Here is a 144,179-nt window from a genome sequence, read left to right as displayed (position 1 = left end):
TACTTTTTAAATACGCTTGTGTATTTAGAATTCTTGCTGAGAAGCCATCAACAGCTTCTTTGGAAACAACCTAAATGTCTAAAAGTAGGAAAGTAGTTAAGTAAAGTATGTTACATACATCTAATGGAATATCATACTGGTATTAAAATCAATATATATAAAACCTATATTGAAGATGAAAAGTGTTCAAAGTGTTCAAAGTTAAGAAGTAGGATATTTACAGGGGTGCCTGGGTGGCTCATTGGGGTAAGCCTCTGCCTTCTGCTCAGGTCATGATCTCAGGGTCCTGGGATCGAGTCCCACAACGGGCTTTCTGCTCAGCAGGGAGCCTGCTTCCCCCTCTCTCTCTGCCTGCCTCTCTGCCTACTTGTGATCTCTGTCTCTGACAAATAAATAAGTAAAATCTTTTAAAAAATATAACTTAAAAAAAGAAGTAGGATATTTACAATATGATTACAGCCAACATGAACTGTATAAAGCATTAGCTCATTAATATTACCATAGTTGTTTTAAGGTAGTGGGATTAATGTTCACTGTTTTCTTTTCTCTAAATTTTCCATTATGGAGTCATATTACATACATTTTAAAATCAATATTTAAAAATAGACCCCCTTTTTCAGTATTGTGTTTGTAAACACAGGGATTATCACTTACATTCCTCCTTTTTCCCCCTTTCCCGCAGGAACCCCAGGAATCTAGGGGTGTTACTAGTAAATATCTTTCTGGGTAGAAGATAGAAGAGCCTCTCTGATCATCTCTTTTTTGTATTCTCACATCTGGATTCATAGAAAAGTGAAGTGGATGAGAAGAAACTCCATAGTATTAGATTTTCAGATCTGTGTTTACCCACAAACTTGCTCTGGAGTGGTATAATCCACATTCACACCAAACACCAGAGGGTTCCCACATTAGGGGAGGAGAAATCGGGTTGCTTTAATAATTTTGAGAGTTTCCTAACTTTCTGTTTCTAGGTGAAAGAAGCAAATTCTGATGGCATCTGTAAAAGGTTGTGTTTCTCTGCGGGAACACAGGTAATATTCCTAAAACAACTTAATCCCAATAGACAGAAGACATAAGGGCAAAAGAATCTCAACAAAGTGAGCTCCTAACTCATGGTCTTTGCGTCGTATCTAGCCTGCTTCAAACACTGAAATTCAGTAAACAAAGAAAAGTTTCTTTATAACAAAAGCCAGATGATCTGCCAGTTTAATGTTACTCACATTAGTTTGGAGAGAAGTTCATTTGCACTGGGATGGCAAGATTCTATGTATAAATTGTTTTGAAATATGTGTGTTCCTATGGGGATTTTTAATTCATTGAATAAAATCTAGGCCATATTCTGAGCACTGCTTCCAGACTAAGTTACTATTCATGGCAACTAATTTGAGGGGAAAAAGAAGAACTAATTCGTACTGAGTATCTGCAGTGCCCTAAAATTTTATCTACTTCCTTTAATGTGCAGAACAGTTCCACTTGGTAGGACCATTACCCTAATTTTATAAATGAGGAAATAAGATCAGGGCAGCCAAATAACTTGCCCAAGGGCAAACAGCAAATCCATGGCAGAAACAATATTCAATTTCAGATCTATCTGATTTCAAAACCCATCCATGTTTCAGCGTATCAGCCTTCTTTGACTGAAATCTATTGAAAACCTGCTCTTAATTAAGAAATCAAATTCTTTGTTCAGAAATGTAAGATGGATTTCTGAACCCCTTTTCACATGCATCATGTCAATATTTTGGAAAGTACATCATGCTGAGTTGTTTTCTTCTTAAGTGTTATGATTTGTTGAATAGCCAGTAAAAATCAGGCGCCTATCTCATTTGCTGCTTTAAGCAACAGTTTCCCAAGTGAATGTTCTGGAAGTGTTCCCGGTGGAAGGGACTAAAAACTTCCTTCTATCCTCTTGAGTTCTGTGGCAGGACCTCAGATTTCAACGGACATATCACACATTAAGAGCAAAAACAAGCATACACACTTACTTACTATTTTTTATATGTATTTGAGAGTCCTCAGAAGACAAATGAAGACCTGAAGAAGCTGCTGGCTTAAAAGCTTCTGTACCTTTCTACACAAGGAACAATAAATTGTGGGGATGTGACGGGACAAAGCAGCTTGAGCTCGGGGCAGTAAATTGTGGGACAGAGAACAGGAAATGCATGAGGGAAACAGATCAAGGGTGATTTTAGTAGGTCTGGTGGCACAGGTCTATCGGCAGTGTTGACTCCGGTGACACGATGTTGTCTTTCTGGTAGAGGGAGGGCACTTTTCTCATGGGAAATCTTACGATCGACCTGCTTTTAGATAGAAAGGGAAGAGTCCTTTTGCATCTGCAGTTTCTCAAGTACCTTCAGCTAGAAATCGGCACTATGCCGAGGCACCGTATTTTTGGGTGGCATGTTCAGATCCCCTTCACTAGTTTTTGTTTGTTTGTTTGTTTTGCTTTTTAGAAGTTGTGCCAGCAGAACATGGCTCTACCATTTGTGTCTGATTACAAACAAGTAAGACAGTGGTTAATTCAGGGTTTCGGAATACATTAAAAGCCAAGCAAATAAGGAAAGCCAGTCTGCTTAGCTTTGCCAGGTGTTCTTCTTTTTTTTAAAAAAAAACAAAAAAAAAAAAACAAGGATTTAGTATGGTAATACTCCTGGCAGAAGAGACAAAATCCTTACAACTGGAATCTAGGCTGAAAATGATTATGAAATACAGATGTGGCCATATTTCCCAGAGCCTGGTTCTGGTTGTATGTAATGCTCTACTTCCCTCCAGAGACAATGTGTACTTGGCGAAAAGAAAAATTTCACCCGTTATCTTAAGTGGTTAGTTGCTACAGCACCATTTAAAAATTCTTTAAAAACTACTGGAGCAGTTTAAAATTATATCTATATGGTTATAGATACAGATACAGGTAGAGGTAGAGATATAGATACTAATGCAGAGCTAGAGTTAGAAACAGATATCACTCACCCACACACACACACACAAATGGGCCCAATAATTTGGAACTTACCTCTTACTTTCAAAGATGATAGTATTGGCATATTTAGACTAGCCAAGGGAGGCACCTGCTTTACGATGATAAAGGGGGATTCTTTCTTTTTTTGTATTTTATTTTATTTTTCTTAATTTAAACTCAAGTAGCCATCATCAGTTTCAGATGTAGTGCTCAATGATTCAACCATTGCATGTAACCTCCAGTGCTCATTACATCATGTGTCCTCCTTAATGCCTACCACCAAGTTACCCTGTCCCCCTCCCACCTCCCCTTTAGCAACCCCCAGTTTGTTGCCCAGAGTTACGAGTCTCTCATGGTTTGTCTCACTCTCTGATTTCTTCTCATTCAGTTTTCCCTCCCTTCCCCTATGATCCTCTGTGTTATTTCTTATAGTCCGCATATGAGTGAAACCATATAATTGTCTTTCCCTGGCTTATTTCACGTAGCATAATACCTTCCAGTTCCAGCCACATCAGTATAAATGGTAGGTATTCATCCTTTCTGATGGCTGAGGAATAATCCACTGTATAGATGAGCCACATCTTCTTAATGCATTCATCTCTTGAAGGGTATCTTGCCTCCTTCCACAGTCTGGCTATTGTGGACATTACTGCTATGAACACTGGAGTGCAGGTGTCGCTTTTTTTTTTTTTTTTTTTCGCTGCATCTGTATCTTTGGGGTAAAACACTGTACTGCAATTGCTGGGCCATAGGGTAGCTCTATTTTTAACTTCATTTTTTTTAAAGATTTTATTTTTTTATTTGACAGAGAGAGATCACAAGTAGAGAGGCAGGCAGAGAGAAGGGGGGAAGCAGGCTCTCTGTTGAGCAGAGAGCCTGATGTGGGGCTCCATCCCAGGACCCTGGGATCATGACCTGAGCCGAAAGCAGAGGTTTTAATCCACTGAGCCACCCAGGTGCCCCTTAACTTCATTTTTTAATAGTGATTTAATTTATTTGTTAGAGAGAGAGAGAGCAGAAGCAGGGAAAGCTGCAGACAGAACAGTCAGAGCAAGGCAGAGGAAGAAGCAGGCTCCCCGCTGAGCAAGAAGCCTGATGTGGGACTCAATCCCAGGATCCTGGGATCATGACCTGAGTCGAAAGCAGACACTTAACTGACTGAGCCACCTAGATGTCGCTATTTTTAACTTCTTGAGGAACCTCCATACTGTTTTCCAGAATGGCCGCACCAGCTTGGCATTCCCACCAATGGTATAAGTGGGTTCCCCCTTCCCCACGTACTTGCCAACATTTGTTTTTTCCTGTCTTTTTCATTTTAGCCATTCTAACTGGTGTAAAGTGGTATCTCATTGATTTGTTTTGATTTGTATTTCCCTGATGAAAAGGGATGTAGAACATTTTTTCATGTGTTTGTTGGTGATTCCGTAAGGGTCCATAAAAATGACTTCTAGATCATGTTTAGGATGAAAGGGTCCTGCAGTAAGGATCCTAGAACCTCAGTGAGGTGGATAAGTGCATCAAATATTGCCCGTATGCCAACTCCTTTGTTGACAAATACAGTGATAGAATTATACAGGGAGGTATATGACAATCATTTTCCACCCAACACTTCAGAAATTAATCTACGTGTTCCCATGTTTGGCAGATGGCAAGTACTGGTCATTCCCTGCACCTCACTATATAAATGAGCAATGGAAGGCATTTATCTCTGAAAATTTTGATATAAATAGCTACTGAAGCTGGTCACCAATTAAGAAGAAAGCTCTTCTGTTGAGCATATCGAGGACCTGACTTCATCCAGCATCTGATTAAAAATAGACTCATGATGGCCCTGGCATTTTGTGGGTTCACCGTTATCAATGCATTTTTTCTCATTATGTGGATTAACAGTTTTGCCAATATTCAACATTGTAAAGCAGTTACTACTCCCCAAATTGTATGAAAGCTTAACAGCTTTGTGGTCATACTTTTTGATCCTCGGAATCCTGTCTGCAGCCTTGGGATTGGCTTCCTGTAATATCATCAAAAGGTACATATAGTTCAGATTACCACACCACGAGCTATATATATAGCAAATCATGTTTAAAAGCAGTATTGTTAGTAATCATTCCTAAAATCCTTTAAGAACAATTTTCACTGTTTAGGTGTTCTGGAGTTGGGCCTCCTAAATAAAGGATACAAATAAACAATAAACAAATATAAACAATATTTGAATATTGTTTATTCAATAAGTGGATTCTGATATTCCCTAGTCCCAGGAAATCACAGGCACTTGAATCCTGGCTCCCCCATTCTTTGGAATTTATACCTTTCTAAACATGCCTGAAAGTCTAAATCAAGGCGTATTCTTCACTGGTTATTTCAACCTGCACAGACTTTGTAATTGTCTTTATCCTATAACCATTACTCCTAGAACCATTTCTTTGAGACACATAATCAGAGACTGCTTCCTGTTATCACTTAACAATTAATATATGTCAATTTAGCGTTCCTAAGATTGCAAGTTCCTTGAGGTCAGTTTCTATAAACTTCTATTTTTTGTACCACTTTGTCACTACGCACACTCCTAATTTCACAGTATATGCTAAGTAAATAACAATTAAAATTTCATCTTTTGGGGGGGCTTGGGAGAAATAATAAATCCTCACTCTTCTTATTTGGAATAGTGAAAAAAAAAATGCTGTATTGGGATGTTGACAGGAACTCTCTCTATTGCCTCGAAATTGGTTCTAGAGCATGGATTAATAAAAATTTTCCTCAACAACGGGACCAGACTCATTTCTTCAGGGCTTAATTAAAGAGAACAAAATCTACTGAACCAACTCTCTTTGTCTATCATCTAACAACTAATCATTTATGTATCATTTATCTGCCCCTCACTGATCATATGTATTTGAAAAAAATTCAATTATCTATTATTTCTCATCTATCCATCTGTCTATTTCTATCTAAAGACTCAGACATGGAGAGAGAAGAGGAAGTCGTTAGTTTCTTTGGCCTTGGCCTCATGGGCAATGCTCTATTAGTCTTCAAAGATTATCTCATTCTTTCTCTAAAGTGTGAGAGGTGTGTGGATATGGGACTCCAAGAGAATCTCTTACAGAGAATGAAAGATGCCATCAAAAAGGGACTCTGCATTTTATTTCCCATTTGGATACCTGCCTAGTTGGTAGACTAGCCTAAGCCTGTATGAGGAGGAGAGGAGAATTAGGAGGAGAAGGAGGAAGGATGATGTATCCATGGGATCCCATGAAATGTAGTTGGGTTTGAGCCAGCATGTTGACACTCCATCTAGGGCCTAAGAGTAAAAATTTGGGGAGTAGACTTCTGGAAGAAGGATATAAAGTAGAAAAATAGGTAACACTAAAGCCAGCTTTTCTCTGGAGAGCTATGCAGTAGGGAGGCCTTGCAATGGCTTCCAAGGAGCTCACCCTTGTGTCCATGAGAGCCAGCACAACACGGCTGGTGCCATAGTCCTGACACCTGGTCATGGCTGGTCAGAGAAGAGGTGACTATTGACAAAACGAGGACCATGACAAGAGTTGGGTAAGTTTGGGAATATTCACTATTTTCTTTCACTCTCCTCCTCAACAGTATCAACACAGAAGAACAACACTTTGCAGCAAAAGGTTGAAGTTGTGTCCCAGAAACATTCACCCACACACCCACACACACTCTCACACACACATTCCAAGCAGTGACTATCCCAGCTGAAGCCTGTTCTGGAGGTGGGGAAGAGATGCATTTTCAACTAGACTGACTATTGATAATGTCCAAGATGTTAGGGGAAAAGAAAAGGGACTTGACTGAGTACAACTGAAAACAATGATTAGGGAAAAAAGTGTTTCATAGCTATAACTTACTATGTAGAACCAGACAGGTTTTTTCTCCTTCTCTTCCTTCTTTCCTTCCTTCCTTCTCTCCTTTCTGTCTTTCTTCTTATTATTTTTCTTATCTTTTGACAAATGTGTCCATAAACATTCAACTACAAGGCTTTTCATGAAATCTGGTTGTCACTGCTAGGGCCTGAAGTCTGTTAGAGGAACCAGAAGACATTGTCCCAGACTGGTTCCCCAGAAGCAAATCAGAGAGGATGATTCACATTTAAGTGATTTATCAACAAAGTGCTTCCAGGGAAGCTAGTCAGGGAGTGGGAAAAGGAATGGGGAAATCAGGCCAGAAGAGAGGAGCAAGAGTGATCTCAGGCATGGCTTCGCAGGAACCTGATCCTGCAGAAAACTAGGGCCTGTGGATTCTGCCTCTGATCATCCCCATCCTAGTCAAGTGGGCTGGGACTGTCCTCCTCCTACAGCTGGGAGTCACCAGTTAAGGGCCACTCCTCAAGGGGGGTGTAAATACCCAGAACTTCTGGATACTGCCCTGCAAAAGAGGGCTCCAGGAGCCCATAAGCAGTCCTCTCATGGGGAAACAAAAGTTGTAAAAATGAGGTCCAAGAGGATCTGGACAGACAATCAACATTATCTGCTACACACATTTACCCAACATTATTGTGGAAGAGTACTTGGAGAATGCCGGACCATGGTATACCTTGATTAGCTGTAAGCTGTGTCACATGTACACACACACACGCACACACCCATGAACATGCACATACATGCATACACAGACATGCATAAACACACATGCATGTGCACACACGTGTGTGTGTGCACACACACGCACATGTGCACACACACGCACAATGTTACTACTAATAAAATATAAACACTTGTAAATGTTTTTAACTAACTTGTTTAGAATGTAAGGTTTTCCCTATCATAATATCACTCTTACTTAGCAATCCCACGTGCTTCCTTTATTGGGAGAGAAAGAGTTGGAGGTACAGCTAGAACTGAGAATGGCAGGGAACTCAGGACTGCCTCATTTCTGCTGCAATTCACCCTCACAGGCTCCTGCTACGGTACTGATGATAGTTGTGGCAATTAGAAATGACTTAGAGCTTATGAGTTCTGGTTTTATAATTACTTCGGATTTTTAAAAAAACTTATCTGTGAATAAATGTGGTTTTATTTCTAAATAGGCCTATAAGAAGGTATACTGCTTGCTGGAAAAATATGCCAGAAATCATTACTGTAGTAGATCCCAGCAAGCAGCCTGGCATGGAAGTAAGGCAGTATATACTAATGATTAAAAGTGTGCAGTTAAGTTGCCTTAGGTCAAATCCTGGTTTTGCTAGTAATAAAATGTTTTTCAGTGGACAATACGATTAATTTTTTACACTTAAATACCCTCATCTATAAATAGGAATGAGACTGGCACTTTATCAGGCTGTCGGAGATTAAAGGACATAACGTGGGAGGAGTGCTTCGACATGGTGCTACATAGAGTAAGTGCTCCATAAATGTTCATTTTTATTAAGAACATGGTTTCAGGAGTTGGAAAGGCCTACCTAATTCTATATTTGTGTCCTTAGACAGGTGAGCCCAAGCTCTTCTCAGTAAAGTGCAGATAATATTAGCATGACTGGATTTCCGTGGGGATTAAATGCATAATATATTAAATCACCTGGCCAACCTGAAGTCCAGAATAAGTGTCACTTCCTGTCCTTTCACTGATTACACAAATATTCTCCACACACGGAGGAGAAATGGCTGTTACATCCTCAGCACGAACATGTTCACATTCACTCTTTCATTCAGTCTCTTTTGCATACATACAAAGGGAAGCCTGCTTTAATCTTTGGACTTTGAGAAGGTGACAGCAGGGACTATTCTACCTCCAAGAAGATTTAATGTTAGAATACACTCCCTTAAAGTAAACTGAGATTTGCATCCATCTAAATATAACCCTGTTTGCTCCTGAAGCAATATAAACTTGAACCGTTCTTGACTTAATTCAGTTGGCCAACAGAACTAAAAGCTTTCCCTGAAATTAAGAACATACTAGGAGAGATGAAGTGCTCATGGGTTCAGTAGCACATTAGGTGGAGTGTTTCCTGTGCCTTGACTATAGCAAGGCTTCAATGCCATGGAAGCCAAAGTATTCCCAGAATAGTCCAAACTGTCATATTCCCTTCAAAACTAGGCTTCGGAGTCTGCTCTAAAGCTTCTGGCTAGTCGATCCTCAGACCTCATTCTTCTTTTGGTGTCCAAAATAGTCTGGATTTTATTAACCAGATTGAGTTGAGGTTGGGGTTGGATGATTACACACTTCCTTCAGAAAATTGTTTAATTGGGGTTGAAGGTTGTTGCTTAGAGTATGAAGCATAAAATAAGTCATTTGTTTTATCCTCAATTACATTAAGATCTTAGAACAAAATATTACACAGGGAGCAAGTTCAGGGTCTCTATTCAAATTATACGGGCAGCCCCGTGAAAAGTGGACAGCCTCTGTGTTAATGACTTCCAGCAATAGTGGAACAGGCAGGAGAGTGAAGGTACGCTTCCTGGTTCATCCCTGTCTTCCAGAATACCCACGTTTATTGCAGCATTATTCACAATAGCCATGATTTGGAAACAATATAACGTCCATCAATAGGAAAATGAATAAATAAAATGTGGTATATACATACAATAGATTTATTGCACCTTAAAAAAGAAGGAGATCCTGTAGTATGCAACAACATGGATTCCATTTAAATGAAGTATATAAAATAGTTAAACACAAAAAAGATAAAGGCCACAAAAGCAAACAGAAATATGTAGGAGGATAGCAAACTAAAATGTTTCTATGTAGCGATGGAGACCATCAACAAAATGAAAAAGCAACATACAGACAGAAAATATTTGTAAACCACAAAGCTTATAAGGGGTTAATATCCAAAATGTACAAGGAACTCATACATCAAAATAAATAAATAAATGAAAAACCCAGTATAAAAATGGGCAAAGGACCTGACAGACATTTTTCCGAAGAGATACACAAATGGCCAAGAAATACACAAAAAGGTGCCAAATGTCACTCATCATCAGGGGAATACAAATCAAAACCACAGTGACTTATCATCTCACACCTGTTATAACATCAAAAAGCAAATAATAACAAATGCTGGTGAAGATGTGGAGAAAAGGAAACCTTTATACAGTGTTGGTGGGAATGCAAACTGGAGCAAACAGTATGGAAAACAGTATGGAGGTTCCTAAGAAACTAAACACAGTACTATAGGATTCAGCAATCCCACTTCTGGGTATATATCCAAAGGAAACAGAACAATTATGTCAAGGAGGTACATATTTACTGCCAAGTTCATAGCAGTAGTACTTACAATAGCCAAGGTATGGAAACAACCTAAGTGTCTGTCAAGTCTTAAATGGGTAAAGAAAATGTGCCATCTACATACAATAGGATATTATTCAGCCTTAAAAAAGAAAGAAATTCATGAAACTGGAGGGCATTGTTCTATGTGAAATAAGCCATACAAAGAAAGGTAAATACTGCATGGTACCACTTGTATGTAAAATCTTAAAAAAAAAAAAAAAAAAAAAAAAAAAGTTGAATTCATAGAAAAAGAGTAGAGATTGCCAGTGGTGGGGGTGGGGAAATAAGGAAAGGCAAACTTTCAGTTATAAAATGAATAAGGTCTGAGGATCTAATATATAATATGGTGACTATAGTAACATTATATTGTCTAATTGAAATTTGCAGGGAAACAAGAACTTAAATTTTCTCACCAAGGGGAAAAAAGGGGTTAATAAGTGAGGTGATGGATGTTAGTTAACATGGTGGGGGAAACTCTTTCACAATGTTTTCATATACCAAATCTTTACATACTCCACTTACAGTTTTGTCATAATACTTCAATAAGGCTTAAAAAAACAAAAAACAAACAAAAAAAAAAACAGAAAAAGATAAAGAAGAAGATAGTGGGAGGAGTGATTTTCAAAGAGACATATTCCTTAACCATGCATTATGAAAGCTATGAATCAAGTGTTGACTACTTACAATCAGGCTATGGGTGGGATATGGTGTTCAAACCAGAATAGCAAATGACATAGAAATAGGGCAACAGGAAGCACTCAGCCTTTGACCGAGTATTCCCTACTGGACACCTGCCTAGCACCTGGTCCTACCTACACAGGGCTTTGTGGAAAGGCAAGGATCCTGTTCTCTGTGAAGGTACCTCCCAGGGCAGATCAATAGAGCACATGAGGTCCCATGAGGGTTCACAGAGCCCATTTTGAACACAGTGAACAGCAGCCAGTCTGGCCCTCAGTGTCCTGCCAGACAGTATACTAGTTGGAACTTGAAGATGAAGAAGAAGTAGGGTGATGGTGAGAGGTAAAGGGCATAGTTGTCCTGAAGAAAAGGTAAGAAAAAGCACAGAAGTGATAACTGCCTGATGGCGAAGATCTCCAAGGAACTTTCTGGTGTCCACATGGAATGTGAGACAGGAGTCCAGGCCAGGAGGTTGAATGACCGACTCTGGGAGCTGCTGATGAGATTTTAAATGGTCCTAAAGGAACACTGGAGAGGCTTTAAAGGGCCTGTCCAGTAAGGAATCTTCCAGCAGCAAATGGCCTTAAACCTAGCTCAAATGAATGTATTGGCTCTTGTAACTAAAAATGTCAAGGGAAGAGAAAACTGAAGCAAATTAAAAGTTTAACATCACCACTACCACTGCCCCCCAAAACTAAACACCATATAGAAGCAGAGTGGAATGGTGGTTGCCAGGAGATGGGTGGAAGGAGATACTGGGAATTGTTAATCAAGGGGTGTAAAGTTTCAGTTACATAAGACGAGTAAGTCCAGAGGTCTGCTGTACAACATCATGCCTACCATTAACAGTACCATAGTGTACACTTAATAATGTGCTGAGGATAGATCTCATGATAAATGTTCTCACCACAATAAAAAAAAAAAAATGAAATCTCTATTGAAAACTCAATGAAAGCTTCAGAAGAGGTTACAAGGAAGGCCACAGCAGGGACCTCTGCTCTGCACTCACATTTTCCTCCTTTTTTCAGACAAAATGGAGTGGTTTGACTTTCTTCCATCCACCCTTTCAATTCCTGGTTCAGTCACAGACATCTAAACATCTAAAGCTGTGTCGTAGGTCAAAGATAGGAATGCACATTAGCTGATTTTCTTTCCTTTCCCAGGCCTTGAACAATCTCTCCATTTTTTACCTCCATGATAAGAACAGGAAGGTAAATGAGATGACATCTTTAAATTCCAAGGTTGCCTTGTCCAAACACACATACACACACACACACACACACAGGTATGTGGGAACTTCTGATCTACCTAAAGTGAAGTGCTTTTGTGCAGGCCCAGTTGTTCCATCGAGCATACAGCAGCCTCAAAATGATTTCTTACTTCTATTATTAAAGTGCAGTCTTAGTCTGCATAAAGACGTAAGAAATCTTTCTGTCTCTAGAATAATTTTTGTAATTGTGTTCCCATAGCCATTTGTCTTTGTTTTTTACTTTTTCCTCATAATCCTCTTGCCAACATCTATTTTAAGGAAAGTGGAGGCATCATAGACCATTAGGTGTTGGAAAGAGTCTTGGAGACTTTTTGTCTAAGAGTCTAAGACCCAGGAAGGATAAAGATTTACATTCAACATAGTCACACAATTATTAGCAACAGAACTGCTTTGAGATGCCAAGGTCTTAGGGAGTCCACTCTTCCATCCAGACAGACCCTGGCTGTTTCATTTGACTGTGTCACAAATTGGCCCTTCTTTTGCTGATGCAGCTTTCTATAGCCTTCCCTGATCACTCTTGATGAACGTTCTGGGCACAGAACATCTAGGTCTCTATTGTCCTCCCAGACATCTAGTTTTTTTCTCTCTCATTTTCTTCTGTTTTAAGGCTGATAAGCCCAGAAATCACATCATGCCTTCTCTTCCAGAAAACACATAGCCTTTTCTCCTGAGAGGCACCCTGGCCACTCAGATGGAATCCATCTGTTTTCCTACTTTTTTCCTGCTCTTCTGCCTTCCTCAAAGCTGCTCCTACATTCCCTGTCCCTTGGTTTCTGCCTTTCTTAAAACTCTGCCACAGTATTTCAGCATCCCCACGTCGTCACCACTAACTTTGCTTTGAAGAAAACTAAGAGGATGGTCAGGAAGTCTTAAATTCCCAAACCTTACGAAGTTCTCCCAAGTCCTGTTTCCAATTAAGTTGAAGTTAGTTAGATTCTAGTTTTTCTTTTGTATCCCAAGAATGGAGTTTCTCAAAGGCCATCCTGATTTTTCCCATTTTCTGCATTTTGAATAAGGCATACCTACTCCTTCTCCCAGAAGCCTCCTTTCTCCATACATGGGACCAAAGAAGAAACTGGAGCAGGAAACAGGGTGCTCCTTTTAATGTACATATCAGTATTCTCAGTGAGTACAGACGCTGTGCTTTTAGATAATTTCCATTCTCTTCACTAAAGGAAACTAATAGTTTTATCTTCCTACATATTTTGAAAATAAAAGATTCTGATTTTTAAATGGGGAAATGGAGCATATCATACTGGATATACAAGCAAAGTCTAGGTTCCAAGCAGTTCTGCCACAAAGCAATGTAGCTTTATTTAAACCATTATTTACTAAGTCTGTTGAGCTGGCGCTGGAATCTCTGGAATCTAGGCTGTCGGGGTATCTTAACATCCTCAGCCATACGGGCCTGGAAACATTTGTCTACTATAAAGGCAGCACTGCTGTAAATGTTTCCTTCCTTATGATCCCATATACCTGAGCCACTCCTTCAGAAAATAATTTCTCTACCTGAAATGTTTAGTCTCATTGGATCCATATTTTCTACATACCAGACATTACATATCCCAGGTATTATTTCCACTAAACAGAGACATTTGGATGAAACAACATATTGGGGAGAGAGTTTCGGACTGTAAGTGAAAAAACTCTCAACTCACACTACTAAGGCCTAAGCAATTAAGGAATTTTTGTTCCCCCCTAAGGTAAGCAGTCCTAAGCCAGAGCGCCTCTAATCCTGATGGATTCATCAGCTCTGTGACGTCATCTACAGTCGGGACTCTCTCCATTGTTGTTCTCCCAGCCTCAGCATTACCACCGTGTCAAAGGCCAGCTGTTCCCAGGGTCACACGTACGCCATGCAGATATGACAACGCAGAGCGAAAGAAGAGAAAGGTCTCTTTTTAATAGCGGAAGTCATTGTTTTTCTATCAACCCCTATCAGGAAAAAAATCAGACCCTCCATAATCAGCTATCACTGCAGGGTGATAATTGAAGAAGCAAAGTTCAAATCTCAAAAAATAACTGATTCTTAGTATCTTACTGGGCCGAAGGTAAGCCAACTCCTTTCACATTTTTTTAAAAGATTTTATTTATTTATTTGATAGAGAGATCACAAGCAGGCAGAGAGGCAGGCAGAGAGAGAGGGGAAAGCAGGCTCCCCGCCAAGCAGAGAGCCAGATATGGGGCTCAATCCCACCACCACCCGGGACCATGACCTGAGCCAAAGGCAGAGGCTTTAACCCACTGAGCCATCCAGGTTCCCCCTTTCACATTCTTTTAGTCATGTTTCCTTAATTATCATTATAGGGTCTGATCTCCTCTCCTGCCATGACTTTCTCCTTTCTTCTACTTGAGTACCACAAAGTTCTTTCCTGTCATTGGCCACGAGACAATTCCTTTCCTTTTTGTTTTAATTTATTTATCCGAGAAAGAGAGGGAGAGAGAATGAGCAGGAGGAGAAGCAGGAGAAAGAGGGACAGGTAGACTCCTCATTGAACACGGATGGAGCCCAATGTGGGTCTTGATCTCAGGACCCTGAGATCATGACCTGAGCTGAAATCAGGAGTTGGATATTGGACCACCTGAGCCACTCAGGCACCCCTGGCCATAAGACAATTCTTAGAGGAGGTCTTAGCTTGTACCAGTGTACAAAAGAAAGTCTATAATTTTGATATCTTAAAGAAGTGGGACTTGATGAATCCCTAGCTACTGGCTGGTAGCTTCCTTCATTCTTCATGCTTCTCACAGTGAATTCTTAGGAAACAATAAGGTCTAATTAAAAATTCTTAGTCTGTGGTTTAATTTCTGAGTAAATGATAGAGCACAAACAGAACCGAGGCTGTATCAGCAAGAAATGAGGAGAGGCTATTTGGTCATCATCCAAGAACACTTGCTGTACGTATCCCATTACCTGAGCATTAAGCACACAAAGTTAATCAGTTCCTTGAAGACGCATGCTCATACCCACTCATCTATACCTCCATGCACTGCCCTGAACTCAAGTGAGTACTTGGTAATGAGGAAACAGTGTGTTACCCTTCTGAGGCCCCAGCAACAAGAATCTCCAAGAACTGCTGCCCATTAGAATGAGAATACCACTAAAAATTACTAGTATGTATTTATATTGTCATTTATTCTCTTGGGGTTTAAATAACACCAGCTTTAATTGTGCAAATATCATATGCTGTGCAGCTATAATTAAGATTTAATTCAGGGAAGAATATCCCAATCCAAGTATTTGTAGCATAAAATATATATTTAAAAAAGAAAAAAGGGGGGACACCTGGGTGGCTCAGTGGGTTAAGCCTCTGCCTTCAGTTCAGGTCACGATCTCAGGGTCCTGGGATCAAGCCCCACATCGGGATCTCTGCCCAGCAGGGAGCCTGCTTCCTCCTCTCTCTCTGCCTGCTTGTGATCTCTCTCTTTGTGTCAAATGAATAAATAAAATCTTAAAAAAAAAGAAAAATGACCCAGATACAGACCATTTTTTACCTGGTTCAATCCAAATGGTTTGAAATTTATTGGCACAATCCACAAATCTAAAAGATTTTGAGTCTTAAAAACATGAAAGCCCCAGATGGTTTTATTGGCTCTGACATCTTTCCATGATTATATTTTGTCAGAAAAGTCACCTAAGAGCATAGATAACACTGATTTAAGTCAGTCCCTTCCAAATGTGTCCAAAAATGATTGAATCAAAGAGAATAATACAGCAATAGTAAGTTGATGTTTCATTATGAAATTCAAGATGATCTGCATAGTTCAATAAAACTTCAGGGCCAGAAATAACTGAAGTGGTAGTGGATTGCAGACAATGGCTTAACTTGATCCAAAAAATTATTGGGTAAAAGATGGTTTAGGGATGATTCAGATGTTACTAGCTTCCAAATACTTACACTTAGAAAAATGGAAAATCTACGTACGCTGTTTATCCAAGCCCACCTGGCTGTCTAAAGCTGACAGCCTACAAACCAAAAGGGAGTGTTCCAGTGATAGAAGGAAATTAGAATTTTTGTGGGTTTTTCACTTTTTTTCAGAGACATCTGCTTATAGTCATCCTTATAGACTCACTATTTTTATAGTTTTAGAACAACTACTTTCAATTTGGGGGCTGAAGCATGTTTTCTTCCTTCCGGCCAATCTGTATTTTGAGAGAGTTGGGCAAAATGCTAAGTTTATATTAAATAAATTGCTCACTAAGATAGACAATCATAGTCAAAACTGAAAAACAGGATTCATTTGCATTATCCAGAGTCTCCAGAAAATTCACTGTTTCTCTTTTCTATGTCTTCTTTTAATTTTGGCTAGCCAGTTTTGCTCTCTTAGCAAAATCTCTTCTTGAGGACAGACATACAGACACATACACATGTAATACACACATAATGTGTATATACAATGATGTTAGTCATTTATACCTTAGTCTTAATGGATGTTTTCATTGAATAGTCTTTTAACGATTGCAAATTAAAAGGCTTTGCATTTTCTGTAAAATCCAAACATTTCTGGGCCTCACCAGTTTTTGGATGTAGGGTAATTTAATCACGATCACAGATTAAATATATCTTGTCCTCATCTGCTAACAAGGATCTGTGATCTCCTGCAAATTCTTCTCCATCTGCCCCATCAGCTCTAGCAGGTTTTTCTATGTGTTCACGAACTGGTTCATCAGCCACAGTCACCACTGGACTATGTGGTGTTTTCTACATTCCTCCTGCCCTGGTCTAACTCATCTTGGTCAATGTCCTTTCCTCCTGGGATTCTGGCATGCCTAACCTCTGCAATGGTTTGTGTGGCCTGCCAGGAGATTCCCAGTGCTATGCTGAGGGTCTGCTGCCAACGGTGCCAAACTTTGCCATCCTTGAGGAGCTTAAGAGTATGTTGTCATTTTGGTAGAAAGGAAATGGTTCTCCCTATTATTGAGACACACTATTTCATTCAGAAATCCTAAACACAATACCTACATTAGCCTTATTTCTCTTCTTCCAGTGCACCCACTTAGCATTTCCCTCAATTTCTTCAGTTAAAATAAATAACCAAGGTCGCTATTTAACTGGATTCTTGCAGTTAGGCCATAGAGGGAGTGCCTTCTGTCCCTGGGGCATTTATCATCCTGTAGGAATACAGGTGCAAAACATACAAAAATAACTGTAGTAAAAGGACTGACATGTGATTTTAAAGTAGATATGTGATTTGTGGCACAGTAGAGGAAACAATGATTTATGGCTTATGGGGCTCAAGATTTGAACGACAGAAAAGCACTAAACAAAGAAAAGTGGATCAGCATCCCACTGAGAGTGGACTAGAAGGAACAGAGGTAGGACATGCAGTGTTTACAGGGCACACTAGGTTCTCTCATAGGGGATCAGGGTCACTGAAGGAAATACAACTAGAGAACTCAAGCTTTCCTCTGTGACAGTTATGTTCATTACATTCTGTGCCATGTCCCCAGCTCAATGGAATTTGAAGTTGATGGTTCAGATCAAAATCTTTTAAAAAAGAAAACCTGGTTTTTATGTGTGCTTATTTGTATTAGAAAGAATGTAATCACCAGAAACTGCCCAGAACAGATTCCTGGTGATTTTTGGATACTTGAGGATGTAAGACTGTGTTTTCACTTATGCTTGGTGGAAAGGTATGACTTTGGAAATGAGAGTAGGATTTATGTAATGCATAGTACAGTGCTTTGCCAATGGTGGGTGCTCAGTAAATATTCAAAGAAGAAAGGAATGGCCATAATAAAAGATTTTGCTTGATGTGACCATGGCTTGCAAAACTGTGCTCTGCAAGGGATTTGGAACCACAGAGTATCACCTAGACAAGGCCTCCTTCCCCACACTTCCCTACACATATACATGCCCTTCAACTAGAACTTCACTTTTATATATTTTATATATAAGGGCTCTGTGTGAGATTTCCTTTAAAGGAAAGAAGGATTTCATGATTTATAATTTTTGAAAATGATATGCTTACAATAATTAAATTTGGTCCCCTGAAAAGGGACAAAGAACATTTTAAAAATTCCAAGGAAACTGTGATTCCAGAAAGTGCACTAACTTGATTAAGAAAGATTTAAAGTAATATTTTCAGGACAGATAGGAAAAGAAAATATGGTGGGCAATAAGAATGACATATAAATAAAAATGATTATACTAGATATTCATAGTAACAGAAAATAATAAATGCTCATTTTGTCTAATTTTTATAAGCTACCCACTGAACAAATGTTTTAAACAGTTTAAATTTTAGATTCTAACAAGTAAATATGGTCTTATGTAATGCTCACATTTTGTAATAGACATTCATGAAGAAGAATGCAGAATGAGAGAAAATCATTTTTAGACAGAAACAGGTCTACTAATAGGGGAATAATTAATAGTATTATACACCACATGTTATACTCAAGAAAAATCTCTGAACTTGAAAATGGAGATTCATGTACAGAGAACCTTGTAAAAGTGTACTACTGGCAGCTGGTCAGATGGAAGCCTTGATCAATGCCCTTTTTGGGGTGGTTAGAAATAAGGTAATAATACATTAAAATGAGTACGAGGAAGAAGCCTGGGAAGAGGATAAATTCTACAATGGGAGATGTTCAATAAAGGTAAAAACCAGATGGAAATAATAACCATATTAAGATTAGGTTGGCCTATGGGAAAGAATTTGGAACAAGACATATAACCACAGTGTAAGTTGGGACCATAAATAAAATTGAATATAGAATGGAAGAACTATCTTGGTGAAGGCTAAGCCAACTGCGGGACTGGCTAAATGCCATTTATTGTGGGAATTTAAAGGATAAATCCTGAACAAAGTTTCTATAGTTATATTTTAATAATCATAATAATTTATAATAATGATAAGACACTTAATGCATCATTTGTAAACTAACTTGTTATTAATAAGGGAATATAATATGTTTTGTCAATTAAAGATTTTTATTTGGAACATGCACATTGCTGTTCATCTTTCAAGTACTATAATAAAATACATAGTGATTATGCTATCTTGTGTCCTAAGAAGGCGAGTCATGCTCATCTCCCTCTATGAAAGTAACAAATAAGGGAAAATAAATGTCACTTCTGATTGATAGTTGTCCTTGAGAGTCTTTAGGCAACATTTATCAAGTGAGTTGATAAAAATAAAGGAACAAGGAAATAAATTCCACCATAATTATGAACCTAGTGTTGCACATCAAGGTGCATTAATGTAATAGACTTGGTCAACAGCCTAAAATATTTGGCTACTGGCAGGAAAGCGAATCACTTTGCCAAAATGTTTTGCCAAGATTTAGGAGCAGAATATGGATTCTTTCATATGATACAAAGAAGGGGTTTTTAATATGATCTCGATTAACTTGGGACAGATCCCCCAACCCCAAACCACCCATCACTCTTTTTATCTGATAGAAGAAATCCATTCATAAAACCATTTGGCACAGAGCATGTCTTTCTGAATTGGGTCACTTGACAAATATTTTCAGCCACAAAAATAATGTAAAACTTTCCATTAAGGCCCTATGGTCAGCATTATAAATACTGTGTATTTATAATGGAGACATTTTGGCTAAAGGGACATTCTGAACAAAAGATTGGAGAGAGACAATTCTGAAAACGTCCTTTGCTGATGGAAGTGATTCTGTAGGCTAGAATCAAAAGTAACAAAGCCTTCTAAATTTTTAAGCAAACCAAAACCTACAGACATTTGGAAATACCACAGAATTTTTTTAGAAACTTACTTCCCCTCAGATAACCTAAAAATGAAATGTGGATTCATAATCCCTATTTTGCTGATCTGCAGGCCTTATGAAAGTTCATATCCTTGACTCGAGAGCAAGGACATGAGATGATATAAATCCCACCTGAAGACCTTGGAAATTCTCATTGAACCAAATCTACTCTCATCTAGCTAAACCTGTGATGGGAGTTCTGATTCCATTGTTCTGCTATGCCAGAAATTTTTCAGAGTTTCCAGCATTTGTTGACAAAGAAATGAAAACTCAAAAATGATTGTCAAAAGATGATTTTCACAGTCATGTTAGTTCATTCTACAATGTTTACTTCTTATCCAAAGCAAAAAACTACCTATGCTCTCAATGAAATTCAAAGTTCAACATGATTTAAGTTTACATTTTAGTTTTATACACAATTTATATTGCTATAATTTTTAAAACAAGTAGCATTTTTCACATTAAAGTTGAGAAGAAGAGAGAGGTTGTTTTGTATTCTGTCTCCATGAAGGAAATGAATATCCAATGCAATAAAGAGACAGTGTGAAGTTGTGTGAGTGTGTGTGTGTGTGTTTCCAGAAAAGAAATAACTTTCGTAAGGTTCTCAGAGATTCATGACCCAGAAAAGGTCAAAACTACTAATAAAGAATTAATTCACACTCACATCCTAGGTTGAATAAAATAATTCAGCTTAGTAATAAATATTCACTTGAGCTATATACAACTGCCAATGTATAACCATTTTTAACCTACAAAAACAGCAATAGTGTAAGACTCAGCCCAATATCTTAGAACAACTGGTAGGAAGCATGAAAAATGAAGGTAGAAAAACATGTTGGACCCGGAATCAAATTTGAAAGAAATATGGGCATTCTGAGGTTTGGGGTAGAAAGTTATTGCAATGTAAGAGAATGAGGATAAATATAAAATACTATACTGAGGAGGATAAACAACATTTTTTCAAATACAGCATAGCAGAGCTATTTCACCATGCAGGTGAAACCCCAAGGATATAAATGACAACAAGCTCCCCGTGAGATAATGACATGGCAGTGTTACTACAAATGCTAACACAATCTTAGCATTAGGAGAATCAAAGACGTTCACCAAGTACTCTCTTCATGCAAGACTTTGTCTCTGGTATTTTTAGATTTATTTTCTCATTTGGGTCTCACAATACAACTTTGAAGTAAGTATTAACGGCTCCATTTTACAGATGATGAAACTGAGCATCAGAAAAGCCACAATTACTGATCCATAGCTAGTGTCAGTGATGGAAAATGTAATAAACATAATTATTAATAGTAATCATTGATAAAATTTACTGAGTTTTCTGCAAACAAGGAAGTATGATGAAACACATTATACTATCATTTCATTTAATAATGATAGTGATATTGAATAACTCCTTTAGGTAAGTATTATTTCCATTTTACAAATGAAAAAACTGAGGTTCAGAGATTGTAACTAGCTTGAGAAAGGTCTTCAGACTCCAGCACCAGACACAAAAGCAACAGCACAGACTGAGTATTTAACTAGCCGTCATGACTAAGAAAGGTCAAATCCCTTATTTTACCTACATCTCCAAATAGCTTTCCTTCTCTGATGAAATTGTGACTGATACATATGCATAAACCTATCTGTGTTTCGGGTTATAGAGAACTTTATAGAGATTATATGCCAAAATGTGAAATGGCTATGTCTGAGAAGCAGAGTTTGCTATGAGTTTTGACTTCTGTTTGCGCATATTCATGCTCTAAATTTTTAACAGTAAACAATGTATGTTTAGTTGAGGCCAAATAATTTTTACAATAAAATAATTTTTAATCCTCCTCATTAAAAAAGTAGTGTAACTGAACCCATGAATTTGAATTCAAAAGTGGTACCACAAATGCATGCAAGTTCCCCAGTACTCAGATACGTCAGTAAAGTGTGTGGGAAAAGGTGATAAAAACTAAATTCTGCATTTAAAAAGCAAATTAGGGGAGCCAGAATAGTACTCTGTCTTGTAAATGCGTCAGCCCAGGGATACTATTTCTTTCTGTGAACACTCAGGAGATGATTCTGCCTGAGTGGGAGGTGGGCAGGAATCAAGAGTGCCCATGCTGCTCTGCAGAGTGTGGTCAGACACCCCCGCAGGCTGGGGATGGGGACGTTGCTGCCTTCAGTGGCTACTTTTCATGCCAGAAGCAAAGCAAGGTAAAAGGCAAACTGTAGTGACACTTTCCAGGTGGTGAACCTGAGGGTTGTGCTGGAAAACATACAAAAGGAAGAAGTAGACATGAAAGAGAGAGTCTGGTAAGAAGTTCAGACAAAAGAAGGAAATAAGGTTCGGGCAAGAAATGGGCAACCGAGCCTTTGGGGGTGAGACAGGAAAGATGGGAACAAGAGGAGAAGCCAGAAGAAAAGTAGGAGGAACAGAGTGATCCACCTCTCTGATCACACATCCTCTCCTGACAGAATGAAAACCACCTCCTTCCTGAGCTTGTCTCTTTCACCTAATTCATCTCTCACTTTTCTGGCATTCCTTCTCTCTGCCATTTTCTCTCTTGCTTTGTTGCATATCAAAATCCCTTTTGTCGGGTGCCTGGGTGCGGCAGTTGGTTGAGCAACTTCTTTCAGCTCAGGTCATGATCCTGGAGTACCAGGATTGAGTCCCACATTGGGCCCCCAGCTCAGTGGGGAGTCTTCTTCTCCCTGACCTTCTCCTCTCTCCTGCTCTTTTTCATTGTCTCTCTCTCAAATAAATAAATAAAGTCTTTTTTAAAAAATCCCTTTTGTCTTGTGAAGCCTAAATAAGACATAAATAGGACAAGAAAGCAGCTTTGGGAAGAGCAAGGGGAGAGGTAAAAAGGTTGTGAAGCTGTAGCACATGCCTCTAGTGAATCAGAAATTTGTGTGAAGCTACAAAGAAATCTTATGCGACAAACAGAAACTCTGGCAGGGCTTGAGGCATTCCTGAATGCTAGTTTAATCTATGGCTGCTCATTTGCGTTTCAATTATTATTTGGGCTGAAAGTTGGACATGTTCATAAGCATGTGTTTAATAAAAACAGACCTTTCATTAGGAATGAATCTCTTGACAAAAACATAATCTTAGCATGTGTAAATATATATATATATATATGCATATGTGTGTATCTGTATTTGGAGGTTTTAAAACTAAGATGATAATTGAGGACAGGGATCAGACAACTACAGCCAAGGGGTCAAATCCAGTATTTCCCCCATCTTTTTTTATATAAACAATAGCTTATACTTTTTTAAATGATTGAAAGAAAAATTTTAAAAAGTAATATTTGTGGCACATGAAATCTACATTTCAGGGTCTAAAAATGAAGTTTTATTGGAAGACAGTCACACCACTCTCTATTATCTATGGCTGCTTTCACTCTGCAATGGCAGAGTTGGCAGTAGTAGGAGAGACTCTACGGCCCACTGAACGCAACATATTTACCATCTGGCCCATTGCAGGAAGTTTGCCAACTCCTGACTTAAGGAATTGTTTACCAAGAGAAAGTGCTTTTTCCTACATTGATTCTTATGGCCCAAAAGAAATAAGGTACTTCCAAAGGGCCAGGATGTCACTCTTACCATGCGTCCCCTTAGATTCCCTACTTTCTTTTCCCAGTTATAGTGCTGTTCCAGAAAAAGTAGTCCATAGGTGTGTTAGTCTGACTTTATTTCTAAAAGATTTTTTTTGACCCATAAACAACAGCACCCAGACTATAACCCTGGTGTTATTGTCTCTATTTGATTTTTAAAAAATGGTAAATGAGTGAGTGAATAATAAATGAGTGTAAGTGCCAAATATATTCTATTTTTGATTTTCATGTTGACACTTATATATCTGAGGACTGACACATCACCAAACCAAGATGGGAAAACCCACCTTCTTCAGATAAACATCCTAGGCAGGGGAGGAGGAGTCAAGATGTCGGAGAAGTAGCAAGCTGAGATGACATCAGGTAGCAGGAGATCAGCTAGATAGCTTATCTAAACATTGCAAACACCTATAAATCCAACAGGAGACCGAAGAGAAGAAGAACAGCAATTCTAGAAACAGAAAATCAACCACTTTCTAAAAGGTAGAACTGGCAGAGAAGTGAATCCAAAGCAATGGGAAGATAGGCCGCGGGGGGAGGGGCCGGCTCCTGGCAAGTGGCGGAGCAATGGAGCATAAAATCAGGACTTTTAAAAGTCTGTTCTACTGAGGGACATCGCTCCAGAGGCTAGACCGGGGTGAAGCCCACGTGGGGTCAGTGTGGCCCCAGGTCCCACAGGGTCACAGAAGGATCAGGGGTGTCTGAGTGTCACAGAGCTTGCAGGTATTAGAACAGGGAAGCGGGCTACAGAGACAGAGCCGAGAAGTGAGCTCTCAGCTTGGGGTTACCTTGAACCGGTAGCAGGCTCGGTGAGCTCGGAGTGCTGTGGGAGGTCAGGCAGACAGGAATTATTGGGCGCTATTCTCTGAGGGCACACTGAGGAGTGGGGCCCTGAGTTCTCGGCTCTTCTGGGCCAGAGACTGGGAGGCCGCCATTTTCATTCCAGTCCTCCAGACCTCTACGGAAAGCATTCAGGGAACAAAAGCTCCCGAAAGCAAACCCAAGTCGATTACTCAGCCTGGCCCCTGGTAAGGGTGGTACAATTCCGCCTGGGGCAAAGACACTTGAGAATCACTACAACAGGCCCCTCCCCCAGAAGATCAACAAGAAATCCAGCCAGGACCAAGTTCACCTACCAAGGAGTGCAGGTTCAATACCAAAGAGAGGAGCAGAATTCCAGAGGAGGAGAAAACAAAGCATGGAACTCATGGCTTTCTCCCCATGATTCATTAGTCTTGCAGTTAATTTAATTTGTTTTTTTTTTTTCAATTATTTTTTTCTTCTGCTGCTGTTTTATTTTTAAACTTTTACCCTTTTCTTTTTTTAACATTTTTAACTAGTTTATCTAATATATATATATATATATATATTTATATTTTTCTTTATTCATTTTCTTTTTTTTAATTGTTTCTTTTTTTTTCCCTGAACATCTTTTTATCCCCTTTCTCCCCCTCCCCCCACAATTTGGGGTCTCTTCTGATTTGGTTAAAGCATATTTTCCTGGGGTCTTTGCCACCCTTTTAGTATTTTACTTGCTCCTTCATATACTCTTATATGGACAAAATGACAAGGCAGAAAAATTCACCACAAAAAAAAAAAAAAAAAACAAGAGACAGTACCAAAGGCTAGGGCCCTAATCAATACAGACATTGGTAATGTGTCATATCTAGAGTTCAGAATGACGATTCTCAAGGTTCTAGCTGGACTCGAAAAAGGCATGGAAGATATTAGAGAAACACTGATAAAAGCCCTTTCTGGAGAAATAAAAGAACTAAAATCTAACCAAGTTGAAATCAAAAAAGCTATTAATGAGGTGCAATCAAAAATGGAGGCTCTCACTGCTAGGCTAAATGAGGCAGAAGAAAGCATTAGTGATATAGAAGACCAAATGACAGAGAATAAAGATGCTGAACATAAGAGGGACAAACAGCTACTGGACCACGAAGGGAGAATTTGAGAGATAAGTGACACCATAAGACAAAACAACATTAGAATAATTGGGATTCCAGAAGAAGAAGAAAGAGAGAGGGGAGCAGAAGGTTTATTGGAGAGAATTTCCCTAATATGGCAAAGGGAACAAGCATCAAAATCCAGGAGGCGCAGAGAACCCCCCTCAAAATCAACAAAAATAGGTCCACACCCCATCACCTAATAGTAAAATTTACAAGTCTTAGTGACAAAGAAAATCCTGAAAGCAGCCCAGGAAAAGAAGCCTGTAACATACAATGGTAAAAATATTGGATTGGCAGTAGACTTATCCACAGAAGCCTGGCAGGCCAGAAAGAACTGGCATGATATACTCAGAGCACTAAACAAGAAAAACAGGCAGCCAAGAATACTATATCCAGCTAGGCTATCATTGAAAATAGAAGGAGAGATAAAAAGCTTCCAGGACAAAGAAAAACTGAATGAATTTGCAAACACCAAACCAGCTCTACAAGAAATATTGAAAGGGGTCCTCTAAGCAAAGAGAGAGCCTAAAAGTAGTAGATCAGAAAGGAACAGAGACAATATACAGTAACAGTCACCTTACAGGCAATACAATGGCACTAAATTCATATCTCTCAGTAATTACCCTGAATGTTAATGGGCTAAAGGTCCCAATCAAAAGACACAGGGTATCAGAATGGATAAAAAAACAAAACCCATCTATATGTTGCCTACAAGAAACTCATTTCAGACCCGAAGACACCTCCAGATTTAAAGTAAGGGGGGTGGAAAACAATTTACCATGCTAATGGACATCAGAAGAAAGCAGGGTTGGCAATCCTTCTATCAGATCAATTAGATTTTAAGCCAAAGACTATAATAAGAGATGAGGAAGGACAGTATATCATACTCAAAGGATCTGTCCAACAAGAAGATCTAACAATTTTAAATATCTATGCCCCTAATGTGGGAGTAGCCAACTATATAAACCAATTAATAAGAAAATCAAGGAAACACATCAACAATAATACAATAATCATAGGGGACTTTAACACTACCCTCACTGAAATGGACATATCAACCAAGCAAAATATCAACAAGGAAGTAAAGGCCTTAAATGATACACTGGACCAAACGAACATCACAGATATATTCAGAACATTTCATCCCAAAGCAACAGAATACACATTCTTCTCTAGTGCACATGGAACATTCTCCAGAATAGATCACATCCTCGGTCGTAAATCAGGTCTCAGCCAATATCAAAAGATTGGGATCATTCCCTGCATATTTTCAGACCACAATGCTCTGAAGCTGGAACTCAATCACAAGAGGAAATTTGGAAACAAACCAAATACATGGAGACTAAACAGCATCCTTCTAAAGAATGAATGGGTCAACCAGGAAATTAAAGAAGAACTGAAAAAATTCGTGGAAACAAATGATAATGAAAACACAATGGCTCAAAATCTGTGGGATGCAGCAAAGGCAGTCCTGAGAGGAAAATATATAGCGGTACAAACCTTTCTCAAGAAACAAGAAAGGTCTCAAATACACAACCTAACCCTACACCTAAAGGAGTTGAAGAAAGAACAACAAAGAAAACTTAAACCCAGCAGGAGAAGAGAAATCATAAAGATCGAGCAGAAATCAATGAAATAGAAACCAAAAAAACAATAGAACAAATCAATGAAAGTAGGAGGTGGTTCTTTGAAAGAATTAATAAGATTGATAAACCCCTGGCCAGACTTATCAAAAAGAAAAGAGAAAGGACCCAAATAAATAAAATCATGAATGAAAGAGGAGAGATCACAGCTAACACCAAAGAAATACAAAGACTTACAAGAACATACTATGAGCAACTCTACGCCAACAAATTTGACAATCTGGAAGAAATGGGTATATTCCTAGAGACATACAAACTACCACAACTGAACCAGGAAGAAATAGAAAACCTGAACAGACCCATAACCAGTAAGGAGATTGAAACAGTCATCAAAAATCTCCAAACAAACAAAAGCCCAGGGCCAGATAGCTTCCCAGGAGAATTCTACCAAACATTTAAAGAAGAACTAATTCCTATTCTCCTGAAACTGTTCCAAAAAATAGAAATGGAAGGAAAACTTACAAACTCATGAGGCCAGCATCACCTTGATCCCAAAACCAGACAAGGATCCCATCAAAAAAGAGAATTACAGACCAATATCCTTCATGAACACAGATGCGAAAATTCTCACCAAAATACTAGCCAATAGGATTCAACAGTACATTAAAAGGATCATTCACCATGACCAAGTAGGATTTATTCCAGGGTGCAAGGTTGGTTCAACATCTGCAAATCAATCAATGTGATACAACACATTAATAAAAGAAAGAACAAGAACCATATGATACTCTCAATAGATGCTGAAAAAGCATTTGACAAAGTACAGCATCCCTTCCTGATCAAAACTCTTCAAAGTGTAGGGATAGAGGGCACATACCTCAATATTATCAAAGCCATCTATGAAAAACCCACCGCAAATATCATTCTCAATGGAGAAAAACTGAAAGCTTTTCCGCTAAGGTCAGGAACACGGCAGGGATGTCCATTATCACCACTGCTATTCAACATAGTACTAGAAGTCCTAGGCTCAGCAATCAGACAACAAAAGGAAATTAAAGGCATCTAAATTGGCAAAGAAGAAGTCAAACTATCACTTTTTGCAGATGATATGATACTATATGGGGAAAACCCAAAAGACTCCACTCCAAAACTACTAGAACTTGTACAGTAATTCAGTAAAGTGTCAGGATATAAAATCAATGCACAGAAATCAGTTGCATTTCTCTACACCAACACCCTAGGCAGGAATAAAATTAAGTCTTAATTATTCAGCTCCTGTTTTATATTTTCTTGAATGACTAAAGTCTTTTCTAGATATTGAGCAAATATTATGCCAAATGAAAATATGTGACAGCTTTCACAAGGACCTTGAGAGCATCATGTTTTAGCTCAAAGCAGGAGGCATGGCCATAAATCAGCTTCAGTTTCAACCCAGAAAATTTCTGTAAAATTTCCACAACAGAATATAAACAACTTGGAAAAAATGTTGCTTAACTGTGTGATTTTCATGTAGTTACAAGTGTAGAGAGAAGATTTCAGAAATCTCAGAAATAATGGACATTTACAATGACAGTCTTTTCCAAAGCCTAAGAGAATACTTCACTAAAATTCTCTTAATGAGTTACACAGGAAATCTTATTAACTCAGTATGTTAAGTTCAACTAGAAAAATATGTAAGTAATATTTTTTCTCTTTTTGAAATGGTAAAGATTCAACACAACTATAGCATCAAATACTTTGTCAGCGGCCTTTATAAAGCTTTCTTTTCTATATTCACATTTATTGGGTTTTATCTAGATGAGACCATTGTTTTTATAAACAATGGAAATTGAAGCATGATGTTGATACTGGGAAATGAAAGCCAAAGATATTTTTTCCCTCAATGCATTTGTTTGTTTTCTAAACTGATTGCTCCATGGCATCCGTCCCTTAGAACATTTAGGTAAGTAAAATAGCAAATCCACTAAGCAATATTAAAATAATCAGAATTATAAAAATCATGAGTGAAGCTAAAGTGGAAAATCTGATGCTGTGTCTCACCCAGATAGCCTCAAAATACAATACTGCTAGAAGCTGAGTCACCCCCATTAACCACGAATCTTCCAGTTAGAAATTTGGAGGTAACCTTTTGTGTAACCGGTACAATATTTTAAAGTAACCAGTAATTATATAATTTATAAAAGTCTCCATTCATTTGATCAAAGCTACTCAGAGGAGGCAGGGAACTCATGTAATGTAATATAATAGGCTGATTGTATAAATGGCTTGGCTACACCACCGCTGTTACCATTTGCAGAACAGTAAGTAATGGTTTAGCTCAGTCTAAAGCTCTTCACTTAGATCTTACACTGCTAGTTCAGGTCAGTCTAAGACAACCAGTTGATGATGTCAGATGCAATAGAAAAGTGACTCCCTAGACCCTTACTCAAAATCAGTGTGAAACAAGTTTGTGTTTCAATCCATCAAAAAGAAAATTGCTTTCAAAATGGGGCTGGTGCCATGAATTAAGAGCGAATGGAAGTGGACAGAAAGATGCTGCTCTAATTTTAGAGGCTCACTGATGACCTCCTCACTCAACTGTTGACTCTGTACACAGGGGATTTGGTGGAGATGATGTCCTATTTTATGTAGAAAGTCATATCTAGCTTCCTTCTTACCATTAGTCCAAGTACTGCCTTTGCAAACCTTGAAACTATGACGTATGGATTACATGCTTATTTTCTGATTTGGCACACACTCTAACTCCTGCATTTAAAAATACATATTTATCTCAAATTGTATTATTTATTATTATTGTATTATTTACAATTGTACAAACCACCAAGAAGATGTCCACGATGATACAAAATAATTCTTAAAAACTAAATTGGAGAACAATTATTCCTTCTCATTTTGCAAGCCACTATTTAAACCTACCTGCTTCATAACTTAAGTGTGTCAAATATTAGCATAATGTACATAATTACAAGGTTTGGTTTGGTTTTGATTTCAGAGAGAGCATACCCAAGGTGGCACTGGGAGAGAGGCAGAGGAAGAAGTGGTTCCACACCCAGAGCAGAGCCTGCGATCATGACCTGAGTCAAAGTCAAGAGTCAGATGCTTAACCGACTGAGCTACCCAGATGCCTCTTCAGTGTTTTGTTTTTTTTTTTTAACTGGTTTTATGATTTAGGTATGGTAAGTGACAATTTCCATGGAAAGCTAGTTTGTTGATCACAGCAGAGGGGGCACCTAACACCACAGGGGATCTCATGGAAAAGGAGGAGAAACTAGTCAGGAGGCAGAAGGAGAGGGAGAAATTGTGAGCAGGAATCTTTTGGGAGGTTTCTGCAGGAAAGTACAGGTGAGGCAGGGTGAAAAGACTTGGAATGAGTTAGGCTGAATAATTTCAGTGGCTCTGAGGCACAAGGGCTATTCCTAGTTTTCTGGTATCTGCCCATGGGGTAATTAGGGCAGGTGGATGATAAAGAAGACAGCTGGGGTGTGGGCTCTGGATTGATTGGTTTGTATTTGAAAAGCACCCTCACTGGCTTTTCCCTATCTATGTCCAGGAATATCTTTATTAGGAATCAGCTAGCCCTATAGCCCTAGGTTCAGCAAGGCTCTGATGTCAAAGCATCAGAATACAGAAAATAAAAGATGTGGCTAAGATAAGTATTCACCCATCTTTACTGCAAACTGTAAAATACATTTTTTTACTATGAAAAATGGTTTGATTCCTATTATTACTGATATGACTGAGACAGTTCAGTGCAAACTTCTTCATATTATCTTTCTGACCTGCCAACTCTTTTGTATCTTCCATCATTTTTATCTCATGTGTCCTGACTCAGAGGAAGAATCATCTCTACCCTAACTGTGAATATTGGTCTTCATCTCACTGCTTTAATGCCAATTCTAAAGCAATTTTTATGAATAATTCTCTCTTCAAGTACATTTTGAAGGTTCTTATTTTCTCATCTCTATAGTCCCACCCTCTTATGTTTAGGTCTTTGCCTAAAATCTTTCCCTCTGTAGGGATGGCCCTCCAGGCAATTACCATAGCATTCTCTTTTTCTTCACTGTCAAAATGCTGAAAATTAGTCTAAACTTGTGGCCCCTAGGCCTTGGTTTTATTTCTGAGCCCCTTACATTCTGGTTTCTGCTCCACACAGACACCTGGGGTGTTTGTTTGTTTGTTTGTTTGTTTGTTTTTGTGATCAATCCAGCAAAATTTTCTATCCCTTAAATCCCCTTCTTTGTCTGTAGAATTTGTGGTTATTGGCCTCTTGCTTCAATTGTCCTTTCATCTTTAATTTTGTGGCATCAAATGATCTAGATTAAACTGCTAGGTCACTTCCAGTATCTTCTCAGGGCTTCTCCAAAGCTCTCTACTTTCTCAAGTCCAGAGTCACACTGCCAACCACCCACTCTAGGCATTTGTCCTGGAATTTCTCTTCATGACCTTGAACTTAATCTGTCTCATTCTGGTTACAGCACCCTCTCATCTCAATTTGCTCCTTCTTTGGTCTTTGCTTCCTATCAAAGTTATCACCTCCCCCTGGCTCACCATGTTAGCATCATCTTTGCATTCTTTAATCCCTTCATTTGCCATGTTATACCATTCGGTGAATCTTGCCCACTCTGCCTCAACAAGCGCCTTCACACTTGCCTCTTGCTTTCCATGCTCACAGTTGTCATCCCTGTATGAGCCGTTATTTACTGGCACGAACTCTTGATTTGTCTCTATGTGTTCAATTCCTCACTTTTTAGTAATAATCTATAAGGAATGTTTTAAATTCCTAGCATGTTCACAGCCTCACCATTTTGCAATTTGCCATTTTCAGTCCTGCAGGGGTACTTTCATTCTGTAACCCTTACCCTAGCAAATAGTCTTTATAAACAAAAAAATCAACCCTAATTCTCAGACTCATGATACTGGAGAAATTATCAATGAAAATGATAAAGCGGATGGTTGTGACGTTCTCCAAAGTCCTTCAGCCCTTGAATCATTCATGTAAACTTTACTTCCTGCTCCCTCCCATGACTGCTTGTGACAGCAACTGATAAAACAACAAGCAGCAGGCAGCCTCTGGGTTTCCATTCTGACTTCAGTTCAAAAGAGAGCAGACTTGGCCTCCATTCTTGCTTGTTAGTATTATAATAATGCATATTATCCCATTCTTAAACTGACCAATGAATAAGTAGACAGAAGTCATTTTGAATTAATGCCAAAGAAACTGGAACCAAGAAGTGAAGAATTTAACTGGAGTCCCTGCAGTTTGGGTTCTCACCAACAGAGCTCCTGTCAATGACGCCTCTTTCCTGGTTGCAATTTAGATGTCACAGCAGCAATAGGGCAACAGTGATGGGAAGGAGTGGATGCTCCGAGCAACCTGCACAGTCTGCTGAGGTCATGACTGGCCCCTGATCGCCCCTTGGTATACCAGGTGTCCTGTCGTAACAAGGGCTCCTTAGTTATAAAAAATAAATCACTTCCTAAGTGACATGTGGTTGGGATTACTAGCTTTTGTCTTTGGCAAATTTATACTGAAGGGAAATCAACCCACATGGCCCGAAGAGGAGGGAATGGGGAATATTCTGACACTGACATGGCCCTCATCTTTTGGCAGCTTAAAATGGAATGATGGTTCATTTTATGTATCAACGTGACTGGCCACAGGGAATGCACATTAAACATTATCTCTGGATGTATGCGTAAGAGGGTTTCTGGATGAGATAAGCATTTGAATTGGACTCAGTAAAGTAGTATACCTCCCCCAGTGTGGATGGGCATTATGCAATCTGTTAAGGATGTGAATAGAACAAAAGGTGGAAAAAAGAGGAATTAGCCTGTTTTTTGCTGCCTGTCTCTCTGCTTGAGTTGGGATATCTCTCATTTTCTCTGGCACTGAGGATTTAAACCATTGGCTCCCATGGTTCTCAGGTCTTTGAACTGGGACTGAATTACACCACCAGGCCTCCTGGGTCTCCGGCTTGCAGATGGCTGATTATGGGACTTCTACACGTCCATAATCATGGAGGTCAATTCATCCTAACAAATTTCCTTTATGTAAACAAAATACATTTACACTGCATGTAACATAAATATATTAAAGTAAAATTATAATTTTACAAATCTTCTACTGATTCTGTTTCTCTGGAGAAGCCTGTCCCATATAGATGTAATAGAGAAAGGACTATGTTTTTGAATAGAGATCCCTCTAGGAGCCATATTGAGTGTCCGTGTTAATGCACTCTACACTGCCCCCTGCTGAGCTGTCAGTTAATGTTCCTATAGCTCGGTGGCTGGTCTTTTACCAAAGAGCCCACCCAACTTAACATAGCCACTTCACTCTGGCATTCGAGGCCCTCCTTGTTGTTAAAATTCTTTTGATACCCTAGAGTTTTCTAGAAGCCCTTATATTAAACTCACAGTAGATATGATCCCTCAGTTTGGGTAGACCATTTTTACAGCCCTTTTCTTACTCTATAGGTGAAGGAATAGAAACATACTGCCTATATGCATGCAGGTATCACATGATGGCAAAAATCATGTGCTTTAGAGCCAGACTACTTGGTTTCAATGCCACCACCACCAATACTTGTTGTGTGACCTTGGGAAAATTATCCTCAAAACGAGAATGATACTAATAGCACCTACCTCACAATATTGGGTAAAAATGAAAGAAGTTGATAAATGTAAAGCTTTGAAACATCACACAGTGACATGTACCTCAAGAACCTGTCACAGTCCTCCATCACCTGGGAGAAGTTTGCTTTCACATCTCAGGTGTTTTCTCCCCAGTCCCCAAAACTGGGCCTTGGCCATCATCGGGGTTTTGCACAGAAGACATATGGCAAGGTCAGCTTCCAAGCAGAAGACTGAGTCATCAAAGGAAGTTGCAAGATGGGGAAGAAAATCGGAGCACTAGAGGTGGGTTCAAATCTGCATGTGCCAGGTTGTTCCAGCTCTCAGAACCTCAGCGTTCTCACATATAGAATGAGATTGTTGGGGCACCTGCGTGGTTCAGTGGGTTAAGCCTCTGCCTTTGGCTCAGGTCATGATCTCAGGGTCCTGGGATCCAGCCCCACATCAGGCTCTCTGCTCAGCGGGGAGCCTGCTTCCTCCTATCTCTCTGCCTGTCTCTCTGCCTGCTTATGAAAGATTGTTGTAAAGAGTTGAGAATGAGGCCGGCCCTTATGGTATAACTTCTAGGGCTCAGGGAGAGCCTTGTCCTCCTCAAAGTGCTTAATAAAACAAGACATCCCTTTATTAGAAACTAAGATTGATTCCATGATAATGTGGTCTAACGTTCTCTTTATCAGAAAGCAGGACACTCTGTGATATAGACTCATTCTCTATCTCTCTGACCAAGAAGCCTATTTCTTGCTATTCACCTGAAAAATTCCTTTGCCTCTCATGAAACTACTATTTAAACCGCATTTGCTTTCCATATATGTGGCCAAATTCTCATGTTAAGATTTTTTTAATTAAAAAAAATTCATGCCTACCTATTATCTTAGAGAAGATCTAGCAATTCTGTTAATTCTGAGAAATGCAGTATTACTTCTGGCATCTAAATAGCACTCTTGAAATAGAGATTTCAAGACATATTTTCATGATTCCTCACGACCCCAAACAGTGTGTTACTGTTGAGATGTTCTCTGAGAACCAGTCCATAGTCAGTGACTGCTTTTCTAAAACAAAATCTCTGTGACCTCAATGTGACCTTTCATGTCTATAAGGCAGATACAATCCAAAACGCTCAAAGTAAGCAAATATACAACACACACACACACACACAGAGCTTCATAACTAACACTATCTGTAAGAAATTAGGCACAACTGGAGTGCCAGGAGTATGCTCTGACTTTTTAAAACAGTTACTTGAAATTCTGGAGCAGACACAGCATGCTTTCAAAGCTCATCACTTTGCAGAATTTAAAAGGCCTGGAGTTAGATCTTGACACCCTCTATGGTACATGCTGAGTTCAGCTCTTTATTAGAGCCATGGGTATTGATTTTGATCTTTCCATATTTTTAATGTCATCTTGATTTGGATACATGGGCTCTTGTGTCCTGAAATTGATTAGGACTGATGTTAAGAAAAATTATTGAGAAGGCAACATTTATTTTTATTGGCCTTTCCCATCTTTTTATCAGCATCTTTTCTCCAATGCCAGCTGCTCACACACCAGGTTTCTCAATGTCTTCATGATGTTTAGGGCCCCCATTAATACTGGGCCATCCTCCCTGGAAAATAGCTCATGTTACAGCCTTGTCAAATTTATCCATTGAGTGTGGCCATCTCTCAGCCCTTGCTTAGTGACAACTAACCACTATGATTTATGCCATCCATTCTGATTGGTTAGTGAGTACTTGTCTTAATCAGCTCAGGCTGTTAAATAACAAGATACCATAGGCTTGGTGCTTAAACATTTATTTTTTATGGTTCTGGAGGCTAGGAAGTCCAAGGTCAAGGAAAGCGCAGATCTGGTATATGGTGAGAGCACTTCCTAGTTTGAAATGGTCATCTTCCTGCCGTATCTTTACATGGCAAAGAGCAGAGAAAGGGGAAGCAATTGTCTCTCTTTTTGTAAGGGCCCAAGGCCATTACAGGGCCTCTATATTCATGACCTCATTGCCTCCTAAAGGCCTCCCTTTCAAATACCATTACATTGGGAATTAATATGAATTTCAGGGCAAGACAAAAGCTCAGTCCACTGCAATACGACTCTCTTAATGAGCTTTTCTCTCCCTTCCTAGAATATTCTTCATTCTCTGCTCCTTTGAAAAATTAAACTCATCCAACTCAAGTTAATTTCTCTGAATTGTTCTGAATTTCTCCTAGGAAAAGTTACCCATTGTTCTGTGCTCCTATAATACTTTGTATAGATAGTCTATGTTATTGCTTACAAGACTTTATTATTTTATTTTTAAAATTATTTTCAGGGTTTCCATGTCCTTCTTTTTCCACTAAACGCTGAAATTTTCAAAGACTAAAATGTCAGCTTTTTTGTTTTTATGTTTCCACTACCAAGCACAAAGTATGGCACTTTGTAATTGTTCAATAAATACCTATTGAAAAATATATACATATATATGACTATAATAATGTAATTTTGAAGTCCTCTTGGTACTCCTAAGCTATCCAGTCTTCGAGAAGTTAAAGAGAAAACAATCTGTTATTGATCCACATTAAAGGATACTATAGGCAGATCATTTTCCTCAGAAACCAGTCTGAGGACAACGGCATGCTCAGAGTCATTGCCTTTTGTACCACACATACTTTATCAAAAACCTTGGAAATGACAGAGTTCACAATCACAGATCCCTTTGCTCCAACCTGTTTCTCTGATCAGAATGATTCTGTACTGTTGCTCTTTTGTACCAAAGAAAATTTAGCTGTACAATGTTTCCATCCAAGGACTTGGTATCCCAACTTCCCTGTGAGTCAACAACAGATTCTTAAACAAGGCAGAGAGGATATATTTATCATAAAATCTATTCACTTGCTGAGTCTTTTGTCCTTTTGGAAAATGACAGCCCCCAGGGACTCTGAAATCCAGCCAGCTAGAGGGCAGAATGTTTGGGGGCTGCAGGCCTTTCTTCAGTGCCTCCTCCAAGGCATGTCACATCAACAACCATCTAGGCCACCATGCAGTGTAGGCTATGACCAAAGACATTCCACAGACTGAAATTACATGTCAAACTCAGATGAGAAGAATCCATGGAAAATGAGATATTCTCATCATTCATACAGATGAGATTACTTCCCAGAGCAACAAAAAGCAAAAGGATAATGCACCTCAGTCTCTCATCAACAAAATTGCCTTATTCTATGTCTGAACGTGATGAGAAGTGCATGATGAAAGATATTGGTAGTGGCCTTTACTGGGTATTGTTTCTTGTTGCTACAGAAAACGATGTTAAATAGCCACTTTTGTTATTTTTTGTGGCCCAAAATATGTAATCACAAATGTAAGATCTAGAGTTTTGTGGGAAGCCAGACACATGCTAAGTTAGCCATGAAAAACATTGATCTTCTTTGAACCATTTGCCTTGGCAGATGTATTTATATAGCTCCTAGATATTTCCAGAAACAAATATAACATGTTGAATTGTGTAATATTTAGGATTGTGGCTAAGAAAGACACAATATAGGTAAAGCAAAGGAGAAAAAAAATCATCTGACTTTACCAACATAGTCTAGTTGATCTCAACCCTACCGTTTATTTCCTCTGCTTCTCTTATTTCTCTCCTCTTCCAGATGTCTTTCTTTAACTAATTACTTTGTCTGCATGCTGATTCAGTTAGCTTTATTATCTGATTCCATATGTTTATAATCTTTTGCCTGAAATACTTCTACTTGAGTTTCTTACATCCCATTTACTAAATGTCTTTAATTAATTCCTCCAGCTATACTCTTAATCCTATCCTCTCCTAATTTATCCAAGACCCTGCCATCGATTATTGTCAGATAACAGCCATCTGTTTTTCTCCCCTGGCATATTCTGCTTTGCCCCAAATAGGAAGATGGCAGCCCGAGTGGTCAGATCACCCCACAACTCATTAGCCACGTACAGAATTTTGTACAAGTGAGCTTAATCCTCTGAACAGCAGTTTTCTCCTCAATTTCATCTATTTTGTTCACTACACCCCAGATAAGCAAAATGTAGAGGGTTCCCAAGGAAGAAGCAGGCACTCAGGACTGGTGTTTGAAAAGTGTCTCACCATAGCCCTGGTATACAACAGAACTCCAGGATGGGTGTGTGATGCTCAAGAGTAAACCCCCAAATGAGGCTTTACTCCAAGACAAAATGGCTGTTTGGTGCACCTGTGTACTCCAGGCTATGTTTGCCCCACAGAGGCCCCAACTTGAGCATGACCAGGAAGTGGGAGAAAGCTGCGTGAAGATGGACCTAGAGTCAGAAGATGCGTGAAGATGGACCTAGAGACCTCTAAACAATGACCCACCTGGGCCCACCTGAGCACAAAGTGGAGGTCACACATCCAGGGAGAAAGAGGTACAGGGATACATGCCCAACTAATATGACATTTTCTCTTCCATGAGAATTTGAAGTAGAAATTACATTGAGTTATAAACAATATCAATATCATCTGTCTCTCGACTCTTGGTCCCTTCAGTGGTTTACTTCAGTGTCATATTATTCCACTCGCATCAGTTTACTGAAACTGTTGCTTCGGGGGTCAATGACGGCCAGCATTGATGGGACCAGCATCCCTCTCTCTGTCTCATTCCAGGTGGCCTCTTTACAGATGTTGCTCTTTTTGGAGTCTCCCGCCAACCTCACTTCCCTAAAACATTTCTTTTCCCACTGCTGTTTCTCCATGTTCTCAGGAATCTCTTCTCTTTTCTTCTTTTGGAACAGATTTTTTTTTTTTTTAAACTCTGCAGTGTCTCAATCCAGTATTGTTCTCATCCATATCCTGTTCAATACTCCTTCCTCACTCTTCATTTTCTCCCCAATAATACTACATACCATTAGGCTTTAGTTGTCACCTTTACCCATGGCTCTCAGAAATTCTAAAACATTAAAATAACCTAAGAATATCTTTAGAAAACAGATTCCTAGACCCCATCCTCCAGAGACTCTGACTGAGTATTCTGTGATAAGGCCCAGGAATCTTCATTTTTACAAACACCCCAAGATGAGTAACTCTGATGCACAAGTTCTCACATCACATCTTGAGATATACTAACCTGTCCTGCACTCATGGCTTCCAAGTCCAAACCACAGGTATCCTGATCTGCCTCTTGACTTCTAAGTGGATATTTCCATCTAGCTACTTAATAGACTTAAAATGTAATGTAACAGTAAGAAAGATAAATTTTAATTCATCCCCCCATTTTATTTCCTTGTTTTTTTTTTCCCCCTGTGGTAAGTCAAGATAGGTTTGTCATCTCAAACTAGAGATAAGATATTTGCTCCCTTCTTCATCTAGAAAGTCATCCAGTCCTTTTAATTTTATCTCCAAAGTATCCCTTAAATCTATCCTTCACCTCTGCCTAATTTAAACATCCATGGTTCCTTCCTGGGCCATTAAAATCCTCTCTGTCTCCCTTACCTCCTATCTTCTCTTCCACACTGCCAGCAGTGTTTTCTAAAAGACAGAGCCAAGCAGATCAGTACAGAGCCAAGCAGATCAGAACAATGCTAAAGCAAAACTTGAAGTGGGAAAAATAAGCCTTGGATGTTTTCTTGGCTTACAGAATTACTATTACCTTAGTATAGCATTCAAGAATTTACCCAGCCAGAATCTAACCTCGATTCCAAACACCTTCCTTTCAGCTTTCCCACCAAAAACAATGGCAAGCTCACAGCTCCCCTCACTCCTACCATGCTGCCATACTTCAGGCATTCTTCTCTGCCACTCAGAATGCCCTTTACCCCCATCTCGGTATGTTGAAATCCTTTCCAAACGTCAAACCACACTTCCCACTGAAGTACGTCAAAGACAGTATTTTAAACTGACCCCATACAAATTCTCTAATTGTGAGGATGTTTTTAGTTATTCATCAACCAAATATTTGTTGAACATCTAGGATATACCAGATTCTTTGTTAGGCACTAATCATTCAACAATGAACAAGTCAGATTGTGTGTGTGTGTGCATGTGCACACGCGCACGTGTATAAGCATGCACACACGCATTTGGTTATATGCACGGAGAGATAGGAGAGAGAGTAGGGTGTGATTTGAAGGGAGAGGGAGGAGTCCTCTTTCAGAGAGCACTGTGAATTAGCTGGCTCAACATTAAACCCAATCAACACTTCCAGGTACAGACTAAAGCTAATGGGATAAAATCTGCAGGCATCATGTAGGATAAGACTGAACTGTTATAATAAAAAGACCAAACAATAATCCAGAAACTTAAGGAAGATTTGAGGTGTTTTTTTTTCCCCAGTTATGTAATCATCCAAAGTGGTTAAATGGACTTGGCTCCACACAGTCATCCAGGAACCCAGGATGTACCTCTATATCCTTTGGCATTGTCATCTGCATAGTTGAAGCTGGGTCAGGTTCCAGCCAATAATGAATTAGAAAAAATGTGGACAAAATCTGACCATTGTCTTAAGGTGTATATTGTTTTCACTTACATTCTCAAGGCAAGAACACAGACACACACCTACATACAACTACAGAGAAGACTGAAAAACATAGTCTAGTCATGTACTCCAGAAGAAAATGGATTATTTTAGTCAACAACAGCATTTTTCAAAAAGCATTTCCTACAGTCTCTCATAACGAGATTTCAGATTATCATCTTAGTCTGGATACTGATTCATTTCAGGAAAAGAACTTACTATGTTGCTCATATAGAGTATGGCAAAGGCAGCCTGGTTCTGGAACAGGCAGGGATTTCCTGATTCCACAGGTAGTTTCCTCCTTTGGCAGACTTCTAGCAAAGGCTGAGGTATCACTCTGGAACCAACAGCCATGAGGAAATATTTCTGACTGTATCACGAAGTTTCTGATCACGGCAGAGGCAACACCTTCCCTGGCCCAGTTCTATCACATGGATTTGGGAATGCTTCCTGGAATCTCAGCATAGGGATCACATAATAACTCTTTGTCAGCTCAGATAGAATGGATTCTACTTCTGGCAAGTGAACTCTAAGCAAAACACTCTCTTCTTTTTTACTTTTAGCTTTATTGAGTTATAATCAAAATTTAAACTTGTAAGATGTTTAAAGTACATATTGTGGTGACCTGACATACATATACATGGTGAAAATTCTGCCCATCTAGTTAATTAACACATCTATCACTATATATATGTATAATGTGAGTGTGAGAGAGAGAGAGAACATTTAAGCTCTACTCTCTTAGCAAATTTCGATTATCCAATATAGTGTTATCAACTATGTGCCACTATGTGTTTACATTAGATCTTCAGACCTTATTCATTTTATAGCTCAAAATTTGTACCCCTTTATCAACTTCTCCCTACTTCCCCACCCCATTTGAAAATCACATTTATACTCTTTGTTTCTAGAAGTTTGACCTGTTTTTTTTTTTTATAAGTGATACTGTGCAGTATTTGTCTTTCTCTGTCTGGTTTATTTCACGAGCAATACACTTTCTGTTTCCAAAAACCTGAAATCTCCTTGGACATCTCTGGCTTACATTTTCATGATGCACATATAATTTACATTGAGTTCCAAAGCACATTTACTAAGAGATATGACAGTATACGGATCCCCAAAGGGAATAGGAAAAAAGTATTCATTTTTCTAATATTTCTAAGATCCCACTATCAAACATCAATACTGAATTGCAATTTATTTTGTAGACCCCCAGGAAGATCTGTTATGTCAGGGGCAGGAAGGATCCAAGGTGCCTAGTGAGTGGAGCCACAGCCAGAGCTCCACAGCAAAGTTCTTTTACACGTATTTAAATTTTAATAAAAATGTCATTTTTTATTTATTTTTTATTTTTTTTAAAGATTTATTTATTTATTTGACAGAAATCACAAGGAGGCAGAGAGGCAGGCAGAGAGAAAGGAGGAAGCAGGCTCCCCACTGAGCAGAGAGCCAGATGCAGGGTTCGATCCCAGGACCCTGGGATCATGACCCGAGCCGAAGGCAGAGGCTTTAACCCACCCAGGTGCCCCAAAAATGTCATTTTTTAAAAGATTTTATTCATTTATTTGACAGAGAGACAAAGAGAGAGAGAACACAAGAGGAGTCGGGGGAGACAGCAGGCAGAAGGAGAGGGAGAAGCAGGCTCCCCACAGAGCAGGGAGTCTGATGTGGAGTTGGATTCCAGGACCCAGAGAACATGACCTGAGCTGAAGGCAGACACAACCAACTTTGTCACCCAGGTGCCCCCAAAATGTCATTTTTATACAAGGTGAAGAATTTAGGAGAAAATAGACTGATGTGTGCATTTTACTTTTAAATCCATCAAAAAAAAAAATGGAATGAGGAATGGATAGAAGAATAGGTAAATGGATAGATACATGGTAAAACAAGAATAGTAAATGTTAACAGGGTAGAATCCAAGAGGTATATATGTGGATGTATAATGTCAAATTATTTCAGCTTTGCTGTATGTTTGATACTTTTCATAATAAAATGTTGGAAAAAATATTGTTCATTAAAAGTAATATGCTTCTTTTAAAAAAGTAATATGCTTCTTGCAAATATACAAAGAGGATTAATATATCCTAAGAAAAAGTAATAATTTTGTCTTTGACTTATCTACTGCTCATTTAGGATGTATTCATTTATAGTTTTCCTTATTTAATCACAATATAAAACACTCATAAACATAAAGATTTAATATCAAATAGGATGATACTATATTGTATTTTGTAAACTGTTTTTTCATTTTATAAATGCATCATGGATATCTTTCCAAGTCAATTTATATAGATCTATACCTATCACTTTCAAAAAGATGTACAGTATTCAAAATATGGACTATCTAATTTGTTCAGTTACACAGTTATTGACAATAATTGAGCCTGTCTCCAGTTCTTGGTTGCCAAAAGCCATGTGATAAATTTCTTACGCATGTATCTTTAAACACTGGTATTTTTATATCTAGTAAATAAGTAGTTAGAAGTGGAGTTGCTGTTCAGATGGGCATATATATTTTAAATTTTAATTAGCTCTGTCAGATTACTTGCTAAGAAGGTTGTTTATAGTCCAACCAAGAGTGAATAAGAATCTCTTTCCCCACAGTCTCACCAGCACTAGAAATTACCACTTCTGGGCATTCTGATGATGATCATGGGATGTTTTAGGATTTTCTTCCAGAAGAAACAAGACTGAAGAATGAAGGTAACTCCAGAATAAATGGTTTACTAGGACCACACAGTTTATCAAAGCAGGAACAGGTAAAGGAACTATGGATTTCTAATTTGCAACATTTACTTCCGTTGTTTGAACCCAGCCTGAAGACACTAAGTGACACTTAATGCTGATTGTTTTCATTTTTTATCAAAATAAAAATGTTATATTTCAGCCAAATTCAGTTCTTTTCATCTCTTAGCTTCCTGATATTTTAGTTCTATGGCCCTAATGATAGGCAATATGGTCATATACAGAGTGTAAAATACAAGTGATACTTGAGTGTTGCATCAAGTGAAAGGGGTAGAAGTCCAACATGCCCTCCTCTCATGCTGCTTCCAGAAGCGAGGGGCGGGGGGGGGGTGCAAAATGATGATATTAATATGGAGAATGATCATTAAATGTACCATCTGCTTGGAACAGAGCTTCCAAGCTCACATTACAAATGTAGGCAAATCTCTCCACTTACCTGTTTGCATTTTCCTTACATGTAAAATGAAACTTTCACATGCAAGGAAGCATGTTGTTGGTCTTGAAACAAATTGTGGCCAAGTCTCTAGATAGTAAAACCTTATTGGAAAAGTATCTATCCTATGGGGTATGTGGGTGGCCCAGTTCGTTAAGCAACTGCCTTCAACTCCTGTCATGATCCCAGAAACCTGAGATCAAGCTCTCCATAGGCCTCAGTGGAGAACTTGCTTTCCACTCTCCCTCTGTCACTCCCTGCTGTCCCCAGCACCAGGCACTGCTCACTCTCTTGAATAAATAAATAAAATCTTGAAAAAAAAATCTATCCTACAAAACGAGAAAAAAAAAACAAACACTTAGAAACAAGTCCTATTACATAGCATGTCTTAGTCTGATTCTGCAATATTTGAGTAATTATGTTGCATTATCCTGCATTATTTATTTTGACAGTATTTTTTTCCATAGGATGGAAGAAGCTAGTCAAATACTTCATAGCAAATGGCTAGGCGATTTAAAACATGTGCTCTTCCCCCATAAAGTGGTACATAACCAGTCCCGACTCACAGATTAAACCACTGAAAATTTTTATTTTTATAGAACTCCTTAGTTAAAACATAAAGGGACCTATATTATACATCCTTTCTTCTCTGTATTGGCCAGAAGGGTTTGTTTGGTTTTTTTGTTTGTTTGTTTGTTTGTTTGTTTAATGTGACCTGGTTAGTAAATTTTTCCAATGTCAGAGAAGCATAGAACCAATAGTAAGTAATGGAAGGCCCTAAAAATTAATAATAATGCTACTAATCAAAAGGCAAACTAGTTGTTGAAGGCTTTGAATGAATTAAGGTGGAGGAAATAATTTAAAATTTTCAGGTAACTAAGCACAGTTAGTGTTGACCGTGGCTGTTCTAAGACTTAGAAAGAAAAAAAAGATTCACTTTTCTTTAGGCCTTATCTTCAAGTTCTCAGGAACCCGTGTCTAGAGAGTACCCAGATCTTTCCAAATGTTCTGAATCAAGCACTCTGCAAAGAGAGGATAGCAATTTAGCCAGAACCCAAACCCTAAGAAATAGATCTCTTTATTTAATCACTAACAAACTGAAAACTTAACGTTTATATGGTATTAGCTCAGTATATTGGATCAGTGATCTTCAAGATCATGGTCATTTACTATGTCACTTGTTCCCACGAAGTAAGAATAGGTAGACCAGGGCTACCTAGAGCTCAGAATCATTTTTTACCCTTCCTTCAACAAGCACCCCTCTCACACACACAAAAACATGAATTCTGGGAAAGCCCTGGGATAGTCAGTTTAGTTTAGCTGTTTTTTTTTTTTTATTACGTTTCTTAATTTTAATTCCCATATAGTTAACATACGGTGTCATATTAGTTTCAGGTGTACAATATAGTGATTCAAAAATTCTATACATTATTATTCGGTGCTCATCAGCTCTTCCAAGTCTTGTCCTGCTTTTGGACTATGGTTAAGGAGACAGGCCTCTCAGGATATCCTTAGTTAAATCGAGCCTTTTGGTTCCTAACTGAGGGTGATTGGATCAGTGGTCTTCAAGATCCAATCACTGAGGGTGATTCGGCAATACCCAGAGTCATACTTGGTTATCACAAGCGAAGAGAAGGTATACCATTGGCATCTAGTGGGTAGAAGCCAGGGATGCTGCTAAACATACTATAATGCAGAGGACACTCCCTCTCAACAAAGAATTGTCCAGTCTGTCAGTATGTCAAGAGTGAAGAGGTTGAGGAACACTCACCTAGCCCACAAGAGCTAGAATGTCACTGATAGGTTTAGGGCCAACATATATTTAACTTGATCATCACGTTCTCCCTTCCTCCTTCCCTCCAAATATGGGAGACAGAGTACTCAGTTACCAACTGGAATGATTCAAATACTGAAATCACAGCTACCTCCTCTTTAGAAATACAACTAGTTGGCCATTTTTGAAATGTCTTAGTATTTGGATTTTTTTTTTAGTTGAATGATTAAGTTAGGTGAATAATTCCAGCTTAAAAATTCACTTTGGACCATAACTATTTGAGCTGGCCATGTTAATATATTATTTTGCAACTCAATGTGATTAACTTAAGTACCCTCAGTTTAAAGTTATCTCAGGTTAAAACAAAACAAAACAAAAAAATCAAGGAAAGTGTTCAAGCCAACCATAAAAATGGATTCTAGTTTCTTTGTACACATGTAAAAGATACAATTACTTATATTTTTTGAATGTGAAGAATCATTTAGGAAAATTTTTTATTTGGTTGGACTCTGTGGATTGATTCAACTAGGCCAAATGGCAAGAACCAAAGTCCATGTAAATTTGTGCCAAAGGCAAAAACAAGGTATTCTCTGGTCCAGATAAGTTTCTACTTATACTAAAAAAATAAAATAAAATAGTTGTAAACATTGACAACATTTGTGACATGGCTCATATGTGAAAAGGGCATTTCCTCTATATTTATGGAAAGAATGTATCATCTGAATCTTGCAGGTTTGGTCTTTGATATAAAAGGAAAGTAAAAAAATACTTTACTGTCTCAAAGAAGCCTGGCTTTTAAGCCAGCTACCTTACTATAAAAATCCTACCTGGATGTCAGAAGTTGGAAAGTAATTATTTCTTCCTCTTTACAGTCTTAAATTATATTCCTGTTATTATAGTCTTGAACCACTCCCACAACCATCCAGTACTAGCTACATAATTTTTGGTATTAAGTACAAAATGAAAATATGGGGCTCGGGGTTCCTTGTTTAAAACTTACTAAGAATTTCAAGATAATGACCAAAGAGCATCAAACCAAGTATGAGGCCCTTCTAAACAACTACATGTTACCTGGTTATGAAGCCACCTCAGCTTCCACCCTACCCCAACTGCTTCTGGTGAGGTCAAGTCACCGCTATGCCATTTCCAGCTATTACCTGACAGGGCCTCCCCATTCAGTAAAACACATTCTGCACGGCACAACGAAAGGGCATTCACATCAGAGGCATTCTCTGGAATTGTGTGGCATGCCACCTGCATATTCTAATGTGCCAACCCTCAATGCTAGTTACACAAACTCTACTCTTCTCTATTTTAGCAAGGAAAGTCATAATACATAACTATTACTTTGTCGTCCCCCCACAATGAGGAAGGATTCAGTTGATCTTTAAATTCAGTGACTCTTCAGTCCTTCCCCTTGTGATTAGTCACTACAGAACTACAGAGAATGTTTTGCATTTATGACACTATAGTTGAAAAACCATAAGAAAATTCCTTGTATTTCTCTCATAAACAGAAATACAGATCATGTTTTTCCCAAAAGTTTGAAACATAAATTTTAGAGGAGTCCCATGACACGGTCACCCATTTATAGATGGTAGTTCTGTCATGATTTACATATTACTTGAGGAAACACTAGGGTCTATGGGAGATTTCCTGTGTCACCTAGACGGAGTGCCCCATGAACACTGAGCCAGCACATATTTAGAGAAACAATAGAGCTGAAAGTGATCTAAGAAATGATCTTTTCCCATCCTCTCCTTAGATAGATAAGGAACTGAAAACTGGGCTTGCCACAGGTCCTATAGGTAGATATTGGAAGAGTAAAGACTACACCCCAAATCCCAGGGATCTTGATTTCCAGTATAATCAGATTATAATGCATATGCTTAAATCAGACCCATCTTGAAAGAAATATGATAAATGCTTCTGTCAACAAGAGAAAAATCAATGTCTTGTGAATAATGGCAACTGTGACTCAGATTTGATAGATGACATGTTAGCAGTTACCCTAGTCAGATCCTGTGAACTCATACTATCGCTACGGCACCACTGCTGGGAATGGATGCTGTTTGTCACTGCAGTATATTAGCACCTTTGTTAAGATTCCTTATGTGTTGTCACTGAAAACCCTCTCTCTTCGGGTGTTTATAACAAGCTCATAAGCATTCCGTTCATATCCAGATATCTGAAGCATTAAAAACTATCAGCAATAAAAAGAATTCAGAAATATTTGCTAATAGTTCAAAACGATCTCAGGCACTTAAAATATTTTATCAAACAAGAAAGGGAATGTTTACTGTCTTAAATGATTTTGCAATGTATTTAAATTTGAAAATCATCACTAAAACCCAAAAGAAACATTTTATTCTTTCTATATATACAACAACCTGTCCGAATTATTGCTCTCCAAAGTGATTTCACTTTGTCACTGTCTTTCTTTGTCAATTGGAGTGAATATACCTCTCTCCCATGGTAACAGGGGAGGACATTTCTTATCACCAGAGCCAGGCTCTGTGAGTTCTAAATGTAACAAAGTAAAGTTTCCTTAGAAGCTCGTGCTGTGCACCACCTCAATAATACAGAGCTAATGGTTTTCCTGCCAATTCATGACTTTCTGATATTTTTTGTCTCAAAAAGACTGTAAGATTCTTTCTTCTGAAAAATATTAAAACTGAATCTCTCACAAAATTTGGCCATCAAATCAACATCAGATACCAAGTAATCTGATACCTTCTAGTTCTAAAAAAGACATTTGTGATTTTTTATAAAGGCTAGTCCTTCTCTTAAGATGACATAATTGAAACTTGGTGAGCCAAAACGACTTTCAAAAAGCACTGCTATAAGATAATATGTAAAACAGGAATAGTTTTTAAAGCCGTATATCAGACATTTCCTCATGTTAGTACAGGCTGTATTATTGTTCCAATTCTTCACACCTCCTGTATCCATACTCTTTGTCGTGTGATTTTGCGATTCTGTCCCTTGACCTTGGACTTGACCATGCAACTTATTTTGGCCAATGCAATATGAGCAGAGACAGTTTTCCAGTTGTTCCTTCCCACTTTTTCCATTGCCATAAGAAGAGCTTGCTCTGGCTAGCCCATGTGAGGAAGATGAGTGACAGCTGAGAAGAATAGAACCTCCTAAGTGACCCACAGAGAAACACTGAAAAGCAGTGTGGCCCCAGGCTCTGCTTCTGCAATCTGAAGCTGAGCTGCCCAGCCAAGCCCAACCAAGGTTAGCCAAACTCCCAAAGTCCTAGAGATACATGGGTGATAACGATTCTTGTTTAAAGCCTCTGAATTTTGAAGCAGGTTCTTACTCAAAAGTTAATTGATTCGTTGGCCTTTCATTATGAAAACCAAGAAAAAGACTAGCTAAAAATATATATGTGGGCATCTCTTAAAGTCCAAAACGAGGCCCCCCAAAATTCCCCCATCTTAATGTATTATGTTTAGCATCCTCAAATGCAGAGGAAAATACTTCTATTGGAAATGAGAATAGATGAAAATGGTCCACATTTGTTGGGTTTGCTGAGAAAAATATGGCTTCCCATCTCTGCTAAAGTAGTAATTTCCAAAGTTTAGATACTCTGGAAATGTTTCTCTAGAGACCAGTGGTTCTTTCCTGCTCTGGAAATTTAGGTAATTTTGGTAATCTGCATCTCTCACTTAGAATCACAGTGCTAGTTCCCAAAAATAAGATGTTTGATTCTTATTTAACAAGATGGACAAGGCAGTCAATGGATAACTTCTATACTTTCAGCTTACTAAATAATGGATATTTTTTATTTTGTTTTGTTTTAATGTTTAGAGCAGAAGCTAGCAAATACAAGTTGGGGAAACAGAGACCTTCCTTGGATGCTGAATAGCTCTCATGAATACTGTAAACTTTTGACTCGAATATCAAAGTAATTTCAATTGTAGTAATATTTAAATGATTGAAAGAAAAATAAATGGATTAGGACAATACATTCTTACATCATGTCTGTTGGTTTCCTAAAGCACTTTCTAACTAAAATATAGATGCTTTCCCACAAGCACAGCCTCCCTAATGATTTATGACAGATTCTTAGTCTGAGACTTGCTTTGAGAATGAACTCAGGATGTTTACTCAAAAAGGCAATGGTGCAGACTGAACAAATAGCTAATGAAGGTAGAAATATTATAAATAATTTTAAATATTAAGTATCTAAAATGGATTATGCTCTTGGAAACAAGTAACTATTTTTCATTTGCTTCCCATACAGTAAGCAAAATGGCTGTAGAGGTTTAAAAAAAAAAAATCAATGTTTCATTACCTGAAGACCTTGCTGCAGATTGAGAATATTTTTCTGCTGTTGACATCTCATTAAGATTATTTAACAACTAAGCAATCCATTTGCCTCCTTGGTGCTAAAATTGATATATTTTTCAAAATACAGTCTAGAGTTTTCAGAGAAAAATCCATAGATTTTTTACCCAATGTCAATATCTATCACTGAAAGGTGTGAATAAAATGAAACAATAAATGTGTTGAGTCAAGAAAATAGAAAATATATTAAGCAATAAATAAAATCTTTCCTTAACGATGCTATTAAAAGTGGCAAAGACATAACATGAATATTCTTTTATAATGAGATTATTTTTTAAAATACCACTTTGCATTAATTGGATATTGATAATATATGTGTTTTATTTTATAAGCATGAATAGAAAGCATTTTCTTTGTTGTTATCTTATTTTCACATGCAGAGAACAGAGGCACTTCCCAGATTCTTTGAGACAGAAAACAAGATTTCTCTCTTTGTTCATTTTTTACATAAATTCAGGCTAACAGAAAGGTTGTTAAGAATAGTACCCAGAATTAGAATTCCTATGTATCCTTCAACCAGATTATCTAAATGTTAACATTCATCATATCTGTTTGATCACCTCAACTCTTAATATATATATATTAGAACTGCTTCAGGGTAAATTGAAGACAAGATATTGTATACACCCTGAAATATTTCAATGTGTGTATCCATAGTCACAGTACAATTGTCAATGTCAGGAAATTAATATCAATAAAATACTATCAAATAATCTATAGAACTCATTCAATTTCACCAACTATCTCAACAAAAGAGAATCTCAGGGTATGCATTATATTTAGTTGTAATATTTCTTTCATTTCATGGATATTTTGAAAAAGTACATCTCATCATTTTGTAAAATGCCCTCAAATTGGGTTTGCCTAATGGTTCCCTATGATTAGATCCAACACATGCATTTTGGGGCCAGAACATCATAGAAGGGATGTTCTGTTCTTCTAAGTACAACATATAAAGAGGCACATGATGTCAGCTTGTTCCACTGCTGGTGATCTTAATTTTGCTCATTTGCTTCAGGTAGTATCTGTTGAAGTCCTCTCTGTAATGGTACAATTTGGGCCTTTTAATTAGTAAGTATCTTGGGCAGGTGGGGTGCCTGGACGGCTTAGTTGGTTAAGTGTCCAATTCTTGATTTCGCTCAGATTATGATCTTGGGGTCTGAGATTGAGCCCCACTGAGCATGGAGCCTGCCTGAGATACTCTCTCTCCCTCTGTCCCCTTCCCTCCTACTCACACACATGCCTGCATGCATCCTGGCTCTCTATGAAAAACAGAAAAAAAAAAGTATCTTGTGGGAACACAGGTTGAGGCTCTGTAAATAGCCTGGTACTTTTCACACTTTGAACCACTGCTTCATATTGCTTTATATTATTTTTTTAAGATTTTATTTATTTGAGAGAGAGAGCTCCCATGATCAGGGGGAGGGGCAGAGGCAGAGGGAGAGAATCTCAAGCAGACTGCACTGAGCACAGAACTCCACACAGGGCTCGATCTCACGACCCCGAGATCATGACCTGAGCTGAAACCAAGAGTTGGCCACACAGTAACTGAACCACCAGGCACCCAGTACGCACTGCTCTTTGACTGAATCAAATATAATTATGAAGACTGACAAATGGAGACTTTTGAAATTCCATCCCACTCATTGGCTGGCTTTCTACTGTTAGAAGAGCTTTTCCTTGTTCTCCATGCATGTAGAAACGTGTCTGTGTGTGTGTTTCTTTGTGGGAGTCATGAATTCTGATTTTATTCAGTGGGTTATAATGCTTACCTCTCATTATTTAGATGATCAAATGGTCCCAGATTTGGCCTTAGTGAGCCACTTCGTGTTGGTTCCTATGTCCTTTTGACATATCCTTATTTCTCTGAGAACTTTATTTTATGGCACAGACAAAAAATGTCCCTTCCTTAGAACTAGCCTTTTCTTTAAGGAGCCCTAGTTACTATTAGAGGAGTATTTAGAAAGCAAGATTTGGCCTGTAGGTAGGTCATCACTTTTAGGCACTCTCAGTAGACAGAGCTAAGAAGAATACTTAAAACACATGCATGCAGACATCCACAACTATTTATCTACCTTTTTATCTCGGCATTTCTCATCCTCACGATTCTGACATTTTGGATCAGATAATTCTTTGCTGGGAGAAGTGGGGGGAACAGCACTGTCCTCTCCATTGTGGGAGATTTAGCATCACCCCTAGCTCTTCAGTGGATGCCAGCAGCATACCTCACCTCCCAGATGTGAAAACCAGAATAGCTGGAGCTTGGTAGAGGGAATTGATTTTAAAGGACACAAGAGAACTTTATAAGATTATATATATTTTTTTAAAGATTTTATTTATTTATTTGAGGGAGAATGAGTGAGAGAGAGCATGAGAAAGGAGGAGGTCAGAGGGAGAAGCAGACTCCCCAAGGAGCTGGGAGCCCGATGTGGGACTCGATCCTGGAAGTCCAGGATCATGACCTGAGCCGAAGGCAGTTACTCAACCAACTGAGCCACACAGGTGCCCCTAAGATTATATCTTAATTATGGTGGTAGCTCTAAAGTTCTCAAAAGTTGAAAAACTATACTTTTGGAGGGTGAAAATTTTCCATATGAAAGTTATACAACCATAAACATGAGTTAAGACAAATCTCTGTAAGATAAAAAGAGCTACTACTTTAATATCTAGATAAGTAAATTGAGGCTAAAAAAAAAAATCTAAATGGTCTGTTAAACACCACGCTGGGGGGAAATGGCAGAGGCGGTGCCTCAGTCCAGATCACTGAACTCTCGTCTGAAGCTGTTCATGATATTATATGTTTTAATCCAATAGCATATTTATGACCTTTCTTCATCAATACTGTAATAAAAAGAGGATTTAGACTTGAAATGTGTCCTTCCACTGGAGTCATATTATGTTCATTAGAACAACAGGTAAAAGTTGTAGCAAATCGACTTTTAGATCAACATAAAAACCTACTTGAACAATGAGGCCTTCCTGAAACAGGCTACTTATTGATAGTGACCAGATAAAAGCCAACAGGCCAGAGAAAGTAGGGCAGGGGAGGAGATTGAGGAGCTTGAATATACTCACAGTGGCAGCAGCTTGTCTCTAATTATCCAGTCATCACTCCTGCTTTATAAAGAGGTAAAAGACATGTATCCACCCTGATAATGTGAAGTATAGCCCTAAGGTCTGTGAATGTTGCAAAGATGAAAAAGACATAACTGCTACCTTGAAGTTGCATATAATATAATGATATATATATATATATTTCATTATATCATATATATTAATAATATTAATAATTAATAATATTAATGATATATTTCATTATATCATATATATTATATATATATATATATATATATATATATATATATATCACTGCAGAAAGTGATTGCACAGGTGTTGTCCTAAAAGCAAATACACAGCATAATAGAGTTAAATATACTTATAAGTATATACTAAATATACTTAAATATACTCCTTTATATAGCCCATATAAGGAAAAGTAAAGATTACTACCATCTCCATCAACAATATAAAACACTTGTGCAAATTGTGATAGACATTGGGAAAAATCTACAGATAATGTGTACTGATTAAAATTAAGCTAATTTAATTAACCCGAGGTGGAACATAAAGCTTTTTCTCACTATTTATGGATTTCATTTTAAATCATTATGTAAGGGTGGTAGGATTAGGTGGTTTGAGCCTTTTGGGTATGACTGTAAAGTATTTTAACTTTAAAGCCTATAGGATAAAGAAATGCAGCTAATTACTGTGTTTATAAGGGCAGGGTAAACATCCACTGGGCTGGGACTCAACTAAAGCCTCTGAACTCAAGGACAGAATTTAGTCCAGATCATTTGAAATAACAGCATCCTCCCTCATAATTGTAAGATCAATGACTGACAAGATAATTAGTATATCAGGTAATCAAGGTAACAGCTTTTACAGATCTAATTAGAGTATATTCTGTTGCTTGGAATACATGCCAAAGGTGTTAAACTAATCTTCTGTACTTAAAGATGATAGCTGAATCTTAGGAAACTAATATGTATAAGCTGTATTCCTCACTTCATAAATAGTAGAAGGCAATGAATAAATCAATATTAATTATGATTATAGTTTTAGAGCACAGTAAGGATGAAGCAACTATCCTTTTAGAAAGAGCATCAGTTTGAATACCTAAAACCCAATCAACTATCTGACTCCGTGTCACTCATATCTTTTCAATCTAACTTTTAGATATGTATTAGAGACAAATTCAGGATACCTGCAAATCACAAAGCTAGTCTGGTCACCAACCAAAATGTTTGTCTATGGCAGCTTAGTCTCAGAATCACATAGGCCTAGTTTGAAGTCTGTGCTATGAGATGTAGACTTTTGACAACTTTTACAGTAAGTATTTTTGCTTTGCCTGCATACCATGTCTTTGGGTCCTAGTGCTTTCATTTTCCTTTGGAGAGTCCTCCTACTCTGTTAACATACAGTCTGGGTAGGACTATAGAATTTGTATTTCAAACTTGCTTGTTACAGACTGAGTTCAAGGCCAAGATGGTCAATACCTATACATCATTCCTTGCAAAGTAGTAACATGTCTAAAGATGAGAATGTGAGCCAGGCAAAAACAAAAGGAGTACCCTCCATGGTTAATATAATTGCTAAGTCAATGGTGGTCATTTTGCTACTGAGCCAGCATACACGTGAGAGTTAAGCCACCAAACAAAAGCAGAACTCAGGCTCTATATGTAGAGAGAAACAGAGAGAGCTCTAATAACATTGCTTCAATTTCAAACCTATGTGTGCCAAAAAGCTAGAATGACCCATCAAAATTCCTAGTAAAAAGATCAAAATACTCATTTGCTTAAGCAAGCAACAAGAGAATCTTGAGTCATACAACCTGCCTAGTATTTCTATGCCTTGGTTTCCTAGTTTGTAAAATTGAACATGAAAGTTACCATTTTACAGAATCATTGAAATTAAAACAATTGCTGTTTTACCCCTTTTAATATTTGTGGTGACTGTATGAAATAAGTGTTAATTTTATCTCCATTTTAAAGATAGGGAAAGTGAAGCTTGAAGAGGTTAAAGAATTTGCCCAAGATCTTTTATTAGTCAGGGTAATCAGCATTGGTTAACATAAAAATATCTCTAAATGCCCTATAATGAAGGTGTCTTTCTTTCTTATACAAGAAGAAATAGATTATCTAAACAGGCCTACATTGATTAAAGAGATTTAATCAATAATTAGTAACTTTCCTAAACATTAGAAATCATCAGACCTAAATGGTTTCAAAGGTGAATTCTCCAAAATATTTAAGAGAATATATCTATTCCCTACATTCTCTCTGAAAAGATGGAAACAGAGGAATATTTCCTAACTTGTTCTTTTTTTTTTAGCACTTTTTAGAAAAGACTTTATTTATTTATTTGACAGAGGCAGACAGAGTGAGAGAGGGAACACAACCAAGGAGAGTGGGAGAGGGAGAAGCAGGCTCCCTGCTGAGCAAGGAGCCTGATGTGGGGCTCGATCCCAGGACCCTGGGATCATGACCTGAGCTGAAGGCAGACACTTAATGACTGAGTCACCCACACACCTCTTCCTAACTTTTTATATGAGGGCAGATTGCCTTAATATCAAACCAGACAAAGAAATTACAAGAAAACTACATACCAATGTCTCTCATGAAAATAGATGCAAAAATCCTCAACAAAATATTTGAAAACTAAATACAAGAAGGTATGAAAAGAGTTATAGAGCATGACGTATTAGGATTTGTCCCAGGGATGCAGCTAAGTACAATGTTCAAAAATCAACTAACATAATCCATTATCTCAACAGGCTAAATAAGAAAAATAACATTATTGTATCAACAGATGCAGAAACAGCATTTAACAAAATACAATACCCATTCATGATTTTTAAAAAAACTTGGCAAACTAGAATAGAAACTTCCTCAGCTTGATAAAGTACATCTACAAAAAATCTACAGCTAACATTATACTTATTGGTGAGAACCTAGTTTTCCCTCTAAGACAGGAAGAAGAAGGCAAGGATGTTCTCTCTTTCCAACATTTTGGTGGAAATCCTAGCTAATGAAATAAGACAAGAAAATGAAATAAAATGTATATCGACCAGGAAAGAAGAAATAAAAATGTCTTTGTTCACAAATGACATGATTGTTTAAGTAAAAAGTCCAAAAGAATTAATAAAGAAGACTCCTGGAACTAATAAGAAATTAGTTGCAAGGTTGCAGAATACAAAGTTAATACATAAAAATCAATTGCTTTCCTATATACCAGCAATGAACAAGTGACATTTTAAAATTTAAAACAATTCCATTTGCATTAGCAACCCAAAAAGAAAATACTTAGGTGGGGCGCCTGGGTGGCTCAGTGGATTAAGCTGCTGCCTTGGGCTCAGGTCATGATCTCAGGGTCCTGGGCTCAAGTCCCGCATCGGGCTCTCTGCTCGGCAGGGAGCCTGCTTCCCTCTCTCTCTCTCTCTCTGCCTGCCTCTCCATCTACTTGTGATTTCTCTCTGTCAAATAAATAAATAAAATCTTTTAAAAAAAATTAAAAAAAAGAAAATACTTAGGTATAAGTCTAACAAAATATAAGATCTATATGAGGAAAACTACAAAACTCTGATAAATGAGAGAGGGGAGGAGGAAAGATTGCAGAAAAGGAGGGGACCTGATTTCATCTGACCCCTGAATTTAGCAAGACAACTATCAAATCATTTTGAACACCCATGAATTCAACCTGAGATGTATGAAAAGAATATCTGGAACTCTACAAATAGAGAAACAACACTTTTTGCAAGACAGGAGGACCAAAGAAGTCAATCTGAGGGGATATGGAGGGAGGGCACATAAGTAAGCCAGTTGCCAGAAAGTGATACAGCCCTGAAGCACAAAATCAGAACACTTAGAAATCTGCTCTAGTGAGAGACATCCCTGCCTGAAAGATGCTCAGGTGGTGAAAAGGGGCAGAACTCTAGGTAGGACACTGTGGTCTCAGGATCCCAGGAGTCACAGAAATAAGGAGGTACTTGAGCCAGTAAAGTTCCCAAGGACTGCAGTAAGGAAACTGGTTACAGTCAGAGAGCACAGGAGGGGGTTTTGAGCCTGGTTCTCCATAAACTGCAAGCCACACCTCAATTAGGTAACAAATTTCTGAGTGGGAACCATGCAAAGAACAGGAACACAAGGCCCCCTGCTTTCCTCTGGGAGGAGTGGATCAGGTTTGCACAGGACCGGGTAATAGCTCTCAGGGCAGGGGCCCTATAAAGGACAGTAATGATGATCCTCTGTCTTCCCCCAGGAGAGACAGAGTGGGTGCATGCACAGTTCAGGGACCATTCTCTTTGCCAGGGCTCTACAAACTGCAGTAGAAACTTAAGACCTCCACCTTCCATGGGGATGATCTGTGATGGTGCACACGGCAGGAGTCTGCAGAGTTTGACACACACAATCATGAACACTGTTTATCCCTGAGGGTTTAGTGAAGAGAGGGGACTGCAATCTTTCAGCTCTGGGGTAAAGACTGGGGTGCTGCCATTTTAATCTTGATCCTCTAAAGAGGCACAGAAAACCTTCAGGGAAAAAAAGCCACACAGAGGACCAACTTACACTGAGCCCAGCCCTCTGGCAAGGGGTGGTACAACTCATCCCAGGCAAAGGCAACTGAGAAGCAGCAGAGCAGGCCCCTTCTCCAGAAAACCAACTGGAAGAACAGGTGCACAGCAAGTTTATGGACCACATAGGACTGTAAAACCCCAATAGTAGGGAAAATAGTATACAGAATTCATAGAACTCAAGTTTTTTTCTCATGATATGTTTATCTTCCAGTTTAAAATTTTCCATTTTTTCCCCATATTTTCCCCTTTCAACTAGTTTCATATTTTATCAATTCTTTGTGTGTTTTTAACTTTCATTTTTATATTTACATTTTATAGATATATTCTTCATTTTTTAATTACTTTCACTCTATTCAAGTAAGTAAATAAATATATATATATACATATACATATACATATATATACACATATGTATACATATATATATAATTTACATTTCTTTACAGTTTTGGGATTTAGTGTCTTCTAACACACAGACCAAAATATACTCAGGAACAAGTGGATCACCCTGTTTTGTCTGCCCCGTGAGATTATATTCTCTCTCCCCCACCTCCCTATCTTCTTTTGCTTTTTCTTTTGCTTTTATTTTTTGGTTTCTGACCTCTTTGGATTTATCTAGTGTGTACTTTGCTTGGGTCATGATTGATATTTTTTATTCTTTTCACTCATTCATCCATTCCTCTCTGGGAAAAATGACTAGAAGGAGGAATTCAGAACAAAAGTAACACCCAGAGGTAATACATGCTTCCACAGATCTAATCAACATGGATATAAGTAAAATGTCAGAGATGGAATTCAGGATAACAATTAGAGTTACTAGCTGGGCCTGAAAAAACATAAAAGGCATTAGAGAATACCTTTGTGCAGAAATGAGATCTAATCAGGTTGAAGTTAAAAATGCTGTGAGGTGCAGTCTAAATTAGATGTCTAACAATTAGGGTAAATGAGGCAGAGGAGAAGTGACATAGAAGACAAGATAATGGAAAGGAAGGAAGCTGAGGAAAACAGAGAAAAACAACTAATGAGGAGAGACTTCAAGAAATAAGCAATACCACAAAATTAAACAATATCAGAATTATGGGGGTTCCTGAGGGAGATCAGAATTATGGGGGTTCCTAAGAGAGAAGGCCAGAAGGTATGTTTGAGCAAGTCACAGCTGCAAACTTCCTTAATCTTGGGAAGGAAACAGCCATTAATGTCCCAGAGGTAGAGAGGACCCTCACAAAATCAAGAAAAATAGATCAATATGCCATCATATAATAGTGAAGCTTGCAAATTTCAAAGATAAAGAGAAAATCCTGAAAGCAGCTTGAGACAAGAGGTCCCTTACCCACAGGGGTAGGAACATTAGACTGGCAACAGACCTATCCACAGAGACCTGGCAAACCAGAAAAGGATGGCAGGATATATTTAGGGTACTAAATGAGAAAACCATGCATCCAAGAATACTTTATCCAGCAAGGCTATCATTCAGAACAGAAGGAGAGACAAAGAGCTTCCAGGACAGACAGAAACTGAAAGAATATGTGACTACCAAGCCAGCCCTGCAAGAAATATTAAGGCGGATCCTGTAAGCAAGGAGAGAGCGCAAGAGTGACACAGACCAGAAGGAAACAGAAACAATCTACAGAAACAAGGATTTTACAGGTAATACAATAACACTAAATTCATATCTTTTAATAGTTACTCTGAATGTAAATGAGCTCTTTGCTCCAATCAAAAGACAAAGAGTTTCAGATTGGATGGAAAAGAAGACCCATCCATATACTGACTATAAGAGACTCATTTTAGACCTAAAGTCACCTCCAGACTGAAAGTGAGGGAGTGGAGAAAAATTTACCATGCTAAAGGAACTCAAAAGGAAGCTGAGGTAAAAAACTTCATATGAGATCAATTAGATTCTAAGCCAAAGACTGTAGTAAGAGATGAAGAGAGAACTATATCATACTTAAAGAGTCTACCCATCAAGAAGATCTAACAATTATAGATATTTATACCAGTAATTTGGAAGCAGCCAATTACACTAACAAATTAATAACCAAACTAAAGAAATAATACATTAACAGTAGTGAACTTCAATAGTCCACTCACAGAAATGGGCAGATCATCTAAGCAAATCAATAAGGAAACAGGGCTTTGAATGATACACTGGGCCAGATGGACTTCAAAGATATATACAGAGCACTGGCATCCTAAAGCAACAGAATACACATTCTTCTTAAGTGCACATGGAACTTTCACATACTGGAACTTTCACAGAATAGATCACATACTGGGTCACAAATCAGGTCCCAACTGATACCAAAACACTGGGGTTATTCCCTGCATATTTTCATATCACAAAGCTTTGAAATTTGAACTCAATCACAAGAGGAAATTTGAAAGGAACTCAAACACTTGGAGGTTAAAGTGCATCCTACTAAAGAATGAATGGGTCAATCAGGAAATTAAAGAAGAATTTTAAAAAATTTCATGGAAACTAATAAAAATGAAAACACAACTGTTCAAAACCTTTATGCTACATCAAAGTTACTTCTAAAAAGGATGTACATTGAAATACAAGCCTCTCTCAAAAAGAAGCTCAAATACACAAGCTAAACTTTCACCTAAAGGAGCTGGAGAAAGGACAGCAAATAAACCCTGAACCATGCAGGAGAAGAGAAATAATAAAGGTTAGAGCAGCAATCAATGAAACAGAAACCAGAAGAAAAGTAGAACAGATCAATGAAACTAGAAGCTGGTTCTCTGAAAGAATCAATAAGAGTGATAAACCTCTGGCAAGACTTATCCAAAAGAAAAGAAAAAGACCCAAATTAATAAAATGATGAATGAAAGGGGACAGATCACAAACAACACCAAGGAAATACAGACAATTTTAAGAACATATTATGAGCATCTATATAACAACAAATTAGGCAATCTGGAAGAAATGGATGCATTCCCTAGAAACTTAAAAACTACCAAGACTGAAACAGGAAGAGGTAGAAAATGTGAGTGGATCAATAACCAGGAAGGTAATTGAAGCAAAAACCAAAAACCTCCCAAAAAACAAGAGTCCAGGGCCAGATGGCTTCCCAGGGGAATTATACCAAACATTTAAAGAAGAAAAAATAATATCTGTTCTACTGAAGCTGTTTCAAAAATAGAAATGGGAGGAAAACTTCCAAACTCCTTCTATGAGGTCTTCATAACCTTGATCCCAAAACCAGACAAAGACCCCATCAAAAAAGTAGAAATACAGACCAATATCCCTGATGAACCTGGATGTCAAAATACTCACCAAATAACTAGCCAATAGAATCCATCAGTACATTAAAAGAATATTCACCAGACCAAGTGAAACTTATTCTTGGCTACAAGTGTGGTTCAAGATTCACAAATCAATACATGTGATAGATCCATTAATAAAAGAAAAGACAAGAACTAAATGATCCTCTCAATTGATGCAGAAAAAGCATTTGACAAAGTACAGCATCCTTTCTTGATTAAAACTCTTCATAGTGTAAGAAGAGAAGAAACACACCTCAATGTCATAAAAGCCATCTACAAAAAACCCACAGTGAGTATCATTCTCAATGGGGAAGAACAGAACTGAGAGCTTTTCCCCTAAGATCATGAACATGACATGGATTCCCACTCTCACCACTGTTGTTCAACATAGTACTAGAAGTCCTGGCCTCAGCAATCAGACAACAACAACAACAACAACAAAAAAGAATTCAGATTGGCAAGGAAGAAGTCAAACTCTCACTCTTCACAGATGACATGATACTCTGTGTGGAAAACCCAAGACTCCACCTGAAAATTGGTAGAACTCATACAGCAATTCAGCAACATGGCAGAATACAAAATCAATGCACAGAAATCAGTTGTATTTCTATGCACTAAAAATGAGATTGAAGAAAGAGAAAATAAGGAATCGATCCCATTTTTAATTGCACCAAAAACTGTAAGATACCTAGGAGCAAACCTAACCAAAGAGGTAAAGAATCTGTACTATAAAAACTACAGAACATTTATGAAAGAATTTGAGGAAGACACAAAGAGATGGAAAACCATTCCATGCTCAAGGAATGGAAAAATAAATATTGTTAAATTGTCTATGTTACCCAGAGCAATCTACACATTCAGTGCAACGTCTGTCAAGATACAATTGCACTTCTCACAAAGCTGGAACAAATAATTGTAAAACTTATATGAAACCATAAAAGACCCTGAATATCCAGAGGAATGTTTAAAAAGAAAACCAAAGCTAGGGGCATCACTATGCCTGACTTCAAGATAGATTACAAAGCAGTGATCAACAAGACAGCATGGTACTGGCACAAAATGAGACACATACTTCAATAGAATAAAATAGAGAGCCCAGAAATGGACCCTCAACTCTATGGTCACCAATCTTCAACAAAGCAGGAAAGAATATCCACTGAAAAAAGAACAGTATCTTCAATAATGATGCTTGGAAATTTGGACAGCCACATGCAGGAGAATGAAACTGGATCATTCTCTTTCACCATACACAAAGATAAACTCAAAATGGATGAAAGATCTCAATATGAGATATGAATCCATCAAAATCCTAGAGGAGAACACAGGCAGCAACCTCTGTGACCTCGGCTGCAGCAACTTCTTGCAAAACATGTCTCCAAAGGTAAGAGAAACAAAAGAAAAAATGAACTATTGAGACTTTATCAAGATAAAAAGCTTCTGTACAGCAAAGGAAACAGTCAAAAAACTAAAAGGCAACCTACAGAATGAAAGAAGATATTTTCAAATGACATACTAGATATAAAGCTAGTCTCCAAGATCTATAAAGAACTTACCAAACTCAACACCCAAAAAAACAAATAAACCAGTCAAAGAATGGGCATAAGATATGAACAGACATTTCTCCAAAAAAGACCTACAAATGGCCAACAGACACGTGAGAAATGCTCAACATCAACTTGTCATCAGGGGAATACAAATCAAAATCACAATATGATACCACCTTACACCAGTTAGAAATGGCTAAAATAAACAAGACAGGAAACAACAAATGTTCGCAAGGATGTCGAAAAAGGGGAACCCTCTTACACTGTGGAAGGGAATGCAAGCTGGTGCAGCGATTCTGGAAAACAGTATGGAGGTTCCTCAAGAAGTTAAAAATAGAGCTACCCTACAACCCAGCAATTGCACTACTGGGTGTTTACCCCAAAGATACAGATGTAGTGAAATAATGTTCATAGCAGCAGTTTCCAATGGCTAAACTGTGGAAGGAGCTAAGATGTCCTTCAACAAAAGAATGGACAAAGAAGATGTGAGATAGATATATAGATATAGATATAGATATAGATATAGATATAGATAGATATAGATATATACACATACACACACACACACATATATATATATTACTTAGCCATCAGAAATAATGAATACCTATCATTTACATCAATGTGAATGGAACTGGAAGATATTATGCCAAGTGAAATAAGTCAATCAGAGAAAGACAATAATCATATGTTTTTAGTCATATGTGGAATACAAGAAACAGTGCAGAAGATAATAAGGGAAGGGAAGGAAAACTGCATAGGAAGAATTCAGAGAGGGAGAAAAACCATGAGAGGCTCTTAACTCTGGAAACAAAATTGCTGGGTTGCTGAAGGAGTAGTGGGTGCAGAGATGGGGTAATTTGGTGATGGGCATTAGGGAGGGCACATGATGTGATGAGCATTGGGTGTCATACACAACTAATGAATTATTAAACACTACATCTGAAACTAATTATGTACTATATGTTGGCTAATTGAATTTAAATAAAAGAAAAAAAGAAAAAATTCTGATAAATAAAATCAATAAAGGATTAAATAAATGTTATGGATAGAAATACCCCATATTGTCCAGATGTCAGTTTTTGTCAACTTGATCTATATATTCAGTGGAATCAAAATCCCAGACTTATTTTGTGGACATTAAGAAATTCATTCTAAAGTTTATATGGAGGGACAAAAAATCAAGAATAACCAACATATGGTGGGAATGCAAGCTGGTGCAACCACTCTGGAAAACAGCATGGACGTTCCTCAAAAAGTTGAAAATAGAGCTACCCTATGACCCAGCAATTGCACTACTGGGTATTTACCCTAAAGATACAAACATAGTGATCTGAAGGGGCACGTGCACCCAAATGTCCACAATAGCCAAACTATGGAAAGAACCTAGATGTCCATCAACAGATGAATGGATAAAGAAGAAGTGGTATATATATACAATGGAATACTATGCAACCATCAAAAGAAATGAAATCTTGCCATTTGTGACGACATGGATGGAACTAGAGGGTATTATGCTTAGAGAAATAAATCAGTCAGAGAAAGACAACTATCATATGATTTCCCTGATATGAGGAAGTGGAGATGCAATGTAGGGGGTTTGGGGGGTAGGAAAAGAATAAATGAAACAAGATGGGATCAGGAGGGAGACAAACCATAAGGAACTCTTAATGTCACAAAACAAATTGAGGGTGGCCGGGGGAAGGGGGGTAGCGAGAGGGTGGTGGGATTATGGACATTGGAGAGGGTATTGCTATGGTGAGTGCTGTGAAGTGTGTAAACCTGGGATTCACAGACCTGTACCCCTGGGGCTAATAATACATTATATGCTTATAAAAAATTTTTTTTAAATTAAAAAAAAGAATAACCAACACAACACTAAAGGAGAAGAACAAAGTTGGAGAACTAACACTACCTGACTTTAAGACTTAGTATAAAGTTTGTGGTGCCTGGGTGGCTCAGTGGGTTAAGCCTCTGCCTTTTGCTCAGGTCATGATCTCAGGGTGCTGGGATTGAGTCCCTCATCAGGCTCTCTGTTCAGCGGGGAGCCTGCTTCCACCTCTCTCTCTCTGCCTGCCTCTCTGCCTACTTGTGATCTCTCTCTCTCAAATAAATAAATAAAATCTTAAGAAAAAAAAGACAATATAAAGTTATAATAATTAATAAAAACAGTATTAGTGAAAGAATAGACAAATAGATGAATGGAACAGATGATTCACATAAAGATAGTAAACTGACTTTGACAATAGAACAAAGACAATAGGGGTGCCTGGGTGGCTCAGTGGGTTAAAGCCTCTGCCTTGGGCTCAGACCATGATCCCAGGGTCCTGGGATCGAGCCCCACATGGGGCTCTCTGCTCAGCAGGAAACGTGTTTCCCCTCCTTCTCTCTCTGCCTGCTTCTCTGCCTGCTTGTGATCATCTCTGTCTGTCAAATAAATAAATAAAAATCTAAAAAAAAAATAATAAATAGAACAAAGACAATAAAATGGAACAAAGATAATTTTTCCAACAAGTGGTGCTGGAACAACTGGACATGCACATACTAAAAAACAAATACAAAAAACCCCACAGACCTTAAACTTTTAATCAAAACTAGCTAAAAATAAACCACTTACCTAAATGTAGAACAAAAAACTATAAAACCCCTAGAATATAACACAGGAGAAAATCTAGATGACTTTGGGTTTGACCTTGACATTATTATATGTAACGTCAAAGATATCATCCATAAACAAAATAACTGATCAGCAGTACTTTATTAAAATTAAAAATTTCTTCTCTGTGAAAGGCAAAGAAATAGTGAAAGAACTAACCAAAGACTGAGAGAAAATATTTGCAAAATACATATTTAATACACATCTAATAGCCAAAAGGTACAAAGAATTCTTAAAAACTGAACAATAAGAAAACCAACAACCTGACTGAAAAATGAGCTAAAACCCTTAACAGATACTTCACCAAAGAAGATATACAGGTGGAAAATAAGAATATGAAAAGATATTTGACAACAAACTCCTCATGGAAATGCAAATTAAAACAACAATGACATATCATTTCATGTCTATGAGAATGACCAAAATCCAGAACACTGACACTATCAAAATCTGGTGATTATATAGTACAACAGAAATTCTCATTTACTGCTGGTAAAAATGCAAAATGGCACAGTCTTTTTGGAAGACAGTTTGGCAGCTTCATTCAAAACTAAACATATTCTTGGGGCGCCTGGGTGGCTCAGTGGATTAAAGCCACTGCCTTCGGCTCAGGTCATGATCTCAGTGTCCTGGGATCGAGCCCCACATCGGGCCCTCTGCTCAGCAGGGAGCCTGCTTCCCCCTCTGTCTCTGCCTGCCTCTCTGCCTACTTGTGATCTCTCTCTGTGTCAAATAAAATAAATAAAAAAAATAATAATAATAAAAAAAAAACTAAACATATTCTTACCATATAATCCAGCAATCACACTTCTTGGTATTTACCCAAAGGAGGTGAAAACTTACATTCAAACAAAAACATGCGCATAGATGTTTGTAACATCTTTGTTCATAACAGCTAAAACTTGGAAGCAACCAAGATGTTCTTCAGTTGGTGAATGGATAAACTGTAGTACATTCAGACAATGAAATATTATTCAATGTGAAATGAGCTATCAAGCCTTGAAAAGATATGAAAGAATCTTAAATGCATATTATTAACTGAGAGATGCCATCTGAAATAGTTATTATATTATAAAAACAGTATTAGTGAAAGAATAGACAAATAGATGAATGGAACAGATGATTCACATAAAGATAGTAAACTGACTTTGACAATAGAACAAAGACAATAGGGAGACTGTGCCATTTTGCATTTTTACCAGCAGTAAATGAGAATTTCTGTTGTACTATATAATCACCAGATTTTGATTTTGATAATGATTCCAATTATATCACATCCTGAAAAAGGCAAAACTATGGAGATAATAAAAAGATCAGTGGTTGCCAGAGGTTTGAGGGAGGGATAGATGATCAGGCAGAGTACAGAAATTTTAGGGTAGTAAAAATGCTATAATGGTGGATACATATTATATTTGTCCAAATCCATAAAATGTACTACACTAAGAGCAGATCCTAATGTGTGAACTATGAACTTCAGGTGACAATGACGTTTTAATGTAGACTCATCAATTGTAACAAAATGTACCACTCTTGCCAGAGATGTTGATAATGGGGGAAACTATACATGTGTGGGGGATTAACTTTTCTATTAACTTAAAACTTCTCTTAAAAAGTAAGTTTTTTCGTTTTTAAAAGGGACACGGTCGGACTGTATTTAGTTCAAGTTTCTGCAATTCTTAAAATTCCCCAATCCTTCACAGAGACCTTACCTTTTGTTATTTTGAGTGTTACCATTTATTAGCAAAAAGTGAGCCAATGATGAATAGTCACATAGAAAGACTGGAAATTACTCTATAATCCAAAATCTTATAAACCCAGTCCAAAAAGAGATCTTTTAATATCACCATTTTAGGATACTACTACAGCCCTTCTTATATTCAATTTATTATAAGTAAGATGTTCGCATTTCTAATCCATGGACATTCCTACAAATACACACATACACATTTCAACTTCCCAGTGCCTACTCAACTTTTGCCACATTTTCCCACCAAAAGCAGTCCTTGAGGGGATATCCCATAGATCAAGAAGAAAAAACATTCCACTGAGTTGAATTCACCCATATGAGATGATTTTCTGCAATAAGTAACACTTTCAAATAACTATTACTTGTCATTAATAAAAGTTCTTTTCTTTCTTTTTTTCTCCGCCCCCGCCCCCAGAAGGCAACATTCTTCTTTCTTCCTTCCTTCTTTCTTTCTTTCTTTCATCTATTTATTTTACAATCTGACACACAAAAAAGATTATTTTTTTCATGTGAGAGAGAAAGCATGAGCAGGAGGAGGGTCAGAAGGAGAGACAGAGGGGAGCCTGAAGCAGGGTTTGATCATGAAGTCCTGAAGCAGGACTTTGGGATCATGACCTGAAGGGAAGTCAGATGCTCAACCTACTGAGCCACCCAGACACCCTAATAAAAGTTATTTTTATGACTGATGTTTCATATCTAGAAATATAATTGATTTTTGGTCTATAATTTCATTTTATGGTTTTGTCTTTTTCATAACGATTTTATCAAGTTTATGCTGGTTTCATAAAATAAGTTAAAAAAAAGTATTCCCTCCTAAATGAAACAAGATGGGATTGGGAGGAAGACAAACCATAAGAGATTCTTGATCTGACAAAACAAATTGAGGGTTGCTGGGGGATGGGGGTAGAGAGAGGGTGATTGGGTTATGGACATTAGGTATGTGCTATGGTGAGTGCTGTGAAGTGTGTAAACCTGGCGATTCACAGACCTGTACCCCTGGAGCTAATAATATATTACATGTTAATTTTTTTAAAAAAGAATAAAATATGATACAATTTTTTTAAAAAAAGTATTCCCTCCTCCTATGGTTTCTGAAATAATCTGGGCAAGATTTGTACTATTTCTTCCTTAAATATTTGATAGAATTCTTATTAAGGCATCTGGGTCTGGAGGTTTCTTTTTGGGTAAATTTTAAATTATAAATTTCATTTCTTTAACAAATACAGGGCTGTCAATGTTTTCTATTCTTCTGTGTCAACTTTTATTTCAGTTGTGGTTTTCAAGGAATTTAACCATTGCATAAACTTGTTCATAATATTTCATCATTAGACTTTTCTTTCTTATAGGATTTTTTCATTTCCAAAATTATTAATTTGTCTCCATCGCCTTTCCTATCCTCTACCTCCCCTTTCCTCTTTTTTCTCTTCTTTTTTCATCACCTTTGCAAGGATTTATCAATTTCATTATTCTATTTAAATAAGTAACTGAATTTTATTGATTTTTTAATTTTGTCTTTTTCTTTCATTGATTTCGTACTCACCGTGCCTTCTTTTTATTTATTTGGGTTTAATTTACTCTTTTATTAGCTAAGAAGCTAATAAATTTTTCTTTTATAATATAGGCATTCAAAGGTAAAGATTTCTTTCAAAGTTCTGCTTTAAATGTAGCCAATCTGGGGTGCCTGGGTGACTCACTTGGTTAAGTGGCTGCCTTCAGTTCAGGTCATGATCCCAGGGTCCTGGGACCAAGTCCCACATTGGGCCCCCTGCTCAGCAGAGAACCTACTTCTCCCTCTCCATCTGCCTGCCGCTCTGCTTACTTGTGCTATCTCTCTGTCAAATAAATAAATAAATTCTAAATATAGCCACTCTGGAAAACAGTATGGAGGTTCCTCAAAAAGTCAAAAACAGAACTGCCCAGCAATTATAATACTAGTTATTTACCCAAAGGACACAAACAGACTTATTTAAAGGGACATATGCTCCCCGATGTTTATAGCAGCATTATCAACAATAGCCAAATTATGGAAAGAACCCAAATGTCCATCAATTGATGAACAGATAAAGAAGATGTAGTATATATATATACAATGGAATACTACTCATCCATCAAAAAGAATGAAATTTTGCCATTTGCAAGGACATGGATGAAGCTACAGTGTATTACACTGAGCAAAATAAGTCAGTCAGAGAAAGAAATACCATATAATATAGCTCATATGTGGAATTTAAGAAACAAAACAGATGAACATAGGGAAAGAAAACAAAAAGAGAGAGTAAAGAAAACCATAAGAGACTCTTAACTATAGAGAACAAACAGGTTTTCTGGAAGGGAGGCATATGGGGGATGGGCTAATGGGTGATAGGCTAAATGGGTGATGGGTATTAAGGATTACACTTGTGATCAGGGCTGGTGTTATATGTAAGTGATGAATCACTAAATTCTACTCCTGAAACCAGTATTACACTATATGTTAACCAACTAGAATTTAAATAAAATCTTGAAACAAAAAAAATAAATAAAGAAAATAAATTTGATACATATTGAGTAGATAAAATTTATATCAGTCTGTTCAAATAAATTATAGCCTACACACACATTTACCAAAAAAAAAAAAAATGACTTAATATTACTTGGGGGAATAATTTTACATAGGATAAAAGTATGCATATTTTATCCAGTCTTATATTTATACATAACTTATATGAAGATTTGTAACAAAAAATAAGGGTAATTATATGTAATATATAAGCAATTAATATATATTAAAAACTTACTTATGTTTTTATATATAAGGTGATCACTTGTAAGCAGCATATTTTTTTTCTTTTAATACTAATCATATGTGTCATTTAAGCTTTTAACATTTATATGGAATATGATTATTGATTCTTCAGTTTTAAATTACTGGTTCTTAATTATAATATTTTTAATTGTGCTTAGACTACCATTATGATATGTATTTTCTTTTTTTTTTTTAAGATTTTTTTTTTTTTTGACAGACAGAGATCACAAGTAGGCAGAGAGGCAGGCAGAGAGAGAGGGAGAAGCAGGCTCCCTGCTGAGCAGAGAGCCCGATGTGGGGCTTGATCCCAGGACCCTAGGATCGTGACCTGAGGCAAAGGCAGAGGTTTTCACCCACTGAGACACTCAGGCGCCCCTGATATGTATTTTCTATACCTTCTAGTTTGTTCTTTCTTTTTCTTTTCTTTTACTTCTTTTGGGTCAACTTTTTTGTTAATCAGTTTTATCACCCCATTTGTTAAAGTCTTTAGCTATATCCCATTGTCTTAATATTTTAATGGATGCTTTTATGATGATACTATGCATCCTTTACTCATAATAATCTAACTTTAATATATACCATTCAAAAAGTATGGTGTGAAAAACCTGTTATACTACAATTCAGCTACCTCCTTCCTGTCTTTTGTGCTGTTGCTGCCATAGGTGGTATTTGTAAATATAATCCCCCAAAATCATAATTATTTTTGCTTTAAATAATTGCCTTAATTTTAAACTTTAAGTTTAATTAAAAACAAATACTTACACATACATTTTCCATCACTCTATTCCTTCTACAGATCCAAGTTTCTGGATCTATAGATTCCTTTAGCTTGAAGAACTTCCTTTAATATGTCTGTAATGGTCTTTTGCTGATGAGTATGAACTTTTGCTTCTCTGAAAACATGCCTTCAAACTTCGGCTATGCACATAATTATCATCAGAACAACTTAATTTTTTCTCAAATACCTTAGAAATGTCACTCCGTTTTCTTCTGGCTTTCATTTTGTTTCTGATGAGCAATCAGACATAATTTGTACACTAGCTCCCCTGTATTAATGCGTTCTTATTCTTTTGCCGATTTTAATATTTTTCTCTTTGTTTTGGATTTTAACAGATTGATGTGTGTGTGTGTGTGTGTGTGTGTGTGTGTTCAAGTGTGTGTGTGATATGTGGCATGGTAGTTCATTCAATGAGAAGCATCCAGTGAACTTCTGAGAAATACGGGTTCATTATTTTAATTAAATTTAAAAAATCTGGAGGCACCCGGGTGGCTCAGCTGATCGACTGTCTGACTTGATCGTAGCTCTGATTATGATGTCAAGGTCGTAGGATCAAGCACTGTATCATCACACTCAGAGGGGAGTCTGCCTGAGATTCTCTCTCTCCCTCTCCCTTTGACCATGCCCCCATCTTTATAAAATATAAACAAATAAAGTTTTAAAAATTTGGAATATTTTTAGGAAGTTCGGAAAGAACCCAAATACATGGAGACTAAACAGCATCCTTCTAAAGAATGAATGGGTCAACGGGAAATTAAGAAGAATTGAAAAAAATCATGGAAACAAATGATAATGAAAATACAATGGATCAAAATCTATGGAACACAACAAAGGCAGTCCTGAGAGGAAAATATATAGCGGTACAAGCCTTTCTTAAGAAATAAGAAAGGTCTCAGGTACACAACCTAACCCAACACCTAAAGGAGCTGGAGAAAGAACAAGAAAGAAACTCTAAGCCCAGCAGAAGAAGAGAAATCATAAAGATCAGAGCAGAAATCAATGAAATAGAAACCAAAAAAACAATAGAGCAAATCAACGAAACTAGGAGCTGGTTCTTTGAAAGAATTAATAAAATTGATAAACCTCTGGCCAGACTTATCAAAAAGAAAAGAGAAAGGACCCAAATAAATAAAATCATGAATGAAAGAGGAGAGATCACAACTAACACCAAAGAAATACAAACTATTATAAGAACATACTATGAGCAACTCTACACCAACAAATTTGACAATCTGGAAGAAACGGATGTATTCCTAGAAACATATAAACTACCACAACTGGGGGCACCTGGGTGGCTCAGTGGTTTAAGCCGCTGCCTTCGGCTCAGGTCATGATCTCAGGGTCCGGGGATCGGGTCCCGCATCAGGCTCTCTGCTCGGCAGAGAGCCTGCTTCCCTCTCTCTCTCTCTGCCTGTCTCTCCATCTACTTGTGATTTCTCTCTGTCAAATAAATAAATAAAATCTTAAAAAAATAAAAAAAAAAAAATAAACTACCACAACTGAACCAGGAAGAAATAGAAAGCCTGAACAGACCCATAACCAGTAAGGAGATTGAAACAGTCATCAAAAATCTCCAAACAAACAAAAGCCCAGGGCCAGATGGCTTCCCAGGGGAATTCTACCAAACATTTAAAGAAGAACTAATTCCTATTCTCCTGAAACTATTCCAAAAAATAGAAATGGAAGGAAAACTTCCAAACTCATTTTATGAGGCCAGCATCACCTTGATCCCAAAACCAGACAAGGATCCCATCAAAAAAGAGAGCTATAGACCAATATCCTTGATGAACACAGATGCGAAAATTCTCACCAAAATACTAGCCAATAGGATTCAACAGTACATTAAAAGGATTATTCACCACGACCAAGTGGGATTTATTCCAGGGCTGCAAGGTTGGTTCAACATCTGCAAATCAGTCAATGTGATACAACACATCAATAAAAGAAAGAACAAGAACCATTTGATACTCTCAATAGATGCTGAAAAAGCATTTGACAAAGTACAGCATCCCTTCCTGATCAAAACTCTTCAAGGGATAGAGGGCACATACCTCAATATCATCAAAGCCATCTATGAAAAATCCACCGCAAATATCATTCTCAATGGAGAAAAACTGAAAGCTTTTCCGCTAAGGTCAGGAACACGGCAGGGATGTCCATTATCACCATTGCTATTCAACATAGTACTAGAAGTCCTAGCCTCAGCAATCAGACAACAAAAGGAAATTAAAGGCATCCAAATCAGCAAAAAGAAGAAGTCAAATTATCACTCTTCGCAGATGATATGATACTATATGTGGAAAACCCAAAAGACTCTACTCCAAAACTGCTAGAACTTGTACAGGAATTCAGTAAAGTGTCAGGATATAAAATCAATGCACAGAAATCAGTTGCATTTCTCTACACCAACAACAAGACAAAAGAAAGAGAAATTAAGGAGTCAATCCCATTTACAATTGTACCCAAAACCATAAGATACCTAGGAATAAACCTAACCAAAGAGGCACAGAATCTATACTCAGAAAACTATAAAGTACTCATGAAAGAAATTGAGGAAGACACAAAGAAATGGAAAAATGTTCCATGCTTCTGGATTGGAAGAACAAATATTGTGAAAATGTCTATGCTACCTAAAGCAATCTACACATTTAATGCAATTCCTATCAAAGTACCATCCATCTTTTTCAAAGAAATGGAATAAATAATTCTAAAATTTATATGGAACCAGAAAAGACCTCGAATAGCCAAAGGGATATTGAAAAAGAAAGCCAAAGTTGGTGGCATCACAGTTCTGGACTTCAAGCTCTATTACAACGCTGTCATCATCAAGACAGCATGGTACTGGCACAAAAACAGACACATAGATCAATGGAACAGAATAGAGAGCTCAGAAATAGACCCTCAACTCTATGGTCAACTAATCTTCGACAAAGCAGGAAAGAATGTCCAATGGAAAAAAGACAGCCTCTTCAATAAATGGTGTTGGGAAAATTGGACAGCCACATGCAGAAAAATGAAATTGGACCATTTCCTTACACCACACACGAAAATAGACTCAAAATGGATGAAGGACCTCAATGTGAGAAAGGAATCCATCAAAATCCTTGAGGAGAACACAGGCTGCAACCTCTTTGATCTCAGCCGCAGAAACATCGCCAAAGGCAAGGGAAGCAAGGGCAAAAATGAACTATTGGGATTTCATCAAGATCAAACGCTTTTGCACAGCAAAGGAAACAGTTAACAAAATCAAAAGACAACTGACAGAATGGGAGAAGATATTTGCAAACGACATATCAGATAAAGGACTAGTGTCCAGAATCTATAAAGAACTTAGCAAACTCAACACCCAAAGAACAAATAATCCAATCAAGAAATGGGCAGAGGACATGAACAGACATTTCTGCAAAGAAGACATCCAGATGGCCAACAGACACATGAAAAAGTGCTCCATATCACTTGGCATCAGGGAAATACAAATCAAAACCACAATGAGATATCAACTCAGCACGAGTCAGAATGGCTAAAATCAACAAGTCAGGAAATGACAGATGCTGGCGAGGATGCGGAGAAAGGGGAACCCTCCTACACTGTTGGTGGGAATGCAAGCTGGTGCAGCCACTCTGGAAAACAGCATGGAGGTTCCTCAAAATGTTGAAAATAGAACTGCCCTATGACCCAGCAATTGTACTACTGGGTATTTACCCTAAAGATACAAACGTAGTGATCCAAAGGGGCATGTGCACCCGAATGTTTATAGCAGCAATGTCCACAATAGCCAAACTATGGAAAGAACCTAGATGTCCATCAACAGATGAATGGATCAAGAAGATGTGGTATATATACACAATGGAATACTATGCAGCCATCAAAAGAAATGAAATCTTGCCATTTGCGACAACATGGATGGAACTAGAGCGTATCATGCTTAGCGAAATAAGTCAAGCAGAGAAAGACAACTATCATATGATCTCCCTGATATGAGGAAGTGGTGATGCAACATGAGGACTTAAGTGGGTAGGAGAAGAATCAATGAAACAAGATGGGATTGGGAGGGAGACAAACCATAAGTGACTCTTAATCTCACAAAACAAACTGAGGGTTGCTGGGGGGAGGGGGTTTGGGAGAAGGGGGTGGGGTTATGGACATTGGGGAGGGTATGTGCTTTGGTGAGTGCTGTGAAGTGTGTAAACCTGGCGATTCACAGACCTGTACCCCTGGGGATAAAAATATATGTTTATAAAAAATAAAAAGTTTTTTTAAAAAAAGGGAAATCCATTTAGGTGAGCCTGACCTAATTACACAAGCCCTTTAAAAGCAGAGTTTTCTCTAGTGAGCGGTGGAGGAGAAAGTCAGATTTCTGGCATGAGAAGGAGTTGGAACAAGGTTCTTGGCTTGAAGATAGAAGGGGCCTCATGGAAAGGACCTGAGAGAAGCCTCTAGATGCTCTGAATAGTTCCCAGCTGACAACCAGCAAGGACATGAGGACTTCAGTCCAATAGCTGCAGGAAATGTAATTCTGCCAACAAGAATAAGCTTGGAAGCAGATTCTCCCCTGTAGCCTCAGAACAAGAGCTCAGCTCTGCCAGCATCTTGATTTTGACCTTATGAGACCCTGGCCAGAGAATTCAGCCTTGCTGTCCTGGGGCTTTCAAATGAAAGACTGTGAGCTAATGAATGTATGTTGTTTTAAGCCATTAAGGGTGTGACAATTTGTTATACAGCAACAGAAAACTAATATAGCCAAGACATAAAAATGAACTACACTACCAAGGATAAAGGTGGTTTGGGTAATGGCCACCTGTTGATCTGAATACAGATGGCACGAAAAATTCCACATTTCAAAAACTACTAATCTCTCTGGTTTACTATTCAAAAGTCACCCGATGGGATGATCCAAAAATTATCTTGACCACATGCTGTCTAAAAAATGCTTCTCACAAATCACTACGTATCTTTTTTCATTCTCACGCATTACACATAAATTTATAATCAGCGGCATAAATTGTCAGGAATCTAGAGTGACACTCGCTGTCTAAGGGGTACTGAAGCTAGAGCAATGGGAATTACCCCTCAATAGCAGAGGATGCAAAAAGTAAACTTGCTGGTACATGATGGGAACTTATTAGAAGTTCACTCACAGAAACTGAATCTCTTTTCTAAAGATTAAAAGAATCCGGTTCTTATGGACCAAGTTGACATCTGCGAGTACATATGTATTTTGCATAAGTGTCAGAGTGTTATAAATTCAACATCTGCCTTCACTTGTATTGAACAACATTCTGCTTTTAGCTAAATTGTTTTAGAGGAAGTTCCTTATTGAAAACCCAGGAACACAGAGTCATTTTTTTTTTTTTAACATTTGGAAAGCACGTTTCCTTTTTAACATCAAGTTGTAGCTGTAAACAGTGGTCTGAAAAAAACAAATGCCTCCTCAGAGCCTTGTTCACAAAATTGCTTACCTAAATGTTCTCAACCTGCCACTAAAACAGCCGGGTGGTTAGGGATGGGGACAAGAGCAAAGATTTTGGAGTCTACAAGATGTAAGTATAAATGCCAACTTTACCAATTATCAGCTGAATATATAACACCTCTGCATCTCAGTTTTCTCATTTAAGAAGGAATTCCCTTTAGAACCAAGATGAGGATTAATCTAATTCATTGTACCTGTGTTTATTAGTATTTTTTCTGAAATCAAATTGTTTTGATCTCACTAGCTCATTCCAAGTTTCACCAAAAAATTCTTCAATTGCACTTACAAACTATTTTCTCTTGCTGTTATTTATTCAGAACCCGTTGCTTTTGTCAATAGTTCCTTTTATTCATTATCAAAGAATGAATACTAAAGTCGCCAGTATGAGTTAAGGACACTATCTCTAATGATAATGACCTCCTACCTTAAAGTAAATTTGAAAAGATATTTTAAACTTAATCCTCTAGTTGTAACGGGGATATTTAGCATTTGGACTGAAGGTTTCATTGGTCCAGAACAGAGGGACCATATTATATTAATAACTTCTTCTGTAATTCAGTTATGTAGCCACTTTCTGCCAAATTCTATTCAATGGTAATCACTGTTCCAATGATATGGTAGTATTCATTTTCCAGGCTTTACAATGTCCAGCAAATGTACTTTTTACACATGAAAACCACACTCACCAAGCTCTACCTCATGAGTCTAAACTAGGCCATTCAGTATTTTATAAATTCAAAGCAAGACTCTATTATTTATTCCAAATGTGACAGCATAGCTTTAGAGGTGGGCAGCCTCCACACAAGTAATCTGCTGATTAGTAAGAGTATGCATATCAGAAGCCAGCAAACTCCAATTTGCATTGAATGCCAGCTGCATAACAACTTATCAGAGAAGCCCAGATAGAAGGGTAAAGAAATATCCCTTCCGTAATTATGAGCATGTGTATGCCAGTGTGAACCTGCATTAGTATGACTGAGCATTCTGGGATAATAAGTTAATGCTATTAAGATTCATTACATATTCCTAATATGCATACCAATGCTTCTTACTGGTAATATGTTAGATCCCAAGCTCCAAGTCTGTGCGGACAAACTCCAATGAGAATGGAAAGAGGTCGAGCCGGGAATGCCAGTAGATGTCCTAATAAGGCTTTGCAACATTTTGGGAAAGATTCTTTTGGTGATTGTACATACTGCTAATTCAGTATTAACATCGGGTAATCTTAATTTTCATTAAAAAAAAAAACTTTGCTGTTTTGGATGTTGATTTCTAAGTTATTTGTAAGAATATAAGGACAATTAATGTTAAGGGAAGAGCTAATTGATGAGGGCCTACTTTGGCTTCAGACCTATTTTATTTGGCTAAAATTTAAACCTGAATGACATTAGGTGGCACTTGCACTGCCTGTGGCTTATTGATTTCTTTTCTTTTCTTTTCTTTTTTTTTAAGATTTTATTTATTTATTTATTTATTTGAGAGAGAGAAACAGGTAACGACAGAGATATCGAGAGAGAGAGCACAAGGGGGAGGAGGGAGAAGCCGGCCTCCCGCTGAGCAGGGAGCCCAATTCAGGGCTCAATCCCAGGACCCTGGGATCATGACGGGAGCTGAAGGCAGACACTTAATTGGCTGAGTCACCCAGGTGCCCCTGGCCTATTGCTTTTACACGGGATTTATTCATTTACATTTTCTGACTGGTCCCTGAAGCCAATGGAGCTTGATGCTCCAGTTCTAAATGCAGATCTACTTGAGAGACCAAATGTTTTCTTCAGAGACAGACCAGGCAAGTGAACAGGACTCTGGATCTTTTGCCCACTTGTTTATGTCAGACTAAAAAAACACAGGTGCAGGATCTTTTTGACATGGGAGAGTACAGCATAATGGGAAGTGTCTTGATTTGGGAGATAGGAAGTAGAGTTTCATTCACCTACTCATTTAATCATTCAGTAATACAGATGATCAATATGTATGCCTCCCCCCCCACTTTTTTTTTTGCAAACAAGTCCTAAGCTTTATCATTAACAGAAGCCTACGCGGTAGATGAGCATGCCTACCATGCTGTCATCTGCCTGCAGGATGCCGTCCACTGTCAGGCCCTGAGCAAACAGCCACTGCATGGCGCCTACTGTCACCTGGTCTTTGGTTTGGCTGGAGCGCATCAGTGACAGCAGCACCTGGTACCTCCATACCTTTGGGAATGCGCTGGGGTCATAGCACGGTTCAGACCCACCCCCTTCCTTCCCAGTCCTCATGGTACGAATGTTCACCAGCTGCTGCTGCCTGTCCAGGGTACCCAGACTGCCCACAGGGTACCATTACTGGGATACTACAATTAAGAAAATAATAATACTGATCTCCTAAGACTGTTGTAAGGAATCAATTTGATAATGCACATATATTGGGTACAAATCTTCTTTTCAGATTCCCTCGACTGCCTCCATTTGTCTTTCTCTTGATCGGCTCCTCACCAAGCTGCACAATCTCTTTGTGGTTGGGTGAAACCCACACCCTCGGGTTCTGGCTTGCTGAATGGACACCACGCTGCTGGATAATCCTACCTGGAAGTGTGAGAACCTGAGCTTCCAATGGCGTAACTTTCACCACTGAGAAATGAGATATGAAACAAGATGAGACAGATAATTCCTCCTCTTTCTCTCTTCATGGACTGCTTCTGGCCCCCCAAAGCCCTATTTTGCATCTCCACATAAAAGGAATTGCAAGAGGTAATTTCTAAATGAGCCAAACATCTCTAAAATTCTATAATTTTATGATTCCATTTAGAGTCTCATGTCTGAATAGGCTTCTTTAGAGGGGAGAAAGGAGTTACCATTTGTTGTGCTGAAAGTTTAGTGCCAGGCACTGAGCAATTTACTTTATATACATTATTTAGTTTTAAAAGGCCCTGAAGGCAGGAATTATTTTCTCTAATAGTGAAGAAATTAAGGCACAAGAGAGTAATAAATTGTCAAGTACGCACAACTACTAAGAGGCAAGCAAAGGTGAAAAGCCAACTGCTATGTCTAAAGCCCAAGCTCTCTCCCACTGAAATTTTAATCTCCTTCCCCTTCTCTTCCTTCCTCAAAAAAAAAAAAAAAAAAAAAAAATCTATTATTCAGGAATCATTCATTGACCCACAGCTACACAAATTTAATACCCCTTCAATTATTTACTTTTTGTGCCTGTGGTCAAACATCTACTAATTTAGAGCTATAACAACTAGTTTAAATAGTGCATGTAGCTGTGTCAAGGGTAACTGACAAGTTTAAAAATTCCTTAACTTAGTACATCACAATACGCACCACAATTAACTTCCTGGATACAGTTCAACTCGTTCGATGTTTCATTCATTGTAGCAATAACATCCAGCAGTGTCCATTAACCAGCATATCTGTGCTTGCAAGTACCACCGTAAAACTATTCGCAAGTAATTCTCACACTTAAGAAAGGCAAAGGGTCTTTTTTCATTTTCAAAGAAAGCTTTTTTTTTAATATTCAATTTCACTCTAAGCATAAGTTTATTTTATTATATTTGAATAATTTAAAATTGGTAATGCATACATGGACTAAAGTAAATCTATCTAACCAAAAATATGAAGTTATACCAATATACCACTCACTAACTTTACGAAGCATGACATGAAATAGAGAATTAAATCAATGTTTTTGCGACACAAACAAATTGAGCTCAGTTTTTTAAATCACTAAATTATCAATATAATCAGATATTAACAACTTCTCCATGATAAAGCTAAACACTTCAGTGAGGGGGAAAAAAAGGTTTACATTAAGTATTAAACATAATGAAATGCTATCCTCAGGGCATAGCTTAAGTAAATGTCTCAAAAGTAAAATAATCTTATATATCTGTGCCTGTTTCCTACACATAATTTAATAATTATGATTCTAACTTAAAATTGATCTGAGTGCTGACTGGTTAGAATACTCTGAATATCCTAGTTAAAATATTTGGTTATTGGAAACCTTTATAGTATTGCAGTTTTGACTTAGTCCAATCATCTAAAAACCCTCGGGGTCAAAAACTTGTAAGATAGCATGGAAGAACAGAATGCAGATAAGACAGAAACATGGGTAACACATCTATGGTGCTTCATGTTTAGTATAAAGCAAGGAGTCTCATTACTAAACCAAATAAAAGCTTCCAAATGACCCCATATGGTCCCCAGAAGCTCAGCCAAGATTTCTAGCTCCATCATCTATGATGATGCAGAGTTTCTACTGAAATGACCTCCAAATGGCTGGACACCCAGATACAAATACTCCACATCGAGGCAGAACCCAAATTTAGTCTTTCACTTGGCGGGAGAAATAGCACAATTATTTTTAAAGTGTTTTCTTTTACCCAAGGCCTTCTCATTACTGTTCTACCCATGGCTAATAAATGTGATCAATATCTGTGAATTTTTTTTAATTTTTTATTTTTTATAAACATATATTTTTATCCCCAGGGGTACAGGTCTGTGAATCGCCAGGTAATATCTGTGAATTTTTAACAACCATAGTTGAAAACAAGAAGGAAGTCTAAAGCAGGTGAGGTCATCATTAGGCTCACACATCCCACCTGCCTATCCTCCCCAAGCTCCTGCATTCCGGAGTCCTTTGGTTTCCTGCCAGTTTTATAAAGATATCTTATTTCAGCCTCCCACTTAAGTAGTGATTCCCAGATCAAGCTGTTGTATGACACAATATTAGAGGAGCTGATAGGTTATTTATTCATATACAAATAGATGTAATGAATCATTTACTCATCCAGTTATTCAACAAACATGTGCTGAGTGTCTCTTTAGCACCAGGCACCATGCTAGAAAAATATTACCATCACCAACTTAGTGAACACCATAGTAAGAAAGATCAACCCTTACTCAGTTATCCACAATCCCACTTTGTTGCATTTTTAAAGATGTACTTTGTAGATTGTTAACCCAAAGATGTAGTAGACACTGACTAAAGAATTTTAAGCAGAAATATACATATTTTAAATAAAAATGACTCTCCTAGAATTCTCAAATCCAAGGGTACATACCTATTCTCTCTATGTAGAAAATCGGCCTTGAACTTCACATACAAATTGTTCAACAGCATGTTAAATGGAACTTGTCCCATTACCGCGGAAGGTTTTTTAAGATTTTTAATTTATTTACTTGAGAGAGTGAGAGAGAGAGAGAGAGAGCACATAAGCAGGGAGAGAAGTAGACTCCCCACTGAGCAGGGAGCCCAATGCCGGACTTGATCCAGGACCATGACCTGAGCTGAAGACAGTTGCCTAACTCACTGAGCCATCCAGGTGCCCCTGTTACCCTAGAATTTGAGATTAAGTCCTAAATGGGACAAAAAGCAATAAATTGCCATATATTATAAAAAGCTGCCAAATAAGGGCACCTGGGTGTCTCCATCACTTAAGCGATTATCTCTTGATTTCAGTTCAGGCTATGATCTCAAGGTTGTGGGATCGAGCCCCATGTTGGCTCCATGTTCAATGTGGAGTCTCCTTGAGATTCTCTCTCTCTCCCTCTGCCCCTCCCCCACTTGTGCACATTCTCTAAATCAATCAATCAATAAACAAATCAATAAATAAGTAAAATCTTGCCCCAAAAAGCTGCCAAATATATCTATTTGAATTAAGGGTTGACAGAAATCAGTCTTCACCTCCGACTGAGCCTATATAAATAACTGACTAGCAATTCCTGGGGGAACAATTCAAACTAAGTAGTTACCAGGTCTTGGACACATTTTGACTTTTCTTCTCTCAATGGGGTGAAGTTAGAGAGGACTCTCCACTTTTAAAGAAAGTAGGGAAGGTTCTGCAGACTACTCATGATAATTAGAAGGGCCAGAAAAAGATGCCTCTTTCCCTTTGATGTGAGTAAGCTGCAGTTCAAATGCCACTGTGAAAACATTTTGGGGAGACTTGACATGCATCCCTTGGTTTTGGAGGCAACAGGGCATCTTGAAACTGGAGAATGCCTCTGCCTTCGGGATTCTGAAGATGGAGATTGGCCAGAGCCATTGTGCCAGGGTGAGAAGGGGGAGCAGTTGAGGGAGTAGTGTGTGCTCTGATCATTTAGCAAGGCCAGCTCAAAAGGACATCACTCAAAACCCAAGCCATCTGGAAAGTCCCTGTATTGGTTTCCTGTTACTACTGTAATAAATTCCACCAACTTCATGGCATAAAACAACACAAATTTATTCTCTTAAGTGTTCTGCAGGACAGAAAACTAAAATGGGTCTGTAGGGCCACCTTCATTCTAGAGCTCTAGGGGAGAATCTGTGTCCTTGTCCTTTCTGGCTTCTACAAACTGCTTACATTCCTTGGCTCATGTTCCTTTCCTACATCTTCAAAGCCAGCAGTGTAGCACCTTCTATCTTCTCTGACCTCTCCTTCTGTCCTTATCTGTTCTCAATATGACTCCAACCTTCCACCCTCCTCTTACAAGGACCCTTGTAATTACTTTGGATCCACCTGGATAATCCAGGCTAATATCCCCCATCTCAAGATCCTTAACTTACTCACATCTACAAAGCCCCATTTACCATTAACATTCAGATTCCAGGGATTAGGAAGCAGATCTATCCCGTCCAAGGAGGCAGCTTGTTGGGTCATAGGGACCTCGCATTAAGAAACTTGGAGTTATAATACTGGGGTGGGTGCATCTCAAATGATTGAGGACAACATGGCCCAAGTCAGAGCTCTCAGAGGACTTCCAAAGTACCACATAAATATGTCCCATGAGGGATCCAACAACTGAACCTCTGCCCTACAGAGACAACGTTGAATCCTAACAAGTCAAGGGTTCCTTTAGTCAGATTTCTCCTTGCCCTTGGATGTCCTAGGGGTGATATTTGGGGTTGAGGTGAAGGACGACAAGAAGTGAGAGAACATAACGAGCCCGGTCCTCTGGTCAATCCTAAGACAACAGGAAGTGAGAGGCTATGAACTACATGTGAGATCAATTTAGACAACACTGAAACTTTTACTACCCCAATGGGAGTCTCTATTAATAAGGTGTGACTCTGCTAATACTGGAAAAGCATGAATTCTGCCAGCAAGACAGCCAAGGGATAGGGAAATAGAAATCCAACAGAGTCTGTTGGAAGAGTAAGGTTGGAAAATAATTAGGCCCTTTCCTATTTGTAGAAAACAGATTTCATCCAACAGAGTGGTTCCAATGGGTTTTTTCGCATATGGAGCCAAGTCTGAGGCTTTTGATACATATATATATTTTATGTCTTTCTGCCTCTGATTTCCTATGTGCACCTGCCTAGAAGCACTTTTCATCTCAGCTGCTATGAGGTCCTCCACTCCCATACTTTGCAGCAAACTGCCCATTCCAGATCCGCCTATACTCCTAATTATTCAGAGCCTGCCTAATTCTCTAAATGTATCAGCTGGCACTCGGATTGACACCTTGTATGTTGTTCAGCAGCTGCTACACTGGCTTTGAAATTATTTCAGCCTGGCATTACAGAGATAATCTGTCACTAATGCAAACTTGTGTATTTACAATATTAGAATCGCTGTCTTGTTATTTTTTCATTACTACTGTATTTTCTGAGGCTCTCTCATTACCATGTGTATTGTTTCATTATTTACATTTTGAATGCTATTATCTCTAAGGCTGTCAGCAGAAGCATTGAGATAATGACGCTATGGGAAAAGAATTATCTAAATATGGATCTTCCTGCTTATGCTCAAATAAATTATTGTCGAGCTCTTCAGATGCTTCTTCTGGGTCCTCATTAAGACACTCATGGCCTCGGGGAATTATGGAGCATCAGCTGCCTTTGTCTAAGGGTCTGAAGGTACAGAAACAAAACTAGAGATAGAGAAACCGATCAAGAATTGAAGGACGTTCCTGATAGTAAGTAGCAGGGATGTGAAACATCCAATGAAATATGTATTTAACAGCAATGGCCTTGAAAGAGAATGGTATTTGAAAGTCTGAAGGTAAAACAATGACTGAAATGAAATGTTGCAGGTGTTTTGTTTTGTTTTGATTTAGATATTGCCTGTAAAAAAAAAAAAAAAAAAGAAAGAAAGAAAGAAAAAGACAGACAATCTCCACGGGACCTTACCACGTGTCCTGATTTTAAAAGCCTACCATACAACTATGCCTCCCAAATTTCTATTTTTATCTCTGACCTCCCCACTGAGCTTCAAATTCAAATATCCAATTGCAAATCTGACATTTACACTTGCCTGTCCACTGTCAACTCAAACATAATATGGCTAATTCAGAGCCTTTTCTTCCCCCAAAGCCTTTTTCCTCTCATCCCCACTCCTCCGGTCTTAGTTCATGCCATCACCATGTACTACATAAAATCCAAGACACTTTCTTCAACTCCTTCTCTTCTGCCCTCATGCAGTTGGTCAAGTCCCATAGCTCTGTCTGCAAGGTGCAACCTGAGCCCATCAGTGGCTCTCTGCCTCCATGGAGACCACCCTTGCCCAAGACAACCTCATCTTAATGTGCACCACCTCTCACCAGAGGGGCCAAGATTCCCTCTTGGATCTCCACCCAAGGCAGCTAAACCTTGTCTCTCTTCTGCTCCAAGTCCTGCGGCTTCTCATCACACTTCGAATAAAATCTACACCTTGTGCCATGGCCTGCAAAGCTTCGAGTGATCTGCTCCTGGCCACCGTTCAGATCACGTCTCCTCTCATTTTCTGCAGTGTAGTGGCATTCTTCCAGGTCACTCCTGCTTCATGCTCCCTGCATATGCTGACCCTTCTGTCTAGAATATTCTACTTCCAGACCTACACATGCATGGGTGACTGCTTCTCACTTAAGTCTCTTCCAAACTCCTCAAGGAGAACTTTCAACTCCTCAGGCACTCTCCCTCCTATCTGATACTCCTTCATGGTACCTTTCACACTCTAAAGCATCTTGTCCATTAATTTGTTCTCCTATTACCGGTTTTATCCCACTAGATGAGAAGCTCCATGAGGGCAGCATCTTGTCTCTTCCGTTCTCTCCACTGAATATCTATGGTCAAGTTTGGTAGCTACATCATAGCACTTCAATAAATATCCATCAATAAATGAATGATTGGAATTCAAATTACTTGTGATTCAGTATCAGAGGCCCACACTGCCAGTCTTCTTTGTTATACCAGATAGACTCATCTCTGGCTATCCTCCTGCATGTACGGAGGGATCCAAGTTGGAGACTTCATTTCCAGGTGGAGGGGTGGATGCTCACTGCCTTTTGCAAAGCTAGCATCTCAGGCTCTGTCCGACCACTTCACCACTTGCTTGTTACCATCATAGTAAGAGATGTGTGTTCCAGCTCCTGTTCTAATGTGGGGTAGTCCTTGCCATTATCTCTGCTACTAGAGCCCAGAACCTCCTTTCTGGAATGCTTCTCTTTGGTAACATTATCTCTCCTGACCTCTCTCTTTGAAGATTTCCCAGCCATAAGCAGATTAGATATACTCTCTTCAGGTCCCAATAAGAATGCCAGGTTTACTGGAAAGACAGAAATTTCTGTTTTGATACTATTGTTTCAATCCTTTTTGATATACTGTTGTGGTGATTGAGTGTAGAATTTAGCTATACATTTTTGTTCTTTTTGAGAGGGGTTATCTAAAGGGAAGAGAATGAGTGGCCAAATTCTTCTCAAAAAATATTTCTTGAAGCCCTGCATTCTCTACCACTTAAATGCCAAAACAAACAAAAAATGTGTGTCCTTAGGTACTAGGACAGGTGTCACCCACATACAACCCATCTGTTTCTCCACAGATAAAACAAAATGTAAAAAAATAAATAATTGATGCCACTTCCTCAACTCACCAAGATCCCCAAAGAGTGGAGATAATGAAGAGTTACTAAACTGTTTTCTTGGGAAGAAAAAATGGAATACAGATCATACTTCTGAAGGTCAAAAAGTAGGTCAATAAATGCAGAACAGCTAATCTTAGAATAGTAACAATACAGAGGAATATAAAATCTGACTCTTCAAAAGAGACAAATGAACTTAGTTTCACAACTTAGACATCTGTAAACTATCAATAGAATTGTTTTATCTAAATATGTCAATTTCATGGAAAAGTACAATAATTCCGTGATTTGGGGGCAGATCTACATTTTTTGCAGTAGAATCACTGCTGTTAAGAGCTCATACTTAGTTTGGTGCTTCCTATGGGCCAGACACTATTGCGTGTGCTTTCTGGATGCTCATTCCCGCACCCCTCACGAGTCCCTCTGAGCTGGCTAACAGTGCATGTCTAGTTACAGCAAAGAAACAGAAGCACAGAAGGATAAGCCATTGCCCACGGGTAGATTGTTCTCAGTAACAAGCTGGGGTTCAAACCCAGGCTATCCTTGATTTACTCACCACACTAAGCTACCTGTACCCTACTGCTGGGGGTGGTAATCGGTGACATTTACTGAGCCCTCCCACTTTGCCATGCACTACAGAAAGCCTGCTGCAGGTTTTCTATCACCTCATCTTTCCAACAATCCTAAAATGGAGGAACTATTATTATAACCATGATTTTTTTTTTCTTCCACGTTGAAAAGAACTCTATTGTTTTCTTTTTTTCTTGGTTATATAAATAATACCTGCTTATTACTAAAAAAAATTTTAAACACTACAGAAAGGTATGGGGGAGAGGGGAACTCAGGATCACCTGCCACCCAGACAGAAACCTGCCTGCCTCTGACGGCCCGCGGTCACACACCTTGCACTTCTTGCATATTATAACCATGATTTAAAATGGATGATGGTTCGATTTTGCAGAAAGTTTCTCCCATACGCTCATTGCTAGAAACAGCTTAGGTTTTGTTCAATTTTGCAAGGCATGAGCAGCCACTGGCAGCTCAGATCACTGTTTTCTTTAGTAGACCCGCACAACGGCTACAACAAGAGAATTGCCAGGTACATTTCATTTCCACTTTTTTAATGTAACCTCTAATTTTTGCATCTAAAAAACCCCTTAACCCTTTGTGTTTTTGTTTTGTTTTGTTTTGTTTTTTTAAGATTTTACTTACTTATTTATCAGAGAGAGAAGAGAGAGCGCACAAGCAGGGGGAGCTGCAGGCAGAGGGAGAAGCAGGTTCCCCACTGGGCAGAGAGCCTGATGCGGGGCTTGATCCCAGGACCCTGGGATCAGACCTGAGTCCCCATATTGATAATAAACAGACACAGGGAAGGCACGTGAATAATATTATGTAGAAATCAAGCCTAGATGTGGAACGAAAAATCTGTATATTGGCAAAAAATCATAGTGGTAATCAGTGATCCTGCTTATCCCTTCGATGTTTGGAAAGTTCCAGTCATTATTTTTGCAATGAGTATGGATACTACGTAGTACTTTGGTGTTCTCTGCTTTTGAAAAAAATAAAGTCTTCAGTTCACCTGGTGAACTATTTATCAATTCTTAAAAAAAAAAAAAAAAAAGGTATGTGACCGCAGATGCTTAACCAACTGAGCCACCCAGGCATCCCAATTTTTAACCATTTTATTCTTAACTGAGGCAGGCATATTTTTAAGGTGATGCTCCTGAGTCTTTCTAGCTGTGAAGTTTTCTATCTGTGACGGTATGTTTCTCATTCCAACCCAGCATTAGGGCTGAACACTACAAAAGAAAGCTTATCTCCACCAAGAAGGCTCAATAATACCCCAATCTATGAGGGCAGCAAATCATAAAATAGGATTCCCTTCATCAGCTACATTAATCAGACCATATAAAAGAAACACTAACACAGGACTTTATAGACTCAAACCAGTGAATCCTTTTCAAAGTGAGACCTATAATGTTCTTTTATTAGTCCACAAATAACAAATGTAATGAAGACATCAATCTCATTGGAATAGTAAAGAGATCTCTAGAGCCAACAGAAGAGAACTGGGAGTGCCATCAAACAGCGTAATGGTGATTTCGCATCCATCCTCATTAATGGCAAAACATGCATGCCTAATTAGGGAGGTAAACTAATACAAAAATTGGGACTTATTACTTACAATCCTTATGAACTGACAGGCACCGTTCTGAACACTCCAAATGAATTATTCCAAATGAATTATTCCAAAATAACACACAGTGGGGGGGGTACAATTACCATCTCATCTTCCAGATTGGAAAAACTGAGGCTTAGACAAGCCAATTAAATTGTGCAGGTTTATAAAGCCTGGAAGCAGCAGAGCCAAATCATGATCCTGCATTCTGGACCTTACATATTTTTAGTTAGTTGTGTTTTGTCAGCCCTTAGTGACTTAGAGTTGTAACAGCACAGGCCGGCCACACTGAACGGTACACAGTTCCCACAGCATGGTCGACACCTTCTCACCTCGGCACCTTTCCCCCTGCAAGTTCTCCCTGCCTGGGCTATCTACCTCTGCCAACTCACTTTCTTTTTGTAAGATTTATTTATTTATTTGTTTGTTTGTTTATTTTAGAGAGAGAGCACGAGTGAGTGAAGGGGAGGGAAAAAGGGAGAGGAAGAGAAAGAATCTCAAGCAGACTCCATGCAGAGCATGAGACCAAGGTGAGGCTCCATCCCACAAACCCGAAAAGATCATGGCCTGAGCCAAAACCAAAAGTTGGACTCCTAATTGACTGCCCCATCCAGGGGCCTCTCTTCCAACTCATTTTTGCCTAAGATTCAGCTTAAGTGTCACCTTGGGAAGGTTGCTACTATGCCAACCACTCCTGTCCCAGTCTTCTGCCGATGGCATGCTAAGGCATCCTTTCTCCATCACATACGTGATCCCTTGTGTGCAATAAAAAGGAAACAATGGAATCAAATTGGCAACCTAGAGTGAGAAAGAAAACACAGATATCCAGAACTACCATGGTCTTATATGGACAAAAAGAAAGCTACATTCACCTAACTGTGGCTAAATACCTTTGATTTTTTTCAGTCACTATCAGATAATGTTTACACTATTTATCTATTTTACAAATGCGTAGGGGTGAAGCTGTAATGAAATATGCATCCATTATTTATTTGAGCCTTTTGAGAGTCCATGGTTCCTCCTTATTTCAGTCCAATTTAATTTCAGCAAGCAAAAAAAAAAATCATATTATAAAGATAAGCGAAAAGATTTTTTCCTTTCCTGGTGTAGGAGGAAATCAACTATATGGAGGTCTCTGAAAGATAAATAACATCTCCACCTCTTGCTTTTCTTGGCAGGCTTGTGAAATATTTATTGCATTTCTTTCTAACGGCTTAAAAGTATCTTTCTCCTCCAGAGAATATTATCCTATGACCCAACGCATGTCCCACTGTTGCCTGCTTCAGCCGTGCTTGTATCTCCTGCCCCTTCACCTGACCCCTGTCTTTCAGTGCTGCCTTTGGGTTAACTTCTTCTGACAATTTCTGTTGCCTTTCGTTTAAGCTGTTACATTCCATATGGCTTCCCTTTCTTTGATGTGGCCCAAAACATTTTATAAACCACAGAACACAAGCTCAACAATGTAATAGTTCACCTAAGAATCCTGCAGTATTCTAACCAGGGCAGAGCTTAGCATAACTCTAAGAAATGGAGAAAACCTAGACAGAGGGAGAAATCCCCATCCGTGTATCAACTCAATGTGTAAAGGAAACCATTCCTCAGAACCATATGACTACTTTTCACCTGTGGACAAATGTTAGAGCAAACCAACCACTGGGGATATACCCAGTGACAAAAAACAGACAAGCTGACCACTGATCATCAGTTAGTGAGCCCGATTGGAGATTCAGAGTTTGAGATTCAATGGCAAATTGATCCAAAGCAGATTAAAAAAAAAAAAAAAAAATCCCAGAACTAAAAGCAAACAGATTCAGAAAATGATTTTTAAAAGTATTCGTTATTCACCCATCCTCCCCCAACTGTATAAGAGAAGTTGAGCATCTTCAAGGGAAACTTTTTGAGTGAAGCTAATAGGACAAAAGAGACGAGAATAAGAAATTGTCTGTCTTTGTGACAAATACTGGTGAATGTTGAAAATGAAATGGATTCCTCAACTGAAGATGAACGACTCCGCCAGCATTCACAGACTTACTTTTGTATATAGCTAAGTGAGACAGAAAGAGAAAGAGAAGCAGGAGATAGGGTGGGAGAACTAGGCTCCAGGGTGCCAAAAAGCCGTGTTTAATTCAGTTTGTACAGCTGAGCTACCGAATATCCTCAAGCAAGTGTCCCAACCTCTGTGACCAAATGGACTCATCAGCTGGGCAAGGCTAATTAGGACCATCCACCGTCCCCCACCTAAAAAGCAGAGTTCGTGTTAATTAACTCGGACATTTTTAACAACCCGAGCTCTACACACAAAAGGTGAAAAGGGTATTTCATGATTGTTAGCAACTACCTGTGAAATTATTTGTCAGAATGACCAAGACAGATCTGCCCCTGGGAAAGATCTCCCATGCCACAGCGCTGACCACACATTGTATGTTTTTAAAGAAAAGTATCCCTCTCATTCCACTCTCATTTCTTCTTCTGTCCCTCTTTCATTCTTGTCTCTTTCTCTCTCTCTCTTTTTAAAAGATTTTATTTATTTATTTGACAGAGATCACAAGTAGGGAGAAAGGCAGGCAGAGGGAGAGGGAAGCAGGCTCCCTGCTGAGCAGAGAGCCCAATGCAGGGCTCTATCCTAGGACCCTGAGATCATGACCTGAGCCAAAGGCAGAGGCTTAACCCACTGAGCCACCAGGCGTCCCTCTTGTCTCTTTCTCTTAAATACTCTTGTTCTGTAAGATTGTCACTATCTTTTATGATTTTATATTGTCTTCTAAAAGCTAAGAAGTGAGTTGTCGTAAAATTTGATGTCCCTCCTTCCACATTTTCCCCATCCATCCAAAACCCCAACAGATACCTTGCATCTCTTCTTCCTCTTAATATTTTCTGGTCATGTTTTATAAGTTTAAAAAAAAAAACCCTCTGCTATTTTCTACTAATCCCATGAAACAGATTAATATGGATGCATTTTTACATAGCTTTGGCATCTAATTCTGGACAATTGAAAAGAAGAAAACTTGAAGATTGACTTCAACGTCTTTTTTGTGTTTTAATGATTACACACACATGCATACACAGGGGATACTAAAGAGCTAGCTTTATTCTAAAGTAAATACATTATGAAACTATCTCACTGGATGTAAGCCCTTATGTTACCTGGGGACTGTATTGCTTTCTCTCCCCTCAAGTGCTTGTGAAGAGTAGTTCTCCTGTGATCCGCAAACATACTTCACCTTCTCTGACTTTTGGAGAGTTCCTAGAGTCTTGTGTTTTAAAAGGTTAGGTTAGGGGTGCCTGGGTGGCTCAGTGGGTTAAAGCCTCTGCCTTCGGCTCAGGTCATGGTCTCAGGGTCTTGGGATCAAGCCCCGCATCGGGCTCTCTGCTCAGCAAGCAGCCTGCTTTCCTTCCTTTCTCTCTGCCTGCCTCTCTGCCTACTTGTGATCTCTCTCTGTCGAATAAATAAATAAAATCTTAAAAAAAAAAAAAAAGAAAATAAATAAATAAATAAATAAAAGGTTAGGTTATAGATCAAAAGTGTACCGCAAAGTTATTAGCTTAATCTTTGAATCAGAATGGGCTATCTGGTGTCCAGTTCAAAATTTAACAGTAATAGATATAACAAGTCTAGGGTAAAGGGAAAACAATGAAGAACAAAGAAAACTTTTCAAAAAGTATTATTTGAATAACTACTTTATATAAAACCTTTAGATATTACTAACTGAAGATGTTTTAGGATAAAACAAACTAGAAATCATAACTATCCCCACACCACAGTATTTAACCTTGGAAATTAAGTTTGAGGAACTCTGAAAATTATCTTACAGGAATCCCTTTAAAATGTCATCATTATCCATTTACTATTATTTAGAAATAATAGTAAATTTACCTGTCATTTAAACTTTAATTATGAATTTGGCTACTCTGTTCCAGGTTCTATAGTAGGTTCTGGGAATAAATCAATGAAAAGATGGCATTTTATCACAAGTCCTTACGGTTTAGCCAGAGTGCAAGACAAACATGTGAATAATTTTAACACCATGTAGAAGGAGTACACATCTACAGGCTTACCTTTGCCGATTTATCCAAGCCACAATTAGAAAGGGCACAGGAATAAGAAAGGGAAAGGCAGGGAAAAAAGGTCTGCAATGCCACGTGTTTGTGAAAGAACAAGTGTTTTAGTACACTTAGAGCATGAGTGTAACAGCTCACATGCACAGAGCTGCAGAAGAAAGCACAGAACAGAGCACAGGGAGCCCTGAATGATGTGAGAAGTAATTTTTACTGCAGATAATGGCAGGCCATGATAATATCTAAGCAGTGAAGTGATCAAATCTTGTTAGAGTTGCCCTTTAGAAAGATCGCTCTGGAGACAATATGAAAGAGCTATGTGAGAGACTGTCCCTTGAACACGAAAGATCCAAACATATGGGTTTTTATTGATGCCTCCCTAAAACTCACAAAAAGGAAACATGTAGTAACAATGGTGTGAAGCCAGGAAAACAAACAAAAGGGGGGAAGTAAATAGATTTTTGCATGATACCAAATCAGTGGAAGTATTTATGTAGTGCAGAAAAACCTGAAGTCTAAATGCCTACAGGGAGAGACGGTAATGAGCGTCAGAATGATTCGCAGGAGAAGGCTAGACTTAGTAAATAGACCCAAGGAGTTTGAGATGGAGGGGGTTGGAGAATGACAGGGCTTAAAATAGGAGGGTTGATTTCAAGATTTTATGAGGAGTAACTAGATCTCAAGTCTCCATTCCAGCTCACACAACTGGGGAACTCTGCTCCCAACCTGAAGGAAGAGCAACTGTTTATTCTGTAGAGAAACAGAAGTGGAAAAGCTCTAATATCAGCACCACAAGATTTAGTAAAGAGTGGACATGAGATCCATTTAGAGAACAGAAAGGAAAAAAAAAATCAGTGAAATTCTACATCCTAAAGAGATGAGAACTCTCTGATTCACAGAATACTGACTTCTTTCTGGAGAAACTAGCTAGCCTAGAAAAAACAAATGCAGATATTGATGGTTAGGACTTTCCAATAAACTGCTCAAATCTACCACAAAGCCAAATCAGTGATAATAATCTCTCTCTACAACACACACACACAGACACACACACACATGACGCAGAGTTTTCATATGACTTTTACTGCCTCAATCTTATGTATGAACAGAAAAGCAAGAAAACTACACATCCAAACATATGACAGAAGGCTCCTGCAAAAAAAGGCAGGAAGGCAGAGGAGAAAGAAAGAAAGAAAGAAAGAAAGAAAGAAAGAAAGAAAGAAAGATAATGAGCAAGAGAAAACAGAATTAATGGAGGAAATATGAGAGAATACTTCACAATGAGATTCTATAATTTATATCCTAAGATAAAAGGTATTACACCTATGAAATAAGAAAAGAGCTTATAAAAATGGAACAGTATGAGAACATCAGATTAAAAATTCTGAGAATTAGGTAGAATAAAATTACTTAAAGATAAACCTAGAAAACTGTCCCAAATAAAAACCAAGACTGTAGATGGAAAAAGAGAGAGAGAGAGAGAAAAAGAGTACTGTGGAATACAGAGAGATTTATATTAGAGATACAATAGCATTTCCCAGAACTGAAGAACATGCATTTCTCAACTAAAAGACTTATAGGAATACTCAAGAAAATAGCTGAAAAAGACCTATACCAAGTTACACTATTGTAAAATTTCAAGTGCAAGGGATATAGAAAAAATATATATCTTTCAGAAGAAGAAAAATAAGTCACAAAGAATGAAGAAGGGCAAAATTGTGATCTCATTTATTTGTAGAATCTAAAAAAGCTGAACACATAGAAACGTAGAGTAGGATGGTGGCTGCCAGGGTCTGGGTGTGGAGAAAATGGGGAGATGTTGGACAACGGGTACAAAGCCTCAGTTTTGCAGGGTAAAGAGGTTATGGAAATCTAATGTACAGCCTGGTGACTATAGTTAAAAATACTATAATGTGTACTTGAAATTTGTTAAAAGAACAGATCTTTAAGTGTTCTCACAAAAAAATAAGAGGTGATGGATATGTAAATTAGCTTGATCATTTCACAATATATACAGATATCAAAATGTCACTACATTGTACATCTTAAAAGTATGGCATTTTTATTTGACATTATACTTCAATAAAATTGGAGCTGGGGAAAAAGAAAAGACCAATCCTGAAAGCAGATGAAAGGAAATCAAGATTGGAGCCAAAATCAGTAAAGTTGAAAACAGAAAAATAATAGAGAAAAATCAATCAACTCAAAAAGAGATTCTTTCACGGGATCAAACAACTAATAAACCTCTATCTATATTAGTCAAGGAAAACAGAGAAGATTCAAATTAGGAGTGACATCACTACAGATAATACAGATGTTGAAAGAAGAGGGAATATTATGAACAGCTTTACCCTAATAAATTCAACAACGAAGTTGACATGGACAAATTCCTTGAGAGATACAAATTCCAAAGCTCACTCAAGAAGAAATAGATAACCTGAAGAACACCACATATTAAATATCTTCTTACAAACAAAACTCCAGGCCCAGATGGCAATACTGGGGAATTCTACCAAATATTTAAGAAAGAAATAATATCAGTTCTGCAGAAACTCTACCAGACAACTGAAGAAGAAACAGCTTTTCAATTCATTCTGTGAAGCAAGTAGTATTCTGATATCAAAACCACATCAAGACATTTCAAGACAAGAAAACTATCTACCAGTATCTCTCATGAACATAAATATGAAAAATTTTAATAAAAATTTTAGTGAACTGAAAGCAAAGTATAAAAGGTATAACACATCACAACTGAGTGAGGTTTATCCCTGGAATGTAAAGCTGATTTAACATTTAAAATTATCAATGAAATTTACTACATTAATAAGCAAAAAAGAAAAAAAAAACACATGGTCATGTCAATCGATGCAACAAGAACAATAGAAAAAATCCAACACTTTTCTGATATAAATTTTCAGGAAATTAGAAATAAAAGAGAACTTCCTTGATCTAATAAAGAGTATCTATGAAAAATCTACAGCTAATATCATAAGTAGTAATGAAAGGCTAAAATCTTCCTCTTTAAGATTACAAACAAGGCAAGGAAGTCTGCTCTCCTTATTTTATCCAACTTTGTACTAGAGGTTGTAGCCAGTGCAGTAAAATAAGTAACAGAAATAAAGGGTATCCAAATTAGAAAAGAGTAATAAAAGATGTGTTTATTTAGAAATGGCATGGTCATATGTGAATTTACATCGAAGCCACTAGAATGAATAAATTAGTTTAGCAGGTTTGCATGATATGAAATCAAGACTTCAAAAAATGAGCTGTATTTCTATACACTAAAAAGCTCAGAAGTGGAAACTTTTAAAAAATACTATTTATAAAATATCAAAAATATGAAATACTTCAGTAAATATATTAAAATATGTGCAAGACCTTTACACTGAAAAGCATAAAACAATGCTAAGAGATATTAAGGAAAACTTAAATAAATGGAGAAGTAAATTGTATTCATGGATCAGAAGACTCATTGTTAAGTTGGCAATCTCTGAAAATTGATCTACAGAACCAATACAATTCCATAAAAATCCCAAAGTGTAAATTTGCCTTTTCATGATCTCGGGGTAGAAATGAAAAGTTTCCTCCTCTCTCTCTCTGATTCTCTGCCTACTTTATATGGAAATACAAATAACTTAGTATAATCAGAGCAATTCTAAAAGAATGAACAAATTCTTAGGACCTATATTACCTGACTTCAAGACTCACTGTAAAACTACAGTATTAATAACAGTTTGGGGGGTACCTGGGTGGCTCAGTGGGTTAAGTCGCTGCCTTCAGCTCAGGTCATGGTCTCAGGGTCCTGGGATCGAGCCCCGCATTGGGCTCTCTGCTCAGCAGGGAGCCTGCTTCCCTCTCTCTCTCTCTCTGCTTGTCTCTCTGCCTACTTGTGATCTCTGTCTGTCAAATAAATAAATAAAATCTTTAAAAAAAAATAATAGTTTGGGCTTGGCATAAATATAGGACAGAACAGAGTTCAGAAATATAATCACAGATATGGACAACTGATACAAAACAAAGGTTCAAAGGAAATCCAGTGGAGAAAGAATAGTCTTTCCAAGAAATGATGCTGGAGAAAACTGATTTTTGACAATGTTCAAAGAATAAAGGAGAAATGAAGAAAGGACAGTATTTTCAATAAATAGGGTTGGAAAATTAGATAATCATATGCAAATAAAAAATAAAATTAGTCCATAGCTTGCACCATATTTAAAAATAAAGTTGAAGTGGACTATAGATTTCAATATAACACTAAAACTAGTGTTATAAGCCTTCTAGAAGACATAGAAAAGGTTTGCATGCTTATATACTACACAAAACATCATTCATTAAAATACACACACACACACACACACACACACAAACGGAAGCTTGGGTGGCTCAGTTGGTTAAGCGACGGCCTTCGGCTTAGGTCATGATCCTGAAGTCCTAGGATTGTGTCCGGCATCAGGCTCCCTGCTCAGAGGGGAGTTCGCTTCTCCTCTGACCTTCCCACCCCACCCCTCATTCCCCCTCTCTCAAATAAATAAATAAAATAAAAAATAAATAAATAAAATCTTTTTTAAAAGTACACACACACACACACACACATGCCTCATCAAAACAGACTTCTGTTCTTCCAGAGAAATTGTTAGTGAAAAGGTAACCTAAAGTACCGAATTAGAAAAAATGTTTGAAAATCAAATATCTGCTGAAGTATTTGTATCCAGAATATATAAATTACTTTCATCACTCAATAAGAAAACAAACAAACAAACAAAAAAAACTAATAGAAAGTGGGCAAAAAATCTAGAGACACTTCACCAAAAAATGTACCAGTGACAAGCACATGAAAAAGTATTCAGCAACAATAGCTATTAAGGAAAATTCAATCTAAAACCACAATGCAGGGCACCTGGGTGGCTCAGCATCTGCCTTTGGCTCAGGTCATGATCCCAGGGTTCTGGGATGAAGCCCTGCCTTGGGCTCCCTGCTCAGTGGGAGTCTGCTTCTCCCTCTGCCTCTGCTCCCTCTGTTTGTGCTCTCTCTCTCTCTCTGTGTCAAATAAATAAATAAAATCTTAAAAAAAGATAATTTAAAAAATAAAACCACAATGTGATAACACTAATATCTAAAATTAAAAGAACTTCCCATACCAAGTGTTGGTGGGAATATGAATTGACTGCTAAGAAACAATTTGGAAGTTTCATAAGAAATTAAATATACACTTACCTTATGACCCAGTAATTCTATTCCTAGGTATTTACCCAAGAGAAATGAAACCAAATACCCCAAGACTTGTACATGAATGTTCATAGCGGCTTTTTTAGGTAATGGTGTAAATCTAGAAACAACCAAAATGTTCATCAATATGTGAATACCTAAAGTGTAGTTTTTCCCTACAATAGAATATTGCTCAGAAACAAAAAAGAACGAATTACTGACCCAAAAACATAGATGAATGTCAAAGTGACTACAAGTGAAAAAGAACCCAGAGCATATATAGTGTATGATTTCATGTATATAAAATTCTAGAACATGTAAACTAACCTATAGTGATCAGTGGTGGCCTGGGTACTGATGAGGTAGATGGGGCCAAAGGGAGGGATTAAGAAGGAACGCAAGAAAATGTTTGTGGATAATGGATATATTTACTTTCTTGATTGTAGTGATGGTTTCACAGGCATATAAATATGTCAAAATGTATCAAGCTGTATATTCCAAACCTGTGCATTATATCTTATGTCAATTTAATTATCTTTAAAAATTTTTAAAGACCTTAAAAGTAGAAAAAGAAAATTGAGTGAAAAAGTTTTTATTAGAAAAAGAGAAGTCTCAAAATGAAAAGAACAGGAAGCTGTGACAATATTCAAATTAAAGGTAATGTCTTGTACAAAGGATTTAGCAAATGGAATGGTGAGCAGTAGACAAATTTTCAAATATTTATTGAACTTTAGTAATCAGGACTTGGTATTTCCTAGGTGGGTTAGTAGTGTGAAAAGATCAGTAAAGAATGATTTCACATTTGGGACCTGGGAATTCTAATTGCCTGGGACACAAGTACAGGAGCAAGAATTAGCATGAAAACATTAGGAGTTTAATTTTCATTACGCTGAATTTAAAATACACACGTATAGAAATGCCCAAAAGGTAGCAGTGTAATGGGTCTGAAGTTCCAAAGGTTGAGCTAGGACTTTAAATCCTCACCAGACAGTTGATAACTGAAGTATTACTTGGTGAGATCACCTAAGAAAAGTTGAGATGTTATTTAAATGCTGAGGACCAAACCCTGAGTACTATGTGTATAGCTAGCTGGGCAGAGCAGAGGATTTCACTCTGTCAATAGGAATTTATTTTGATAATTCAACTTTCAAAACATGTACTTAGACATCAAACTTCATCAAAGTCAGAGAACTTTCAAATCCAAAAAATCAGTCTACAGTTCTCGCTATGAAATGGTAGACATTACCAACAGAATAACGCATTCCACTATTAGTTGTGAGAAGCAATAGTTTTTAGTTATTACTTGGGAAAACTCTATGATGGACATTTGGTCATGCGTGCAATTCAACCCCCCCCAACATACACAAAATAACATCTGCACTTAGAATAATTCTCAATAAATGGCTCTCATTTAGACTTTTCACTAATTATAGCTGTTAACAATCATGTGATTAAGAAGAAAAATTAGCAGAATTCCACACAGCATTTTTAGCCTCATAAATTTGAAATGAGAGAATTTTCAACCATATTGCTGTTAATATTTAACCTGCCCACACCTGGTATAATAGTCCAGGCAACATTTAAGCAGCACACTTGGAGTTATTAATACCAGCTTTGACTAGACCCAATATAATGACTTACTATTGTTCATATTTGCTGAAATAGAAAAAAAATTAATCAAGTGACAAATATATAACTGTGCTATTATGCTTCCATGAAAGATATTTCCATGGATATTGAAAATATTGAATAGAAAAGCTATAATTTGGGGCTTAGGTTTAAAGCTAAATATGAAATTCTAAGTAAAAGCACAAATAAATGATTAGTAACCCATTATATATTAACTACCAAGAAATACATCCATTAAAGCTCATACATTTCATTCCTAGCAAAGTCCTAATCAGATTTAATTAACTCTTATTTTAGAAATTTCTAACAAACTTGGTTAACTAGTTTACTGCCTAAAAGCAAATTAGAAGTAATAAGCTGGCTGCAGACAGGACCTCATTTTGAGACACGCACATTAATGGCAGCAAGCTGTGATGACAGATAAAAGAGAACGTGAGAGAAAAAATGCTTTAGAAAGCAGAAATCAGAGCTCCAAAAGCAGACCAGTCTGTGGCCATTTAGTGTGAAGTAAGCAACCTTCTTTAGTTCACTAGCCTCTCTGATGGAGGCACTAACCTCTGATGATTATATCATCACCAAACAGTTAAATATAGTAACAGTATATGAAATTAATTTTTAAAATATTTTAATAGAGTTAAAATTGGTTAATAGTTACGATCCATTCTTTACAAATCTTCTTTATGCTGTTTGTTTTCTAATAATGAATGTTCTCCCACAAAAATAAAACTTATTCATAAGTAATAATGTATCTCTTCAAAGACTTCATGATTTCAAATAAAGTACTTGTCCATTGACCCTCAGATGATCTCTTTGTATTATTCAGAACTCCTTAACTTCTACCTAACATCACAGTTATTTGTGTAGAATTGTTTTAGCTTGTTAGATTATTAGCTACTTGAAGATAGAGAATAAAAAATCAGACCCTCTAAATGCGCCTGCGTGACTCTGTCAGTTGACCAACCAACTTTTGAATTCAGCTCTGGTCATGATCTCAGGGGTCCAGTCCTGCATGGAGCTCTGCACTTGGTGCGAACCTACATGATATTCTCTCTCTCTCTCTCTCTCTCTCTCTCTCTCTGCTCCTCCCCCCAGCTCACACGCTCTCTCTCAAATAAATAAATCTTTTTTTTAAAAATCAGACCCTCCAGGCGCCTGGGTGGCTCAGTCAGTTAAGCATCCGCTTTTGGCTCAGGTCATGATCTTGGGATGGAGTTCCACATCGGGCTCCTTGCTCAGCAGGGAGCCTGCTTTTCCCTCCGCCCCTCCCCCTGCTTGTGCTCGCGCGCTCTCTCTCTCTGACAAATAAATAAAATCTCTAAAAAAGAAATCAGACCCTGTAATTCATCTTTGTATCATGAGCCCTCCAACACATTCTATAGCACCTACGATGCAGAAAGTGCTCAATAAAGAAAAAGAGACACTTACGTCCCTTATCCTTTTAGTCACAATAAATAGTGTCAAAAGCTACATTTCGATAACACTGTAAAAAGTAAAATCACTTAAAGAAATTAATATATTTAATCTCAAATTCAAGTTTACTGAGAGAAAATCAGTTCAAACAGGCAAATGAAGAAAAGTATAAATTACTGAATATCCTTAAGGAATTGTAGTGTAGACAGAGCTATTGCCACTTATTAATAAATTTTCAAAATGTACAGATTGACATTTTTTGCTAATATCATATGTCATAATAATTTTATGGTCTCAAGTAGATTGCAATTTGCAATTCATGTTGAGAAAATGCTTTAAAACAAAGTAGTTTTATGGTACTATGCTCCCTTGCTAAATATTTTTAAATCCCTAATTAATGGGGTCCAAAATAAATTATTTTGCCCTATATATATCATAAAGCCATGAGTCTTCATTCTCTAAGGCAATTTCTATTTAGTTTATTTTATATTCAAGAAATTATTAAGCAGAATATTTAAACTTTTGAGAGACATTTATATAAATATGTCCTAACTCCTATCTTATAACACTTCTTTTTGAAGAATATTTTCATTATCACTATATTATATTCATGGTCAGGTTTAAGGCTCAATCACAATATATTTGACATAACTTAGGATTTATTCAGAAATAAATTAAAAGTTGAACATCCTAAATAAATTGATAAATTATCAAGCATTTTTTGATGCTTGTAGTAAAATGCTATAAAGAGAGAGAGATTAGATTTTAGTTAACAAGAGAATGCCATCTGACTGTAGTGTGCAACTTTGATATCTCGGTGTAGTTTTGGGGTTATAGGAAAGGAGATGATTTCTGAACAGACAAATCCTCAGGATTCAATCACACTGGAAGATTAGAGGTTTCCTGTGTATAATAGGAAGTTTTTTTTTCATATATGAAGGAGGGACAACTGGTAAACATAATAAACATTCTAGTGTAACTCATGGAGGAAAGTAGATAGCAAGATGTACAAATGTCAGAGCTGAATCAGTTTGATAAGCAAATAGCCAATCACTTGTTATTACTTTTTTTGCTTGTTAAATCCAATAAGCTCTTTTATTAATGTAACAATATAGGTGATCCTGTTTTGAAAAGATAATTATTTGAACAGGGCATTCACTCACTCATTCAATATTCAGTGCCTAAAATGTGCCAGTCGTTTGTGCCAGAAGTAGAAATACGAATATGACATTCTTTCCCTTACAAACTGTACTGTCATCCATGGGGGAAAAAAATAGTTGAAAGCTGGACTTTATTAAAATTCAAAGTTTCTGCTCTGCAGAAGATAAGGTCAAGAGAATGAGAAACCAAGCCACAGACTTGGAGAAAATATTTGCAAAACACAGATCTAATAAAGGGTTATTATCTAAAATATACAAAGAATTCTTGAAACTCAACAATAAGAAAATGAACAACCTGATTAAAAAATGAGCAAAAAAACTGAACAGATACCTCACCAAAGAAATATGCCAATGGCAAATAAGAAACATATGAAAAGATGCTCAACATAATATGGCATTAGGAAAACGCAAATTTCAACAACACTGAACTAGCACCGCATACCTATTAAAATGGCTGCAATACAAAACAGTGACAACACCAAATGCTAGCAAGGATGTGGAGCAATAGCCTTCCCCAAATGCAAGTCAGCTGCCTGTCACTTGAAAGGCCAATCCTCAAGAGACAGGTTTTGCCTGGAAAGGAATAGGAGCTTTATTCAGGAGGCTAGCCACCTGCAGAGACAGACTCTTCTCCAAAGGCCAACTCCGAGTTTTCTGCCTGGCGCAGAGATTTTTAAGAGGCTTAATCAGTTAAGGAGTGCAGTGGTCTGTGACATTTCTTGATTACATTCGGACTTGATGATGCCAGGTCCAGATTTATCACAGTGCTCAGAGGTTGTGTAAGAAGTTCTAGTGCCTTGGTACCCAAGGGCTGTGCAAGAGTACTCTGTTCTTTCTGCAAAGGAGGGCAAGGTCTATAGACGTGCAAAGGAAGGTCAGTGAAGTCACCTGTGTGACTTTAAAAAAGAAAAACATTTTGGAAGAGATTTCTGGGCTAATCAGAAAGCTCAAGTAGCTTCAAACAAACCTGCTGGCCTCTGTGGCCTTGGAATGTTCTGGTCCTTCATTCCCCAAGGCCAGCTGTCTACAAATCTCAAAGAAAGTAAATTAGTTCTGTTACAGATCAAGGGTCTTAAGTCGGCAAGCAAGGAGTGTGTTAACTTGAAGCAAGTTAACCCATCAGACCAGTTAGAGTGCTGTTACAAAAGGAATTCTCACTCACTGCAGGTAGAAATGCAAAATGGTACAGACCGTTTGGTAATTTCTTACAGAACTAAGCATATTCCCACCATGTGATCCGGCAATTATACTCCTTGGTCTTCATGAAGATGAACTGAAAAATCATGTCTGCATAAAAACCTGCACACAGATTTAGAGGGTTTTACTCATAATTGCTAACACTTGAAAGCAACTGAACTATCCTTCAGTAGGTAAATGAATAAATTGTGACACACCCAAGCAATGAAATATTATTCAACACTAAAACTAAAAGGGTTTTCAAGCCATGAAAAGACATAGAGGAAACTTCAACGCATATTACTAAGTGAACTACATATTGCATGATTCCAACTCTGTGACATTCTGGAAAAGGCAAAACCATGGAGACCATGAAAAGATCAGTGGTTGCCAGCGGCTATGTGGGAGAGAAGGATGAACTGGCAGGGCAGATCTTTAGGGAAGTAAACCTATTCTGTATATTACAGTTGTGCATATTTAACATTATAGATCTGTCAAGACACACTGAATGTACAACACCAAGAGTGAACTCTAAGATAAACTATGGACCTTGGTGATAATGATCTGTTAGTGTAGGTCTATGGATTATAAGAAATGTGCCCCTCTGGAGAATGCGGGTGTTGACAGTTTTGGTTTTAAAAATATCATGTTTACACTAATCAAAAGAAGGATGAGTGACAATATTAGAATTAGACAAGATAGGATTTCAGAGCAAAGGAGTTTAGCAGGGCCAAAGAAAAAGTCATTTCATAATGGTAAAGGGACCAATTAATCAAGAGGAGATAAGAAGGTTAAACATTTGTATACATAAAAGCAAAGAATCAAACTACATGAGGCAAAAACTGATAGAACTGCAAAAAGAAAGAAATCCAAAATTTTAGTTAGACATCTTACCACCCATCTTCAATCACTGATAGAACAAGTAGACTGAAAAACAGTAAAGACATAGAAGATTTGAACAGCACTGTCACACTTGATCTAACTGACATTTATAAAGCACTCTAGTCAACATCAACAGAATATGCACTCTTTTCAAGTGTACACAGAACATGTACCCAGAGGAAATATATTCTCGTTTGAGGAGAGTTGCATTTTTCTGCATGTGTATGTAGTATGATTATTTGTGCTGCTGCGACACAAAGTGACGTAAAGAGAGGGTTACGCAGAGAGAAGTCAGAGGTCGGAGCTTGATTCGGAAACAATGGCCAAGGAACTTTATGAGGCCAGAAAAATTTAATACCCAATTTCAAGTTATCTGTGTTGTATATGCCCCTTCTCTACACTATGTAACCCCAAATCTCAGTGAATTTTTTGTATTCACAGCTGTCTCTGGTGAGCAGGAGGAGGACAAGCAGGGCATAAAATAGAGAAGGAAATGCTCCCACCTCTGACTTGAAGCCAGGGCAGAGATAAAGCAGTCTCAAGACTCAGAGTAATGGGAATTCAACAAAAGCAGGAAACGGGAGTCAGAAGTGACTAGCACAAATCTATTTGCCAAAATCCTGAGGGCATTGGACTTGCCATAAAACATAGTTGCAGAGTTTGACCTGACCCTATCCCATCCTGAGGCTGAGGAGCAGGGTGACCCCAGTGAACATCTGTGTTACATTTTTTTCTCCCCCCACCCATCACCCTAAGAGAAAAGAAACAGTATAAATTTAACTTCTGTTATGAATGATTCCAAAGCCCTCCACCTAGAAGGCGAAAGTGGCTACGAATAGTTTTTAAATAACGATTCCATTACCTACCAACCACCCAGTTTAATTTGAGCATAGTATCTCAAGAGCTACAGCAACAAGCTGATGAGAGCAATAAGATAAAAATGAGAAACGATGCAGGATGTGTGCAGGGAGGGAGAGCAGACATGTAGACAAGGACTTACTTTTCAAAAGTGTGCCTGGGAGGTAAAACCCAGGTGTTTATGTCTCTCTGCCCCCATATATTTAACATGTTTCAAATGATAGTATATAGGAACAGAGAAATGCTAATCGAACTTTTTGGCTAATATAGGCAGAAGGTAAAAGAAAGCACGAGTTTTAGATAGTCATAGCGAATTCAAACTGTTTTAAAATATCTTCATAGAGGGGGAGGGTTTGGGGACTCAGTCACCTAGAGAGTTCAAGGAAGATCTTTGATCCAAATTCTATGCATTTGAATTTTTGAGAGATGCCAAATCTTGGTACCACTTGTCACATCCTACGAATCAATTTTCTTGGTGTGAACTACAAAGTTCCTTGGCCTCGTTCCTTGGACCGTAAGGCTACCCTGCAAAGAACATCTGCATCATCCAAGACCCCCATGATTAGCAGCTGCAGTGGGACAGAGGTGACCGTGAACCCAGCTCCCAGAGCGGGAAGGATCTTTCAACAGTCTGAAATCAGCATGCAACACTCTTCTATGCCCAGATCTTACTCCAAAAGGTGGTGACATTTCCTAGATTACTCACATTTGTTCCTCTGGAAGCGGACATCATGCTCCAGAGCTTAAGAAGGCACTTCATATAGTTGTAGAATCGGACTGAGGCCACACTCAAAGAGTATGAGCACGTCTGAAACACAACAACAACAACAAATGTTTATGATCTTCGTCATGACTGAAGCGTCAACCACTGCCGGGTGGTAATAAATCAGGTGTCCTCTGAGAGATGGAGTTGTGATCTTTCCCAGCTCTCAAAGCAGGTTAATTCTTTAAGCTCCAGAGATATATGGTCAGGAAGGGTAGTTAAGGTTACAGAGATGTAGGAAAAGCATTTGTGAGGGTTTTTTTCAGCACAGTTTGTAACAAAGTTCAAATTGTAGGCCAACCTGTGAGGTAAGCAGACAGTTTTACATATGACCTCCTTTCTCTTTCTGTGCCTTTTTATCATCCTTTCCCAGCACTGACCCCCTATTCTCCTATTTCACTACAGCCCTCCTCCTCCCCATTCCTCAGCCTTCGCCTAAATAAGCCAGAGCCACACAGCCAGCAACCAGATGATACTAAACATTTCCTATTTTAAGAGAGCAGTTTGGTGAGCATATTTTTAGCAAGGTGTTATGACTGCTAAGAACTTCATGTGTTACCCCTCTCAAATGTCTCTGCAGTGGGAGAGTGTCTTTGCAGTGGGGAAAAACCATTTTTATCTTAATTCAAGAGAATGCATGAAAATGGTGGTATTTGAGCAATCAATAAATGTGGATTTAAAAAAAATTTAAAGAGGAAAGCCATGTACTAAGGATTTTATTCAATATAAACAATTTTTGTTTTCATTGAAACTAAGTAGGAGGAAAAGAAAAGCAATTTGTTTGATGTGGTTCTTTCTACTGGCCTTAAGACATTTGATTCAGAAGAGCATTTTCAGTGGAACAGTAAGAAATCTAAATCAAATGTATAGTAATATCACTCTGAGTTTTACTCCATCTCTATGAAAACTGCACAGAAGCTTGTGTATGTGTCTTCCTTATTCAACATTCACAGAAAATACAAATCACAATGTGTCTTGAAAAAAAAAAACAAAAACCTAAAGCAGACATGCCAGAGGATTCTCAATTTCCCCTTTGCTTTCAATTGTGGCTTTATCTCCCATTTTCCTCTCCCACCCACACTTTTTTTTTCTTTTACTTTTTGCATTACATCACCTACCCCTGAACCTTAACTAACCAACAGACCACAAGGCTTACAAAAACACAGCTCTGAGGAATTACAACTCTGACTGTTATCAGACAGGATGGCACCAAAAATCCTGAGCCAAAAACATGAAAACCAGAACAATCTCTAACAGCAAGTTTCATAGCAATTAAAGATAAAATTGCTACCTTCGCCAAACCACAAAGATACATATTTCCCTCACCTCCTTACCCTGTAAAAGTTCAACTCTGATTCAACTGCTGTCCATCAACTAAAGAAAGTTTTTAAAGTCTATTTAATTTTATTAATTTGGGTCCTCTCTCTTTTCTTTTGGATTAGTTTGGCCAGTGTTTATCGATCTTACTGATTCTTTCAAAAAACCAGCTTCTAGTTTCATTTATGCATTCTACTGTATCTCTAGTGTCTATCTCATTGATCTTTGCTCTAATCTTGATTATTTCCCTTCTTGTGTATGGATTTGGCTTAATTTGTTGTTGATTCTCCAGTTCTTTAAGCTTTAAAGGCAGCTGGTGTGTTCTGGATTTTTCAGTTTTTTTGAGGGAGGCTTAGATGGTTATGTATTTCCCTCTTAGGACCGCCTTTGCTGTATCCCATAGGTTTTGGAACAAAGTGTCTTCATTCTCATTGGTTTCCATGAATTGTTTAAGTTCTTTGATTTCCTGGTTGAGCCAAACATTTTTAAGCAAGGTGGTCTTTAGCTTCCAGGTGTTTGAATTCCTTCCAAACTTTTTCTTGTGGTTGAGCTCCAGTTTTAAGGCTCTGTGATGTGAGAATATGCAGGGAATAATCTCAACCTTTTGGTATCAGTTGAGCCCTGATTTGTGATCCAGTATGTGGTCTTTTTTTGGTGTCAGTTGAGCCCTGGTTTGTGACCCAGTATATGGTCTATTCTTTTTTTTTTTTTTTAATATTTTATTTATTCATTTGACAGAACGAATGAGAGAGCACAAGCAAGCAAAGCAGCAGAGGGAGAGGAAGAAGTAGGCTCCCTGCTGAGCAGGGAGCCTGATGCAGGGTTCTATCCCAGGACCCTGGGATCATGACCCGAGCTGAAGGCAGAGGCTTAACCCACTGAGCCACCCAGGTGCCCCAAGTGGTCTATCCTTTTGTATCAACATGGACGGGACTGGAAGAGATTACGCTGAGTGAAATAAGTCAAGCAGAGAGAGTCAATTATCATACAGTTTCGCTTATTTGTGGAGCATAAGAAATAACATGGAGGACATGGGGAGATGGAGAGGAGAAGGGAGTTGGGGGAAATTGGGGAGACAAAACATGAGACACTGTGGACTCTGAGAAATAAACAGGGCTTTGGAGGGGAGGGAGGTGGGAGGTTGGGTGAGCCTGCTGGTGGGTATTATGGAGGGTCTGTACTGCATGGAGCACTGGGTGTGGTGCATAAACAATGAATTCTGGAACACTGAAAAGAAATTTTAAAAATAAATAAATAAATTTTTTAAAAGTCTATTTGAATACTTAATTTCTTTTGTAAGTCTTCATGTGAATGTTAACATTTAAATATAAGCTTCTGTGCACTGAGTAATAAAAAGTCACGTACAGGGACGCCTGGGTGGCTCAGTTGGTTAAGCAACTGCCTTCAGCTCAGGTCATGATCCCGGCATCCTGGGATGGAGTCCCACATCCGGCTCCTTGCTCGGCGGGGAGCCTGCTTCTCCCTCTGCCTCTGCCTGCCATTCTGTCTGCCTGTGCTCGCTCTCTCTCCCTCTCTCTCTGACAAATAAATAAATAAAATCTTTAAAAAAAAAAAAAGTCACATACATAGCAGGTTTTCTCAAGAATGCTTGAGACCCACTTCATTACTCCCTGGGGTCAAGATATCAGGTGGGGCAGCAGGGTTTGACTAAGGTGTATCTGCTCATAAGCAGGTAGATTAATTTCTCTCCTTCATCTGATTCCTCTTTCCCCAGTTGCCTTATCTTTGCAGCCCAAGATTATATCAAAAGGTAATTTGCTATGGACTCTTTGAGATCATTTATAAACCACTCCCAGACATAACAGATCTACAAAACCTCCTGCTTAAAACAGAGCAATCAATCTGCTTATTCTTAAGCTATGACCAGTTGCTGAATCTGCATGCATGACATAATTTTTTGCTTGTTAAAACTCCCTACTTTATTTTGATGGATTCACAGATTCATGGAGTTGAAAAGGAGACTATGAAAGTCATCATTCATTCCAGCAGTGCTACTTCCCTCAGAATATATGCAGCAATAATAGCATCTTTCCACTGCAGAATATGTTTTACAATTTACAAAATATATACAAATGCACTCTCTCTGGTGTATGAACCCAGACATAGAGAGACATCCAGTCTCTCCTTAAATACTACCTATAATGGTGGGCTCATTATGTTTAAAGCAGTCTACTTCTCTGAATGGGAATTATGCCAGACAGGAAGAGTAAATGTAGTTCCTTTTACTGATAGCTGGGCCTCGGTTGTTCCAATCTGTCACCTGCACAACTGCAGGAAATCCAGTTTTCCCAGAAAATTCCTGGGACTATGTGCTGCGGTCCTTGCTCTGGGATGTTTCCATAGCAGTTCCAGACCATTTCTACCAACACTCTACTCTAACCTCAAACTCTGCCCCCTCACTGTCAACAATGGAACTGGATGCCTTCCCTACAGGGTCAGCCTAGAAACCTGTGCTTGCTTACAAATAACACGTTTCTGTGTTTTATTATTCCTGTTATTTATTGTATTATTATTCCTGGTCTCTCAGAGAACTTGCGGCAAGATTGCTTAGACACAGAAGTGTTACAGCAGAATGGTTCTTTTGATTCACACACGCAATCCCTTTTCCCTTAGGACACTCACAAACAGCCAGAATGGCGGGTCAAGACCAAATACAAGATTACCACCAATGGAGAAACTAGGCTTGTCATTGCTTTCCAGCACGTGGACCCAGTTACTGCACCTGGCCACACTCTTTTTTAATGAGCTATTCTCTCGAGGGGCCAACTTTCTCTTTTCTTGTAATCTGACTTCCACAGAGCCACGTCTATCAGTAATATTTTTTAAATATGTTTGAATCCTGGTTTTGGACAGACTTAAATGGATGAGGATAATTGGATACTCAGCGGTAGAATCGCTGTTTGAATTGGTCATGAGAAATCCCAGTGTCTGCCAGGCCAAGTCTCCTTTATACATTTCTTCCAAAATAAAAAATTCTAAAAAATTAAACTAAACTTTAAGAAATTCGACATCTTATTACCTCTTTTCCTTCCTTTCATTTGAGGTTTGCCCTCTGGAGAAGACTTCCTCCTTTTCAAAGTCTATTTGGATCTTAGATACCTAAGATCACGTACTCCTCTCCAGCCAAAAATACCAATTCCTTCCCATTTCTTATAGGCAATTGTAGTGGATCATTAATCAGGCTAGATCAGCTTAGTTTGCTAAGGTAACTTTTAAAATGCAGAGCTCCAGGGGCAGTCAGTAAAGCAACTGGCTCTTGATTTCACCTCAGGTCATGATCTCAGGGTTGTGAGATTGAGCCCCACATTGGGCTCCATCCATGCTGAGTCTAGAGTCTGCTTAGGATTTTTCTCTTTTTCCCTCTCCCTCTGCCCCTCCCCACACTTCTCTCTCTCTCTCTGACTCTCTAAAAAGATCAAATAAAAAGTAACATGCAGGAGCTCCAGCTGAAGTCCAACTGCAATTAGGTAGAGTTGGATGTGTCCCTCCCTTAATCTGGGTACCATATTTCTATCAAAAAGTCCTAAGATGGTTTCTCCTGCCTAACTTTCAATAGTAGGCAGATACTGAACTAATACTTTTGAACTTCACAAAGGTTAAACTCACCCTAATCAGACCATACCACTCTTAACATAGTTCTAGTCAAAGTTACCAATGACATTCATTTGCTGAATCTAGTGACCACAGGCAAGACTCCTACATCCAGCGGCTCACTGGCCAACCCCACTCCCGGGTACCTCCGACTTAACATATTCAAAATGTGGAATTTAAGAAACAATACACATGAACAATAAAAAAGGGCGGGGCAAGAAAGAAAGAAAAAGGAAAAAAAGGAAGAGAGAGGGAAGCAAGCAAACCATAACAACCATAACAGACTCCCAAGAGAGAACAAACTGTGGGTTGCTGGAGGGGAGGTGGGAAGGGGATGGGCTAAATGGGTGATGGGCATTCAGAAGGGTACTTGTGATGAGCACTGGGTGCTATATGTAAGTGTTGAATCACTAAATCCTACCTCTGAAACCAATTTTAGCATTTATTAACTAACTAGTATTTAAATAAAAACTTGAAATTTTTTAAAAAGTGAAGCTATCGTTTCCTCTGCTAATATGCCTCACCCACAGTCCTCATCACCAGAACCTCTCAGTTATTCATAACGTCTTCTTTCCGGTTGCTCAGGCCAAACACCTTGGTGTTATCCTTCAGTGTTTTTTTGTTTGTTTGTTTGTTTGTTTTTGTTTGTTTGTTTATTCATTTGACAGAGATCACAAGTAGGCAGAGAGGCAGGCAGAGAGAGAGGAAGGGAAGCAGGCTCCCTGCTAAGCAGAGAGCCCAACTCGGGGCTTGATCCCAGGACCCTGAGATCATGACCTGAGCCAAAGGCAGAGGCTTTAACCCACTGAGCCACCCAGGCGCCCCTCAGTGTTTTGTTGTTTTTTTTCACACATCTCGTCGAATTCAACAGCAAATTTGGTCAGTTCTTCTTCTTAAATATATCCAGAATTTTTGCAAGCACATCTTATATTCCCTCTAGCCTTGCTGTGATTCAAACCACCTCTCACCTGGCTTTGTACAGTGGCATCCTAACTGGTCTCCATGCTTGTCAACATGGTAGCCAAAGGGATCCTGTTAAAACACAAGCCAGCTCATGGCACTCTTTTCAATATCCTCTGACCGCTTGGCATCTCTTTCCAAGTAAAAGCCAAAAAAATTTTACAATTGCCTACCTAGCCTGGCAAGCCCTGCCTTCCCCTTCCTTCTCACCGCTCTTCCCTTACTCTCTCTGCTCTGGCCATCATGGCCTCCTTGTGTCCCTAAACACACCAGGAACACTCCAGGCTCAGGCCTCCTGGAATGTTCCTTCCAGAGATAGCCACAGATACTATTTCCTCACGTCCTTTAAGTTTCCATTCAAGTATCATGTTGTTTAAAAAAAAGAGAAAGAGAAAGAAAGAAAGAAAGTGAGCAAGTAGAAGGAAGGAAAGAAACGGAGTTCTAAAGGACCACTACTAAAAACTGTTTCCAAAAACAGTCAAAACTCAATTGTTTTTCTACCATAAAACCCATGAGGATGTTTTGGTATTTCAGGATGAGAAGTATGTTTTAGAATTTTTTAGGATTCTAATAAAAAAAAATAGCCCCAAGCATGTTTGATTTTAAACTTTTTATTTTTGTGATGGCATTCCTGTAAATCTAAAGTTTATCTTTTCTAAAGTGTTCTTTTAGGTGATTTTATTGGCCTAGATTCCCTCATTAGATGCCCACTCTGCACCCTTGGAGGTTACACCCTTGCCCAGTGGCTGTCCAGCTCTTCCTGCCTCCAGACCTTTATGCACACTAGTACCTCCACTGACATCTTCCTTATCCACATTCATATTGTTGCAATTCTTCATATACTCTGTGGCCCAGGTCTGATGCTACTTCCTCCATGAAGCAAGCTTTCCTCTGATCTCTGCTGCAAAAAGCACCTCTACTTTCAGAGAACTCAAAGCGTTAATTTGTACTTCTTAATGTATCTGTTCTTGTGTGTATTCTTTTTATGGGACTATGTGCCCTAAATGGGTATTAAGTGTTTCTTGACACTATAAGCTATATTTTATTTGTTATTTTATTCCCTGTAGGACTTAGAAGTACCTCACATAAAGTGTAATTTCAATAATATGTTCGTTGAATAGCTAGCTAAAAATGGGATGATTAAGAAGTACATTAAGACACATTCTTAAACTGCCCCTTTTAAATTATTGTAGACTTATTTAAAGGTATCATTATTACCTTAAATAATAATATTAATGACAATAGTACAGGAATTGCCTCCAATCATTTTGAAGTCATTATTTAAAATGTTTTCATTATTAAAAAAAAATCTACTACTAATATTTTGGGGGGCTTTTTATTTTCAGCTGTGGTTGCAAATATATAAAACATATATTAAATGTTTCATATGTCTGTATATATTGAATATGGATTTATATGAATAAATATTCAAAGACGTTCATCCTCCACAAAGAACATGCACATATGCACAAGTTGTATTTTCTATGTAGTCTTGTGTTTGTGTATTTGTGTATCACATAACTTTTCAAGTAGGACTATTGATCGAAAATGGGAGTAACTAATATAAAAACCCCTAGGCATTTCCAAGGACCAGAAATCTTTGAAGTATTCCAGCAAGAACATATTGACCTCTTTTGGGAGAAGGATTGTGTGCGGCAATCAGACATGACTATCTAATGTTGAAGATCAAAGGGTATTGACTGAAATCTGCAGTTGCCATAGCTACTGAGCCCTGTGAATTTACTATAGTTCTCTTATTACAAGCACAAGATTTATAGTTAAGACCTGCTTTATTGACTGGAGAGGTTATCTGTTCACTAAATCTGGGAGTTTACTGTAATGATTTTCGGCCCACATTGTTTCGCTAAATTGAATTTGATTCAGTGAAATTAAAATTAAAATACAGTGTTCTCAAGGCACACATTCATAATCTACTCAAACTCCACCAATCTTTTTAGGATGTGAAAATATTCAGAGCAATTCCTATCTTAGAGGAAAAGAGGTTTATGAAGCACTTTTTCATGGGGCAAGTTCTCAGTTGACTGTAGCACCTGAAACAGATGTTCAGTGGGGAGGCTGACAAGTAGAACCAAGCCAGCACATCTCAAATGGCCTCCCACGAAATAGCTTAATGCCTTCTCCCTGGTGACACCAAGTGGATTTCTGAAGCTAGGTTTTGAATCCTAAAATCTAAGTCATCAAAGTATGTCTGGTTATCTGAAGCCACTTTCTGAAAGGTTCCTTCAAATGAGGATTTTTAACATAATCCTACATTTGGCTGCCTTCTCTATAATTGATGTGGTTCTCAATTTATTTGGTCTATTATTCTAAAAACCATTTAATATATTCACCTAATTTCTGAATAGATATTTGCCTGTTGGGTCACTGTTCCCAAGGAGCTCTTTTCATAACTAACTGAGTGGTTGACCAGAGGACAAATGGAGAAGAAGCCAGTCAGTCGCTGATGTTGCTGAAACCAGTCAGTAACTCTCCAGCTACTTGCTGTGGGAGTAACTGAAATCACTCCAAATGACAGTTGCCTTTACAGGCATAAATGCGCCCTTCTGTTGATCTCCTAGGGCCTTAGGAGAAAGAATCTTCAAAACCTTTCTTGTTATTATTCTGGAAATAAAATATGCAACAAGAAGAGCGCCTACATGGAAGTCCAAAAGTGTGATCCTAGTAACCCTGTGAATTCTTGGTCAAAGCAGTGAGCTTCAGTTTCTTCCACGAGGAAGCAGAAAAATGAACAGTTTCTACCTTGTGGTGTTTTGTAAAGATAGAATAAATTATATGAGGTGCAGAGCTAAGTGACTAACGCATAAGCGCTCAGCAAAGTTAGGTTATTTTTAGGACATACTACTCTGCTAAAACGTTTTTAAAACTAAGAAGAGAAAGGAAATATGAAGAAAAAATTCTTGTGATTCCAAATATCATTTTTAGAAGATACAAGGGCTCACTTCTAAATTTATTGTACAATCCCCTCTTTCCAATGCACCAGTTACCTCTGCATCAAACCCAGGGAAAAGCCAAACTGCAGTTTTCATACCAAGTATACCTATATAAATCAAGAAAACACATGAAAAAAAAAAAAAAAACAAAGTTGCTATTGTAATATGCAGAAGTGAGAGCATGCATTCTGTTCTACTGAGAATTAATGTTTCTCAGTTGTTCTTATTCTGAAACAGCTTCGTTGTAATTTGGCAAGACTGAGGTATGTGGGAGTTTTTTTTCTGGTTGGCCCATGGACAATTTTTATATGAGATAGAACAATAATTGCTGGCCAGAGTATTAAGGCCCAGAAGATAATTAAATAATGCAAAAGGAACAAAGTGGGATCCACAAGCTGTCTTACTACTTCCCAGTATCTTGCTCTGCAGAGAACTCAGATGGCTACTCAATGGTTTTATTGTGTAATCTTGCTGTGAACAACATATAAACTATAATATAACTGGGGTTTTTAATCTAAACAAATAAAAATTTTAAAAGAATTAAACTATGATGTAGCTTCCAAATCTTCCAAGTTAGTTATACTGGAATAAATGTGTCTTCTCTGAAGTGCTATAACTTGGGTCTGTGAGTCCCAGCCACGAAGAGAGTTAGGTTTTTATATCTTCTCCTCTTACATTAAAATGGAATGTATTGGTGACCCCAGAGTTTGTGTGCATTGACTTATCAGGAAATGCCTTCTAAGTAAGTTCAGACATTTCCTAAGTAACCTTGTAAGGTTATCAGTGATTTCACATATTAAGACTTCTCCAAATTTGTACTCTTTTTAATTCTAATTTTATACATTTATACATACTTGTTATAGAGTAAGATTTAAATTCTTTTCCTTCCCTGAAAACAGAATTGAAACTGCAGCATAGAGATTCCAGTGATCAAAAAATAAGCCTGGAGAAACCAAAGCAGAAAGAATTGAAAGTGAACACTTCCAGCAAATATCTTCTTTGAAACCTAAAGTTTAAAAATACTGCCAGGAGTATTTTTTTCAGATTGTTTAGATAATCAAACAAGGCCTTATCGAGAAAAATAAAAATGAGATGAGAACATTCCCATAAATGGCTCAAATGGATCCAAAATGAGAAAGATTGAAAATACTTCATTAATGGTGCACATGGGTGGCTCAGTCAGTTAAGCAACTGCCTTCAGCTCAAGTCATGATCCCAGGTTCCCGGGATAGAGCCCTGAGTTGGGCTCCCTGCTCAGTGAGGAGCCTGCTTCTCCCTCTCCCTTTGCCTGCCTGTCTGCCTGTTTGTGCTCTCTCTCTCTCTCTGTCAAATAACCAACCAACCAAACAAAAAACCTTTAAAAAAAAAAAAGAAGAAAATCATTCATTAATATATTGTTTTAGAGTAGTCATTTTTCTATTGAAACTGAATTCAAGGATATAAAGAGTTAATAAGACTGTTCATATATATACACATGTACACATATACATATGTACACATATATTAAGCCACCCGTAAGCTATATACTGAAAGGAACTGAATTGTAAAGAGGGGTGAGCTCTTCCTCCTGGATCTGGTTAGTTATACTTTCATCCATAGGTGGAACTGCCACGTCTAGGCATGGTTAAGCAGAGTATCTTGCCTCCCAAAGGCCAGGGAGAGGGGAGACTTGATATGCTGGGGAAGGAGAAGTCCACAAAATTTTAGAAATCTCATGAACCTGCTTGAAGGACTGGAATCTAGAGCAGCTTCAAATGCAGAAATAGTTCCTCTCAATTGCCACTGATGCTACCCCACAAGTTCGTCGGGGTTCAGGATGATCAGTGCTGAGTTGGAAGGCAAGGAAAGATCTCTTGCAGTCCTAATGGTGCTTAGATCCAAAGTCTTACCAGAGACATGCCTGTAATACACATAGAACAGATTTTGCCCTGAGGACATTTCACACTAGAGGTGAACTGAACTTAACAAAGTTGTAACCCAGCCTCAGATCTAGGTCAACTTCTGGCTGGATCAAAAAAAAAAAAAAAACAAAAAAAACAAAAAAAAAAAAACATTCTCTGTCTCTAAGTATCTGACAAAGGAAAAAGAAGGACCTCTCTGGAGAAAAGATTTCTTCTATGTATCTATGCATCTATGGGCCTTTCAAACACAGTGTCTGCCATACCATTTAAGAATTATGATAGTTTTTTAGGACAATATGACCCATTATTGAGATCTTAAGAAGAAGTTTATCGAAGCAAAACCACAGATTGAATGTAAAAATTAACCAATAAGGATTTTTAAATAGTTTTTTAAAAAATTAGAGGAAAAGATGGGGAACTTCAGCAGAGAAATGAGGACTCCACAAGGAAACAAATGGAAAATCTAGAAGTAAAAATACAATACCTGAATGATTTGTTGGATGGGCTTAACAGTCTGTATTCAGTAAAAGAAACAATTAGAAAACTCATAGACAGGTCAATAGAAATAATATTAACTGAACCACAGAGTTGAAAAAAGAACTTCAGAGACCTATGGGACAATAATTAGTGGTTTTATAGGTGTTTAATTAGAATACTAGATAGAGAAAAGAGAAAATCAGGCTAAATAATTATTTGAAGAGATTATTGCTGAGATTTTTTTTTTCAAAATCAATGAAAGATCAAGCCACTGCAAAACTAAAGAACAACTTGGGATAAATGCTAGGAAAACCATTCCTAGGTATATAACAGCCACAGTCCTTAAAACAAAAAACAGAAAATCTTAAAAAAAAAAAAAAAAGTGACATCGGGGCACCTGGGTGGCTCAGTGGGTTAAAGCCTCTGCCTTCAGCTCAGATCATGATCCCAAAGCCCTGGGATTGAGCCCCACATCGGGCTCTCTGCTTAGCGGGAAGCCTGCTTCTCCCTCTCTCTCTCTGCCTGCCTCTCTGCCTACTTGCGATCTCTGTCAAATAAATAAATAAAATCTTAAAAAAAAAAAAACCATCAAAATATCACAGTACATTTAGAGAAACAATGATAAGAATTAGAGCTGACTACTCATCAGAAATAACGGAAACTAGAAGAAACTGGATTGATATCATAAAGTGCTGTAAGGGGGGGAAATAGCAATCTAAAATTCCAGACTTCATAAAAACATCCTTCAAAATTGAAAGTGGAATAAAGAGATTTTCAGATGAACAAAATCTGAGGCAATTTGTCACCAGCACATGTGCACTACAAAAAATACTAAAGGAATTTGAGGGAAAAGGGAATTATTCCAGATGTAAGCCTTGAACTTCAGAGAGGAAGGAAGAGCCCCAGAAATAATACAATACTATTTTTAATTTAAAATAATCATTTTTTGTGTTAAAGCAATAGCAGCTATGTATTATGGGGTTTATAAGATAGATGTACAGAAGTATATGAAATGAAATTATTTGCCGACAGAAGTAACAGAGAAACAAATAATTCAATTAGGGTGATTCACAGCTAGACATAATTGTGCTTTTAGTTATTCTGTTGACAAATTGACTTTTCAAGCATATAGGAATTCATATGCCAAAATTTTGCCACACAGATAATATGGGATTTGAACTGTCTTAGAAAATTATGAAACTGTACCCCAGTCTGTTGTTACTCTAATGGCTGTGCCGTCTTCCAAACGGTTCATAGGTTTCTTAGGTTCATTGGTTGGTAGGGGGAGAGATGTAAATGAGGTGACAGCTAAGAAAGGGGTGTAACATGGAAGACTTCAACAGTCGGATTGGGCAGTTGAGGGCTCCTGAGAGCCCTGGATTTGGGATGTGGCAGGACCAGATATGTGTTTTGTGAAGCTGATGAAATTTACAGTCTTGAGTGTGAAGGAAGGCCACCACTTTCCTCAAGAGTTTCCCCCAACATTCCAATTCTTTGAATGGTAGACATTCATTTTTATAAACCCAATTTCCCTTCATTTATTCATAATTATCATGCACTGGCCCATTCAAACCTCATAAACATTTTTTTTTTAAACCCACATGGTTGTCCTTATACCAAAAACTTCCATTCGAAACTCAGACTGAGTTTCCAAGCTGAATGCTTTTTCTGTTTACATTACCTACTTCTATAAAAAGTTATAGAGTTCCTTTTCTTTCAGAGACGCATTTAGTCATTTAACCTTTTGAGTTTTATATGTCTTTGATGTCATCATTGTGTATTGTGATGATTTCATATGTGGGGTGATTTCCTTAGAGATTCGAGGTCTCCTTTGTGCTTTCTCTCTCCATCTAACTCCTTCTCGCCCCTGCCTGTTTACCTTGGGTTGTTGAGTACTTCTCTTCTGTAGGTTTCTGTGGCTCTTCCTGTATCATCCCGTGCTTATTCTTTTCTTCTTTCTCCCTCAGTTTCCCTTGGTTACAATATCCTTTCTCAGCCATTAAAGCTTTCTTCTTATATAGACTCGCAGCAAATCTGTTTCTTCTGAAACAAATATATCTAATCTCTCTTCCTTACCAAGAACTTCATATTTTATTAACTATTTTTAAATGATTTTATTTTATTAAATATTCTCTAAAAATAGCTTTTATTTTATTTTATTAAATATTCTTAAAAAATAGCTTTCCAGTATACCTCAGATGCCTCTAGGCTTTCTCCTCTGACAAGACTACATGTCCCTGGCACAGGCCACACATTTCTTTTTTATTACCATGGCACTTTATGCTTGGTCAGGTTTCTCAGAGTGGCAGGTGTGAAAGGAACTATATGAATTTGACCCAATTTACTATCCTTAAATTGTAGTCTGGAATGCCTAAAAGCCCCCAATGTCTCTGAGACCAAAATTGTTTTCACAGTACTAAGACATTACTTGCTTTCACATTCCTCTTCTCCCATGAATGTACAGGGAGGTCCCTGAGGCCACTTGACATGTGGTGACATCATTGCTGTACTGGCTAATGGACTGGGTACATGTGTATTCTTGTTTAATCTCTAAAATTTTCAAAGGTAGTAGGCTTAGGGTATAAACACTTGTGTTTTCAGATATTTATTTATCTATTCCTCAGTATTTCCAGTACTCTCTTGCTAGCTATCTTCCATTAGAGCTGTTAGGATCTTTGTAAACCCTTTAATCAGTAAATTATCATGTATGGAATTCTAAAGTTCTTCCTGTCCCTATGTGGAAACACAATGACAAGTACATACATTTTATGGTCTTGTTTTGCAATGATATTTCAAAATTGTTTTCAAAAGCTTTCTAAACTTTTAAGTTTATTTAATGGTGTTTTAAGACTCAAAAATATTTTATTATGAAATAAAAATATTCCATTTTTCTTCTATTTCAGAATGGATCAGTGGCTTAAGCGGTGGAGATTAAAAGATAAAGTTTCTCAAGCCACAGCTGTATTGCCTATGATTAAAAGATGCTGACAATTATGAAACTGACATTGGAGAGTTAGTTCCCAGACACACAGAAGGGAAGAAAACACTCCAGAGAGGTTGAGGAAAGTGTAATTAAGGGGAAAAAAATAATAATAACAAAAGCTATCTTTATCACAGCTCTGTAGATGTTGATAATTTACCTTTATGTATCATATGCAACACTGCGTTTAAAAAAATTTTTTTAGAGAGAGAGAGAAAGCAAAAGCACAGGAGCACATAAGCATGGGTAGGGAGGGGCAGAGGGAGAGAGAGAATCTTTAAGCAGACTCCACACCTTAAGCATGGAGCCTGACGCAGGAGTGGAACTCTTGACCTGAGGTCATAACCTGAGCCGAAATCCAGAGTTCAGACGCTCAACTGAGCCACCCAGGCACAGCAACACTGCTTTTTTTTTTTTTAGATTTTATTTATTTATTTGATAGACAGAGATTACAAGTAGTCAGAGAGGCAGGCAGGGAGAGAGAGGAGGAAGCAGTCTCCCTGATGAGCAGAGAGCCCAATGTGGGGCTCGATCCCAGGACCCTGGGATCATGACCAGAGCTGAAGGCAGAGGCTTTAACCTACTGAGTCACCCAGGCGCCCCACAACACTGCATTTTTAAATGGCATTGTGGTGCCCACAGGGTCATTTTCAAACCAAATATTTAGAGTTTAAAGGAAAAGCAATTACATATTTTAAATGCCCAAACCCAAAATCAATACATTTGTAAAATACTGTAGAAATGAATTAGTAGAGAATTAAATTCATCTGGAGCAATGGCTCTCAAACTTTCTTTAGTGGGCATTTCAAACACTTTGGATGGCTCTTTTGGGGGCAGGTTGCAGGGCTCCAGCTTAAATTCCTTAAATTCCTGATTCAGTGTGTCTGAGGTGGGACTGGAGAGTTTGTTTACCAGTTGGTTCCCAAGAGAAGCTGAAGCTCTGGTCTGAGAATCACAATCTGGGAATCACCAATCTAGAGCAATGATTCTCAAATTTCAACATGCAAAAAAAAAAAAAAAAAAAAAAAAAAAAATTGATTAATTAATTAATTTAAAAAATCCTTGGAGAATTTAAGCCAAGTCCTGGGTTCCTGCCACCCCCTACTCTAGAGAATGATTGAATAGGTCTGAGTAGATCTGAAAAGGTTACAAATTTCAGAAGCTCCCCAGGTGATTCTCATGACAACACACAAAGGACTTTGCTTCAGGTATTTAAAAAGCTCCGCAGGTGATTTAAACATTCACTCAGGGCTAAGAACCAAGGCTTTGGCACTCTCAAATGATCTGGCAGTACTTCTAAATGATTTGGCAATACTTCTAAGCATTCCACATTTTTTCTATCCTTCCCCTCCACATCTGGAGCAGTTGGTCTGAGGCCCCCCCACAGACCACAGCCCGACAGTATATCTGCCCTACAACCTCCTCTTCCCACCCCCACCTCAACAACCACATCCATCTCCCCACTCTTGGTTTGTAGGCATCTGATCCATGCTAAACCATAAAGCTTGGGAGTTATTAGCAGCTCTTGCCTACCCTGTGAACGAACCTTTTGTGCAAAAAACAAAAACAACAACAGCAACAAAACAAAGGTAAGGAACAGAAGAATAAAGATGTCCCACAACAAAGTGAAAATATGAGTTTTAGAATCCCTGGATACAGTTGTTACTGAGGCATGGGTATAATCTGGTCTATTTCTGATGAGACATCACATAGCTTCCCCCCAAAATCTATACTTTTTGTTTTTGTTCTTATTTTTATTTTTGTTATTCTCATTTGATTTAGAGATCTATGACTTTTAGTCAAGAATTTAATGACATTATAGAAACACAAGTAACCCCTCATTGACAAGTCCCAATCCCCAGGACAGCATTTAAAGGAGGGCAGATATTTCGTGGATTAAAAAAATGAGGCCCTGAATGGGTTAAGAAACTTGCCTGAGGTCACACAGAAAGATAGGGCCAAAAGCAGAAATGAAAATAGTTAATTGGTATCTTTTTCTCACACTCCATAGCCTCTCCAAGCATGAATTTGATTTACCTAAAACTTTCAAAGGCAACTTAGTAGCTTCTTCAAAAGTAGTGTGCATAACAGACTATTGGGTATTTACCCTAAAGATACAAACGTAGTGATCCAAAGGGGCACGTGCCACCCAAATGTTTATAGCAGCAATGTCCACAATGTCCACAAACTATGGAAAGAACCTAGATGTCCATCAACAGATGAATGGATCAAGAAGATGTGGTATATATACACAATGGAATACTATGCAGCCATCAAAAGAAATGAAATCTTGCCATTTGCAACAACATGGATGGAACTAGAGCGTATCATGCTTAGCGAAATAAGTCAAGCAGAGAAAGACAACTATCATATGATCTCCCTGATATGAGGAAGTGGTGATGCAACATGGGGGCTTAAGTGGGTAGGAGAAGAATCAATGAAACAAGATGGGATTGGGAGGGAGACAAACCATAAGTGACTCTTAATCTCACAAAACAAACTGAGGGTTGCTGGCAGGAGGGGGTTTGGGAGAAGGGGGGGATTATGGACATTGGGGAGGGTATGTGCTTTGGTGAGTGCTGTGAAGTGTGTAAACCTGGTGATTCACAGACCTGTACCCCTGGGGATAAAAATATATGTTTATAAAAACTAAAAAATTTAAAAAAAAATTTAAAAAAATAAAATAAAATAAAACTGGCAAATGGGGAAAAAAAAAAAGTAGTGTGCATAGAAATCCTAAGCCAAACATTGTGTTCACAAATGAGAATTTCCAATGATTATTTAGTTATTGCCAATCTAATGAGTTAGACAATACGTTTGGGCTTGGCAGACAGAGCTCTCTAGGATCTGTCCTTCTTGATTTCCACCGGGAAAAGTCAAGTGCACTAATGGCTTTCTGGAGAAAGAGTCCCTGACCTATTGAATAGTGTACCCAAGTGTACGGTTAATGTCTATGGAATCCACAAGCTGGTCACAATCCTTGCTGAACCACAGCTCAGGCACATGCCTTGACTTTTATGGCACTTGAATAATGATATTCTACTTTAAAGAATGTAAGAGGTTTTAAAAATTCTGGTCTTATACCAAGTTTTTCCACTTCATGTACAAGGAATTCTTTACCCCTATCTGTACGAAAGGGTAGAAAGAAACCATAAAGAAAGACAAAAGAAATTCTCCTCGTCTATACTTTTTCTATCTTCAAACATGACCTACTGTGTGAGATGCTGGACATATTCAAATGACCCCATCAGAATTTTCAGTTGCCAAAGCTGTCTTCTGAAAGCTGAACTTCTGTTATAAAAGAGATGTATAGGAAAATGAATGGATTCTATAAAGTTACTAGTCATTTTCATTAATCTAAGCTTTCCAGATAAAATCTCAAAAACCCTTAGAAAAATGTGCTGTAAAAAAATCCCACAGCGATTTTAAAATGAATACGCTGAGCCGGGGTGGCTCAGTGGCTCAGTTAATTCAGCATCTGCCTTCTGCTCAGGTCATGACCTCAGAGTCCTGGAAAGGAGCCCCGCGTCGGGCTCCCTGCTCAGTGGGAAATCTGCCCTCCCCAAAACAAATAAATAAAATATTTATAAATAAATAAAGAAATAACATGAATACAAACACAAATTCCCGCAATCATATACCTCACACACAGAAAGAACAGTAGTGAGATTTTTACCTCCGGAATGATGAACTTTAGTGTAGGCAGCTCAAAATACTGGGTGGTATGTGTAGATTGGAGTTTGTCGGTTATAGAGAGAACTAGAAGCTTTCCCAGGGTGGGGGCAGCAGGGGGTTGCATGCCTCAGGCCCATATTCCTGGCTCTTGGCAGCCTGCTTCACTGGCTGTTACCTGGAGACACCAGCTCTCCGCCACATGGGCCTCTTGTCTGGGCTGCTCACAACTGGCACCTTGTTCCCCTCAGGGCAAAAGTTTTAAGAAAGAACAAGAATGCACCCCCCAAGCAGGAAGCTGCAGTCTTTGTGTTCCCAGTGTTGGGAACAAAGTCCTATCCCGTCTGCCCTATTCTCCTCACGAGAAGGGCCTCACTCTGAACGCAGCCTGCGTTCCAGAAGAGGAAATGACACAGGTGAGCAAACACCAGGAATTAGAGGTCACTGAAGCTCTCTTAGAAGCCGCCTATCCTAGAGTTCTTATTATTCTAATAGTTGAGGAAACTGAGGTGTAGAGGGGATAAAGAACTTGCCCAAGTTCATCTGGCTGTTCTGTGATGCAAAAGAAATTCATTCCCAGGCTACTGGAGCTCAGAGGTCGAGTTCTTGATCAATATTCAATAGAAAAGAAATGCAATTTAAGAAATTAACCTGTTTGATGCTAGCCCCTTTAGCTGACCATTTCCCCTTCCGCAGGAAAAGATGAACACCAATGAACGGCGGTACAGATTTATCAAATGTACTGCACTATTTAGATATGCAGACCTGCACTGCTGCTTTCAATATATTTTTATACAGTTCAGTACCTAGCAATTCTCTCAAGTCATCGCTCCTTCAGGTCTGTTATACGAGTTGATAAAACAAGAAATGATTGACACATGTATTTGTATGTTTTTATGGACTGGGAAGTATGTATTTGGCTTAGGGTTATTATGAAAGGAGAATATAGGATTTTGCACAGGGTTAGCTTTATTAGAGAATGGTTACAAACACCCAGCCCCAACCTAGGTGTTGCACTACCGTTGAAGAGCACAAGTTTTTTAATCTCAAAAAGAAAGCAAACGCAGAACTCTTAAGAGGCTGTGACACCATAGTCATTTATATAGGAGATACTGATATCCTGATATTTCTTATATAGGTTGAAATGCTCACCACGAGTGCAATGTGTCCAGAGAGCAAGTAAAGAAAAGACTTCCTAGGTGCAAGTTTTATCACAATACAGGAGTTGCCAATGGGAGAACCAGAGAGGCCTTCCGACCACTGCGTTATCAGTTCAGTCAAGCCCTCTATGCAAACCCAATGGTCTGCATCCCAGTCAGCATAGCAGAATTATCCAACTGTCTCCTCTCTCCCCACTGAATGTGTCACAGCTGAACCAATACATCGCGGCTTTCATCTTTATATATCACTCCTGTGGAGAAAACTTCAGCATTACCTACAGTCTTAAGATACTCACCTGCATTTCTTTAACACCAAACACATTGAAAGCTCTTTTAATAACTGTTTAAGAACTGCCCTGCGATTTTATGAACACAGGGATGGTTTGAGCTTTGGATTTTTCATCTTTATATTGATTGCAACCAGCTGGTAACATAAGTGACAAAATTTGGAGAGACAGGTTGTCTTGTTCACACTGTACTTCATTCAGCAAAAAGAGAAAAGGGTATATCAGTTTTTTAAGATGAGGATTCCTTATGGGATTTCCAGATCACGAGCATCTAAACGTTGAGGGTTATTCTTTAAATCACACTTTTGTTTTTCACATATTCATGAAGCTGTCTGAAAATCCAATTTGTGCTGAAGAATATTCTCATCATAGAAATTAGATAAAAATATTTTTCATACTTGTGAATCTGGGTGTATTTAATGACCCCTCATGGACGACTAATGAGGTGAAGGAGAAAAAATGTATTTCTCTTTAGAGAATGATACTAATATTAGTAAAGAACTTGATGTGATTGTACCTCTTGTTATAATCCACTTTTCTGTATTTGCAACACACTGCTGTATCTAATGCACCAAGTACCATTATTTGGAAAACTGTGTTATTTATTCTCAGTAAATTTCAGAGTAACCACCTGTCATCATTCCATTTGAAAATTACAAAATGACAGTATCTATGAACTGCATAGCAAGTCTTTACCATATAAAAATAAACATGAAAAATTAAATAGTTTAGTTAGCTATAAACATTTTTAACATAAATAGCCAAATGGCATATCTTCAAATAATCATTTAATTTTAAATTTTAAAAAAATCGTATTGAATTTGTACAACACAATTAAGTAGACCTGACATTACCAGGGCTTGGGGACAAAGTTTTTTCTTTCCAATCCGTCTTGTTTTTATACTGTCTGTTTTTAACTTTCTGGAGAAGAGCAAATTGGGACTACTGAGCTTTGAACTAGCAGAAAAGAAAGAAGGGGGATTTATGTGGTGACAGAAGCCAGAGGTGAGTTTTGTTACTCCTAACCTTGACCCTGCCCCTACTTATTGGTTTGCCCTCAATAAAGTGTGAGGACACTGTCAATGATTCTCTCCCTTGAGTTACTTGTCTTTTAATCATCCAGCCTTATATTCACCATGAAGAAGAGTAACATGTATTGAGTGCTAACCGAGCGCTTGGCACATGCTCTAATTTTTACCACTACAATCTCAGGGGGTAGATGGTAGTATTATCCTCATAACTATAGAGGAGAAAAGTGAGGCTTCAGAGTCAAGTAACTGGTCCAGTTTCATAGAAGTAGTGACTTGGCTGGAGCTCACTCTGTACGTATACTCTAAACTTGCTCACATATTTTTGAGATGGTCACTGGGGACTAGGGATGTCATCTGTGGGTCACAGTGAATGTTATTAAAAGGGAAACAAAGCTCTGATTTTAGGTTCATTTAATTAACAAACTATTTTACTCAAATATTAAATTCTAACATACCTACTCATACATTGCAAAAAGGTGAGTAGTATTCAGCTGAATTACAGTCAGCAAGATGACACCCTACCTACAGGGCTGCCTATGTGTTCTTTAAGAGTGAAGTAAAGCAGGGGAAAAAAATTTTTTTATCATATTTAAGTTTACCCATTAATCTCTACAATGAGATTCTCTATGGTTTGAATATATACAATAAGGTATTTATTTATTGAGAGAGAGAGAAAGAAAGAAAGCACAAGCTGGGAGAGGGAGAAGCAGACTCCCCACTGAGCAGGGAACCCGATGGGGGACTCGATCTCGGGATTCTGGGATCACGACCTGAGTTGAAGTCAGACTCTTAACTGAATGAGCCACCTATGTGCCCCCACAATAAGGTATTTTTTAATTGCATCATTGTGTTTTCTCAACACAACATCTAAACCAAATGGCATCCCTATTATGAGTAAATCCTAACTTCACCCTCTCCACCAAATTATTAAAAGATTTGCCATACTTAAAACCATTCAGAAAATTTTAATGTTTGCTTGCTTTGGTGGGGGTGGGGTGGGGATTAGATCAGGTAACATTTCCATAAGTATGAGTGTTTTTGTTTTCCTTAGTTTTGCTCTTTGTCAGCATTTGGTCCACCTGCCTGATCAGTAAGCTGTGAATGAAGCCAGAAACCTTGCCTTATGGCTTTAGTTATGGTTGAAAAACACAACAATATTTTCTATTTTACAAAACCTGTCGCTTGGTCGAGCACACGCAGCCAAACTGCTAGGACTTAGCACTGCAACATGGCAGGTTCCTCTCATTCATTAAAATGATTTCCCACTCTTTTAAGGAAAGAGCTTAGACATTAAAGACAAATGTTCTATTTCTCTATGTAGACTTTTTTTTTTTTTTTTAATCCTCTGTTGTTTACAGCCAAGATTCACGTTCTTGGCTCTGGAGTCTAGACTACTCACTCTCACATTAAGTTGTTTCAAGACAGGTGCTCTACATTTGTTTCCTAGGATGCAAATAGCCTGGGCATGTGGTGACTGAAACTGTAACACCAAGGGGATTTAGTTAGATCCATAGAGCTTGGCAAACATTTTCTTACAAAATGTGTGTAAAGATCGCAAAATAATGCTTTTTTCTTCTTCTTCTTCACCTCTCACCATTAGACAGCTTTTCAGGTTGTTTTTAGGCAACTTTATTAAAAAATTGAATCAGTCAGAATAAATGCATAAAAATTGAGGTCAGAGAATATCTTTCAGATGAATCTGAGAATACATCTTCACATCCATTTACATGCGTTAACTGACGAGGGCACAGCCACTCATATAGACAAAAGAGAATGGGGGTGCCTGGGTGGCTCAGTGGGTTAAGTTTCTGCCTTCGCCTCAGGTCATGATCCCAGGGTTCTGGGATCAAGCCCCACATCAGGCTCTCTGCTCAGCGGGGAGCCTACTTCCTCCTCTCTCTCTGCCTACTACTTGTGATCTCTCTCTGTCAAATAAATAAATAAAATCTTAAAAAAAAAAAAATGAGAAGGAAAGATTTTCTTTCCGGAACATTGGATCTGGGGAAACACTGAGGGACAAAGCCATAGTACTGCTTTGTATTCACATCCCAGTTCTACTTTCCGGAGCATTTTCACTCGGTATTGTCAGGCTTGTGTCAGAAATCCAGAGAGAAATGGAAAATGATGATTACTTCATTTCCCTTACAGATTAGTTGCCAAAATTTTTTTCAGAGGTTGTTCAGTGGGCGACAAGAGTAAAATAATGTTTATAATGCCCAAATGTTAGAATCTTAGGGACTATCACCCAGAGTCACATTAAAATAAAAGGTGTTTGGAAAGTACATTGCTATTCTAAAGAAAAGGCCACCCCTCCAACTCTGATCGTAAATAAAGTTCTGAGAATGGAATAGAAACTGTCTTTTCCTTGCATTTAAAGTGAGATTTTTCATCATGTATGTGTTTTCATTAAACTTTTTGAGTGACCTCTACTTTTATTTTTTTTGGCCTTTTGTAAATTTTTGTTTATTTAAATTTGCTTTGAGTTCTTATTTATGTACCTATGTACATTTACATACATATACATGGGATATACATATACACATATCATTTATATGCACAAATACATATAGATGTATTTGCAAGAAATGGTTCCACAACCACTTCCCACTAGCAAATGAAAACATTATTTCAAAAATTGTCTCTGTAACCTGTGAGCACTTTCAGATAGTGCTTTATTCACTCATTATTTGATCATGTATCAACACTAATGAAAACTAGATAAAACTCCCTAGTATGTACCGTGCAAACTGTGAATTAATGGTGCTTTTCTTTTTTTTCCTTAAAGATTTTTTTATTTATTTGCGGAGAGAGAGAGAGAGAGATCACAAGTAGGCAGAGGGGGAGGGGGAAGCAGGCTCCTCACCAAGCAAAGAGCCGGATGTGGGGCTCGATCCCAGGACCCTGAGACCACAACCTGAGCCGAAGGCAGAGGCTTAACCCACTGAGCCACCCAGTCGCCCCAATGGTGTTTTTCTTGAAGATGACAAGAGAATATTCACTGTAATTGAAGCCCCAATATATAAAAGTCAACAGGACTATAGGACACAGTTCTGTTAAAAACAAATTGTTATAAAGGACTGGGTAAAAGGGAGACAATTTCCTTGCAAAAGATTTTACCATTAATCTAAATAAACTGATCATACCAGCATCAGACTCATCCTGGATATCTTCCCATCTCTCTCTTTTTTATGAGCTGAGCTCTAGCACCACAAAAGGTCAAAATCTCACCTTCTCTTTTTTATGATCTAATGAAATATTTATCTTCAGTAATTCTCCAGCTATTGAGCACACATAACCTAGCTCCCCTCCCTCTCCTTTTTTCACACTCACTTTGGGTACTGAGTTTATTTATTGAAGTACACATTACAGACTCTTTTCCAAGCTTTATTGAGATGTAACTCACATATAACATAAGAATGCTCCCCCAAGCAGGAAGCTGCAGTCTTTGTGTAACCCAACGCTGAGAACAAAGTCCTATCACATCTGCCATATTCTCATTTGAAGAGCCTCACTCTGTTCAACCTACATTCCAGAATAGAGAGGACACAAGTTTGAAAACACCAGGAGGCTTCTTCAACTATTTAAATAACAAGAACTTGGGCGCCTGGGTGGCTCAGTGGATTAAGCCGCTGCCTTCGGCTCAGGTCATGATCTCGGGGTCCTGGGATCGAGTCCCACATCGGGCTCTCTGCTCAGCAGGGGGCCTGCTTCCCTTCCTCTCTCTCTGCCTGCCTCTCTGCCTACTTGTGATCTCTCTCTGTCAAATAAATAAATAAAATCTTAAAAAAAAAAAACCTTAAAAATAAAAATAAATAAATAAATAAATAAATAACAAGAACTCTAAGAGAGGCAACCTGTATGAGAGCCTCGATGACCACCACCTCCTGGTACTGTATTTCAATAAATAAACTCAGAACCCAAAGTGAGTGTGAAAAAAGCAAAGGGAGAAGAGCAAGGCTGTGTGTGTACAGCGTGATGATTTGATATACATATATATTGTGAAATGATTACAGTATGATTAGTTAACACATCCATCACTCCCTGCACTTGTGTTTGTGTGTGTGTATGTGTTTGTGTGTGGTAAGAACTTTGAAGATATGCTTTCCTGGCAATTTTCAAATATATGATACGATACTGTTAACTAGAGTCAACATGTAATACATTACATCCCCAGACCTTTTCAAAATCTTATAAATTGAAATATATAGCCTTTGACCACCTTCACTCATTTTCCCTATCCCACTCCACCCCCACCCCTGGCAATCAACAATCAACAAACTGCTCTCTTTTCTATGAAATCTGTTGTTTCACATTCCACATGTAAGTGAAATTACACAGTATTTGTTTTTCTCTCAGACTTAGGTCACTTAGTATAATGCCCTCAAGGTTTATCCATGTTGTTGTAAGTAGGTAGAATTTTTTTCTTTTTGGTGGCTGAATATTCCACCCCATATATATTTTAATATAATTCATTAATTAGTTAGTGACTTTAATTATTTTATCAGTCCTGCTTCTTTGGTCGGGCTTGCTGGTTAGTAGGGACTAGAGGCTGTGTACTCAGCAGTTAGGGCTACACATTTGCTTTCCTGCCATGGTGGGGCCGGTTAGATTAGCCAGCTAGGGATCCAAGCCAAGCTGAACTGCCCGCTGAACCTCCCAACCAGATAAGGGCACAACTGCAGAGCCACTAGCTGGGAAATCTCTGCTCAGGCACACAGCAAGGAAGAATGCAATCCCCCCAGACCCGAGTGCTGGCTGCGGTAAGCCCCACCTCCTTCACCCTATCTCCCATCCCCAGGGTCTCTAGGAGGCAAGATCTGAGGGAGCTTCTTGGGAAGCAAGCACAATGCCAGGGGAACTTGGTGTTCACCTTAGATTCCCTCCCCCATTGTAGAAACTGTTGGCCCAGGGGCATCTTTTTGTGGCTCTGTGCTGGCCTGGGGGACAGGAAATGCCATCGGAGTGTAGCAGCTCCCCTCACCCACCTGGTGCTCTCTTCTTGGGTCTCTGTTGTCAGTCTCACCCTTGGATTTTAGGATTTTCTCAATGGGGTGTTGTCTATGAATTATCTAAGGTCTTCTTGTGAGGGGGACTGAAGTTAGGAACAACAGAGGATGCCATCTTGATGATGTCATCATCTTTATTCTTTTTTTTTTTTAGATTCATTCATTTATTTTAGGGGTGGGGAAAGGGGCAGAGGGAGAGGGAGAGAGTCCCAAGCAGACCCTGCACTGAGCACAGAGCCCCACACAGGGCTCATCCCACACCCCAACATCATGACCCTCGCCAAAACCAAGAGTCAGAATCTCAATTGACTATGCCGCCCAGGTGCCCCTCACTCTTTTGCTGTAATCCATTGGTCTGTGTCTTGCCTGGATGCCCAGCTAGGCCTGTCCCTCTCTGTGTTTCTTGTGTGCACAAAATTATCAAAAGTAAATAGAACCCAGATGATTCTTCCCTCCTTTCTCAGAGAGGGAGGGCAAGCTGAGCTCTAGCACCACAAAAGGTCAAAATCACACCTTCTCTGAACACCTGGACTCAAGCTGAGGTACAGCCTCAGGCCCCAGCCCAGAGCTAATGAGAAGGCAGGCACTTAGAAAGGCCAGAAGTCAGGCAGGCTAGGAGAGAAAGCAAGAATGAAGACCACTTCAAGGGAAATAGGAAGTTGGTAATGAGACACACCTCAGAGCATTTTCCTTTTACCACAGACACATACCCCACCTTCTGACAACAGCCACGTGGCTTCATTCCTCTTAGCACTTCCGAACACACCACACATATAGACTGCAGATAAGGGAATAGAACACACTTCTTATGAGTCTAAGCCATTTTGAATAATCAGTAAGTTACCTTATATTTATTTTTTTAAGATTTTATTTATTTATTTATTAGTTATTTGAGAGAGAAAGCACTAGAGAGGGAGAGACCAAGCATGAGTGGAGGTCAGAGGGAGAGAGAGAAGTAGGATCCCCACTGAGCAGGGAGCATAATGATGAGAGGCTTGATCCTGGGACCCCAGGATCATGACCTGAGCCGAAGGCAGACGTTTAACTCACTGAGCCCCCCAGGTACCCCTATATTTATTATTTTTAAGGTGAACTTAGCATTGAAATTCTGGAAAGTTTAAGAAAAAAACAGTTTTGATAATTTCAAGGATTTGGATATTAACTTGAATTGTCTGAATACATAATAGATATTCAATAAGTTTATAACTTCCTTATTTTAAATTCAGCAAGTGAAATCATATATCTAGGTATCTATTAACTACTAATAGTAACTACCCAATATAAAATAGTTTATAAAGTAGGAGGTTTTCTAATCTTTCAAAACAAGCATTATAAAAGAAGTCTCTTGCAATCAATAATCTCCATTATTTTTATCAAAAGAAATGAAAAATATTTGTAAGATGGGTGCTTTCTACATTTTGTTTTATTAGAAGTTCTGGCTCAGAGAGCTGGGGGTCTTGTACCACCATCCAGCTCAGTTAAATGTTTAAGAAATGAAGTTGAAACTAGTCCCTCTGAACCTAGCAGTGCTCAGATTCTTCACGGAACAATTTTATTGTTTCTCCTTAACATCATGGAACAATTTTACTAAACAGTACACAGTATGTTTTTCCTCAAGATTTTAAACATGTGAATAATCACGTTGGTCTTTGCCCTATCAGATTTCTGATGTGAATCTCGCCAAAATTTTATGACTAACACATATTTCTAAGCCAGCGTCTAATCAGTATTATGTAAGCTATAATACAACCGAACTCAAACCAGAATATTTTTAAACTAAAATACATATCTTCCCAAAGTCTTATCTGTTGGGAAAACCAATGTGTACATTTAGTTGAATTCATTCTTTACACCAGATGTATATTTATTTCAAAGTCAATATATTTTAAGTCAACCTTCAAAATGCTTCTCTTACCACTTTGTTATGTTCTCACCACAGTATATTATTTAAATGATACTCCATTACTAACTTTGTGGGTACAAGAGGATTCTATTTTGAAAATAGAATCTTTCAAAATTAAAGGTATTTAGAATCGGCCAGGATCAGAACTTTACAAAAATAGAAATACAGGCATTCACACAAGAAAAACAATTACCCACACATCCCATTTTCTTCCGTAATAAAATAGATTAACAATGAGTCTATTTGTCACTAAGCAAATGGGAAGAGACACAAAATAGCCCTTATGCTTTTCTATACAGAAAGCCATGGATTCTGTAACTATGTCATTTTCTCTCTCTCTCTTTTTTTAAGGAGATGGATTTTTTTTAAAAGATTTTTATTTATTTGAGAATGAGCATGCAAGAGAGCATGAGTGGGGACAAGGGGGAAAGGCAGGCAGAGGGAGAGGGAGAAGCAGGCTTCCCGCTGAGCAGGGAGCCCAATGCTGGGCTTGATCCCAAGATCCTGGGATCATGACCTGAGCCAAAGGGAGATACTTCACAGACTGAGCCACCCAGGGAGCCCTCTCTTTCCTTCTTTTTAACCACAAGTTGTTATCATCTGAGTAGTTCTCCAAAGGCTAGGAAAGTGAAAAATATGAGGTATTTTTATAGTTTATATTTTTATTTCTTAAGACAGTGGGTATACTTGTCTCATTGTGGAGGAACTAAAGTAAAACCAAGAGAAACAATGATGCCTGGCAATTACTGAGCATCTATTATATGCCAGACACTATCTTGGACTCTTCACATCTGTTTCATTTGACTCTCCCCACCACCTTACAAGATAAATGGCAGCTTCTATTTTTATGGAAAATCAAAATCAAACTGAGTATCTGAAGTCAAGGAAATGTTGGAGGTGGACTGTTAACTGGGGCCACCTGTTCGACCTCAAAGACCCTACTTCCTCTTCACTTTGTAATCTTGACTGTAATCTCTATACCTCTCTTTAAAATATGGAACACGAGGGCTAGCTTTGTAGCATGACGCAATTTTGGGGTCCAGGACATTTTCATATCCTCTTAAGACATTCAAACAACAAAAGCCAAAAGAATTCCTATTTCCTGTTCCTGTTTTCCAAGTATTCCAAGCTTCTATTCACAGTACCAAAGCCTCACCCCCTCGTAATACTGGACTAGGATTATCACATTCTCTTGAGTTCAAGATTCCTGCCAATCATTCTCATACCTGGCACTCACTCCTAAGAACACTTTCCTTGATCCTTCATTTCTGGGGTAGACATCTACACATTATTGCTACAATTTTTTTACTACATTTTTGGTTAAGGATCTCCTTTCCTCAATTGCAGCACAGTTAGCAGTCTTGTAGCCCTTTCCCAACAAGTTCAGGGGCAGAATTAGTCCCTTGAGGGGCTGTTTTGAGTAACTATTTTTCTCAATTCCCAAAAGGAGCGTGTATGGCTAATATCGCTCTAGGTGCAAGAGAGATGAAATAATTTCTTACGTTCGATGGGTGTCTTAGGACACTAGGATCTAATGCCCTCAGAACCCTATTGACAAGACTGGTAGAGTGTCTTCTATTTAGTCTGTGTCCATTCTGCATACTCCCCTAGGATCATAGCATTTTCTCAACTGTCAGGAAAATATTTCAAAATACCTCTGGGTTTTGTTTCCTCCTTTTATTCCTGTAACTTTTTACTTCACTCAGTTAAGTACACTGTACTCATAGCCTTGGCAGAGTCTCATGACAAGATGCAAAAAAGAAGAAGTTTATAAGTCCCAGAGCGGGAGAGGATTCCCGCTCTTGGCACGGCAGGTGAGCGATGAGGACCAGGGCAATAAAGCTGTTGCTCCCCCTTCCCCAGAAAAGGAAGTGCCTCTGCTGGGTTCTGAGCAGAAAGGAGGGCAACTACTGATTCTGAAAGCAGAGGAGTTTCCCAGCCCAGGTTCTAGACCCTGCATCTGTGTGTGAGCAAGAACTAAGAGAGAAAAGGTGGCTTGCAAAGGTGGGGCTATTAGAAGATTTGCAAAATACCTGGCACCCCAAGTGTTATCTGGAAGTAGGAGAGAGGCACTCTGGGCCAGTGGAATGGACATCCCATCAGCTATGTCTGTGAACCCCCAACCAGTGACTGCCTCACCTGTTCCCAACAAACCCTAAATCTTAATTTAACACAGTGTTAAGATACCAGAACTCATGTAAAACTTTGTGGAGGCAAGGATGTGAAACTCCAGGAAAAGCCAGGATTAAGTTCCCTATTGATGGAACAGAATGAGGGCTGAAAGTAAAAATTAAAACAAACAAAAGTAATGCCTGAGTTTTGCACCAAGGTCATACCCATGGTGGTCTTCAAAGCAATACCAGAGTGTTAAAAGGGCAGATCTATTTGATTTGTTTTCTCATATATGATTAAATTTCAACTTAGACAAGTAGTTCGCCACAGGAGTAAGGGGCAGGCCTGGGACCTGAGTCTTCCTGGTTCAATTTATATCCTACTTACATTTTGAAAACAGTTTTACTGTTATAAAGTTAACCAGGGCTCGTGAAAAAATATGAGATCTCAATGAAAATCATCTAAAAATCTCACCTTATTGACTACCCTTAAAGACTTACTTATCTCTGTGGATTCTTAGCTTATGGATATATGGATACACCTTTATACAGGTAAGATGGTTCTCTAAATATTTTGAAACCTGTTTTCCCTCCCAGCAAGGCATTGTGAACATTGTTTCCATATCAATAAATTAGATGTACATTGACATAAATAAATATATACAAAGATACAAAAAGGGTAAAAGATAACCTGGCCAGGTAGATGCATATGTGCATTTTTAATTCAGTTCTATAATTACTAAGTGCCTTTTAATGCCAAACATCATGCTAGGAATGAAGAAAAGAGATGAATAAAATACAGATGCTGCCCTAGTGTAGGTCCCAATTTAGTAGGGGAAGCAGGGAAATATAATCAGAATAGTGTCACCCTGAATATAATAGGGGTACAAAATATGGTCTGCTGGATAATCTGCACCTTTATTTGTATAGTACACGAATTGTTGTTTCTTTCTACTTCTCTAGTTCCCATTACTATGATTTCTAAGCAGATTTTGCATACTGAGAGTCCTGTGTCCTCATTGAGTGCTTCAGACTTAGCTTTTTTCTTTTTTTTTTTAAGATTTTATTTATTTATTTGACAGGCAGAGATCACAAGGAGGCAGAGAGGCACGCGGGGAAGGAGGGGAAAGTAGTAGCCCTGCTGAGCAGAGAGCCTGATGTGGGGCTCGATCCCAAGACCTGACATCATGACCTGAGCCGAAGGCAGAGGATTAACCCACTGAACCACCCAAACACTCCCAGACTTAGCTTTTAATTTGTAATAATTCTCAAATAATTCACTTGTTAGATGTTTATAAAAATATGAATAAGTGCACTAAATGTGTAAAATTCAATTATCATAATGAAGAAACAATCCCTTTCATAACTAAATGGCTAGAACACTCTGTTAGCCACTTCACTGTTGCCACTACAGACAAAATTAGAATGTTAGCAATGTATTGCATGATGCATTATCTCTGAGTGTTATTTTGACATTTTGAAGGTCACTAATTCATGACATTCTGTTTTATGTAACCCAGAACAGTGACACTGATGAAAATTTCTGCCCAGCAGATCACAGAGGTAGCAGACCTATGATACTGATTTATGATATCTGCATATTGAGATGTATTCTATAGTTTCTGTATGCCTGTTTGTTGTACCTGCTCAACATGCACAGTATCTTGTTATATTTGAGGATAAAAAACTTATGAACATACTGTGACCTAGGAATATTTCCAGAAGAGAATTTATTAAGTAAAGTTTAAACTCATACAAACTGAATACATAATTGATGCACTTAGAATATGCAAAATAACTGTTTAGTTTAGATTAGGCTAATTGGGAAAAGATTTCTGGAGGAAATGAATTGCCAGTTGCATTTTGAAGTAATTAATAGATAAAAGCAAAGAAAAAAATACACATACAGAAAAACAATTCAAGACATGCAATTTATGGCATATTGGGTGGGTTAACTACTCTTCTGAGAATTGTCCATCCATTCTTTTATGCAATGGACATGCAATGAGCACAGTTTATACCAGGAACAGTGCCAGTCATGTAATACCGCACTCCTGTCTTTAGGCTTATGGTTTCATGGAGGAGATAGGCAAGTAAAAATATAACAGGACACAATAGGGTAAAAAAAAAAAAAAAAAATTTGATTCTTTTCCCAGAACTGTAGGATACTGGGAGGAAACAGAGAAATTAAGTTAGGAGAATTGGCTTTGGAGTGCCTACTAAGCATCAGCTAATAATGATGCTCATTGTTATTAATAATATATAATAATAATAATAATAATAATTACACCCCATTTCTCTCCTTCCTTTTTCATCAAGTTTCTCTAAAAAGAGGTCTGCATTTGTTGCTCCAAGACCACTCATACTGTAACTCTGCAGTAAGGCTTTTGGGCCTATACCTCTTATTATCCTATATAATCAGAAGTCCTCAAGGACTCCTTGGTTGCCCAGCCCCTAGGTCTTTGGTCATTCCCTGGATGACCTCTTTTTTAACCTTCACCTCCCTTCCAGAACACTTTCTTTTTTTTTTTTTTTAAAGATTTTATTTATTTATTTGTGAGAGAGAGAGAGTGAGAGCGAGCACAGGCAGACAGAGTGGAAAGCAGAGTCAGAGGGAGAAGTAGACTCCCTGCGGAGCAAGGAGCCAGATATGGGACTCGATCCCAGGACGCTGGGATCATGACCTAAGCCGAAGGCAGCTGCTTAACCAACTGAGCCACCCAGGCGTCCCCAGAACACTTTCTTGATATGCTTCCCTGTCACTGCAGAGACCACTGGGGGCTCGTCTCACTCAACTGCTTTCTTCCACCTCTTCAACGCAGCCATTCCTTCAATGCAGGTCATCACCTTTCTCATACATATTTCCACTCTCTCCTGACAGTGTCATCTGCTTGTATGAGCCCCATTCTATACAGGTGATTCCAAATTCTGTTTCTAGAATCCTGACTGTTCTTCAGATCCTCCAGGAATCAGCTTTTGCTGAGTAACTTCTACCTTGACATATTACCTAGGCAACTTCTATTAATCTTCCTTTTTTGTTTTCTGTATTTTATGACGCTCTGACATCTGGGGCCTTGCTGCCCAGGAAAGACTGCCCCTCCCAGGGTTAACTAATTCCTAGAGATTGAAAACAACTTGCCTTCCAGCACTCCTTTCACAGAAAAAACAACCAATTCCAAGTTTTTACTCCAACCTGCCTCCTATCAGGCTCCTGAAGCCCGGGACACTAGTGCCTTGCCCTATAACATCCCAGGACCAGGTACTAGAAACCTAGAAACTACTACTATATTCAACTATCCAATCCTAAGCCTACTTAGCTGCCTACTCTGTCTTGCCCATTCCTTCCCCTGAAAATAATAATAAAGGCTTTTGCCCGTGCTTTTCCTTTGTTCCTTCTGCCTTCTGACCAATCCTGGTGCTTTCCCATATAGGCATGCCGTGCTTCCTATTCCTAGAGATCTATGAATATAAAAACTTCTTCTGTGACACTCATTCTCATGTCTATGTGTATTAACACATCCGATTTAAATAAAGCCAAGGTACATTTTAAAACACAACTGAGCCTATGCCATTGAAAATAAACTTCTCCTCCTCCTATACTGCCCCATGTTTGTATTAGTATCATGATTCTTGAAACCAACAAGAGCCAAACCTTCAGAGTCACTGTGGTATCTCCTTCTCTCTTGCTGCACACACATTATTGCTTACACATCAACTATTATCTCTACACAATTATATCTTCCTCTTTCCATTGACATGGCCCTGATGTGATCTTCCATTGTTTTTCACTGAGATTATGACAGTTCCCAATCAAGTTTCTTATTTCCTACTTCTCCCAGGTCCAATCCATTCTATAAAATGGGACCAGATTCATTTTCCAAAAGCTATCCCCAGTCATACCGCCCACCTGTTCAAAAACCTTCAGTGCCCCCCTAATTTCTCATCTACTGCATTAAAATCATATTCTTAGGCTAATTCAAAAGATAAAGTATAGTCCAAGACACAGAATAAGAGACAAGAGGAGCCAATGTCTTAAAAGCTAAAAGGAAAACAAATTAATTGGATGATTATTATGAGCATCTATTTCCATGTTCCATTTAGTTAAAATACTGCATTAAAGAGAAACACAAATAATCACATATCCCAGCATCATATTATCTGCAGTCATATTGCAGATAGAGGTAGAGACACTGCAGGAGTAGGCAGTAGTTTGTTAAGGAAAATCCAAAGGCAAAGCTCAGTAGGGGTAAAAGGCCAAAGCCCCTCCTGCCTTTACTGATTCTGAAGCCCTCAGGGTGATTTTCGGGCTTTGCCTGTGTTCACTGATTCCTTGTTTATGGGAAAACCTATCACTCTTCTCCAGTAGATACCTCACCATCCCTAAAGTCTAGAGACAATTTTATGTTCAAACTGGGACACTACATACCTAGGCCAAAATTTTTAGTATACTCTCAAAACAGAGGAGCATCTGTTCACACACAAAAAAATAATGGCCCATGATGCGGTTTTCCATAGGAGTGTAGACTGACAACAGATTGTGATCTAACAATTTGTATGTGTTGTCACAACAATAAAACTATATTGAGTAATACAAAAATGCTTAAGTTCATTAAAGCAGGAAACATGCATACCATTACAGAGTATATGCTAGGAAAAACAAAAATTCCCTAGAACCAAGCAAAACATTTGTTTTCCTTCTTTCCTTGATATTCACTTTTTTCTCCTTAGCCAGACATGGGATATTATTGGTTATAAATAACTTGTGGTCAAGTTTTGGCTTTTATTTTTCATTTATTATTATTATTATTATTATTATTTTACCAAGAACGGCTCTTTATTTCAGTCTGAATATGCAACAGCCCCTACCCCCACCATGTAGGCCCCTCCCTTCAACCCCAACTTTGCCCTGTGCATCTTCCATCCCCCCATGTGCCTCCCCACACCTCTCCAGAAGTGACCCTCCTTTCAGTAGGATCTGGCTCAGCCCAGAAGGTGGGCTTCAGCCTCTGAATTTGCCCACCAGTGGTTTCGATGGCCAAGCCCCCAAGCCCTGCTGGTCCAGGAGGAGGGACAGCTGCCTGCGAGCTTCCTGGTAGGGTCCAGCCTTGGCTGCCTCGTAGGTCTTCAAGGCCAGGAGTTGGGGCTTCCCGAGAGCTCTGGACACCTGGCGGAAGGCCCAGAGAAAGGCTGCCTTACAGAGGTGGGAGGGGGGCCCGAGGCCAGCATTGGCCTTCATATGCCCAATGGCCAAGTCCACGACCTCAACATCGGTGTCCCCCAGGCTCCAGTTGAGGCTCAGGCCATGGCAGGTGTTGGGGGTAGATCCAAGAGGGTCACGTCATAAACTATGTGGATGCTGAAATATACACTGAGCCCATCCTGGGCTGAAAACAAAACAAAACATGTGCCACCCCCTCTTCCATCTCAAACTCAAAGATTTGTGCTTTGCTTAGCAAACCACTGTTGCACAGCGTTGTGGCATTATATGACGGGGCAAGAGAGAGCCACAATGGAGAGGGGACAACGTAGAAATCTGGGTTCTGTGATTGTTCCGAAGGCTAGTGATGCCAGAAGTCTGTCCTGAGCAAGTTGAAACTCCACGTATTTTCAGAAGCCCACAGCTTTGGTATAGGTTCCTGCCTGCCATTTCAGGATTCAGGGATCACTTCCTGGAGTGTGCTAAGGAATTTTATAGTCAAAACAATTGTTTGAACATATCGTTACACTCTCCAAAAATGCAGCCTAAAAATTCAGGATGAACTTACGTGAGAAGATTTAAAGCAGCAGGCATTCAAGTGTAGGGTTTTTTTTTTTTTTAAAATGTATTTTTACAATGATCTCATAGTATCAGAGCAGATCTCACTTGACTAAAGAAAAAAAATGAGACTTTTCTCATAATTACTGAAGGTATTATTGCTGATTTTATTTAACTTATAAAGTTAAATCAGTTTATTTAACGGATTTTATTTAATTTAGGGCATTTCTCTCATCTCAGGCAGCTGTCTAATCCTATTTACAAAGCCAGATGTATGTTGATTCATAGTTTTAAAGAAAGAAAAAGAGAGAAAGAGAGAGAATACTATGCCAAAGGGATAAAGTCAGGTTTTTCTCGTTGTAGATTTTAACTAACATCAATGCATTTAATTTCACTGAGCACCTAGTATTGTGAAGATTACATTCAGTAAGGACAAACAAAATTAAAAGAAAATCATAACCCCTGACTTTAGGGTTTAGCGCCTAAATAGGAGACCTGTAGAAAAGTGGAAAGAAACTCTACTATATGGTGTAATCGACACTATGGTAAAGGACAACAGAGGGTCCCCTAGAGCACAGAAGAGGAGCATCTAGGGAATTCTGGGGGAGGAGCTCCCTGAGTTTAATGTCTAAGGATATGAAAGAGTTAACCTGGTGAGCAGAGGAGAAGATGGGCTTTCCAGACAGGGGAGGAGCAAGTGCAAAGCCTGGAACTATATATGCGAGGGCTTCCACTTGGAGGTAAGGGGGGGAGGTGGTAGATGAGCAAAGAAAGGTTCAGGTCTCATCCCCAAAGCACTCCCAAAGTGCATGAGACTTGCCTGGGACATGTTTCCCAATGCCTACCCCATGGCCACGAACACATGCTTTCAAAATCAGATGTGCAGTGGTTATGAACCTTTCATGGTATTAAGATCCCTGGAGGAGCTTTTCAAAAACTATGTTTCCTCAGTCCCAGACTCAGAGATTATGCCTCAGTAGGTCTGAGGTGGGAATCTGAGCACAGTATCTCCCCAAGTGATTCTAATGTTCAACCAGGGTCAGGAATCAACAGGGGCTGCTGAATTTTAACAAGCTCCCAGGTGGATGATTATGTACATTACCTTTCTAGAAGTGCTGCCGTGAAGCCTGTTGAGCACAAGTTCAACAACTGTCTTCATCAAAGCAACTGTCTCCCAAGGACAGTCCCTGGACCAGTAGTATCAGCATGACCTACGTACTTCAAAATGCCAACTCCTAGGCCCCACCTAGACTTCCTGGATCAGAGAGTCCACATGTGAGCACGGGCTGTGCTCGAACAACCCTCCCGGTGACTCTGATATATTTAAGTTTGAGAACCACTCAGTAGAGAGAAATTGGTGTACTGGGTGTGTGCACTGGGAAAGAAGGGAAGGGGATGTCCTACACACTTCTCTCCCTAAGTTGAGAAGGTAGAACATTTTTATAATTTTTCTTTCTTGGAATGAGGCACATTTCTCCATGAACTGCAAACTAAGAAAAATAAAACAGATGACAAATGATGCTTTTAACTTGCCTGCTGCTGGTATTTGACTTTCTACTGGCCATCCCATCTCCTTCAGGCACCCACAGCTTGATTATTATTTACAAGAGCCAGGAAATGGCAAGACTTTAAAATATAAACTCTTCATGAAATCCTAGGCATGTGTTTTCCACATTCTTACTGTTTCAAAATGCATTTGACTTGGTACATCACATTTTGTCTCCCCAGGATTTCCTTTAAAAAGCCAGGAAAGGAGTGTCTGATTTTCTTGAGAGAGAGGCATGGAGGTCCACTGTGGGCCAGGATTGGTTAATGCTTTAGGTGTTCACAAATGTCTACATTTTTTGGCCAGTTCTTAGACACTTACATTATTGGCAAAGCAAGAAATGGCAATTAAGTTTCAGTGAAAAGCACTTTGAATTTTGATATTATCTATTATTTCTGGCTTTAGGTTTTCCTTTTTTCCTAGGGAGGCTGCATGCACTTTGGAATTGTAGAGACATGGTTTCAAGTAAGGGCACTGTAGCTTCTGGCTCTAGGCCTTCGTCAACGTATTTAATATTCCTGAACCTCCATTTCCTTTAGATGTAAAATAGGGATAATAATTCCCCCCCTCTTTTATTAACATGCTTACTAGGAGTAGATAAAATGAAGCATATGTCACATTGGAGCTGTTTAGTTATGTTCTCTTATTAGCCACCCTTTAACTGAACTGTCATAAGAACTTCTAGGTTGGTCTGGAACATTCTTAAATTTTTTCTTCTCTTCCCAGCGATAAGCCTGGCATAAGAAAAAGCATTGCAGTGGATGGGTCATCTCATGGGGGCTAGCAAACTGTTCACAATGGAGACAGAGTCATATGAGTTAATTATAAACATTAATTCAGTTAATTCAACTCAGATGCCAGTGACATCTGGACATCTGACTTTGAACCCATCCTTTATCTTTTTGTTTGGACAGCTTCAAAAATATTTATAGAACAGATTTCAAGGCTCAGCCATGGATGCACCATTCCCTCAGTACACAGAAAAATGCAAGAAAGTGATCTAGAATGGGGCAGTTGGCTCTGGCTTGAGTGCATCTTCAGACTCAGCCCATGTTGTATACAGTTAGAAAGTGCAGTGCATAATTCTTTATCTGATAAAACACCTTAAAATAAAACTAATGGTAATACAGGACCACAATCTGACAATTTGTGCGTGGAAACTGATGTGTTTTAAAAATGCATTTATGGGGGCCCCTGGGTGGCTCAGTGGGTTAAAGCCTCTGCCTTCAGCTCAGGTCATGATCCCAGCGTCCTGGGATCAAGCCCCGCATCCGGCTTTCTGCTCAGTGGGGAGCCTACTTCCTCCTCTCTCTCTCTGCCTGCCTCTGCCTACTTGTGATCTCTGTCTGTCAAATACATAAATAAAATCTTTAAAAAAAAAAAAAAACTTAAAATGCATTTTTTTGCTAATAGAGGTGATGTTGCTCGTTTACTTTACATTAAGTAATACTCTGGCAGGTTGAGGGCAACACCAGTAAACAAACCTAATGCCATTTCTGCAACATAATATATTAGTATTCACATTAGTTAAAGGAACCTCACATTCAGCTCATGTTTTGCCATAAAATCAGCTCAGATCTGTTCAAGATTCATAACTATAAAAGAAAGAAACATTTTAGAGTTTTCGAACTTTATTACTTTCAGAATTATGGATAAACCACTGAGGACCTGTACTATATCTCCCTTTGGGGAGTTTTCAATCCTATTAGTTTACTATATTCAAAAATCCATACATCTCATGGGCAAGATCCAAAATAGTGTTTAAAACCACTTGCTCAAATCATAAAAGGGCATAAATTATTTCAAATTCTGCTGCCATCCTTAAACTTGTATTGATAATACCAGAAATGTGCACAAGTTATGGCTTTTAAGTTTACTGTGATGGTTTTAAGTTACTGGTCAGAAAAGATAATTATCAAGTTAGAATAAAATGTAGTCTGCCAACTTATTTAATAAAGGTTTTCCAGGGTTGATAGAAATGAAATTATTTGTCAAGTAAAGAAAATAAGACTTCAAAACAATCACTGACATTCTAGCTCCTGAAAACTGTTGAGCAAGTGATCATGGACCATGATTCTTCCAGCCCATTCCCTTCTTCTGGTCCATTCGCCAGGTCTTAGAGGACTGTAGAGCTTGCTGGAGCAGTAGGGCAGTCGAATGGATGGATGCAAAGTTTCCATGAGACCAAAATGAGAAAGAAAGTGTGTGAAAAACACTTTATGAAGAACACTTTTGGCTGTGTCTATTTTGGATTTTCCCAGGGATACCTATGCTCAGAATATCTTTGCATGTGATCTCATGGGCATTTATTCACTCAGTCTGTTTCCTGATGAAGGGTAACAGAATATGCTACCCAAAATGTGCCACTTTGGCATAAGAACTGTCTTGAGACAAAGGAGGCACAAAAAATCTCTCCTGCCCAACCCCTATTTATGTAAGAGCAGGGCACAAATTTTCAGAGGCATCTCTCCCTACCTCCCCACCAAGAAGGACAAATGTTAATCAGGGAGAGACAACTTAAGACCCTATCAGCCTGGAAACAGTACCAGAGGAATCTGCATGACAAACGTTTCTAACTAAACTTTATCTTTGCCCTTGGAAACCGAAAACTGCTGTCCTTTGTCCTGCCACTTTTTTCCAGAAATGTGTTATTCTTTGTTGATAATGCCGTATAAGTCAAAGGGCTAAAGCAACCTCAAGTTAGTCATTTTTCCAGGGGTATCTCCCATGTATATATAAGGTAAACATGTTAATAAACTTACGTTTGCTTTTCTCTTAGTCATCTTGTATTATAGGATCTTAGTCAAGAACTCAGAAGGACAGGGGTAAATTATTTTTTCTCCCCTACACAGAAAAGAAAAGGTAACTTTTGTTGACCTTAGTAGTCAGCTCCCAGCTTATGTGACGTAGGAATGGATGCTCAGTTAATACTACTATATTGTACTACTTGGGGGAAATGAGACCATATTTAAATTAAAAATGCTGTCAAAACTATGAATCCCAAATAATTAGTAAATTACTTCTTATTATTACATCATTTTGTATTATTCTACTACAAGAATATAGTAATACTTAAATGTTCTAGTCAGCTTTACTGAATATACTAATATGCATAATCTCT

The sequence above is a fragment of the Mustela putorius genome, unplaced genomic scaffold, assembly GCF_011764305.1.
Source record: "Mustela putorius furo isolate JIRA1106 unplaced genomic scaffold, ASM1176430v1.1 tig00003869_pilon_pilon_pilon, whole genome shotgun sequence".
In the NCBI taxonomy this organism is placed as follows: domain Eukaryota; kingdom Metazoa; phylum Chordata; class Mammalia; order Carnivora; family Mustelidae; genus Mustela; species Mustela putorius.
This window is presented reverse-complemented; position numbering follows the sequence as displayed.